Source organism: Vipera berus (assembly GCF_964194415.1).
Source record: "Vipera berus genome assembly, chromosome: 4".
Taxonomy (NCBI): domain Eukaryota; kingdom Metazoa; phylum Chordata; class Lepidosauria; order Squamata; family Viperidae; genus Vipera; species Vipera berus.
In genome coordinates, this window is record NC_138206.1 from 33501010 (window position 1) to 33620619 (window position 119610).

A 119610-nucleotide genomic window follows, 5' to 3' on the forward strand; every position below is an offset into this window, starting at 1 on the left:
CTTCAATATTTGGAAAAAAAAATTTCCATATTCACTTTAGTTACCTAATATGCCTAGACAACAGTTTCCTTTATCGCTTATGACTATCATAGCTAAGAACAAGATGATATTTTCCCTAAAGTAGAGTCTGATATCCTCAGCTAAATTATCAATCTGATGCTTGAGTGTAGAATTAGAATTTTCTGATTTCTTTATTTTCTCATGTGGCAATCAGTAATGCAAGACTTCATATGTTTTTCAATAACACAAGATTTTCTTCTGTTTTTAGTTAGAAGAGCCATTACAGAAAGGTTTCATAATCTTTGCAGATGCTAGAAGTAATGATCCAGAATTATCTGTTTTGATGTGCTTTAAACACACACACACACACACACACACACTGTTTGTGATATAAAGTGAATCCATATTTGATGTACTCCTGATCAAACTCTTATTATTTTTACTGCCATATGAAGATAAAAATGTTTAATTTTCTGAAAATTGTTATGAATATATAATTACAGATTTATTTTTTGCAGTCTACATAGTCACTGGATTTTTTGTGTGTATTTTTGTGCAAAATGCATTTTTTTTAAATGAAAATCTTCAACAAAGCAAAACTTGTTTCTTAAATTTTTCTACACTTACATTGCAACACTGTTCATTAAAAAAAACATGGTGCAACCCATGTGCACACATAGTGTAATCCTTGTTCTCTGTAAGCACTGGAGACAAATATTGGGCTAGGATCAGGCACGGTCTGCCTGGAAAAGGCAAGTAACAAAAAGCTTCCATCTGTTAGTGTTCTGTGCTGGCTTCCACCTTTGTTCTAATGAGCAAACTCAAACTGAGACAATCAGAATATTTAGGCTTGCCTTTTCACAGTTTAAGCACAGCTTGAAGAAGTATCTGTTTCTGATAGACTTATTCTGATGGGCAATATTGCTTTCCAAAAATACTTCTTGGAGAGCTGCAGAGGCAGCAACATTCAAGCCTCCCCCCCCCCGACTATTGTTTCAGCTTTCCCCCCTTTTTTCTTTTTGTATTCCTCTTCAATAATTTAAAAATGAAGGTGTTTTAAACTACATGCCTTTCTCCATTTGGGGTAAGGATAATAAGTATCTTCTCTTCTATGTGTTTCTAGAAATCCTTCTAACCCTCTATATTCTATATTTATTTTTAAAGGTTCCTAGACTAATTAGCTTCTGTGAAGGAGATGTAATTGCTGCAACTTTTAATCAAGGTGGGATAGATCCTGAAAGAATCCTAGCAAGCCAATTTGATACACGTAGTCCTTGTTGAATGACCAGAATTGAGCCCCAAATTGCTGTAACTAAGCAAGACAGTTGTTAAGTGAGTTTTGCCCAATTGTACGACCCTTTTTTGCCACAGTTAAGTGGATCACTGCAGTTGTTAGTAACACAGTTGTAAAATAAATCTGGCTTTCCCGTTGACTTTATTGTCAGAAGATTGCAAAAAATGATCACATGACCCAAGACTGCAATTGTCATAAATGTGAGTCAGTTGCCAAGTGTCTGAATTTCAATCACATGACTACAGGTATGTTGCAACAGTCATAAGTATAAAACACGGTCATAAGTCACTGTTTCCAGTGCCATTATAACTTTGAATGGTCACTAAAAGAACTGTTGTTAGTTGAGGACTACCTGTATAAGCAAATGTTTACAGCATCTTATCTACTTAAGCAAATGTTCCAGCTCTTTAGTATCTTATTGAAGGTCTTGCATTATACTGCAAAGCTTTACCAGAAAGTCTTGGAAATTATTATTCTAAATAATACACCCTGTGGCAATCAAATACTGGATTCTTGGGTAAGAGAATTATGTAATGCAAAGACCAGTCTTCTACCCAGAAACTAGTTCCAGAGAAAGGAGCTTTTTAAAATTAAGTGACAGGTTGAGGTGGTAAATACCTTCCTTGTCCTCAGGGAGCAGTCTGTGAAGATCTTCAACAGACTTATAAATGGAAGTAGGTTAATCCCATATAGGAAGCCATTGATTGTCATCCAGCCAGTGTTTACTCATAGTGATCACATAGATTTTTTCCATCATAATCTGTCCCCAACCAAGTCCTTCAAGTCTTCAATCAGCGTACTATAGCTGGTATGCTGATTGAAGACTTGAAGGACTTGGTTGGGGACAGACTATGATAGAAAAAAATCTATGTGATCACTACGAGTAAACTGAGGCCATCCATCTTGCTTCTGGTTATCCTCTCATCCTAGTTTTCCCAGCATCCAAAATAGTATTTCAGTATACTACTTCCATCTTTGCTTGATCTTCAAATAGTTCCTATTTGCCAATTGGTATCCTTCATAATTTTTAAATGTCGTTAAATGGTCATAATTCAAGCATTATCTAGTTCTGTGAAACTCTTTGAGACTGGCTCTGGTTTTCTTTTTCACAATTTCAATAGTTTACTCCAACATCCAATTTGTTTTCATTTGGAAAGTTTTTTCACATTCATCCTTAATCACTTCTTCAAAATCATTTCACAGTTCCTCTATAAATGTGCTTCAGGACTTGAAAGCAATCCCTGAAGTTCTTGAAAATGGTAGATATATGCTGAAGGTCATATTGTAGAAACTGGCTGGCTTTCTTCTCCTTTTCCTTAGCATGACTTGGAATTTGCACATGTGTAGTTAATGATTTGTTCCACAGTCAGGATCTGGCCATATCTTTGATGCTATAAGTTAGCTTCTTCACTTTCCTGTAGCAATAATACCTTGCTTTCAGTGTACTCTTTCTGGTAGTCCATGTCTACAAGTGTTATTGGGTTTTGAAGGTGGTGTTAGGTATGAAGACATCATTGGAGTGGTCACAATTGGTAAGCCATTCTGCTTTATTTCGGTCTTTGAAACCATGAGATCCAACAGCAGTTTCCTTCTTAATTTTTCAACTTTGTCACCCTCCAGGGTTCATGTTTCGAATGACGATTAGCACTTCTTGTTTGTATGTTCTGCCAATTTTAGATTGAACCTGATCATAAAACTCATGAACCTCTCTGCATTAGTGGTAGGAATATAAACCTAAAGGGTTATCCACAAAATCTAATGGATATTATTTGGTCATTGATGGCATTGTAGCCAAAGACTGTTCTTGCTATACCCTTACTGACAATAAAAGCAACAACAAAACTTTCCTTCTTTGTTTTTCACGTTCTGAATAAAAGTTTGATTTTCTGATTGAAAGTGTTTTCAGTCACAGTCCATCTCAGTTCACTGATGCTTAAAGTGTCAATGTGCAATTGTTCCATCTTTTATAACAATTCTTTGACCATAATTAAGCTCTGATTTGATGTGATTCGAGCTTTGATGTATGTTGAGCTTTCCTATATTCATGCTTCTCACATTCCATATTGACACTGTAATTCTTTGTCTTTGCAGCTTCAAATTTTGTTTTCCTGTATGACATCAGCAACTAGATGTCTCAGGGATTTTAACTACTTTGTAAGCACTATTAATACTCTGAAAAGTTCTCAGTACTTCTTCAGTAGTATATTGAGTGCTATCTTTCAAGATGTGCCCATTTTCTGGCACTATATCATCCATAATTTGATATTTTCTATTCACGTGGTTTTTCTTGATAAAAATACAGGAGCTGTATAGCATTTCCTTCTGTCATGCAGTATGTCTTTTCCATTGTAATTACAGTAATCATCTCCCTGCATTATCTTCTCTGTATCAATGCTACCGCACATAGGTGGTTGCTTGCTTTTGATGTGCAGCTGGGATGACCTTCACACCTTGGATGACCCAGCTGGGAATATTTACTCTTGGTATACACACCTGGGGTTCTTTATTTATCCCTCTCAGATGAGGCATCTGCCCAGATAAGGCAGTACAGCAGGGAAGCAAAACTAGTCCATTAAAGGCAAGCATCCATATTTTTCGTTGTTGTCTTGCTAATGCTTTGTCCATTTCATTTTTATCTGTACTTTAGGTTTTTTTGGTTTAGATTATCCTCAGTATACCTTTCCTTTTAGTAAGTTGCTCAGCTTCCTTAAAACAGCCATCATCTTCCTTTTGAATGATTAGTAACAGTTCAAATAACTATCGTAGTGTAGCCATTGAGCTCATCCACAATGTTTGTTTGTATTTGGATATATTCTGTGCATAAAGAAAATGAAATATCCAATTCTTTCTAGTCTGGTGTGTGAAATTAATGAAGATAATATCTTTAATTGTTATATATACAGTAGGAACCAGGAGTACTCAATATTGAACCAAAACAGAATATGAGTGCTTAGATCATAGCTCAGTTTTGTATTGCATTATTTAATCACAGTTTAATTTTTGTGGTTCAAGAGTGACTACATGAAATCTGAGAGAAACTTCCTAAGAGAAGCAGTAGTAATGATTGTAGGCGATTTCCTGTTTCTGTGCTAAAATGATAAATTAACTGCTTTATTCTTCAACGTATCAAACCAGTAGTCTTTTCAATAAGCAAAACTATTCTGCTTTTTGTAAATTTCAATAGAAATTGTAATACTAAAAGGCAACTATTTTACCAAGTATTACATAAAGATTGGTAAAATATAAATGTAAATTTCCACTTTTATTTCCAGCAGCTTCATGTTCAATATTGCTGGAATAATGTTACATAATTGTTCTTTCAGTAGTAGGTTACTAAAGCAGAATTGGCAATGTTTTTTGCCAAAACCATCAAAATGTATAAATATTTGAGTTTTATGATGCTTTAGTAGTAGCATAAAATACTGTTAATTGGTCCAGTGGGAATAGATGAAATTACATTAAGTATAACTAACATCAAATAAACTACTGTTTTCAGTTATACTGTAGTATAGAGTTGAATGTGATGAGCATATTCCAATCATCTACCATCAACTTTGTTGTCCTAAAATTAAAACTTATTGGTGACAAAAATTAACACTGTCCTGTTAACCAGTAGAAATGTCTCTATTGGCAGATCAAATTTCTCTCTCAAGAATTTCCTGAAGGGATTTCAGAGAATCTCCAAAGTTTTGGACAGGAGATGAGAAACATTCTAAATTACCTTAGTGGAAATCTACTCATGTTATTTGAACTTAACCTATTTTCTTTTTTTAAGTTCAAGAATTTTTATCAGTTAGTCCTCTGGCCCCTTAAGTTCAAAGCATGTTTGCTGCTTTAAGTATTTGTATGCAAATTATTTTTTCTTCTATTTAAAGAATGTCTAATTTTCTTTAAATTCTTTGCTATAAATAAGAAATGTTAAAGTTAATTTTTTACAACTGTAATGGTTCTACTCTACTGATTTATCTTCTCAATTACCATAAAAGCACAAAACCTATAAATATTGCATAAATAGAAGTCTATTTAGTGCCTTTTCAAAACCAATTGCTTCAGATCTTTGAAATCTGTAACTGAGTTGTCCTATGCTAATCTTAATGTGTGTTTTCAGATCTTTCCTGTAACTCAAATCAGTGAAGTGTATCTGCTCTGTAATTCAGATTTAATATAACCAAGATTGTGAAATCTCACAATTATATTCATAAGATCTTTGCAGAATTTCAAGTATTTTTATGCTACTTTAATATGAGAATGCAAATTGGAAACCAGAAGATGCATTGGATGTTGCATAATATCTATGATCTAGTTCAGGGATGTCAAACTGCCGGCCCACAGGCCGAATGCATCATAGTGAAACTGCGCCCACCCTATTGCTGGCAATGGAAAAAAAGTCGTGATACGTCGCAACACGTCACGTGACGTTGCGAGTTTGACACCTCTGATCTAGTTGTTGAGAGAATTGTATTAGTCACACAAAACTAGATACAAAGTTAAGTTCATAGGTTATAAATAATTTGTATCCTAAACTGTATCAAGGGAATTATGAAAACATCTTAAAACAACATTTGGCTTCATCTGTTGTCTTATTCATAGAAATATCTCATTTCTTTCTGGTTTCATCAGATTATAATACCATTTAGGATGCATAATGGGTTGTGTTCAGACTTTAGTCATATTTGTAGCAGATTTTTCTGAAATTGCTGGAATTATGTGAATATCACAAAAGAATTAAACTGAGAAAATATAATTGTTCTAGTCATTTATGTAAAAGACAAACTATCTGACCACATGCAGAGCTTAAAGCAATCTACCACTTTTGCTATAGTAAACTGCTGAACTAGGACATTGGCTCAGCAAACAAATGATTCAGAATTCTTTGCTAGTAGTACTGGACAGTATTTTTCAACAATATTCTTCCTTGAAAAACTTTCCACATAAATGCTTTCTCCTCTTGTACATATAGCTCTGGAAAACATCTGTGCATTTCAGAGAGCAAGATGCATTTATGGTAGTAAGAACCACTGCAGCCATCTGTTAGCAGAGCTAGAAAGTGCATCCGAATCTAGATTTCCTATCAGAATGTCACTACGTGGTAGCAAAGCACATAAGCAAGCGTAAGGTGGCAGCTGACAAGTACACCCCTACCCTCTATTACAGTGAGGGGGGAAATTATTTGATTCCTTACTGATTTTGTACGTTTGCCCACTGACAAAGAAATGATCAGTCTATAATTTTAATGGTAATGGTTTTATTTTAACAGTGAGAGACAGAATAACAACAACAAAAATCCAGGAAAACCCATTTCAAAAAAGTTATAAATTGATTTGCATTTTAATGAGTGAAATAAGTATTTGATCTCCTAGCAATCAGCAAGATTTCTGGCTCCCAGGGGTCTTTTATACAGGTAATGAACTGAGATTAGGAGCACTCTCTTAAAGGGAGTGCTCCTAATTTCAGCTTGTTACCTGTATAAAAGACACCTGTCCATAGAAGCAATCAATCAATCAGATCCCAAACTCTCCACCATGGCCAAGACCAAAGAGCTGTCCAAGGATGTCAGGGACAAGACTGTAGACCTACACAAGGCTGGAATGGACTATAAGACTATTGCTAAGCAGTTTGGTGAGAAGATGACAACAGTTGGTGCGATTATTCACAAATGGAAGAAACACAAATAACTGTCAATCTCTCTCGATCTGAGGCTCCCTGCAAGATTTCACCTCATGGAGTTTCAATCATGATGAGAATGGTGAGGAATCAGCCCAGAACTACGCAGGATGATCTTGTCAATGATCTCAAGGCAGCTGGGACCATAGTCACACAAACAAAAAAAACCAATTGGTAACACATTATTTCGTGAAGGACTGAAATCCTGCAGCACCCGCAAGGTCCCCCTGCTCAAGAAACCACATGTACAGGCCCATCTGAAGTTTGCCAATGAACATCTGAATGATTCAGAGGAGAACTGGGTGAAAGTGTAGTCAGATGAGATCAAATCGAGCTCTTTGGCATCAACTCATCTCGCCGTGTTTGGAGGAGGAGGAATGCTGCCTGTGACCCCAAGAACACCATCCCCACCATCAAACATGGATTTGGAAACATTATGCTTTGAGGGTGTTTTTCTGCTAAGGGGACAGGACAACTGCACTGCAACAAAGGGACGATGGACCGTCAAATCTTGGGTGAGAACCTCCTTCCCTCAGCCAGGGCATTGAAAATGAGTCATGAATGGGTATTCCAGCATGACAATGACCCAAAACATGGTCAAGGCAACAAAGGAGTGGCTCAAGAAGAAGCACATTAAGGTCCTGGAGTGGCCTAGCCAGTCTCCAGACATTAATCCCATAGAAAATCTGTGGAGGGAGCTCATGGTTTGAGCTGCCAAACGTCAGCCTCGAAATCGTAATGACTTGGAGAGGATCAGCAGAGGAGTGGGACAAAATCCCTCCTGAGATGTGTGCAAACCTGCTGACCAACTACAAGAAATGTCTGACCTGTGACTGCCAACAAGGGTTTTGCCACCAAGTACTAAGTCATGTTTTGCAAAGAGATCAAATACTTATTTCACTCATTAAAATGCAAATCAATTTATATCTTTTTTGAAATGTGTATTTCTGGATTATTAATTTTTTTTGCTTATTCTGTCTCTCACTGTTAAAATAAACCTACCATTAAAATTATGGACTGATCATTTCTTTGTCAGTGAGCAAAACGTACAAAATCAGCAGAGGATCAAATAATTTTTTCCCCCTCACTCTACTTGGGTTGTACTTCTTACAATAAATAGGGGCTAAGAAGTACTTTAAAAAGAAAACATACAGTATTGCCTTAATTGCATCATGACTGAACTGGAAACTATTTTCATATACCTCTGCTTAGCTTAACTAACAATTTTACAATAGTATTTCAATCCACTTATTTTTATTAAAATCAAACAAGATGCATTTAATAATATAAAGTAGGTTAGAACACTTAATAGTGCCTATGTACTATGCAGCATTCCCTGCTAATGATAAGGACACATTATCCTGTCAGTTTAGGCAGATTTTGGTAACCGATACCCAATTTTGCCCCATGTTCTCACCCTATTCTATGCAAGATAGGATATTTAAAGACTACATTGCCAGATACCCATTTAGGAAGGTCACAAATGGGCTGAAATGAAGGGGAATAAAGAGAAAATTGGACCTGAATCGTGTTGATGGAAAAGAATGATAAATTTAAAGGGAGAAGGACAATATGAACTGGTCATAGAAAGGGTAGAAGTAAGTACGGAATGGGACCTTTAGGCTCCCACCCTTGACCACGCCTCCTCGATCCTCCTCTGCCCGTTTGCCTCCAATGTTCCTCACCTGGCCTTCCCCCACCCATTTTCCCTGGCCCTCCTCCTCGTACTCTTTGGTCTGGTCCTTTTGCTAAGCCCCCCCTTGTTCCGAGACTTTGGCCACACAGGACAGTTAGCCACCAGCCAATCGGATGGGTGGAGGCAGCAGCGATGTTGCTCTCAGGGGGGCAGCATATGATGGCCGATCACATGGGCTGTGCTGTGGGACAGCAGGCAAACGGCAAGGCTGGCGCAGCTTTTCTGATTGCAGGTGAGGGAAAGCCTGGCATGGGGCAGGAAAGAGGCAAACGGCACTGGTGCAGCTTCTCCAATTGTGGGGGGAAGCTTGGCATGGGGCAGGAAGGGTGTGGAAGCCTGGTGTAGGGCAGCAGGCCAACTCCCCATTCAGTGTGAGGCCGGAGTCCAGGAGCAGAGGCAACAGAGGATAGGGTGGAAGAAAAAAAAGAAGCCGGTGCTCTGCGGGGTATTTTTTTAAGCAGCCAGAGGCTCTGAGCAGAGAGGGCAACAGGCAGGCAGCGGTGGGTGGGGGCTTCTCATTTTGACCCCTCCCACCTGTCATTGTCTCTGCACCTGGACTCCAGCCTGACTCCTGCACCTGGACTCCAGCCTTGCCACAGTTGCTAAGTGAATCACTGCAGTTGTTAAGTTAGCAACATAGTTAAGTGAATCTGGTTTCCCCATTGACTTTGCTAGTAAGAAAGTCAAAAGGGGATCACATGACTCTGGGACACTGCAACCATCATAAATATGAGTAAATTGCCAAACATCTAAATTTTGATCATGCGACCATGGGAACTGTCATTGCTTCGTTGGATCCTGGTTCAGAGGAGGAGGAGGAGTTGGAACTGGGACTGCCCAACAGGGAGGACAGTCCCCTCCAAACGAGTGGAGAGGCCAGGGGCTAATGACCAGGCAGTCCCAGGATTGTCTAGTAATGGGGAGGAGATGATGTGGCCAACTAGAGAACCACCTGCAGGAGTGGAGCAGCTGCAAAGGGCCAGTGGAGATGACAAGCTGCAGACCACCTCTGATGAGGAAGAGTTGCCTTCCCCACCTAATCTGTGGAAGAGGAGATGTGGCCTATCGGCCATCAGAGGACTTAGTGACCGATTCAAATGAGGAAGCACAGGAATGGGTGCCGGGCTCAGCGTCAGGACCATCTGAAAGCTTTGATGAAGGAATGGAGCTGTCACAGCCAGGGACAGAGGCAGAGCCTGGGCCGTCCACCAGGTCTCAGATGGAAAGGTTGAGACCACCATACCTTGAAGCGAGTCAGGTGAGGAGGATCACATGGGACCAGTAACTGATGCGTGGGCACGGCAGAAGCTGAGGAGAACAGTCAGAGGCTATGGGGTGGTCTGGGGCAGAAGAGTCACCAGTGCTAATTAGGCCCCACCATCAGTTGTGCATAAAAGGCAGGGGTGGAGACAAATAGGTGTGGCAGACAACTATTCGTCTTCCTGCTGGTCAACCACTTGTGTTTGGAACTCCTGACACTTCTCCTTGGAATTTTGCCAGAGTTTTTTCTGCAGATCCTGTGGCGCTGGAAGTTGGAGCATCTTCTGAGCATGGGTGTGTTATATGTTAAACAATAGCCAGCTTGCTTGAAGGACTTTTAGCTGCAAGCATGGTGAAACTGAGAGTAACTGGGTATTGGGAGACCTCTACAGGGGAAAAAGGGAGCAAGCTCCGTTGTTTGGCGGCTGTGTGAAATTGCTGATGTTCCTAAATAAAGGAATGTTAGAGACAATTTGGTGTGTCTGTTGTGTTTGGGGAGCCAGGTCAGAACAGGAGAATATTGCAGAGGGAGGTACAAAAGAGGTTGGTGAGGTTGATTGCGAGGAAGCAGCCCTACTTCTCCTCACAAGGAACACCTGGGGAAGGATGATTGTACCAGATGCTGCAGGAAGGTGTGCTTGTCGGGAACACTTGTTTGATATGCACCTTCTTGGCTTTCATGAATATTGCCTTGTGAACCCTGGACTTTCTTCATTCTGAACTTTGGACTTCGCTTGTGGATTTTGGAATTGACTGATTTCAGACTTTTGGATCATGCCTTGTTTTTTGGGAACTCTGGACTTAACGTTGCAGACTTGGTATTGTGGGTACTGTTACTTCTCTCTTTGCCTCATGGGTTGGCTAGGACTTAAGTTTGTGAAACTGGGGAATTCAGACAGAGGAAAACTGAGGGCTAGGGTGGAGCTTCACTGGCACTATTTATGGGTTGTTTGATACTGTGACAAGTGAGCAATAAATGGACTCTAACCTCTATCTTGCCAGTGACTTTGTCAGAACAGGGATGCTGTAATGGTTGTAGGTGTGAAAAAGGTCATAAGTCACTTTTTTCACTGCCATTGTTAACTTTGAATGGTCGCTAAATGAACTGTTGTAAGTTGAGGATTACCAGATAGATTTTTAAGGGTACATGGAGTACATGGACTTGCCCATATCCCTTTTTTGCTCATGAAGCTATTTTATTGGCAGGTAGGGATAACTGAGTTAATAAAAACATTACATACTGTATGCAATACCACTATTTGGTATTATTTGCAAAGTTGTGTATTAACTATAATAGGTAATTTTTGGTTTGTTTTTCACAAACTTTAATCCACATAATTACTTAAATTTTAAAACAGAATATTATATAAACATCAGGACAATACGAAAGCTAAAACTTTAGGACCTTTACGGTGAACAGAAATTAATTTAAGCAATCCAATTTTCCTTATATACAGCATTTGTATTTAGTTCATCCTAAACTGAACCAATTTTTATCAGTTTATACATGATATATACAAATACTTTAGCTAATCTCAAAACATGTAATCCCGGAAGTATTTTTCAGAATAGGTAAAGCAAAACCGAAAATGCAGGATGTTTTGTGCTTAGCTGATACTGCCCAGTTTCTCTCTTATAACTGCCTATAATTTAATGCAGACTGCCCCACTGATGAAATGCATTTGGTTATAATTTAAAATAATATAGAAATGATTCTTATGGAAACTTTGTTCTGTAAGAAAGTCTATGCCATTCAGACTGTTTTTGTACTTAAAAGAAAACTATGCAGAGATTTTGACTAAATAAATATATTATACGACAATATTTATCTCCATTAATAACATTCATAATTTTTGTAGATCATACTCTTCCTTGAATTTCATACAGCTACAATCTGAAAACGTGTGGCACAAATCTTTGGTATATTAAATGCTCAACAAAAAAATAATTGTGTCAAAAATTACATTGTAACTATCACCATCACATATATGGTTTTATTTTACAGGATTATTTTTTTTAAAAAAACTAAGCATTTACATCTGGTGCAGTAGTCTTAGGGCAAGTCCATTACTTATCAGGTGAATTTACTTTTTAATTACAGATGTATGGTTTTTCCCCCCACAAAACTCAGAAGAGGATCCTGAAATTACTATAAAAGTCCAGCCAAACAGTTAATATTTTGCTAATTAAATGCCGTTTTGCCAGGGTTCTACATTAATCTTTGTATTCAGTCTTGATCAGAAACATGCTGTACTTCTACTTCTACTGTTTGAATAGCTTCTGTAACCTCTGCCACTTTCTGTCCTTGTTGTTGTGCTAATACATAATTAACAACTTGCATGATGCTTTGGTCAGAAAGAGTAGAAACTGTTGAACACTCTTCAGTCGCTGCAACAGTGTCAAGTGTTTCTTCAGTAATTACTACAGTCTCGATCTCTTCAGTACAGACCTCTGTTTCTTGTTCTGGCGCATCAGATGTTAAAATACTGATGGCATGTTCGACTTGAGTCCCCTGATTATGAAACTGAAGTGTGTCCTTTTCCAGCATGATTTTACAAGGGACATAATCCCGATGAAATTTAGTCATGTGCTTTCTTAAGGTACGGGCATCTATGTAGGCTTCATTGCATACTGGACACACATAAGGTCTTTCTCCAGTGTGTGACCTTACGTGACGTTTTAAGGAACGTGCATCAGCCCACGCAACACCACAAGTTAGACACTCAAAAGGTTTAACACCTATTCAACAGAAAGAGAAAGAAAGCATTTACTAATCTTTAAAAGTCTGAACATTAGTCTAAAAACGATTAAGATAAGGTTTTCTCACAGTCAGTAAGTTCATTATAATATAAGCCTTTATATAGTCATTTTGCATAGAGACATTGCTTTAAAATTTTAAATCCAGGATATTTGGGGGTTAATAAATATTTGTTAAATGGCATTACTTCCCATCTATTTGCATGTTGTGATTATCATTTAAAAAACTAGTTTTAGAAAGATAAAAAGGCAATACCAAGCTTCAAATACAACATATTAATATTTTTTCAGATACATAATTTGTAATTAGCTAATTATCTTTGCCTTCAGTCAGAGATGCAGAAATTAATATGGTGCAAGGAATGGATTCTGTTCTCCACAGATTCTATAAATTAAGTTTAATCTTGTAAAACATGAGATTTGTGGGGAGGGCTAGGAATCTGTCATCCATTTTTTCCATACAAAAGTGAAAGAAAACAATAGGGCAATTGCAAACTCAGCTTATCTGTTTCAGCTCTCTTTCACCTTTCCTAAAGATACAGGATGGCCAAAGCGGAACCATGTTTATAAAGCCATATATTTATTATTTAATCATTAAATGTAAACACTGCCTAATCCAAGTTAAAACCATTTAAAATAAATACTTAAATAAATAAGTAAGCAAGCCATTGAAATGGGAAAAATACCACAATAAACAAAAATAAAGGATAAAGATGGTAAAATCAAAACTAGAGAGAAATTAAAAAGAAATAGACGCACACAAACGAAATCTACCAAAGAATAACAGGAGATAAGGGTCTCATTTATTCATATCCATCATGCTGCCACTGACTCTGAATGATTTATGAGATAGAAACATGAATATGTTTCAGACTAGCACTGATGATGTTACCAAGTTTGGATAATGAAATGTCTGCAAGAAAACAACCTAACGCAGAGAGCACCAAGGTCCCCTCAAAATAAACATATTCACAGTAAGTCTTAGAGTACAGAAAACAATTTAAAACAAAATAAACCATAAAGTAAGCCAAATGAAAGTAGCGGTAAAAAGTAACAATTAGGTTAAAAGTTAAAAAGATTACTAAACAAGCTAGGTAGAACACATATTTGAATTCAACATGAATTCATGTCATGTCATGACCCTGCTGGACTTGTCTTTCATTAGAAATGGGAAGAGGCATAGGAAGTAGAGTCAGAGCTTCAGCTCTGCCATATTTACCTTGTCGGGCTGTGTTTAGAGGTCTGCATTCTAGTCCACCTTGTCTGTCATCTCCCTTGGTTTTGTTGTTTGTTTATTGAATCCTTGTCTTAACCTGTGCCAAGTCTTGACTACATTACATCTGTCATCTTTAGCTATAGAGAAAAGGAACTCTTTCCACCAAAAATTTCTACCCAATTTGTGTATTTCTGGACTGTGGCAAGCAGCAGCTTGCTATCTTGTTGGCTGGCACAGGAAAAGAGGAGGCAATTTTATCTTTACAAGGGGACTGTTCCAGAGAATTGCCACTGCAGAGCAGTAGCTCCAGCCTCCACTTCCTAAAAGTGGGGAACTGAGCATTTCTCCTTGAATGACCTAACAGATTGGGACAATTCAGGTTTCACATAAAGTTAGGTGCATCTGTTTTTTCCTGTCAACTTTAAAACCTTCTAAGTTTAAAATTAAATACCAGTTTTGTGAATGTCTTTCATTCCTTTAGAGAGGGTGTAGTTCAATTTTTTTTAAGGAACATATGACTTGTTCCCATGATGGGAATATGGTTTTATTCTCTAAGGCTGGTGTAATGAAAACCAAAAGTTATTGTAAACATTTTTGAACATTGGTTAAACTTATTATATTCCCCTGTGGACTTAATACCTCTTATTTTAAGTGATGACTATGTTTCATCTTGGAATAAACCATTGCATTAGAAACTGAAATGCTGTGGTTTCTCACTTAATGCAATCCTGATGATGGGATATGAACAGTGGTGGGATTCAGCCAGTTCGCACTTCGGCAGAACCGGTAGCTAATTTGTTGTTGCCCAGGCACAGAATGGACTTCCAGAAGCGGCATCCACACAGAGAACCAGCTGTTCACATATTTGAATCCCACCACTGAATATGAAGTTGCAGGGGCAGCTTCTAGAACATACATCAGAAATATGGAAGCCTAATTAGATCTGGCTGTGATACCCAGAGGCGTGTTTTGGGACACTCATTTGTCTTTTTCAAGCTAAATAGCTGCTCCCAATTTCAGAAGCACCCTATCCTTGGTAAGATTTAGTGATCTCCCAACAGCTGTTCCCAGAGGAAAACTACAGGATATCACATTTGAACAAAGACTTTGGTGGTGGAGAGTTCCTTGAAACATTAACCCAGGGTTAGGCAACCTTGGCTCTTTTATGACTCGTGGACTTCAAATCCCAGAATTCCTGGCTCAGGAATTCTGGGAGTTGAACTCGACTTATAAAAGAGCCAAGGTTGCCTACCCCTGCAATAACCCATGCCTTTTATACTGTTTCTGTTACAAAGTTTAAGTTAATAATACCCCATCTACTCAGATTTGTAGACCACACAGATCCCTTTTATTTACAGTTGCTATTATCTAACCAATATGCTCTTATTTCTCTTAATGTGACTAAGTTTTACTTTTATTGTAAAATAATCACTCCTTTACCACTAGTTTTATTGAGTGTAATTGTGATTTTTATTTGCTGTCTCACACTTTGTTTCACAGGTGGTCTCTGACTGTAATAAATATATTATCTTGAATATCTTTCAGAAAGGTGATAGTTTTAAAAATCAGTCTTGTTTCATTTACCTTCATGGTTGTTCATATGTCTTCTGTACTCCCGAAGCTGGGTAAATTTTCTCCCACAATGTTCACAAATACGTTCCAAATTTTGTTTTGCTCTTCCCTTCTTCCCATGAGTGGCTTTTTTAACATGCCTCCTGTACAAAGCTTTTTCATAGAACTCTTTGCCACACACATTGCATCTAAACACACAAAGAATAACAGCTTGATAAAGTACAAGTATAAAAAAATCCCCACCTTTTAAATGCTAATCTAGTATATTTGAATAGACTATGTGATAAAAAATGTTAAGATGCTTACCATTTCTGAAAGTAAGGACAAGTGAAAGTAGGGAACTAGTAATAAAAAGCTAATATTTTCTTGAAAGCTCAGAGAGACAATGAGGCCCTTTATGTATCTATAAATGATAGTTTTTTTAATAAAAAAACCCCCTCTATAACCATATCTAAATACAATAATTAAGGACGCAGTATTAGATAGTATACTTTAAATAAAACAATAGAAAATTCCTGCTCAGGTATACAGCAATATAGTTTCATCTTGTCTCAGCAATAATGTTTACGACTCAGGAACACCCTTTTGACTTCTTTTCTCAGTTCCAATGGCAATAGTCCTCAACTGAAGTTTGGGACAGATAAGTTATGCAGAGTTCATTAAAAAGACTGCTTTTTCAGCACCATCTTGCTGAAGCAAACTAGCCATAGTTCTATGCATTTTTGTTGACTAGAACTTTTTGTGCCCAAATAACAGTGCACAGCTTCCACTGATACCATATTCTCACTCCACAAGATGGATCTTTTTCTTGTTCCTTGAAAGCAAGCATGATGAAAATTGGATGACAACAGACTGCATTTTTCAGTTACATAAATTAAACAGAAAAGTTTAGAGATCAAGAATGTTTTCTTATGGAAAGCCAATATAGGAAGGAATTTCTAATTTATTTTATTTTTAAAAGAGTAGTTGAAATCAAAAGACTAAATCCTCTAGTTACCTCAACTACTTTGTCCAAGCCACTATTTTTTCAGTTTACCAACTACACTTATAGATAAAAGCTTACTATATCAACTGTTTTTCCTTTTAGCTACAAAACACCAAGGTAACATTCTCACTAGTTACTAATAAGAATAAATAAGATATTAATTTCCTAAATTCTAAAAACTATTTATTGATTGGTTTTCTTAGTTACAGGCTGTCCAACTTCAAATGATCGGGTGGCTTACAATGTTAAAGAGAGAAATTTCTACTTTTAATTTTTTATTCTTTTATTGGTATCTTCTGGTTTCAATACATTATGAAATTTTAACAGAATAACAGAATTGGAAGAGACCTTGGTGGTCTTCTAGTCCAACACCCTGCTCAAATAGGAGAGTCTAATATTGGATTTTATGGAAAAACAAACCTAAGCCATTTTGAAAGTCAACTGAAGCATAAATAAGTATATTTTACTATATTCCAACCTGTGGAAAAACCTCAAGGAAAATAAGAATATAACCCGTTCTTATATTCCATGATAGCTAACTTTACTAAACATTTTTAGTCAAAATGTTTTAAATAAGTAATAACTACTGGAGTGATACAGTGTTTGTAGAGGAAAGCTGGTGTAGTTTAAAAAATAGCTCTCCAACGTGCTAGCAAAAGTGAAATAGTAGAACTAGAGTCTTGTGAAATTCCTATGTTGCCTTATAGCTTGTACATATACATCCTCTTTTTAATTTTTTGGTTTGAAAAGAGTTCTGCCTTATGAAAAGTTCTTAATAATTCAAAAGCTTGATACTGAATGTCAAAATCTACAAACAAAACAAATCAAGTTTATACAGTGATATAAACTCTGGTAGACGTTGCCGGAATTGAATAAATTGGTAAATAGGCTGCCTAAATAAAAAGATTCAAAACAAAATATTGAGGCAAAATAAAGTGAGCTTTTTTCCAATAACCATTGGTTATGATTCAATATAACAGTTTGAATTTAAAAGTTATCCCATAACATAAGCAAAATTACAGGTTACATAGAAGCTTTCTTTTAAATCTCAGTACTTGCAGCTAAAAGTATTCAGCTTGTTTACCTGTATGGATCAGTAACAGAATGTGACTTTACATGAGAATACCAATCCTTCTTCCAACTATAGCATTTCCCACAAAATTGACATTGAAAAGGTTTCACTCCAAGATGTTTGTTCATATGCTGGCGGAGATCCCGAGGTTCATAGAAACTTTTCTCACACCTGAAATTAGATTTGCGATGAATAATATAGAGTACATGTATATAGTCCTTAGTAAAGAAAAAAGGGAAAGATTACCGCAGTGTAGCCATATGTATACATGCATTAATATTGCTTCATATCTGAAAACAATCCCTATAAAAATATGAAACAATTTGCCTATGCTACAAAATAGTTAATCCTCTATCAGATTATTAAAAAAGGGATAATTCTAAATTAATTAACTTTCTAGAACTGTTTTCAAGACTATTCTACAAGCAATATTGCTACTTTTCTCTGGAATAAATAACATTTATAGAATAAAGAATGGTTTCAATTTGTTATCTTCAGAATAAACTACTATTTCCGTGCGCTATGCAGTGGAAAAATAAGATTCATACAATTTTAATGAGCAAGAGCACAAAGTGAAAATAAGCAAACCAATTTTAAGGATCCCAAAGGGGACTAAAACAAGGTGCATTGGTATGGTTTTTTTAAAAAATCCCATTTATATCCCGCCCTTCTCCGAAGATTCAGGGCGGCTTACAATCTAAGAAGCACAAATCAATGTGCTTAGCAGTAGCCTTCATTCTATGTATATGCCTGCTTATTAGGGCTTTTGCCCCCCCCCCAGCGGCATTTTTACAAAGTCAGCTTATTGCCCCCAACAATTGGGTCCTCAGATTCAAGGACACTGAGGAATTACAAAAATTAAAGAAATCTAATGGAGAACTTATCCATTCAAGTAAAAAGATACCTAGCTCACTGAGCACTAAATTCACCCAAAAGCTATACAATGCTTAGTGTCAATATGAACCCAAAATATGGGATGAGAGCAAAATACTGTACTTGAAACTACTTATAATAAAAATATGGTTGGCTGAAATCTTAAACAAGAGGATTCCCTTTAGAAATTCCTTCTAGAGAGTGAATTTGTATGGAGAGTGCTGAAAAGACTAAAGCTGAGCTCCTGTTATAAGAAAGCAATAAGAAGAATAAAGAAATTAGAATGTTTTTAAGAGGCAAAAATTTCAGCCAAAACAGCCTAATAAGAATGCTGAGAAGGAAGATTCAGATCATGGCTATCTGGAACCCTGAATAATACTACAATTTAATTTCTTAAGTCCTACCATATTACCTCGAAAGTAAGACCTACCCCTAAAATAAGCCCTAGCTTGATTTTTGGGGTTGGCCTAATATAAACCCTACCCCAAAATAAGCCCTAGTTTTGGGGCAAGGCGCATGCCTAAAAATCAAGCTAGAGTGGGGGTTGGGGGGGTGGAGCTGCCCCACATGCCCCTATCGTCGCAGCTAGGCGTCCCATGAATTGACACCTGCCTCGCCTCGCTGGCCCACTTCTTCTACAGTGCCCCCTGGCCTGCATTTCACCATCAGAGGCCTTCAGGAAATGTCTCTGCAGGTGAGAATGAAGCTCCGGATTCCCTCCCAGCCTGCATTTCACCGTCAGAGGCCTTTCAGAAAGGCCTCTGATGGTGAAATGGAGATTGGGGGGCGCCACACACGCCAATCCAGAAGTCCATTCTCAGCTGCAGAGGCATTTCATTCAGCCGCAGAAGAAGTGGGCTGGCTGGGCGGGGCTGTTGGTGCCACCATGAGTTAAGATCTTGGAAAAGATACCCCCCGAAAATAAGACCTGGTGCCTCTTTTGGAGGCAAAAAATAAAATAAAATAAAATAAAATAATAAAATCAATAATAAAATAAAATAAAATTAGACCGGGTCTTGTTTTTTGGGAAACATGGTATTCTAAAAATACCTAATAAAAATGTTATTAAGATAGTAATGTAAAGACTGCTTACTATAAATTATTTCAAAGTTCTGAGAAATTTTGTAAGAATTCAACTAATATTTAAGTAATTTTTGCTTTCATCAAGAATAAAATAGATAAATCACTTACTACCCACCAAGATTAGCCAAGCTACTTTCAAACCTTTTAATTATACTTACTGGTTGCATTGATAGCCACGGATTTCAGGTTTGGGCTGGTGTTTCTTTAAATGTTTACTAAGTCCTGAAGCTCTATGAAAAGATTTTCCACAGTGTGAACAGAAGTATTTTGATTCTCCTGAAAATGATAAAAGTATCTGTAATATATGGCTAGGCAAACTAAAAACCACATGCAACTTCCAAAAGATACTTGGAGCTGACATCTGATGACAACCTGGCAAAAAGATGTAACTGTCCCCTGATTTTTGATAGGAGACAAAATATTCACAATCCATTAATTCTCTTAACACATGTAAATGCTTTCTAAAACTCAAATAAATAATCCAACCCTCCTCATTATTAACTCCCCTGACAAATCTTAATCTTCTTACTTTTATGACACCATTATGCCACTATTCGTAATTACTATGGCTGTTTCCTATTCCCAAATAATATATGAAGTAAAATATATTAATGATAATATTCAGTATGAAATTATTTTTCACACACAGATTAAAAACAGTTGGTCAGATATAGAGCATAAAAAGGCTGACTTTAAAGACTCTACTCAAAGATGTGTAGAATGCTTCACTTCCTTACTGAAGAATGTGGCTGTACATTCCTGAAAACTGGCTCTATATTTGATACATTCTCTTTGAGCTTGTTTGGAGGTTTCAACAGGAAGCAGAGCTTCTGTACAAGCTCAGAATGAAGAATGGAATATTGGTCCCATACAAATTAGTTGCCCAACCCAACTGAGCATTCAGTCCTGGAAATAGCAAGTGAAGAAGCCAGCCAGTCCAGCGAACTGGTTTCTAGTCTTAAAAAAACACCCATATAATTCCCATTGATTGGCATCTTGGCCACACTGATGGTTAAATCTTATTTACTACACAGAACCAACCTTGTGTAATTTTTTTGGATGTATAAAATTATAGAAATAAAGCAAAAGAAGAAATCCATTAGATTGAGAAGTGACATTATAGTCCTTTTTACATTATTTTATTTCTGTCATTAATAATATGTCATTTACCTGTGTGAATGCTTACATGCTCCTGAAGGCTTCTTTTTGTGACAAAGGACTTGTCACACAATTCACACTTAAACTGCTTTTGTGCCTCATGCAACACAAGATGCATCTTTAAACCATGTTTGTAGGTGAATGACTTTCCACAAATCTGTTAAACAACAACATCACAAAAATAGTATTGTCTTTCAAGGTGAATCGCAATACACTAAGATGAAGAAAGCTTCACTGAATCTGCATGATCCATAAGCATCTGACATTTTCCCCCTAGTGCTAGCATTCTTTAGCACTGTTAGATCTGACTTGCAAAAATTCCATACAACCACTCAGTGACAGTAAAGGCATCGAAACCACCCACTTTTTGTTCCCATCTAGTGGTCATCTGGATTTTGCAAAGCCTTGGGGTAACTAGATTACTTTGCTGGAGAGATGCTTATTTTATTTATCTGGCTGCATGCTGTCCTTTCCCTCACAAGTCCTGTTTGCTGCTTCACTATGATGGGAGAAAGGGTGTTCCTGGCAGGAATGAGCAAAGACCCTGGTGGGTATGTTAAGGTATATTTTCCAGCAGAATTTCCAAGTTGTAAAGGTCATTCTAGCTGCACAGCAAAAGCTGCCACCTGTATTGGGCACCAGTAATATAAAAAGTTGTTGGAGGCATATCACTGTACTTACAATGGCAAAGACATCACTCATACTTTGCAGTAGACAATGGTAGTGGGATTCAAGGAAGTTGGATAGAAAAAGTATCAACTCTTTGGAACTTTAGTGTTGGAGAAAATGCTTGAGAACACCATGCACAGTCAAGAAAACAAATACCGGTAAATGGATTGCTGAACAAATCAATCCAGAGCACTTGAGATATAAATTATCCTTTTTTGGTGTTATTTTCTGTTGTTATTGACCATCCAGATATAGTTTGATTGGGCAATCTGATGAATCAAATAACTATAATGTAAATGTCCTACTTCAGATACATTATGCAAAAACCTAGCACTTTGAAAATACTCTGATGCTGGGAAAGATGGGAAAAAAAGGAAAAGAGAGGATCAGCAAGTTGGATCGACTCAGTTGTAGCAGTAATATGTGCACTGTTGGAAGACCTAAAGGACCAGGTTAGGAACAGACTACAATGGAAAAATCTACGATTGCAATAAACTGACAATGTTTTCCATACCTGAAGAGTCTGGGAGACTAATAATCAAAATAATTTCATAGATTAAAAATCGCCCTCTCAAAAATATATAAGCTAATATAAACAGCATTAATAATATTAGAACTATCCAGAAATATGCAAAATCATGCACTTGTCAATGTCAGACTTTTATCACAGTATGCCCTTTGCCTGCAGTAGATGAAACAACAGATGTTAACTGCTTTTCTGAAATTCATGAGGAAACAGATTGGACCTCAAAGGAAAGGAATTCCAAAACTTACTTTCTACCACAGAAAGTGCATTAATATTACAGTGAAGAAAAGTTTTGTTTTTTTTACCTTACATGCATGTGGCTTTACACCTGTGTGTTTCAACATATGGATTCGCAAAGAATAGAGTTTAGGCAAACTTCTTCCACAAATATCACAGATAAATTCTCGTTTAGTTCTTCCCTTCCTGGCAACACCACCTTCTTCTATATTAGCAGTTGCAACAGTCACTTCATTTTTTTGGGTATGCCGAACAAGGTGAGCTCGCAGTGAAGCACCGTACTGGAACTCTTTTTTGCACAGCTAAGGAAACAAATATTTGACTTCTTGTGAGAAATCTTATTAAAAAAAATAGGGATATAGGAAAGTGTGTGTGTGTGTGTGTGTGTGTGTGTATGTGTATTCACATTCAGATGAATGTGTATGTATCAATCCAAAGATAAAAGATTTAACATTTAGCTGTGGGAAATCTGGAATGCCAGATGTGTCTACTTAACTCTATTTACATTTCCAAGATATGGAAATGATTACTCCACTTGCAATATAATATTTCAAACCATGGATCTTGATCATTATGAAATAAGGATTGAAATGTATGTTCAAGAACTATTGTCAGGTTAAATAAACTCCATCAGAGAAACTTGTCATTCAAAGAATATATTAACACTATTATAGGAGTCTTTACTCATAGTACATTTTACCAAGTGCTTACTGGGCATTTATAATTTTTCGTCCTTTCATGCTTCAGTGTGTGCATTATAAGAGCATAACGTCTCTGGAAAACCATCCCACATTCACTGCATTTGTGTTGAGCTTCTGCCTCATTATGTTCTATAATCTCTCTTTTGGGTTGCTTCATCTTCTTGCCTCTTTGCACTAGCTTCATCGCAACCTGATTAAAAAATTGATATTTAAAATTAATATTAGTTGCACAGAAAACAGAAAAACCAACAACTCAAACATATTACCTGCAGAGAAGCAACATACATGATCAGAAAAGCCAATCTTTTTTGAGTTAACTCCTAGTGACTTAATGAACATAATATATAGAAGTTAGTTGCCATTACTTTCGTGTGATATTTTTAAAAATAGTGCAATGTAGCTTATGGCTCTGATCTTTCCTGAAAATCTCCCATCCAAATTCCACTCAGTCACGACCCTATTTAGCTTCCCAGTCCACCAGTCCAGCCAAATCATGCCCCTTACTATAACATACAGTATAATCTCATAATTGGTAAATATATCTTATTAGTTCTATCTAAGGGATAGGGAAGCAAAAATATTCGATCAGCCTCAATAAATTTTTAAATGCATTTAAAAAATTGTATCTGTATTTGATGGAATATAAAAAGTTGTTTGAAAGAATATCATAATCTGTATATACAATTTTTGTGTGTGCCCGCAACACATAAAGCATTGAATCTTTAAGCATCCTTGAAGTAAACCTGTCTCCCATAATATCTTACAAGATCTGTTTGATCGTACAAGGTTGGTGGGCTCTGCATTCCTTTGAGTAAATATTATCTATTGAGACCTGGGAGACATGCCTTCTCTGTAGCAACACCTGCCCCTTGAAATGAGGTCTCCTCTACCAAGATCCAGATGGCCCCCACTCTGATGTTGTTTAGAAGAGCAGTGAAGACCTAGCTGGGGAGTAGGCAACCTTGGCTCTTTTATGACTCATGAACTTCAACTCCCAGAATTCCTGAGCCAGCCACACTGAGGGAAAACGGAGAGGTTTCTAAGCTGAGCCATGCTGGCTCAGGAATTCTGGGAGTTGAAGTCCATGAGTCATAAAAGCGCCAAGGTTGCCTATCCCTGACCTAGCTCTTTACCTAGATCTTCACTGAAGGAGAGTGAGAACTCTTGCTTTATTCTATCTGATCTGTCCCACTTGCCATCTTTTCTTTTGTTTGATTGTTGTCAGCTGCCAATAGTTATTGAGAAGTGGGTGGCACACAAATTTAATTAATAATATCACCCAGCTACCTCTCTTGAGGTAACATCTGTCCCTATTCCAATCAGCTATAGCTACAGGTCATTGCTATGTAAATTTATTAACTGGAAAATTAAAATCATTTTGTTGTACAGCTGATAATCCTGTCCCCCCCCCCCCCCCCGCACAAACTTTTTGAAAAAGTAGAGCTTGAGAATTTATACCTGCTGAATAGCTGATTTGGGGGTTGGCTTTCTGTTCTGTAGTTTTTTCTCAGTACCTTTGTGCAGTCGAATATAGCCACCCTCACTAACAGATCGCTGGCGAAGCTTGCTTTTATAAGTATCGTCTTGACTAAAAGTTGTGGTCTCTGATTGTGACTGTGGAATATCCTGCATTTTACAAGGCCTACCACGTTTTCGCTTAAGTCCTTCCTGGGAATCCTCAGCAGCAACTTCTGCATTTGTTTCGCTGCTCACATTATGTTCACTGTTCACATTTTGATCTCCATTTATATTTTTATCAGCTTCATTTTCAGCCTGAGTACTAACAACAACTTGCTCTGCTACTGAAGGCTCAGTTTGCTCCACAGTTATAGTTTGATTTGTGGCACATTCCATCACTGGGGCTTTCTCTTCATTCTCTGTTGTTTCCAAAGCAGGAGTATGCACCGGGAGCTCAGGAGGATTCTTTACAAGAGGCTCTGAAACACTTTGCAATGCAGTTTCAGATACAGTCATCTCTTCTGCCTCGGTATTTGAAGCTGTACCATTCACAGTTGCTACTGGATCTTCGGTAGACATTGCTTCCTCGGTGCTGGCAACAGGATTAGCTTCATTTTCATTCTGCTCTGAAATAGTTTGAGCTACCTCTACTATTTGAACATCTCCTTTCTGGTATACAGTGATTTGTTTATCTTCCATCTGTTTGTGTACATTTTCACAGATTTCCAAGACCTCTGTCATGAGAAGATGCTGAGCTAGCTCAGCTACAGCTGCCATGTTACAAAAATCAAAAATTAATTCTGAAGTGTATGCAAATTCTAGCAAAGGGAGGAAACTGGCCTTCCGAAATCCTGCACGTACACACACAAAACAAATAAACAAAATTAGAAAGCTTTGATAAAAGAATAGACCCTCACCATTTATTTTATAAAAACAGAAGCCTGCCACCCTGATGAATACTGAAAACAGGGTCTTTTCAATAGCTGTCACACATCTCAAGAATCCTCTGCATAGAAATACATTCATTCCTTATCTGTTTTAAGTAAACATTTGCTTCAGTGCTTTTCACTTATGTCATAAGCTGCTATGATATAATTCTGTATTTAACATTATAACATAAAAATCATTTTAGTTATATTTAAATGTGGTGTATTCATATATACACTATTGTAGATTAGGTCCTTTTTTATTTTGAAAGATAGGACATAAATTCACTAAATAAATAAATCGGGGAGGGGGGGACACTATACAAATTAGCTTCCTATCATATTAAACAAAAAGCACAACAAATAAAAAAAATCCAAGCATCAGGAAAACTTGACAGCATAGTCTAATGTATTTTATATATTTGATTGATTTGCCTTTTAAAAATCTGCATGTTTAATAAACCCATTGATATTATGATACATTACCTGAAAGATCTACTACTGCTTCATGGCTGGAAACAGCTCCCTTTTCAATAAAAAGTTCTCTGAAGTATTCACTGTTGGCTGCCAAAATAGATTTGTGTGCTTTGTACACTTCTCCCTCAATCAGCAAGGTAACATCACAGAACTGACTAGAAAGACGCTGTTCGTTCAACTGATTCAAAATTGTTTGAGAATGTTTTGGAGAAGATTGTTTCACAAGACCTTTACTGTCAACCTGGCATCAAAAAAGACAGCCCATACCATTACAACTAAAACAAGCAAAACAAATTAAGGACCATAAAGCTGCTATGTATAAAAACAGTTTACAGTATAAATGTAAAAATGTAAAATAAATTTCCATGCCAATTATATACGAACATTTACTTACAAATACAAGTTCATGCTTGGCTATTGGTTTCTTTTTCACTGGTTTTGGTGATGCTGCTGGCAGTGATGTGGAATTATTTATTTCATCATCTGTTTCATTACTGTCTTCATGAGATATTGCATCTAATCCTAGTTCTTCCAACATTTCAGAAGGGTCTGACAACGATCTAGAACGATCTAATTTTTCCTGGCATTTGCTACATTCTTTAATGTAATCTTTAACTTGCTTCAGGATACCTAAAAAAACATAAAACCTTTTTGTATGTATTGTTTTATTCATGCATAGATATATTCAAATTATTTTTTCAATATTGGGCAGTTATTTGAAAACACTCATCCTTTATCTTTTATTTAGATGCATGGAGGCAGATTAAATCAAAGTCAATGCTTTTGCTTATTTTCAAATCTTCCTGTCAAGTCAGGACTCCTATAATTTCCATAAATGTACAAAATAGTTTTCCACACTTATGGCATAGTATTGAGAAACAAAGCAGAGAGGATAATTTACAAGTCATATTTTCTGTTCTGCTTAAATAGAATGCTCTGGCTATTCACATCATCACTGTAGACTTTCTATCCTGAAATCCATAATTATGCAAAACAAGTCTGTTCCATTAAAAGCGATATTTAATAATTCACAGAAAACATAACTTGCCTTCTGTCTGTAGTAAGCTAACTTATCTAAAAGAGCCCCCTCGATTAGTGCTATATCAAATTTGAAATTGCATGTGCATTGATTGAAGGCTATTACAAAAAGAAAATATGCTTAAAATTTAGAAACCCCTTATTTTATACAATTTTTGGTTGTTGTTTTTTAAATCACTGCTGTTTGTTTGGGGATTATAGTTCACATGGGCTCAATATATGGGGTCAAAAGGAACTTTTTTTACATCGACAAGCATTCCCTGTAGAGTCAAGGCACATCAAACGTATTTTTTATTTATTTTATTTTAATTCCATTTATATCCCGCCCTTCTCCGAAGACTCAGGGCGGCTTACAAGCTTAGCAGTAGCCTTCATTCTATGTATATGCCTGCTTATTAGGGCTTTCACACACACACACCCCAAGCGGCATTATTACAAAGTCAGCTTATTGCCCCCAACAATCTGGGTCCTCATTTTACCTACCTCGGAAGGATGGAAGGCTGAGTCAACCTTGAGCCTGGTGGGATGCGAACCTGCACTAATTGCAGGCAGCTGGTGTTACTTAAGGAGGCATTAGCCCACTGCTCCACCAAGGCTTTCTTGCAAGCATTTTATTATCCAAACTAAGTAAATGTCTATGGAGGTTCTCTGCCATCCAGGTCGTGGTTGTCCCAAAGGTGCTATTCAGTTCTGAACTGAAGAAGCTTCTTGGATGAGAAGCAAAAAATCTTCAAGGAAAAACAGTCCAGCTGCCTTTTGAAAAAAGCACCTTTGGGCCAAGCTAGGCAACATCGTTAGTGCTAATCTCCTTTATCGGAATCTTGCCTTATTTGCTTTGTGAAAATTCTTTTGTTTTGTTTTGTTCTGTACTGAGGTTTGTTACCAAAGAGAAATATGCTTAGACAGTCTGTATGATATGAAAAAAGAAGCCACTTTATTTTTAGAATATTGTGGAAAAGATCAAGTGATTGGGGTCCTCATTTTACCTACCTCGGAAGGATGGAAGGCTGAGTCAACCTTGAATATATAACTTAATATATAACTTAATCCAAAAGTCTTTGAACCTAATTTGTTGATCAAACGAGGCTCTAAAATGTTTTATCTGACCGTTCCAACACGCGCCATGCAAAATGCAGAAAACGGGCTTCGTTTTACAACGATTAACCGCGGTTAAGTTATCCAGGGGAAGGCAGCCGGTGAATTGAACTGGCGTTCTTCCAGCCTAAGCCCATTCCCAGGGACATTCATCTTTGGCAACTTTGCAACGCAACTCCCTCCGCCGGCGTTTTTAGCAGCTTCGAAAGAGAGCGCCTCGGCCGAACGAAGGCGGCGCTCCAGACCAGAGGTGGGGCGAGTTAAGTCGCGCTTGTTACCCGCGCCGCTGCGAGGCACCTCCGAACACCCAGCCAGCCAGCCAGCGTGCTTGCCCAGCGCTCTCCCCCCCCCCCGCCCCGCCCCGCCGAGACCGGTCAGGCAGGGAGCCCCTCTTCCTCCTCCCATCCCCACCCACCGAAGCGCCTTTCCTCACCTCGCCACCAATAGCGCCTGGAGAGGCGCTGCCAAGTCTGCAAGCGGGTCCGGTGGGAGCCGTCCGTTTCCAGGTGGGCTGCCCGGATGAGGCGGCCGCGACGTTCGGCCTGCAGCACCACTTCGAGCTCGGCGAAGCGCTGCTGGTCCCGCTGCCGGCGCTGGTAGTAGAGGGTCCCGCCGCGCACCACATAGCAGGCGGCGGCCTTGCGGATCTTGCGCTTGACGTTGCCCTCGGTGCCCGGCGCGTAAGGCTCACGCTCGTTGGTCAAGTAGCGCAGGATGGCCAAGTAGCTCTCCTCGCTCGACATGGCGGGCGGGGTGGGCGAGTGGCGGCCGACGGACGCCCCCTCCTCTGCTGACGAGGGGGCACTTCAGCCGCTGAAAGGAGGGTCCAGCTGCGGGTCCAGCTCTGTGTCGGGGGTGGTGGTGGTGCTGGTGGTGGTGGGTTTGAGCCCTTGGGTTCCCAGCGGAGGAGACGCGAGAGAACTCTCCGGAGAAGATAAGCAGGCGTCGCGGGTGGGTGGGTGGTGTCTCTTGTCACAGGTGTTAGAAAGGAGACCACTCGGAGCGAGCGAAGGGAAAAGCAAGGGGAAAACGGGAAATAGGGGAAGGGTTAAAATAAAGAAAAAACCGAAGCATCGGGTCCAGAAGGAATCGGGCCCCAGGAGGTGGAACTGGAGTTTCGCGGTCCGCGGCGACGGGCGGGAGGAAGAAGCTCGGGCAGCGGGATCAACGGAAAGACAAAATGGCTGCTGCACAAGCGGAAGTGAGGTCTGGGAAGGTCTAGCCTAGACCTGCGAGCAGCAGAGGGAAGGGGAAGCGCTTTGAGGAGCGCCGCCATGCTGGAATCGGGCAAGCGTTGCCAGTCACTGAAAATCTGCCGTTTTAGTATCGGCGGAGACCGGTCAACAGGAGTGGGAGATGGGAGACGGTTAATTACATGCAATATAGGCAAAACAGTTTGTTCAAATTGCATTAAATAAATGTAGTTCTTTTCTTGTACTGAACTAATCAGTCTGCAAATTGCCAGCTTGGCTGGACTGTGTTTGTTTGCTCGTGTGATTTTTTAAAGCGCTTCCATGAGAAAATGAAAGTGACCTTAATTGGTAAGATTTACAGCTTAATTTTATAAAGTAGCATATTCGGTATCTTTCTGCACTTTCTACAGAAACTGAAAAATTATTACCGGAAAACGCGACTCGGTTAGAACTTTCTCATCTCCAAGGGACTTGCAAAACGGATTCCTATCTTTTAAAACTGTTTTTCTTTCTCACTTGTTCGTTTGAATAATATGTAGTATACCCAGCTTGCGAATAAAATGTAATTCATCATATATAAGCTGTTGTTTTGGAAGGGTTTTTTCAGACAAGGTTTAGTCAGCAAACTTCGTTTCAGAATTCCCAGCTGATCATGTTTTGTTTAGCGGAAATTCTTGGAGCTGCAACGTAACAGTCGCAGTACATTTATTTATTTAGCATATGGCATTTCACCTAGATTAGTAAAACACAAATATAAATGTTAAAAAGATTATGTTCAAATATCAATGTCTAGACCAGGGGTAGGCAACCTTGGCTTTATTATGACTCGTGGACTTCAACTCCCAGAATTCCTGAGCCAGCCATGCTGAGGGGAAAGGGAGAGGTTGCCATGCTGACTCAGGAATTCTGGGAGTTGAAGTCCACGAGTCATAAAAGCCAACATTGCCTACCCCTACTCTAGACCATCTAACCATTGAAATGCAGCATTGTGTATATTTTAGAAAATCAGATACTGGTCTGGTATATGCATGCCCTCAGCTAATAGCTAGTCACAATGTGATTCAGTTTGACGGACTCTACATTTACACTGATGGGAGGATACTATGCCCCATTTATATAGACTCCCAGCAGACACCATTCAGGATTGTCCACTGCTGACATGGTAGTTCAAAACCTGGCAATTTTTTTGTGGGGTCATATCTGAGTGTTTAGATGCATTTCTTTCCATTGGGAATCGATGTTAAAAGTTGTTGGGTAGATTTATTTATTTATTTTATTACATTTATATACCGCCCTTTCCCGAAGGACTCAGGGCGGTTTACAGGGTAATTAAAAACCGAGATAGATATCGTGCAAGTGGAAGGCTACCATGCACTGTAGGAGTGAATTGCTCAAATTTCTGTATTCTCCCTAGTGCATCTAGCCTTTGTAAAACTGGTGGGTTGCAGCGCACAAATTTGACACAACTATCAGAATACTTTAGGTTTGAGCCAAGTTCTGTTATAATTATTGTTACAATAATTTATAATACAGTGACACGCTGAATGCTATAGCCTAAAATATACAAAATTATTTTTAAACATGTAAGCATCTCTGGGAGAGATTTTGTAGTTGATGGTATAAAAATTGTTTGATTTAAACATGTAAGCATCTCTGGGAGAGATTTTGTAGTTGATGGTATAAAAATTGTTTGATTTCAAGCTTACAAAATGTGTCTCAATAGCATTTCTGAACTGTTACATCACCATTAACATCCTATTAAATGGCTTTATCAGTCTAAATAACAAAATAAGAACGAACACTTATCAGTCTCAACATTCCTCCTTAAGTCTAAACCAGAGGTCCCAACCTTTTGGGCACCAGGACCAGTTCTATGGAGAGGTTTTTCGTGGACCAGAGGGGGTGTGGTTTTGCATGCTGCCTGCATCCTGTGGATGGGGCTTCGTTTGCAGTTTCTGGCATGCTGCAGTCTGGTACTGGTCCACAGACCGGGGGTTGGGGACCCCTGGTCTAAACCATGCAAAATATTCATGTTGTAAACCAGGATTTCTATCAGTAACTTTGTTAGTGTAATATAAACTTCTCATTCTATGTTGGCTGCCAGCATAAAGTATAGGGTTAAATTATGCACTGTTTAGAAAAGAAATGGAATTGCAGTATGAAAATATACAATTGACTAAATTACATATTGACTATTTTAAGGCCGTATTAAGAATCTATAGTACAAAATGGTGAGGAGACTTAAGTTACGGCTGTATGATGTTCAACTATTTACTGATTAGCTGCTGACAAGATGGTTGAAATATGATGAAATTTATCCTGAGTAAAACTATTGGTTTTCAGTGGCAAAATTCCCTGAATAAACAACCAGGACATAGGGCATTTGGGCAGATTAGGCAAAAGTAACATGAATTTCAAATGAATTTACTAATATTTATTGAGATTTAAGTCTTTTTTTTTCAACTAACATTAATATAATTTTTTAAATACACTTTCCTGTATATGCTTTGCTAATAGCTGTTTTCAACAATTTTTGTTCACCGTTGTAAGTTATTATGTAATGAAAATGACCTGAAACTTTCAAGAAAACATTTAAAGAAAATAGACCAATTATAGTCAAAATTTTATTTGACATAATCAAATCAGCAAAAATCAGCGTTTCCCACCAACACGAGGAGCAGAAACTTTCACAGGCTTCACAATTTTTTGTTTTGGTGCAGCCTTTGTTGGTGCCTAGAAATAAAAAACAAAGACACTCATGAAGTATGCTACATATTAACTCAGTGTAAACTACCATAATGCGTATAGATGAACTTCTGAAGAGGGGTCCAGCCTGAATAAGAACAAAGTGTGTCTAAATCATTTGAATCAAGTTTTCAATCTTGTCAGCAATGCTACACTATGATTTCCTTTCCAACCATTGGAGTGAAGGAATTTCATATTGCAGCCTCTGAGAAACAACTATGGTACTATCCAATTATATTTTTTAAAGTTTATTACAGCCCCTTCCCTGACTAAGGACTGGGGATTACAGATACTTTTAACTGTACTCAAAGCAGAGTCCCACAGAGAACCCAATTACAATAGGGCCAGAAAAGCCATGTAGTATCTGGATAGTAAATTTGGATTATGAGAGACTTGAATTCAAGCTTATATTAGATCCTAATGCTCATTCTTGACTCCTAGCCCAACCTACTTTAGAAAATTGTTATGAAAATAAAATATCCTTATGTATATAATATACTATCACTTTGGGCAACCAAAGGAAAGGTGAAATGTAAATGAAGCAAATTAAGAAAAAAATATTGGTTATCTTCAAGTCACCCACTGATTTGGTAAAGTATAAAGTATGACACAAACTGATAAAGTTTAGAACACAGGAACAATTTGATTTCAAAGCCACAATTGTTTTGTTTTGTAAATAAGAATCTACAAAGAATGACACAACAAAACATAGTCTTGCTTTAACAGACTTTGCCAGGCATTACCTTTGTTGCAGAAGGTACTGCTTTCTTAGTTGCCTGCTTAGCCTTCTTTGCCTCCTTGGCAGCTCTGTTAATTATATTGAAAAAAGATTACGTAGTAAGATTTTTTAAATTATTTAACATCCAAAATGTTTGGAAAAATATGCCTGCTACATAGCAGAATAGTGGTCTATGAATGTGCGGAGACGTTACATATAACTCAGAATTCCATTTGTAACCTTTAGAGCCTAACCCTGGATAGATGTGGCCAATATTTTCTGCAACATTAGGTTCCCTTTTAATCACTTAACTCTTCCTCCAATCAAGCCATTTCCCCTGAACCCTGTCCCCCTTATGAAATTCTTTCAATGCTAAGGACATAATCCGTGGCCCTCAGACATGGCAAAAAGCAGGAATCCCCAACCTATAGGCTGTGGCCCATTATCGGGCCGCGGAAATGGCTGGTCGATGTGCACGCGCATTCCTCCCCACTCGCACTAGTGCCTGTGGCCCCATTTGCGCATGCTTGCATGCATCAATGGGGTTGCTAGCCCTGGGCGGGTATGCACGGTCCATTCGTGCATGCATGAATGGGGTTGCTAATGCTGGGTGGGTATGCATAGCCCATTTGCGCATGCACGAATGGGGCTGCTAGCACTGCACCATTTATGCATGGCACCATTTGTGTGTGTGCTCATCAATTATGGAAGCTGCTCTCCTTCCCTCTGGGCCATGAGCCCGGAAAGCTTGGAGACTTCTGGCATAAAGGCAAGGTGTAATTTCTAAACCAAAAAATATTGCTTACCCTGCCATCTATCAAGAAGGGAAATTCTACACAATTTTTCAATTTAGTTACAGGATTTCATGTGAGGCAGAGATTTCTCTTTAAGAATTTTATCCCATTCTAGGTAGCAATAGTTTACAAATATTGGTAATTTCTTAAAATGATGCTTTCCTTACCCTAGTGCCTGAAAAGGAAAAATGTAGAGATGAATTGCTGATTAGATGCTTTAAGTAATTCCCTACTTGTAGTATCTTTAGGCATAAGCTGCTGCTAGAGAGTTACAGCATCGAAGTATTCCTGATGTCTTAAAGCAGTTCCTTTTTTGAAAAGGGCTTCAATTCATCTGCTCATCCCTATTAAGGGTCTGGAAATCGATCTACCTATTGGTGAAGCTATTCCTGGTTAAGTACATACCAAAATAAAGGGGTCCCAGACCACAAGTCACCAATTATATTTTTAAGTTAAATTGTACTGATTTTATTTTTTTTAGCATAATTCCCTTACATGTGACAAGAAGCGTACAAATAAAGTAACATAATGAACAATCTCCCCTATTAAAAATGCATAATCAAATATTACTTTTTACATTCAGCCAAGGATGTCAACTGGATCAGCAGCCCCAAAACTTTTGGCACCAGAGATCGGTTCCATGAAGGTTTTTCCACAGACCTGGAGGGGGTGTGGTTTTGCATATGGTCTGCATCCCGTGGATGGGTCTCTGCTTGTTTGTACGGCCAGGTTGCAGGCATGCCAGGGACCGATGCCGGTCCACGGATTGGAGACCACTGAACCATATCATAATCATACGTTTATACAGAATAAGAATAAAACGTACTCACCTAATGGCCTGTTCCCTTTGGGCTTTTCGCACTTCAGGCTTCTGATTTCTCTTAGCCATTATTTCAGCCAAAGAAGCACCTGTTATTGCTCTATGGCCCTTAACAGCACGGCGTGTACGTTTCTTTTGTACCTCTTCCTGGGCAAAGAAATAAATGCTTAAAAAAAGTATCCATACTTGCAGAAGCTCAAAAAATTTCACAAAAGCCTTTTGATCATATCAGATTGACGTATTTGCCACAGTTCAGTTTTCTCACCTATCTCAACTCCCAGAAATATTTTTTTTATTTTTGTCTGTAATATTTCACATTTGCTGATCACATGAAACGTAAGGAACATCAACTTAAAAAAAAATAAGTCCACATTGGAATTTTTTCCCCTTGATATAGATTCTAGTCTTTCACTTACCAGTAAGACAAATATGGATACCAAAGGCTGGCTGGCATGGACTGATAGCACTGTCACCCATGAACACACAATGATACAACTCTACATTAGAACTATTTTCCAGTACATGTTAGGCTATAATTCTTTTCCAATTTACCAAAAACGTGATTTACTTTTGATTAGACTAATGTACAATTGTGCTGTACATTAAAAAAGGCTGAGCGCCAAAGAATTGAGGCCCTTGAACTCTGGTGCTGGAGAAGACTCCTGCGAGTCTGGACTGCAAGGCGATCAAACCGGTCAGTCCTAGAGATCAACCCTGACTGCTCTTTAGAAGGCCAGATCCTGAAGCTAAAACTCAAATACTTTGGCCACCTAATGAGAAGGAAGGACTCACTGGAGAAGAGCCTAATGCTGGGAAAGATTCAGGGCAATAGAAGAACGGGACAACAGAGAATGAGGTGGCTGGATGGAGTCACTGAAGCAGTAGGCGTGAGCTTAGATGGACTCCAGAAGATGGTAGAGGACAGGAAGGCCTGGAGGAACGTTGTCCATAGGGTCGCGATGGGTCAGACACGACTTCGCAGCTAACAACAACACAATTGTGCTGTACATTTTTTGAATACATTTCTTTCAACTAGTTATATGTACTCATTTTAAAACACAGCTTTTAATGGATTTTCTTTCCTAGCAACAGAACACGCACACTTCACTCTGTGATAGTTTTCAATAACTATAAAAATACACACAGATTTCCTATTCCCATCAAAATAATTTAAACCAATGATTCTACATTAAAGGCCACGGAAGACATTTTTAACAAATGTACTGTGAAAAGCCATGTATTATGATATAAATTATGAATAATGAATACATTATATCACAACTAAGCAAAGCATGTTCCACAAATTATGTACACATAGAATATGAATACCAAGATATAATCAGAATAAATCTGGTAGAATAAATCTGAATAAATCTGCTAACATGTTTTATTAAAAGGCAACATTTGATGAGCTGTAGCTAACTTTATTAGATGCACAGAATAGCTAGACCACAGGTCGGCAACCTGCGGCTCCGGAGCCGCATGCGGCTCTTTGAGCCGTCTCTTGCGGCTCCCAGCCGCCCGGTGTGCGCACACCTCTTCCAACGGGCAGTGGTGCGCGCGCACCTCTCCAAATGGAGAGTGGCACCGCCCGTTTGGAGAGGTGCACGCGCACCTCCCCAAACCTTTGGGGAGGTGCGCGCGTACCTCCGCGCGAAGGGGCAGCGGTGCCGCTCTTTCAGGAAGCTGCCGCGGCCCGTCTCTGAAGCTGCCGAAAGCGGCAGCTTAGCAGACGGGCCGCTGCCCCTTCGCACGGAGGTACGCGCGCACCTCCCCAAAGGTTTGGGGAGGTGCGCGCGCAACTCCGGTCGTTCGGAGAGGTGCGCGCGCACCTCTCGGAATGGGCAGGGGCGCCTCTCTTTTTGAGGAAGCTGAGACGGGCCGCGGCAGCTTCCTCAAAGAGCGGCACCGCTGCCCATTCGCGCGGAGGTACGCGCGCACCTCCGGTCGTTCGGAGAGGTGCGCGCGCACCTCTCGGAATGGGCAGGGGCGCCGCTCTTTGAGGAAGCTGCCACGGCCCGTCTGCAAAGCTGCCGAAAGCGGCAGCTTTGCAGACGGGCCGTCGCCGTCGGGCAACCGGTTCCATCTCATTTTTTTAAAAATGGCAGCCGCGTGCGTCCGCGCATGCGCAAAAAACCTTTTTGCGCATGCGCGTGCATGGACACACGCACGCGGCTCCCTCTTTTTTTAATTTGTGATGGAACCGGTTCCCAGTGGCTCTTTTTTAGGTTGCCGACCCCTGAGCTAGACTATTGATTTGAATTGGGATGAGACAGTGGTTGGGAACAAAGAGGGTAGTAGTTATATAGATGCAAGCTACACATTAAAGGAATGGTTCCATTTCATTGTTTTGAAGTAATGGCCAAATACTATAATGGCTTCAACAACGTGCATCCCACCACCACCCTCAGCATTGACTTTCTTTCCAACAAGGTGACAATGTCACAGTAAAACTGCTGCACACATTCATTTTACAGGAAACCTACAGAATTAGTTTACTTCATGCAAATAACATGCATTTCCAGCTTCCATTCAGAAATTTTAATCAACTCTTATCATGGTAGAACCAGGCTGCATGCGACAACTGTGTTTATTCTGGTTCTCTTAACAGAGTTATTCCACTAATAGAATTAGATTAGATATTCAAATTCATCCAGCAAGATCAATAGACAACTCAGTAGTAACAGACTAAGTAAAGCACTTTCTGAAGTAATAGGTGGAAGGCCATATTTGCATATAATATTGAAAAAGAAGCAAAAATAAACTACAATGAATAAGAATCAGACCACAAACCCAATGTCTACTCTGCCCTCAAATCTATACTAACAGCATTATCACATCTTTTTGTGATTATATACCATCATTTGCCAGCAATGTTCTGATTTCTACCTAGCACAAATGGGACAAATTTTGCACATAATACATTTTTACAGCAAGTTTCAAAATAAGAACAAAGTAATAACAGAGCATTTCAAGCACCCGGGGCACTTCACTTATTAGAAAAATTCAGGCAATTTAAAAAAAGTCATCAAAAACATATTTCTACCACATTATAATTGTTCATTGTTAAAGTACTTGTAAAGTGTCTCACAAGTAATTTGATTGTATATAGCCAAGCTATTTCCCCTCTTATTTCATCCCAATTCAATCTAGGTACTGTATGCATCCTATAAATTGAACTCATGTATGCCTTTTAATAAAATGTAATGATGTTTGTAAAGGGACACAGGAATATTTAAGCTGTGAGGTAAAATAAATGTCATTGTTCTGTGATACTGTTAGTTATTATTTTGAAGGTTCTTACTCTTATTAAGAATACAGGCAGCCATCATTATGCAGTCTCCATAAACTAGCAAAATACTTACTGATTGTCCTTTCTTGTGCTTTCGCCTGTATAAAACAGTCCAATTGATCTGACGGGGATTTCTCTTAGACAGGAATGCAGACTCACATTTTGCATTCAAAAACTGAAAAACCTGGAAGATTTAGATTATTTGTTAACATAACATGCTTTTTATACTACTGCAGTGACAGAACAGCTTAAAACAATTCTAGATCTGGGGTATCAATAGTGATTAACTGGGAACTAGGCAATATACAAGTTAAAACTTAGCTATACCCTAACCACGTTATTTTGCAACATTTTACAAAAACCCTGAAAAGTATAATCAAGATGCTAGTTTTTGCAGTAGTACACCAGTTGTGCTTACACTGTATCCAAGGTATGTAAAATGATCTACTTTTTGATTTCTTAACCTCACCTTCCAAGTGCTGGATAGGAGGGGCATATCACCACCAAAAATTAAATCTGGAATTATACAACTGGACGGATATGTAACAATGTCAGTGATCTTCCCAGTGATTTTTATCAAAATATGATTTACATGCATATATTGAACAAGAATTGCAAGAGAATAGCCATACTATATATATATATAATTAAGGGAGACTGATATGCATTTCAAACTTATTAGTTTTCATCAGTCAGCCATACCCTTCCGAGATTCGAACCTGGGCTGATTACACATTAGGCAGTTGTTTTCACCTCTAAGCCACAGGATCTCTCTCGCTTTGTTAGCAGAGAAGCAAGGGGAGATATATGACAAATGCTTGTTAACTATTAGATTACCTTGCTAGGCCCCAAACATATATATATTTTTACGCCTTACCTTCCCGTCCGTCCGAGCATAGCGGCGGCCATGACCGGGGTAGATCTTGTACCCACTGAAGCTGCACAGCTCGACCCTGCATTCCAAAGTTACCGAGAAACAAATTAGCAAACTAAGAAAACGTAAACCTACCCCATTTTATATGCCAAACCTGAGGATGGCCTCGGATTAAACCTCGGCCTTCAGTCTTACTTCATAATGGCGGCAGCGGAGCAACCCCACCGGTTCCTCCAGCGTATAAGAGAAAGAGAGGCTCATGGGAAACCGGATTCTATGCTTGCGCGGGGCACGATGGGAACACCGGCTATTTGTGACACGATGAGAGATGCTGCGCTTTCATTAGCTGGTAGTTTAATTCCTAAAGTAGATAAAATTCATTATCTGTGACACAAGGGGCCTTGAAAACTTTGTGCTGCGATATTAAAATCTCCGCTATTTTTTCCCCCCAAGTGTTTCTTTTTAACCAATCAGTATCTAGCCTCAGCACGGTTGCCTAGCATTGGAAGCAAGCGGGAAGTATGGCGGCAGCGTCGGTTGCGGAGGTTTCCGCAACGAAGACTGAGGCGGTAAAGCCATCCACGGGCACTAGTCAAGGTAGGAGTGAAATCTAACGATCGCAGGAAGCGGCGAAGATCAGCGATTTGGGGAGCTTGCTAAAGAACAGGATAGTCTTTTCGTTGACCGTTATGGGGGGAAAAAAACTGAGTATCGCGCGGAGCCATATGGGGACTGTAGTTTGTGTGAGCCTAGGTTTTGATCAATAATATGAGTTAATTTTAACAATGCACTACAAATCCCGAAAGGCCTTGCGAGCGGTTGTTTCTTTGTGTAGTTTATAGCAGCGGTAGCAGTTCTCTTACTCTTTTGCTTGGCGCTTTTTATATGTACATACACGTATATTGAAATAATTCCAGACATTCCTTTGTGCCTTCTTTCTGTATGTGCACATCAAATACAAGTGTAATGAAAGTTATGTAATTAGATGAGATACTGCTATCATTCTTTTTAGTAACTAATTTTTGTCCTGAAAGAATTGCGGTATTTGTGTCTCTTTGAGGGTGAGGTTGTGTTGCAAGCTATTTGCTAATGTTTAAACTCTTGTTATATGTAAGAATTTATTTTTCACAGGATGGCAAAATTGTGCAACGGAGTGTTCTGTTTTAATAATAACGGTAATATGATATATTTTAGTATGTACATTTTTTACAAGTTAAATCTTTGGTAAAGGAAGTGGCATATTCTACAGAAAATCTACAGAAAATCTGGGTAAATAGAGGATCATATAAAACCAATACTGTTATTAGCATCTGCTATGGCCAGGGTAATCGAGGACTATGTGATTAAAATCAGGCAATGCTTTCCAAAAGCCAACTGCAGAAATTTCCAAGGGGCATGCAGTGGTAGTAATGGAACTCTTCAATCATTACCAAGTCTCTTGAGAAACAAATTATTAAACACAAAATCTCTCAAAAATTCCAGACCAATTTATGACAATTTTCCATTTTAAAAGATGAACTAGAAAGATCAACTACACTACTACAGGTATCCATGATTTGATACTACTGTTAACCAAGAAAATGGAAATAGCTAAAACACTGGGGGGGGGGGAGTTCTTGATTCTAAACATGAAGATCTTTGTAAACAAGTTACTAAAGCCTGTCAAATTACAAAAAAAACCCCAAACACAGAACTATATATACCCAGAAATATGGACATGAAAAGCTTTATGTCTGGTCAAAATCACTGCAGGAGCACAGCATAAATTAGTCAGGAAGTCAGAAAGAATCCCAGAATAACTTCTATGGATCTGTAGGCCACATTTGTTCAAGACAAAGTGGGAAAGAAGAACATTTGTCAAAAAGTAGCTGGATGACCCACTATATTTTCGTAGAAATGCTCTGTGCTGAATTTCTGGTGAGGACATGATGCATTAAAAAAAAAATAAAAAACTAGATGTCCCTGAAGAAGCAGAAATGGCAAAATGGCTGAAATCAGCAGCCAGAAGATGGCTTCTGGCCAGCATAATCTCTCCGGAAAAAAGAGGTTGTGGGATCATATACATACAGTCCAGGCAGTGCTACTCATAAGTAGACTGCAGAAATGGGTGTTTTTGCAGTCAGCTGGTGAGCATAGTGGAGGAATGTCAACTATGTCCACAGTTATAATATGGGAAATATGGTCATAAAGCTTGGCCAAGCCTCATTTCTTAATCACATTTGAATTTTTTCTATTTATTGTGCTTTGTATTTGTTTTTATCTGTTCAATTATAATCCTTAATAAAATCATTTTTAAAAAGAATGCCCCATGCATTGATGAGGCAAAAGTAGAACTTTAACTTCCAGACTAAGAAATATGAAATATAAATAAAATAAATACTAATACAAAAGTGTAGTAAGATCGTTGCTGCCTCAAAACCTGGTAATCTGTCATCATTAAATGAGGCAGGAATTCTGCTTTATAGTAGAAAGTTTTACCAGAGACCATCATGGTTATCATTGACATGAAGTTCAAATGGATCTTGAAGTAAGACAGTGGTTTCAGATACAGAAATAAGTATACAGTAGAATGGGTAAAACCCAAATGCAATATTTTGAAATGGCCAAGTCAGTCTAGAATTGAGCCCCATAGAAATATGACAGCTCCTGATATGAGCAGGTTATGTTAAACACTTTGAAAAATTTTGCTTGACACTGTAAAGAGTAAGTTACAAAAGCTAAAGCTCCAAATATATTAAGGTTGACAGAGTTTATTAAAGACAAAAACAGATTTTTCAGATATATTAAAAATTAAGAACAAAGAAATTGGTACCCAGTTTAAATACTGTACTACAAAATCCTAAGAGGTATTGTATAGGGCATGATTACATAACATCTTTTAAATTGTCTGTGTTCAGTTTTTTAACATTTGGATTTGTTTTCTTCTTATTTAACAGGTTCTTTAATTAATTGGTCAGGCCAGGGTTTACAAAAACTAGGACCAACTTTATCCTGTAATGCAGACATACATACTTTGATTTTGGATAAAAATCAGTTAATTAAATTGGAACACCTGGAGAACTATAAGAACTTGATGCAGGTAGGTTTTTATATGCACAAACATGCTTTGTTAGATTATTTAAATTTGGGGAAAAACTTGGGAAAAATAAATTATAATGTTTCATTCTGTATGTTGTCAGCAAAGGTTATGCTCAACAGTAACATTCAGTGAATGTGAGTCCAATACAATGATTTTGATTCTCAAGCTTTATATGCAAACTCCATGTACTCAAATTAGAACAACTAATTATCTTTATGTTTGTTAATATTTCTTATATTTATTGATTTTGAAGTAATTAAAAGCTGCTGACAGAATATTATTGGGAAGACCTATTCTGTGAAAATGAATTTTGAAAGCACTTTTGTAGGTGCAGTCACAAAGAGACTGATATGAAGGGAGGTTTAAACTACATTTACCTTCCAATACAAGAATGCAGGCCTGCAGATAACTGGTAGGGATTTATAGATTAGTGTCAACATTTTAAATCACACACAAAAGCCTATCTTCATTAAGACACTCAGAGTCACCTTGTAGGAGATGGGCAGCATAAAAATTTAATACATAAATAAAAATAAATAAAATGCATGGTTGCAACACTAGTGAAATGTGCCTCCACTGGCAAAAATCAGTCAGCTACTATTGTTCTCCTAACAACTGCAGCTTTCAAAGTCATATCAATGAAAAGCATGTTGGCAATAGTCTTAAACAGGTAATGATGAAAGCATGGGTCATTGAAGCAGGAGCTTTGCACTTCAGTTTAGGTTGCATTCATTCAACGTAGCATGATCTTCCAGATTGGGTTGCATCTAATCCAATCATAGCCTTCACCTACAATGCTAGAGGTTGGTACTTTACTTTGCAGTAAAATACTAACCTCTAGCATTGGTTAGTACATACATATTTCCCCATTTATAGTTTTCCCCAAGAATTAAAATAATAAGCAAAATTGAAGCTATTGTCCATTTTGTTGCAGTTGTCAGTAGCCAACAATCGGCTAGTGCGGATGATGGGCGTAGCAAAACTTACTCATCTTCGAGTGTTAAACTTGCCTCACAACAGTATTGGCTATGTAGAGGGATTGAAAGAGCTAATGTACCTGGAGTGGCTGAATCTGGCCGGAAACAACTTAAAGGTAAATTTTCTTTAAATAATTACATAAACAGCAAATAATGAATAAAATAATTCTTGCATCTAGCTTTTTTTTTGGGCGGGGGGTTGTATAGAAGTAGGTAGCCTTGTAAATTGAAATTGTAAGTAAATATTTAAAACAATAAATATGTTAATCCAATATAGTAGTATTGTATTGAATTTATTTATTTATTTGGATTTATATACCGCCCCTCTCCCAAGGGACTCGGGGCAGTGTATTTATGTATGTATGTATGTATGTATGTATGTCATACCTGGAAACTTAATTTAGAGTAGAACAGAATAGAATACAATTTTAAAATTGGAGGGAAAATATCAACAGCTTACATTATGTTGATGACGCTTTCCTGATAGCCCCTCAACCATTCAGATGAGATTTGGGCAATGTGTAGGCAGTGAAGAACAAGCTTTCTAGTAATACTGTAAGTGTTGTTCCCTTGCTGAAATAATACTATTGGATGCAACTGTTTTAAAGAAAAAGAGAGAAAAGGCTTTTCTATAGCTAATTTTGGACTTTAGAATTCCCTTCCCGTGAGATAAACATACCTCTTTAATTGGACTTTTGCTGTGATGGAAAGTCTGTTAATGCATATTTTTATTTGTTTTATGGAATACCTTCTTAGTAGTTTATACCCTCTTAACAGTTTTCATATCTATCTAACTCAAGCTTCCTCTTTCCATTATATATTCAAGATGGACAGTATTTAATATTTATTTGTCATGTATATGTAGGGTGTGGGTCTATACATATGTTTATATAGTATGTTTAGGTATGTGTCATGTATGTGTTTTCACTTTGAGAGTGGGCAACTAAATTTCAATTTTGATGTGTGCCGTTGTGCCCACAGTGAAAAAAATGAGGTTATCTTGTCTCGTCTTATCTATATTCTGTTGCCTATTATAGGATTTAATATTATTGTATTTAATTTCTTTGTTAGTCAACTCTAGATTTTTAAAATTAGAAATGAGATTTAATTATTTTAAGTAATATCTTAAGTAAATTTTGACTTGTATTGTTGCACACAGAAATTAATTATAATATTTAAAAATATGAGATTATTTTTGTTTATTTCCAGATGAATTTTTGTATTCCACTCCTGTCTTTATACCATACTTCTGCTCCTGAATACACATTTCTCACTTTTTAGGAGTTCTTCTGTAGTCCTGCTTTTTAAAATGCATAATAATTTAATGCAGATTTCAGAGTCTTGGAATCTTTGTTTTATTAGAATTCAAGCTGCTAGAACAGAGAGATGTGCAAGTTAGCAGACTCCAAAAAGTAGTGGGTGGAGCCAATAGAAAGTACATTTTATTTTATTCCATTTAAATTTTCTTTACACTAAATGGGAAATATGATTGTACTCCATTCAAGTATTTTATAATGTTTTTAGAATTGCTGTTTGATAGCCACTTTTGGAGGTCTCTGGGACTGCATCAAGAATTTCAGGAGTCTGTTTTGAGCCCATTATTTTATAACAATGACCCTATGTTCAAGAATCAGATACAAATTAGAGTCAGGCTTATTAGAATAAAACTAAAATCATATGCAAAACAGAACCTTAGGGGAAATGTGCATCTAAGAGTTAGTGAAGAATGTTCCTCTGACCAAGCACACAACATAGTAAATTCCCGCTTTGGATATGGAGTAGATCAGGGGTCCCCAACCCCTGGGCCGCAGCCCTCTACCAGGCCTTGAGCCCTTTGCAACCGGACCGCAGAAGCAGCCTTCAGGCATGTGGACCTCCACTGGTCCACAAAGCCAGAAAGGTTGGGGAACACTGGACTAGATGATTTCCAACCCTTATATTCTGTGATTTTATGTATCTTTACTATTATTTCTAGGTTCACAGGCTTTCTCCACATAATCTAGTCTTGTTTTTTCTCATTTTTTTTCCACGTTGGAAGCTAATTTACTACATTTACATGTTACATTAAACAGTTAGAAATTATATCATTCAAAGGTCTACTATTAGACATGATCTAACGTTTATCCACTTTTGTCATAAATTAAATTCAACTAGAATAAAGCACATGTTCTTTTTTTAATTATGAAAGATGAATTTATGGCATGCCCTAGTTGAGAGCCAGTTTGATGTAGCGGATAAGGCACCAGGCCAGAAACAGAAGTGAGAGATCTTGGGCCAAGTACTCTTTTTTCAGTCTTAGGAAGAAGGAAATAGTAAATCACTTCTGAATTCCTGAGCCAGCCAAGTCATAAAGGGGTCACCTCTGACTTCTGAAATCTTGCCAAGAAACTAAAGGGACTTGTCCAGGCAAGTGCCAGGAATCAATGGAGACTCAAGGCACCCCATGCCATATTATTTGATATACTACATTCTTTGCTAATGTAAGAGACACTTTGGTATCAAGAACCATAAAAGATTGCAACAGTTAAGCTTCATAATGTTTCTGAAAAATATTTTGTCTTCCTCTAGACTATAGACCAGATCAGTTGCTGCACCTCTCTTCAACATCTTGATTTGTCAGATAACAATATATCCCAAATAGGAGATATCTCCAGACTTTCATCTTTAAAGGTAAATATTGCTTAGCTTATATTCTTTGAATGGTCTACGTCAGGGGTGTCAACCTGCCGGCCCACAGGCTGGACGCATCATCGGGAAACCACGCCCACGCCATTGCCAGCAATGGCAAAAAAGCTCCGATACGTTGTGTGACATCATGTGACATTGCAAGTTTGACATGTTTGATCTAACTATTCCTAATTAAGGAGCAAGTTAACAGCAACATTGTTGGCCTTTGACTGTAATAAAAGATTTGATTTGATTCACAAGAACATTTTCTTCAGGTAGCTATGAATAAAATGTAGTATAAAGCTGTCTCAGATAAAAATCTTCTGTAAATGCCTTTAAAGCAGTCATGTCCGACCCGCGGGCCACATGTGGCCCTGGAGAGCTAGTAATGCATCCTCACAAGATAAAAATATAAAAAATAAAGGAAGTTTTTATTTATATACATTAATTATATTGTATATATTTTTATGCGACCCAAGACAATTGCTCTTCACTCAGTGCAGCCCAGCCAAGCCAAAAGGTTGGACAAGCCTGCTTTAAAATATGATTTGGATACATAAAAATGTATGCTGTAGTCTCATCAAAATGAATGATCATGATTAACTAGTCGATGACTAATATTTAGATCTAACATGTTACATTTCATTGAAACTAAAGAGAAAATGCAGTTATGAACATTTTTTACATTCCCTTAAAATATCATTTATTTTTAACACACATCCATGTGTTAAACATAAATGATATTTCAAGTATGTGTGTGTGTGTGTGTGTATTCAGCTGTACTGTCATAATCCTTTTGTAGTTTTATAAATATTCAGAGCAATTCACATTGTTAAAGTAAACTTCTACATATTGCTTTCTCCATTCTACTATTCCTCAAGACTCTACTACTACATGGAAATATCATAACTTCATTGCGCTCAGCACCTTCTTGTTTACCTCAAGGCCTGACTATTTTTTCATTGGCAGAAAATGAAATTAGAGATTTGAATGAGGTAAGAATAATGTTTTTGAAGAAAGCGGAGTAAATTTTTGAGGAAGCCTAAATTACTATAGTTGCATTTCATTATATTTTCATCTATATTTTTATTTTTATGGCTACATTTTAGGCACAGAAGATATATAGATTTTAAAATTAAATGACAGTAAATAGTCATTTAATTAATGATTGTTTAATTAAATATATTAGTAATTAAATACTATTAAAATACTGTAAAGGGAGAAGGACATTCTTTGAGAGATTCTTACAGTAATTTCTTTGCAGCATATTTTTGAAATTTATCAGTTACTATGAACAAAATTAGATTTTGGATTACTTTACATTTAATAAACACAGAAATGAAAAAAAATAAAATTGATTCCACCTAAGGAATCAAATGTTCCTGGTACAGGTATTCTGTACCTTTTTTTTTAGTAATCATCAGCTTGAACATGATTAAGAAGTAAAAACATCATTTGAAAGGTAGTATGTATTTAACTGGTTTAAACACCCTTATAAATGGAGCAGGGAGGAATCATGCCTGAAGCAAATATAATCATGAAGTTATAAATATTTTCCTCTTAAAACTGTCAGCAATTACACTTCGGGACCTGAAGATGGACAGTAGATTAATTTTTTTCCATAAACTATCAAAAAGAGAAGTAGTTCAGTGTGCAGTATGGTTTTTTTAAAAATGTTAGACATGGGGAATGTCTTCATTCAATCTGTGTCTTGGGCCATGAAAATTCACTGTGAGTTTGGTTTGTTTTCTGGAGGTAAAGAGGATCTACAAACATGCGGATGACCTTTTGTTTTTATATTCTTAATTTCATGTCCAATTATAGCAGCATTCCCAACCTTTCTGGGTTGGCTGCCCGGCGCTTGGGAGAGGGAAGAAGGGATGGTTTTATGTAAGAGGCAGGTGCACACAGCTTCATTTGTGTAAGCAGCGGGTGCACCCGCTACTCGCGCAAGTGGGGCTGCAAGCGCCAGCACCCACTTGTGTAGGTCGAGCTGCACACACGCTGCCCCACCACTCATGCAGCCCGGTTGCAAACAGGCCATGGCCTATTAGTGGGCCGCAGCCCACAAGTTGGGGACCCCTGAATTATAGCAATTACAAGAACAAGAAATACTGTACAGGTAGTCCTCTATTTACAATATTTGTTTAGTGACCGTTAGTTACAACAGCACTGAAAAAAATGACTTATGACCAATTTTCACATGACTGTTACAGCGTAGTCAAGTGATCAAAATTTGGGTGCTTGTATTTATGACAGTTACAATATTCCAGGATGATATGATCACCATTTGTAACCTTTCCAGCTGGCTTCTGACAAGCAGAGTCAATGGTGGAAGCCAAATTTGCTTAATAACTGCATGTTTCACTTAACAGTTGCAGTGATTCGCTTAACCACAGTGACAAAAAGGTTGTAAAATGGGGTGCAACTCATTTAATTGTCTTTATTTAGCAATGGAAATTTTGGGCTCAATTGTGGTTGTGAGTCGAGGATTACTTGTAATTGAAATGTCTTCCATATTACAATAAAGCTATCGTCAGAAAATATTCTAGTACTTTATGTTTATTCAATTCTGGGAAATAATAGAATAAAACAATAGTCTTTGAATAAAATTAAGCAAGTAAAATTATTTTTCCCTCAGACATCTAATATAACTATTGTATAGTGCTGTTCAGCCTGTAAATTTTCTTTACATTTAACCACAAAAATAATTGTTTCCTTTTCTTTTTAGATTTCTTTCTTGACCTGTTTTCCTAAACTAGAGCAACTCTCAATTATGAACAATCCTTGTGTGATGGCAACACCTAACATTCCAGGTTTTGATTACCGACCATTTATTGTCAGTTGGTGTCTCAATCTTAAAGTAATTGATGGGTATGTGGTTTCTCAGAAAGAAAGGTAAGAATATCATTAAACTGAGTGTTGCCATTAATCTATGTATCAATCCATCCTTTAGAATTTGCAAGACAAATTCCAAAGAATGAGAAAATGAAGAGAGATGTCAGGATTGTAATCAATCTTGAAAAAGTTTTAATAAGAAATTGCCCCTGAATATACAGTACTTACAGCATCACAAGGGTATTAGCCCAAATAGCCTGGGTGAGCCCAAACAGTAGGAAGGTTTCCCAAACTCAACTGAGAAGAAGCTAGGACAAAGGTCAAGTTTTATAGCCCCTTTTCCCCATTCCCTCAGTGTTGGGAAAACTCACCCAGTGCTAAGATAAAATACAAGAAGAGAATGAATGTTTGTATTTATTGTATTGATATGTAATGGAGTCGATGAAAAGGAAGAGATTACAAAAGAGTAAGCAGGAATACAATGGGAAATACACAGAGAAAGTTATAAGCTGGCAGTGGCTATTTGCTTTAAAAGGCAAAAGAAATAGTTTAATGTGAAACTGATTAAGATTTTGTCATTTTCAGATAGTACAAGAGTTGCCTTTGCAGTGACTGTGCAAACTGTTTAACATATATGAGAAAACTACACTTGTGCCTGATGATTGGTATAATGCCATTGTTATTCCTTTATATAAAGGTAGCAAGAATAAATAGAAGAAATTCAAGGGATTAGGAAAGCATTTGCCCAAATTCTAACTGAAAGAGTACAAGAGGTAACAGTGATTAAAATTTTGGATGTGCAGTGGTTACAAGAAATGAAAGAGAAGACTGAGGAAATTGTGATTTTGTAGTTGTGGATAAAATTGATGATCTCAAAAAGAAAGAGATAAAAAGTTTAAAGAACAAAATGTAGTTCATAAATCAATGTACAGGCATGCTTACAATAAGGTTTATTTGGAAAGTTACAAGATTAGGGGTAATGTATAATACAGTTACATTTCCTTTTTTCAGCTTAAAACAGTAACTGTGAGAGGGACCTTGGAGTCCTAGTGGATGATCAGTTAAACTATGAGCCAGCAGTGTGCAGCAGCAACCAAAAAAGCTAATACAATCCTGGGTTGACGTTTCGACGGAATCCCATCCGTCATCATCAGGCTGGTGGCTTCTGCTTCCTTCTTCTGGGAGAAGCATGTGGCTGTTTGTTCCTCTTTTTTAAACTGCCAGAGGGGGTGTGTTCTGTGGGTGGAGGTGTGCTCTGATTGGGTGGGGGAGTAAGTGTGTTCTGATTGGGTGGGAGTGTGTTTTGAATGGTGGGGGTGTTCTGATTGGGTGGGGGTGTGTTTTGAGTGGATGGGCTGGTCTCAGCTGCCAGCCTTAGACCTGAGCTGGTGAGTTGTGCTGCTTTTGTTCGGCTTCGTGTTTGTGGTGGTGCCATGTTTTTATAGTGGGTGTCAGTTTGCTTATTGTGTGGTTTGGAGGGGTTTAAAGTGGCTGATGTTGCAGCTGTAGTTAGGTTTCTGTTTCCCCCACCCAATCAGAGCACACCTCCACCCACAGAACACACCCCCTCTGGCAGTTTAAAAAAGAGGAACAAACAGCCACATGCTTCTCCCTGTTCTGTACCAGCCTGCTACCGGCCTTGCAGAAAGGCAACCCCTGTACAAACGGCAGAGGCTGGAATACATCTGCCAAATTTATTACACAAACAAACCACAAAACATGAAACAAGATACCGGAGCTTTGATCCTCTATCGGAGCGGTTGCTTTCAGCAAACCAGCCCTCCCCCAAACACTCCCTTTATAAGAGTTCAGGGCGTGGCCTCTCTGCCTCCTTCCGAGAAGTCCCACAGCCTTTCTCTGCTTGCTCCTACTTGACTGCCTCCTGCGTCGGGCGTCCTTGAACAGGGCCAGCTGTGGGTCATCTTCATCCACACTGTCGGGCTCACACAGCTGGGTCTCCACCAAGTAAGAGGGGCCTGGCTGGGGGCTCTGCGGAGCTTCCAAGCCATCATCAGCAAGTTCTTCTTCAACACCCCCCTCCTCCCCCTCGTCTGAGTCATCCGAGTCATCCGACCCAACTGCCGAACCCACAGGCTGACCCTGAATCACAACACTCCCAGAAGAAGGAAGCAGAAGCCACCAGCCTGATGATGACGGATGGGATTCCGTCGAAACGTCGCCTCTACACCTTTAGTTCTACGCGGGGAAAAACCCGAATAACCAAAGATCCATATATATATATATATATATATATATATATATATATATATATATATATATATATATATATATATATATATATATATATATATATATATATATATACACACACACACACACACACACACACACAAGATGTTGAGATTTTGAAAAAAAAATTCACAGAGAAGAGCAACTAAGATGATCAAAGGCCTAGAGACCAAAGCATATGAAGAATGGCTGCGGAACTTGGGTTTGGCTAGTCTACAGAAAAGAAGAAATAGGGGAGTCATGATAGCAGTATTCCAGTATCTGAGTGGCTGCCACAAGGAAGAAGGGGTCATGTTGTTCATCAGAGGGAAGAACAAGAAACAATGGTTGGAAACTGATCAAAGAGAGAAGCAACCTGGAATTAAGGAGAAACTTCCTGACAGTGAGGACAATCAACAAGTCGAACAGCTTGCCTCCAGAAATTGTGGGCTCTCCATCACTGGAGATTTTTAAGAAGATACTAGACAATCACCTGTCTGAGATGGTATAGGTTCTCCTGCTTGAGCAGCGGGCTGGACTAGAAGACCTCCAAGGTCCCTTCCAGATTCTATTTTATTCTATTCCCATTCCATTCCATTCTTACTTTTTTCCTGCACTTTGTATAGCTGAAAGGGAATAATATGGGACCATGTATGGATAATATTGAGTAGAAAGAGTGTTCTTTATAAAATAGTTCTAGTTATTTTTATATGAATACATTTATTTTCATTTATGTATATTTAAGTCTATCAAATTCTAAGACAAGTTACTGTACTGGTTTTAAAATATATACTCCTGAAGATAAAAGTAAATATTGGATATTCAGTGTGTAGCTGAAATAGTTTATTTTGGAATTCATGAAAATTATTGCTTTCTCCCAATGTATTATGATATGTCAACATTTTTTTTTTGCTGTTGCTTCTGAATTATCTATTACTTCCGGATTTCAATTGCTGTTCTTTATGCTTTGTATGTTTCTAATAGAAAGGACTTTCAAAATGTTTAATACAACTAATCTCGTTCTTCCCTTATAGCTTGAAAGCAGAATGGCTTTATAGTCAAGGAAAGGGAAGATCATTCCGACCAGGCCAGCACCTTCAGTTAGTACAATATTTGGCCAGTGTTTGTCCTCTTACTACTATGTTTGGACTCCAAACAGCGGAGGATGCCAAACTGGAAAAAATACTACATAAGCAAAGGTGTGAATATCATTGTTTGTGAACCATTTTTATATAATTTAATATACAGTAATCATTTTAACTTGTTCAGGCAGGCCTTGATTTATAAGGTCTTTTTAAGCTGCTTTTTAAGGTCAGAAAAGTTGATTTGCATTATATGTGTGTGTATGTGTTTGTGTGTATTTTGCTAACTTGCTAACATTTGTGATATTAAAAAACAGTGGTTCTCTGACTATAGTATTCTTAAGTAATGAAATAAAATCATTCAAATATTTGTATTTAGATTGCATCAAAGACAATTGATGTATCAGAGCCATGCTAATGAGTCACCTGTATCCTCAACTCTGAATAAAGGTATACCCGTTACTAATGAGCCAAACAGTCCTGCCCATGTACAACAAGAAATGGCTGAAAGTGGTAAGAATTTATATCCAGTGTGTTTTATCACTCGTCTAGCGGTGACCCACTTGCTTCATAGGCTTGCAATCAGTGATTGGTACACATATATAGGTTATAATCATAGTGTGCCTTGATGCTAGATTACTGTACTGCATCATTCAAATTCTTCCTATTGTGATATATTTAACAAACTATGATTCAACTGTGACATACTTTTAATGGACAAAATGGGATAATATATCTGTGGAATTCAAAATGAGGAATGAAAGGAAAAAGCTGTAGCCAAATAGGATTAGGAATAATGGAAAAAAATATATTGCAAATGGAGTTTAGTACTGAATGGAAACTGATTATGCAGACTGTAAATCCATACAGCAAATTGATTTGTAATAGCGAAAGTGCACAAGGCAGTCAAAGATGCATTTCTGAAAGAGGCTTACATTTCTACTTCAATAATCTCCTATGGGTATAGACCAGGGGTGTCAAACTCAATTTCATTGAGGGCCGCATCAGCATTACGGTTGCCCTCGGAGGGGCCGGGTGGGTGGGTGCGGTGTACTGGGTGGGCGTGGCTGGACTGCATGTGGCCTACTGGGTGGGCATGGCCAACTCTACATCGTTCGGGTCAAGGGTGCTTATGGGGGCCTGGGCAGGAGTGGGACAGATCTGAGGGTCTCTGGCAGAACGACCGGGGCAAGTGCCAAGGCATGGTCCACTGGAGGAGCCTCACTGTTCCTCTCAGGTTATAGGGGGGGGGGCTGGATGGTGGCGCAGAGGTCAAATGCCCAGCTCAGCCCTCAAGTATCCGCGACATTAAGCCCAGTCCCTTTCCCCAAGGGGGTGCCCAGCTGCACTTACCTCCTCCTCAAGGCTGCTGCTGCTGTGCTTGCTCTCCTTAGCCAGGTTGCTTATGTTGGGTATGAGGGCCTTGTATTTGACATGTCTGGTATAGATATTACGAAAGAAATTGTTTACACTAAGACATATGGTGCATATTTTGACTACTTTATAGCATGGAATAGGCTAAGATTATTAGGTGAAATCTTGAAGATATTCAAGATAAAAAATAGTTTTTTATCTATTAGATTTTTAACTACACTGTTATAGCTGGCTATAGAGCATACTTCTAATGATTTCAGCCATTTAATAATTCTTGCTTACCTAAATCCACCTTGTATTCTGTCTATTTCTCATGGTAGAGCCTGATCAAATGATGGAATCTATATAGCATACTCCATTGCTACGTAGACAGGAGAGGACAATTAGTTCGGAACTCTTTCCTTTTCTAGTTGATGTTTAGTCGGATGCATATTATTTCTATGGACCAGAGGAATCTCAAAAATTTATTCCCTAATCCCTAATTAGTCAAGAGACAGATATAGATAATATACATTTGGCAAAAAAATACATATGTAGATTTGTGATACTGGTGATATCTGTGGCTCAGATGTAGAATGAAGGTGGAGGTTGGTTCTCCGAGCTTGTGGGTTGGTTTTTGAACGTTTCGTTACCAGGATAGGTAACATCTTCAGCAGAATTTAAGGAATGTCAGCATTCTTTTGCTTATAAGGGCTTTGTGTGATTTTGTGATGGTGAGGTCACCTCAAGTCAGGGTCACTTCAGGTCAGGGTCTTGTGATGGGTCAGGTGTGGGTCACTAGTGACAGTCTTGTGATGGGGAGGTCACCTTACATGAGGATCATTGGGAGGTGTGCTGGTGCGGGGGTTGCATAATTGGTTGAGAGTGCTGTCTCTGGTGGCTGTGCTGTTGATTTGAATTCGGAGGGGTTTGTAGACTGGTTGTAAGTCAATGTGTCAGTTGATGGAATTGCTTGTGGAGTGCAAGGCTTCGATAAATTCATGAGCCTGGCAGGTGGTAGCATGGCTGATGATTCTTGTATCGACTGGTGCTGTTTAGTGTCAGTGTGGGTAGTGATTAGGGATTTATGATCGTGGTGTTTGACTGCCAGCTGGTGTTCATAGGCCCTGGTTTTCACTTGATGTGATATTTATCCTATGTAGAATTGGTTGCAATTGCTACAGTTGATTTTGTAAATCACATTTGTTTCTTTCATCATTCTGTATCTTATATTTGGTTCTAGATAATTCCTGGTGGAGTCTGGCTGTGGGTTTGTGGGCTCTTGCTTTTCCTAGAGGTTGGAGAATTCTGGCTGTCATTTCCGATACCCCTTTTGTGTACGATAGCGTTAGTTTTTGCATGGTGGTTGGCTATGTGGTGCATTGTGGTTTGGGTGCTGTGCGTCAGAATACGATATTTTTCGGATAGCCATTGCGGAGAAAGACGTCAAGCAGCTGTTTCTCTCCCGCTTTTCTTAGTGTTGTGGTGCTGCAGCATGTCCTAGCCCAGGGGTCAGCAACCTGAAACAGTGAAAGAGCCACTCGGAACCGGTTCCCTCACAAAAGGAAAAACTGGGAGCCGCAAAAAATGTGTGCACATGCACGCATGTACGCGCATGTGCAGAACAGGGTTTGAAGAGTGGAGCCAAGGCGAGATATGCACCTACCCTGCATATTTGAATTGATTGAATTTTTTTAGTCCCACTTTTTTTTTTTGGACTGCACATGGCAGAGGACTGGGGGCCGCAGGAGACGGCTGAAAGAGCCGCATGTGGCTCCGGAGCCGCGGGTTGCAGACGTGTGTCCTAGCCTGTCTGAAGAGAGTTGGGACAAAGCCTCCTTTGTGTCCGGTGGGGTGGTTTGGTTGCGAAGCTGATGATCTGGTCTATGTGAGTGAGTTTGCAGTAGATGCGGGTCTCCAGCTCTCTGTTGTCTAGTATCCTTATGTTGATGTCAAGGAATGGGAGTCTTTTGTCTGTTTTCTCTTCACATGTGAATTTGATTCTGGGGAATATACTATTGAGTAGGTGGTATATTTCTTTAATTTGGAAGTATTTGATGATGACGAAAGTGTCATCAACATAGCTTGTTCAGAATTTTGGTTGGATGGTTGGTAGAGCTATGGATTGGTCTTGTTAATGACTTGAATCCATAGCTCTACCTACCTGACGTGACTTACCCATCACAAGACCCATCATAAGACTCTCACTGGTGACCCACACCTGATCCATGACAAGACCCATAAGACCCTCACTTGACACACCCACACCTGACTCATCACAAGACCCTAACCTGAGGTGATTCTCACCTGACATGATGTCACCATCACAAGATCTACTGACCACACAAAGCCCTTATAAGCAGAACACTGACATCCCCTAAATTCTGCTGAAGATATTATCTAGCCTGGTAATGAAATTTCGGAAACCAAGCCACAAGCTCAGAGAATGAACCTCCACCCTCATCATACGTAGATACATAAATATTGAAAGTCTATATGTTGTATCTTACTCTCTTTTCCAGAACGTATCATTAAAAAGAATACCTGGGTTGTGACAAAATCCAATGATGACCATTCTTACGCGATTAAAAATATTTCTCCAACTTCGGTACAAGTTGAAAGAAATATTTCTAAGGATTTTTACTTGGATGATATACAAACTGACGAGGACAAGTTGAACAGTAGTCTCCTATCTTCAGAATCCACTTTTATGCCTGTTGCTTCAGTGCTCTCTCCAATGTCTCCCACTTCAGCAGAACTGAAACTTCATGGACTTGGCATCGATGTAGAGGATTTGGAAGATCTGGGGGATACTGATTTGGAATTTACAAAAGATCTTAATATGCAAAACAAACAAAAGCAGAAAAATGCTTCTGTGTTTTGGGAAAAGTATACCCACAAGTCAGCAGACCTGGTAAAAACTCAAAATGAAGATCAAGAGGAGGATATTTTCCTCATTACTTCTTCTTCAGTAAACACTGATATTCAACTTGATGATGTTAGCAGTTATCAAGCATCCCCTGAAGACAATGTAAAGTTCAGTAACTTAAAGCAGTCACCCTCAACAGAAGAGAACGTTATCAAATATGTTTCTGCTGCTAATTCTCTAGAACTGTCCACCGATGCATCTGTTACTGTAACCCAGAAGGAAGATGAACTTGCAGAAATGAATAAAGCTGCCACCAAACTTCAGGCCTGTTGGAGAGGATTTTATACAAGAACATTCCATTCCAGAGTCAGGGAAGCACGGTATGAAATTCGACTCAACAGAATGCAAGAACATATCGTTCATTTAACTGAAGAAGTTGAAAAGTAAGTAGAAAGTCGATAAACTGAAATAATAGGATAGAAATAATTTGTAGTTGGGGTAGTACTTTCATTTTCTTCAATTGGTAAGCTCCTCTTTGTTCTCCAGATGAAGGCAAAACTCACCAACTTTATAAAATGAAGTGTTCTTTCAAAAATATTCAATTGTTAGCATAATCAAAGGAGAAAAAATTATTTCAGTGTCTCTAGCAAACAGAAATTAAGTTGCATTGTTATTAGAATTGATGAAGTTGACAAATTTAATCAATAAACTGATGTAAATATATTTCTTCCCCAAAACTCCATTCTTTTTTTTATTAAAGAGTTTTACAAAAAAAGATTTTATAATACATCCCCAAAACCCATCCACCCCAAACCACCCCCCTTCCCCCCCACTTCCCAGAGCTAAATACAGGGTTATAGTTATAATAATCATATTCTAAGTAAAAATTATCCATAATATAAAATTAACCAAATTCATAATGTGCTTTAACTCCCCTTTAACATAGATACATACAAAGTACTAACACTAAAATTAATAACAATATCTCTCTAAAATCTACTCATAAGCTAAATGGAACTTTTTAGTCCCATATTTATTCTGAACATAATCTATCCATCTCCTCCAAACTGAAATATATCTTTCTTGTGAATGATCCTTCAAATAAGCAGAAATCTTAGACATTTCTGCAAGATTCGAAACTTTAAACACCCATTCTTCTATAGTAGGCAAACTATCCTTCTTCCAGTATTGTCCCACCAGTAACCGTGCTGCTGTTATCAAATTCAACATCAAATTGGTTTCTTTAACATCACAATCTACAACAATGCCCAATAAAAACAATTGCGGAGAGAACTTTATCTTTCTCTTAAAAATCTTTTGAATGTTCCACCAAATTTTAACCCAAAAAGCTTTTATATTTCTGCAAGTCCACCACATATGAAAATAGGTGGCTTCTAAACTACCACATCTCCAGCATTTAGACTGTAAATTAGGATACATGTTAGACAACTTTTTGGGATCCAGATGCCATCTATAAAACATTCTTCACCAGAATCTATTCTTACTGCAATACAGGTAGTCCTCGACTTACAATCACTTGCTTAATGACCATTTGAAGTTAAAACAGCACTTTAAAAAGTGTCTTATGATCATTTTTCACACTTATGACTGTTGCAGCATCCCCATGGTCACATGATCAAAATTGACACTTGGCAACTGACATGTATTTATGATGGTTGCAGTGTCCTGGAGTTATGTGACTACCTTTTACCATTTTCTGATAAGAAAAGTCATTGGCGAAGCCAGATTCACTTAACAATCATGTTACTAACTACAACTTCAGTAAGTCACTTACCGTATTTTTTGGACCATAAGACGCACTTTTCCCCCCCAAAAGTGGGGGTTAAAACGAGGGTGCGTCTTATGGTCCGAAGGTGTGGTACCCCAGATTCTGCTCCTCCCCCATCGCTCCACTGGGAGGCTGAGACACCGGATTTTATCCACGGACCAGAGGAGAACACCGCTGATCAGGTGGGAGGCTGGGATTCCAGATCCAACCCCACCAACCAGCTGGAAGTCCCGGCGGGTGGCCCCAACACCGCCGAACAACCGGGAGCGTTGGCAACCTTCTCTAGGGGCTGCCAGTCAGCTGGGAGCCCGGGGCTTGACAGCCGCTCCTGCTCAAAAGCACCAGCACTCCTAGGTGACTGGCGGCCATGAGAGAAGGTTGCCAATGCTCCCGGCTGTTCGGCGGCAGCAGGGCCGCCCGCAGGGACTTCCAGCTGGCCGGTGGCGTCGGATCCGGACTCCCAGCCTCCCACCTGATTAGCGGTGTTCTGCTCTGGTCCGCGGCTCAAATCTGGAGTCTCAGCAGGCAGGAGCCCGGGATCAGCATTTCTGAATTGATTTCTAACTGCGACTCAGCTGATCCCGGGCTCCTGCCCGGCTCGCTTGCGGAAAAGAGGCTGCTTGCTAAGTGAGCCCAGGATCAGCTGAGTCGCGCTGAGAAATCCCACTCAGAAACGCTGATCCCGGGCTGCTGCCCAGCTCATTTAGCAAGCAGCCTTTTTTCTGCAAGCAAGTGAGCCAGGCAGAAGCCCAGGCGACACCGGCGCTTGCGGCTTTTCCGCAGCACAGACTCGAGGGCTGCTTCGTTCCCACTCGTCCTCTCACAGGACCCAGGCTGCCTGAACTGGTGAGAAACACAGCGCTTCTTTTTCTGCAGCGGTGGAGCGCAGGCGTCACTTGGGAAAGACTCTGCGAGACGCGCCTTTGTAGCACGTTTCCCCTTTTATATATTGGAGGTTTGAAAGGCAAGCTGCTCCCAGGGCGTAAAAGTAGAATCCAAATTCTTGTTTTCCTGCTCTAAAAACTGGGTGTGTCTTATGGTCCAAAAAATACGGTAACTGGCAAGAATAGTAAAAAAATGGGACAAAACATACTTAACAATTTTCTTGCCTAGCAACAGAAATTTGAGGCTCAATTGTGGTCGTAAGTCAAGGGCTACCTGTAAATAATTGTATTGCAGCAAAGGTGGTGATCAAAGTAGTAACACTTTTATAGCTTGATATTATATATCTATATGAAAATCATTTGCAGGTTAAGAAAAGAAAAAAATGAAGAGAAGCTTCAAAGACTTGTGCAAGAGGAAGCTGTCAAATTTCTTTGGGATCAGGTAAAGTTAGTTTTCCTAAATATTCATTTCTATGAATAAAGGCTAAGACATTCTCCTGAAACCTTGCTGTGTTGAGATGTGTTTGAATATTAGTAGCTCGGATTGATAGTTGGGCTGTTGGTTTGATCTCTGAGCTTGGTGATTTGGCTGCAAACGTTTTGTTTCCATTTGGGGGGGATATCTTCAACATCTTTGAATTGTGTTCGTCTGTCATCATGGTTGCAGAAGTCATTATGCAGAAAATCGAAGAAGTTGTACTTCCACAAATAAACCCCAAGCTATGGGCATGTTACGTGGACAACACCTTCATGATAATCAAGCGCAACCAGGTCAACCAAGCCTACCAAACTATCAATAATGTCTTCGCAGACATCTGATTTACAATAGAAACCAAGAATAAAAACAAACTGCCATTCCTAGACATCCTTGTAACCAGAACCACCAATGGCCAACTTATAACATCCGTGTACAGGAAGACAACACATACAGATCAAATCCTCAACTTTCACAGCAACCACCCCAAATGCCAGAGCGAAATCCCATTGCAACACCATGGAAGCCAGATCAGCAGAACAAAAACACTTATACAATGTCTTTGAGAAAAATGGATATCCACGAAATTTCATCCAGAGATCACTACACACAAACAGTACAAACACCCAAAGCAACACAACAACTACAACAGGAACAACAACAGCCAGACGAATCACTATTTCCTATGTACAGAATGTTTCAGAGATGACAGCAAGACTACTACTCCAACATGACCTCGCGGTAGCCCACAAACCAGCCTCAACTGTCAAAACCTAAGGAGCAGACAGAAACAAACCAAAGATCAGGCATCATATACCAAATCCAGTGCAGCAACTGTGAAAAGAACTATGTGGGCCAAACAGGAAGAAAGCTATGTACCAAACTGCACAAACACTTCCTGGCTATCAAAAGACACTACCCACTATCCCTCATGTCCGTCCATAAAGACTCAAGGACACAAGTTTGATCTCACCGGGACCACAGTTGTAACCCAAGTGAAATCAAGGGGAGAAAGAGAGTTCCTCGAAGCCTGGTTCTCCACCAATAAATCAATAAACAGAAACATTGACATTGACCCAATCTACCAACTGCTAAGAATGAAAGAACTACTTCAATCCCAAAGGCAGCATTTAAAACGAAGAAACAGGCACCCCACCACACAGCAACAAAAATCATAATCCCCCCAGAAGAAACCGGACCACGTCTCAACAACAGCCAGCCAGCCAAACAACCCGAAACCAGACCATGACTCAGACGCAACCCACTGAACAAACACCATTTGCATCACACAGATGATACTTAAACACCAAAAGCTACGGCCCAGCAACAACAACCAGCCAATCAAACAGCCTGAAACCAGATTATGGCTCAGAAACATCCGGACAAATAATACCCACACCAATTTACATCACACAAAAAGGTATTTAAAGGCCAGTGCTCTGACAGACAAGCACAATTCAAAGCACACTGAAGATGTCCCCCCGAATGGAAATGAAATGTTTGCAGCCAAACTGCCAAGCTCGGAGATCAAACCAACCGCCCAACCTTGCTGTGTTTTACAGTTGACCCAATTACCTTTCTCATATTATAATCTTTTATTTTTGTGGTGTATATAGGTTAAATCTATCCAGGAATGGCAGCTTTCAGTAAAGCAACACCTAACTAATATCTGGAAAAAAGCTACTCCTGCATTTGGCATTCTGGGTCCACATGAATTATTCACACAGTCATCTAGACCAAATCAAGAACCTTCTCCTATTGATAGTTCAACTTGGTTAGGTTCATCTTCTGAAATGTGTCATCAGAAATGTTTACAGGCATATCCTGATTCAGGTTTCCATTCCTGTGTATCGGACCAAAATACCCTTAATGAGTTGCAGAACTCTGAAAAACATTTGACAGAAACAAATGAAGGCTTTCTAGGAAATTCTCTGCAAACAGTCAAGCCCTGTGAAGATTCTCTTTCAGGAAGCCTTTCTGATGCTGAGATCCCAGTTGACCACAAGGAATATTGTAAAGAGAGTTTGAACAACGACCAGAACAATACTCTTCTCCAACAATATTTAAAAACAGTTGAAGAACTAGATGATTTTGATGAAAATATAAATTGCAGCAATAGAACAGAAAGTTGTAAGACCCATACAGATGTTTCATCAGAAGAAAAGGATATTTTATGCAGTGCTGTTTTAGTCTCTCAGGATGTGCTTCCATTAGCAGAAGAAGGAATTGATGCATTCGATTTAAATGATAAAATGGCAGAAAAAGAGACAAACTGTGATTCTTCATTACAGACACTTTCTGTTAGGCTATCTGTATAGCAAGCATAAATTTACAGGAAAAAACCGTAACAGCCACGTTAACATTTTATGTTGGACCAATTTCTATGCATTTTGGAGACTTGGGTCCCTTTGCTTTTAAAAATGGCTTTGTTAAACATGTAACTTTAGACTTACACTATTAAATTATATCAAGATAGGTTCAAATAGACATCATAACTTACATTTCATGTGGTTTGGTTGTAACAGATTTTTTTATGAAATATAATTTTGAAGAGTACTTTCCATATTGCTGTTATCATAGCTGAACTAGTTGTTTTTTCCCAAGGAAACAAAGCATGCATCCTTGTAATATTCAAAGAAAGAAATATAAACATTTAATATGACAAATAAGGGCAGTATCCAGAACTTTATATTTGAAGGCAGAAACATAGCACCTCTCTGCAACCCCTTAAAGCAGATTTCAGGTTAAGGCATTGATGGCAAGTGTTAGTTTTTCATCCCTACATGATCTGAAACATTTTTGCCTTCAAATCTGAAATTCTATTAGTCCCACTGCTCACACAACATACAGTTAATAATATAAGCAAGATAGTGATTGTCTGAAAATGTATGCTGATACACAGGTACTAAATTGTAAGCTTGGGAAATTTGGAAATCTTGCTCCATGTAAAAATCATTTTGTTTAACAGTACAAGACAATTTACTCACCAATACTCCAAACATTTTTTCTACAAATGTGACTATTGAATTCCACACAGCTTAGTCCAACCTGTTATTACAGAAGACTACTTTTATGAAGTCATTTTTCTTTGTTTCATTTGCTGGGACAGTGGGAATTTTTTTTAAAAAATGCAACAAAACCAGTCTGAAGAGGAGGGAGAAGAATCAACCTCTCACACTATATTCTCATAATGATAGGAATAATTTGCCTATTTTGCCAAGGTCAGAATGTGTATAAAAACAGTACGTACTCAATTTTATATTGTACCTAAGTAACAAAAATGAGAGGGTTTTCTTAAATAATAGATCAGCATTATATGGCCATGGCTGCTAAAACTATATAGAATAATTGTTTAATAACATTACCTGCTTGATAGATTGCTAAGACATAGAAGCAAGTGGTCATGTTTTCTAGATGCTTAGGGAGGATTGGCTGCTAAATGTATTGCCCTACTCTAATATAAGTTAACAATATTCATTCTGGCATTCATGGAGAATGCCTACATTCTACCGCTTCACCATATAATGATAAAGAAAGCAACAATTCTTTACAGACTCCACTGTTTCTATCAATAAATGCTTTGTATGTTTTCTTTACTAATAATTAATAGTTATTGTCAATAATAAAGATTTTTCTATTCATAAATTCTGGAATATTTAAAAGTTGTAACTTTGGCCCCAGTATTACTTAAGTATATAGTCAAGTATATATATTGTTCTTGGCTTAATGAGTCTCATTTGTAAATATTGCCTTGAGAAATTATTTTGCCAAATACAGAAATAGGTTTGTTGTGTCAAATATAACTTCAACTTGGTGCTCTGTTTTGGAATTCAAGAGTTGTTGCCAGTCTTAAATTAGAAAACAATGGTAGAAAAAATGTTTTGACGGAAGCATTGCTTAAGAGATCTTGAATTTTACCACAACTATCTATATTTCAGTCATTCATATACCGTTTTTTAAAAAAATCCATTGTAAAGTGTTATAGAATGCATGTACTGTATGTATACAATATATACATACTCAATATGTACATGTTCTAGTATATATTGGTCATGCTGTAAAATCAATCTCTGTGCTAAAGCAGCATAAAACCAATGCACTATTTAAATTTGTTATAGAGACAAGTAGTTAAGTTTATTCTTTTTGTAAGGAGAAATCTAAAAATACTGTTTTTAGAGCATTACAGATACATTGTTTAGAAAATACTATTTCAAAAGGAAAATTAAACATGTACTTACCGTAAATATACTTATTTCATCTCGTTTCTCTTGAACTTCATATCTGTCTATAAAACTCAGTATTTGTATCTGAGTTATAAACAGTATGTGTACACTTACATTGTAGCTGGCTTAGTATTATTTGTTTTCCTATAGAAATGACTAGGACTCTATAGTGGAGTTTTGGACAGTGCAAAAAATGGTTCAATTAAGCAAAATTATTCATTTTATGTTGGAATAAATACAGGATTTTTTTTCTTTTGTGAGTAAAAAATTGTGAAGTTAAGAGGAATGCATTGTGATTGTGAGGAAATTGCTTTCTGTGTTTTGATGTTGGTATTGATACTTAGGTATATATTGCCTCAATACATTTGAAAAAAAATAATGAAAAAACCTACATCTTTTGCAAGTGCTAAAAGAGTTCATGAGTCCAGTTTTCAAAGAAGCTTCCAAATGATCATATTGTGTTTGTTTATAACAGTGGAGCTTCAAAAGCCACATACACAAAGCCTGTTTATTCATTATCTATGTGTGTAAAATCAAAAATTTAACACTTATATCATTTGAATATGTACATGTGTGTAAGCTTTCTCAGCTTTACATATTGCATAATTTACTGCATAGGTACATTGCATAGGATATAAACATTTGTTACGAGATTTTGATTACGTGTGATATTTTTGTTTTATCAGAAAAAGTTGCAGCATTATAGAGAGGAAAAGTACATTAGCTTTTATCTTGGGAAAGAATATATATGAATATTTAAATTATACAGTGCAGTTTTATTTGATTCAAATCATTACTGGTTTCTTACTGGATACATAAGAGAGAAAGTTGATGGCATTACTTTAAAAAACTTAAAAGTTATATACTCAAACTTATTCTGAGATAACTGAATTAAGATTCATTGCCTCAATTTAAACATAATATTGTTATAGTTTGGTTTGTTTAGTTTCAGATTGGCGTATTTGGGGATTCATTGTTTGTACACATTTTAGGGCTTAACATGACAAGTGAATAAAGCAAATTAAACTTTTTTAAAGACTTTTTTGATGAGCATGACCCATGAGCCCTTTTATTGAAATAAGCAACAGGTAAGGAATAAGTGGAGAAGAGGAACACATTTTTCGGGTCTCCTGTTTCTGTTATAACCCCAATATGTCTAAATTAGGGGTCTTCAAACTTGGCCCTTTTATGACTTGTGGACTTCAACTCCCAGAATTCCTCAGCCAGCGTGCCTGGCTGAGGAATTCTGGGAGTTGAAGTCCACAAGTCATAAAAGGGCCAAGTTTGAAGACCCCTGGTCTAAATACTCAATTCTGCTTCCTCTGATTCATAATAAAAGAGTGGAAATGGAAAACTTTCTTCCTCCCAACTAGCAGAGGTCAAGACAATATAGTAGTATAACCCATGGTATGTAATATATTCTGAGTCAGATGCTTTTTCCAAGTATATCCTCTCTTTAGGAAAGCTTTTAAGTGGAATCCAAACCTGGTCTTGATCTGCTGATGCAAGAGAAACCACTTCTCTCTTTTTCTCTTGTAACTATCCCAAATCTGAACAGTCTACAACAGGGGTGTCAAACTGCCAGCCCACGGGCCGGATGCGTCATCCAAAAGCCACACTCACCCCATTGCTACCGTCCGGATATGTTGCACAATGTCACGTGACATCGCGAGTTTGACATGTCTGGTCTACAACAATTTTTTAGGAAGGGCATAAACCAATTCCTATTTTTTTTAAAAAAATAATTCTTTTTTAAATTGTATTTTTTAATTTCATTTTCCTCTACGTAAATCTTTACTTGTAATTACTGTTATATAAGAAACTGGTATTTATTGCTTGTGTGTGTTTGCAGTCTGTGTAAATATAAATTTTTCAGATTCAATATTTTGGCTGTAATCTTTTAATGAGATTTTTTTACTGAGATCAGTGAATTCTACTTTTACATAAGCACAATTTTATTATCTTTAATGTAAGTTTGGTTAAATCTGACAATAAAAATATGGCCTTATTAATTTCAGATCAATTAGTATTGATAAAGTGATCATTGTTTATAAACTAGGTAAATTTCATATGACCTCTGCAAAGCCATATACTATAATGCTGTTACCAAATTTAAAAGCTTCCAGGTCATTGTCAAAAAGAGAAGAGTAATACTAAGGGAAAAACACTCTTAAAAAGGTATTATTTAAAAAAATGTCCATGTTGCAAATAGGCAACATGATTTCATCCTTGATCATGGTAATTTGCTCAGCCAGAAACCTATTTACAGAAAATGCAATCTGACTGTAATATAGTTTTTATAATCTGGATTAAAAATATAATCTGCATGCTTCAATTTTTGAAAATTTGCATTTGGGAATAATTTATTTTGATGTAATAAAGTATTCTGAATTATGAGATGCTTGTAAGTCTGAAATGATTTATTTGCTGTCTGATTAATACGTTTTTGTGAGCCCTCAGTACATAGAAATTGGAATTGGAAAGCTTCAAATGGTAGTTGATGGGTAAAACTGCATTTTCTAAACACCCAGTAGTGAAGAAGACAATGCTCCTGGATAGTTGTTTTAGATTTTTATTTTTTATTTTTATAAGATAAAATCAGGGCTTTTTTTCTCATAGAATGCTCAGAATGGAGTTCCGGCACCTTTTTTGGATGGAACCTTGTAGGATAGGCAAGGCGGGTTGTATGACATGTGTGAGTTCCGGCACCTTTTTCTTTTACAAAAAAAGCACTGGATAAAATAATATTTGATGGATCTTATTCAAGCTTTTATTTCATACCATGAGTATATTTGTGAGATTATGTACAATGCACTTTGGCTTTTGTATCAGTATAGGACACTATATGAACACACATGATTTGTAAATCTTGGTTTATGGCTTAGGCTGTTATGCAAATCGTTGTAGTTGTGTCTTAGTGCCATATGCCAACTTGGTCACTGAATTCATTTTTAATCATCCTTAAATCCACACTGTTAGAAAGCAATGTGTTGCAAAAAAAAAAAAAGAGGAACAGAGCCTGAATTAATACCAAAATCATGACGTTTGAATGTTATGTGCTATCCAGCTTGAACTCGGGACGGTCACAAATCTTTAAACTGCCGGTTTACAGTGCATTTTAAATATACGTTCTTTGGCTTTCCATAGCCTATTCCTAAGAACCAGAAAACTGAAAAGCACGTTTAACTTTCACCACACATACATACCTCTTATAAAGAGTTAGTGAGCGGATCAGAAATATATTGAGTGGAATCGCTCCGTTCAGTTCAGACAGCAGAGCAAAAAAAAAATAAAGGATGCAACGAAAGAATAAGGAGCCCCAACGCATCAGAGGAAGCAGACAGACAGCCACTTACCAGTACAATAGTACACAGCGATTCAAGTCCAAACAAGCTAGATTGTGAACTGCTTAAATACCAAAACACGGATAAACCACGCGGGCCTGTGCTTGCGCAATAACAGAGAACGGGCCGGCAGAAGGCGGAGCGAAAGCGGCCGATCCCCCCCGCCCCCTTTGCCGTTGCTAGTGTCGGGGGTCTTTTCCATTTTTAAGCCCTTCGGTCAGCTATCAGCCGGATAAGAGGAAGTGGGCGAGGCGAGCATGCGGATTTCAGCTCCGTGGTCTGGAATCGCTGCAGAAGTAGGCTGTCTTGCCTCTCAGCTCTCCTTGAAGGGCCTGGTAAGTGGGGCACAGCATCGTAGCTGTGAACGAGCGGTTTTCTGTTCCCGGGGGAGGGGGCTCCCATCGGATGAACGAGAAGGCCTCCCCGAACGATCGACCCACAATGACCCCAAAAGAGTGCGGGAAGCGACGGCTGCAGCACCTGCAGAGGAGCCACTTAAGGATGCCCGTGAACGCTGCTATTGAAAACGCTCTTGCTTGCACATTCTGTATAATATCTTTCGGATTTCACTGGGTTTCCTCCCTCCCCCCCCCACCTTCTCGGTCATCAGCGAGGTAACCAGCTCCTCTCATTTGAGGCTCGTTGGAATGGTTCGATTCATGTGAGCTGGGATGAATTAAAAACGATGCAATGAAAAATGGAGGAATCTAAATAGGTGAACTTTATGACCGAACTGAGCTTGCCCGGTTTACTTTTTGCTGCAGTGACCACCTTAGACTCAAGGCTCAAGGTTGACTCAGCCTTCCATCCTTCCGAGGTAGGTAAAATGAGGACCCAGATTGTTGGGGGCAATTAAGCTGACTTTGTAATAATGCCGCTTGGGGTGTGTGTGAAAGCCCTAATAAGCAGGCATATACATAGAATGAAGGCTACTGCTAAGCTTGTAAGCCGCCCTGAGTCTTCGGAGAAGGGCGGGATATAAATGGAATTAAAATAAATAAAATAAAATAAATCTTAACTGTTCGCTTAGGCTACGTGTGACGGCCTTTCACAGAAGGAAAACAGTTATGTACAGCTAACATTATGTGCTGGTTCTTTTGTTCTCAAATAGCTCAGAAATCCAAATTCCACTTTTATGGATTTGAAATGGATTTCAGTGCAACCTTGGAGCATCTGAAATTAATTGTGCAGGAGAAAGGGGGAATGTTAGCCCCACTCTAACTTGGGTTCCCCCTCCCCATTATTTCTCCTTCTCTGGCAGGGACAAATATTTTCCAACTGTCCGCAGGGAAATACAAAAGGATGTTTACAGAGGAATCTGAAATTGTGAGAACCGTTTCCATCCTAGTTGTATTTCATTTTTCTTTTACAGCTAAATTCTAGTTGCGAAAGACAAAACTCATAACGTAAGAGCTATATTCTCTTCCTTGTCTTGTTTCCCACAGTAGCTTGCCATATGTCCCCAATATAATCACATGCAGGACATGAGAATGTTGCGTTGAAATTCAAGTACCCCAAGTTTGGCATGGAGCTGAAAAGAACTGAATCCAAGAATTTGAAAGAGATGTTTTTACCTTCTTTGCCCATCCAAAAATACAAATCACCAAGTATACAGATTTAAAAAATCATTTATTAATAGGGGGTCAAGTGTTTTTATAGGGTACAGAAGCAAATGATACATTTGATATATATGTGATATGTCAGAAATCAAGTAATCAAACAGTAAAAAACACTGATTACATCTCAGATGTCACCAATGGAAAACATTGAATCTAGATAATATTCTACAAGTGGCTGATTTGTGGATTTCATTACTCTTTCCCAGCTGGGTTAGTATCTTAAGTTTTTCTGAAGTTAGAAAAGAGGCTTAGTTAAAGATGTTAATATTACAATTTAAAATAATAATGCAGGTAACAATTATAGCAGCTATGGCTGTCTTCCTGGGGGGGAAAGTGGGCAGTCTTGCTCCAGATCAGAAATAAAGTATATATTCTCTCATCGAAAAGGTAGACACCAACCTATGTAGAAGCCAAATTATGTATACTTGCTGTTTAATCATGTAGCAGTTATCTGAAGTTTTGAGGCATTTATCTGATTGCTAATTGATTTTCTAAAATGATTTAGAAAAAATACTGTAGAACATTGTATATTATTTTCTTTTTTTGTTTATAGAATGTAAGGCTTGGAAAATATTGAAATATGAATTTCAGTATTCATATGCAAATAGATAAGAAATGTAATGAATTACATTTGTTTTTCCTCATTAAATTTTTGAAAGGACAATTTTAAATGATAGAATCATGCCTGGGGGCTTCAGGACTTGAACTGATGCTTCTTGTTACTAACTTTGGACTGCCAAATGGGGATTTGGGCATTAATAGTTGGTCATCATTGTTATAAGGCAAGAAACATCTTCTGAGATACAGATAAAGTCTCTAAAGGAATTGTAGCCTGCCAAATTTGCCACATTCAAAATGATGAGGTTCTTGGAAAATCATCATCATGTCCCAGTGCAGACATTCATTAGATTGTAAATGGGCAGCCATGACACCTCAGCCTCTTTTTTCCCCTGGTTCCTGATCCACCAGTTTTGTATATTCAGTTGTTCTTCCCTAGTTCATATATCTGTTCACAACATGGAATATCTTTTAGAGTATCATATGTATAAAATATTGCAAGACATGTCCTTCATTTAATGGAACTGACAGTCTGGCGGGGAAAGAATCAATAAAATCATGATGTAAATGTCAGCGCTGGAAAAAAAAATCCAGCTCTTAAGATTATGGGTTTCTGGTTACTGGTTCTGTGACTGATCAGTCACTAGGATGTTCATTATTGCTTTCTTTTCTGAAATAACTGTGAGACATCACTCCTTTATTTAAAAAATAACCATATGGCAGCTCACTTCTGTTCTTGTAGCTTCACATAAATCTGGAAAAGTCAGAAATTCACTTTTCATTTTAACTGTCAGATTTACTATGAGAAACTACTAGAAAGTGTAGGAAATAGCACTAGGTCAACTACTAATACAAAACAAAATCTTGAAGAATCAGTCAAAGACTATAGTGTTTAAATTATGCAGATATTTTCAAGGTAGGTATGGTTTGAAACCCCCCCCTCCCATAATTCTAGGTAATATATTCATTTTTAGCATAGACATTCTACCTGGCAATGATAACTGTAATTTTTCCCCATTTTAACATATCCTTAATTTCTTAAAGGTTGTAAAGATTACAACCAAATCATCAACATATGCTCTTAGTTTACATATTTCTCTTCTATTCAGTAATTCTCTCAACCTGTCTTTATTTCTAGTCAAAACTTCAAGAGTTAGAATGAATAACAATAGCAATAAAAGATACTGTTGTCTAATTCATTTCTATGTCTCCACAGGTTTTGTTAATTCTCCATTAACAATCTGTCTTGTGTGAAATTCAAGTTGTCAAATGTCTATTTGTCAACAAGACCAATATAGCCTTTCTTTATTTTGTTTTAAATATCCAAAATGCCAATATTATTAATATCTCTTAACTGTCTTCTTTTTTATCCGTTTAGCTAGAATCATCATAAATACCTTGTAGTTATTGTTCAGTTGATAATCTTTTGATACAAGTCAAGTATTGATCTTTAGGAATTAATGCTCTGTTTGCATCTATCCAGCCATCTAGTAACTTTCTATTGCCTAAAATAGAATGCTCATTTTTTGCAAAGGTTGTAACAGTTCATCGTCAAAATACTTGTAACAAAATCATAGCAAATTGAAAATGAAATCAAGAGAACTATTGCAGAAAGATTTAGTTTTCAGTGGTTCACATATGTACATTTAAGGGTAAAAGTTTAATCTAGATAAAAAGATAAACTGAATTACACAAAATGATTTATGACTGTATTATGTACAAAGGATGAATGTATTATTGTTAAAATGTTTAAGCTTTTATTGACATTCGAAACAGAAAAGAACAAGTTGAAGAGTACATGATGAAATGGGCCAAGAATTTTGGTTATAATATATAGGTGCACCAGATGGGAGAAGATATGACTAAAAGGACTGAAATATACATTATGTTTTAAATTAAGAGAAAATTTTACAAAAGGATATACAAGGTTACTTCCAAACTATGTTGCAAATGCATATAAGGATACCAAGAGTTTTGTAGACTAATATTAAGTTGAAACTAGATTTTTGTTGTTGATACACGTGGATAGTCAACTAAAAAGACTTATCAATCAGGATCTATTTACATCTGTTTAGAACTGTTTTAATCTGATTCTTATAAGAACACTGGTCCCCTGGCCATCTACAGTCTAGCAATCTGCTCTTACAGTGGCTGACAACTGCACAAGGAAGAGTACTAGTTTCCCTGCAGATGTGTTTCAGTAGGAGTCACATTGCCATCCAGGCTAATAGCCATTGATCCCCATCACTTCCATCAACTGCCCCTATACTTTTTTGGAGCCAACCAAGCTGGTAGCCAGCACCACATCTCATGATAGAAATTACATGCTGTGTGATAACAGAATTCCTTTTGTCTGTCCTGATTTTTCCAAGATTGATTGAGTGATCATTCACTCATTCATTCATTCATTTCCTGCCTTTATTATTTTTACAAATAACTCCAGGTGGTGAACATACCCAATACACCTTCTTCCTATTTTCCCCACAACAACCCTGTGAGGTGAGTTGGGCTGAGAGAGAGTGACTGGTCCAAAATCACCCAGCTGGCTTTCAAGGCTAAGACAGGGCTTGAACTCATAGATAAGCTGGTAAGACCCTTGGGCAGGCCAGCAAGGAATGGGGACAAGTGCTGGGGAGCACGGGTAGGCCAACACAGATACTGGGGAGGGTGGGCCAGCAGGGAACATGGGCAGGCAATGGAGAGGGTGGACTGGCAGGAAATGTGAGCAAGCAGGGGCTGTGAGTGAGTATGTTACAGAGGACGGGTAGGTAGGTGGTGCAATGGAGTTTGGATCTTATATTCTGTAGTGGCCTCTGGGAGAAAAAGCAGCAAAAAACAGACTAATAGAGTGACTTGTGAACTTCCCTGCTGGATTCTCCATTGACTTTGCTTGTGGGAATCCAGAAGGGAAGATCACAAATGGCAATCATGCAGCCTGCTGCAAGGATGTAACTGAAAGGTCACAATCACATGAGTGTGGAGATTCTGTCAGTTAGAACTTAAAGAACTGGTTGTATATATCACTAGTTCAGTGCCTTTGTATGTTTAAAAGGTCATTGAAAGAGTGGTTACAGCTTGAGGACTACTTGTATATTTTTTAATATTGCTGATTCTCAGATGTAAACTTATTTCTATTAGCTGTATTCAAGGTCTAATAAAATTTTTTAAATTCTTTACAGAAAATGACGATGTTACAGAAGCCTCTTGATAATACAGTATTTATGTGATGTTGTGTAACAATGAAATTGATACCTGTGGAATATGGGCAACGTGGTAGCATCTTACATAGATGAGAGAGCGATGAGGGGATCATGTGGCCTCATTGCTCCAAAACCCATATTTTATGCTTCTTTCTGGCACTGTTGGCTATTTTGGCATTAGTCCACAACTTTTATCAACTAGAGGTAAGTTAATTAACCCTCTAAGAACTGGCCAAATAATTTGAATTTTCTTTTTTCTTATCATCGAGGTCTTCCCATGATAGGTAAATAGTTTTCAGGGATTATGAATATATTGCTCTGTGTTATTGATTGGAAAAATGCCATGTCTTGACACATAAACATAAAATATTTAACTGTAATCTATTTTTTATCTCTTTTGATGATTACAAGATCTTTGAACATTATGATTAGTTTCTCAATACTTTATAATGCTGTGCTGTTTGCCTACCGCACACCCACCTCTAAGCCCAAACCACTAAGGAGGAAAACAAAGGTAAGGGTGTCAAAATGAATTAAAATCTTATTAGTTACAAGCAGCAGATGCCACCTGGCTAATTACATTAATAGATCTGAGCCTATTGGTCTCCTAATTTGAGCATATTGGACTTGTTGGGAACCTTCACTGCATAGAAAAGCAGGTCAGGAATGTATATCATATTTAGTTCATCTCTCTGATCTGTGGGCGAAGGGGAGAAAAAAAACCAGATCAGGACAGGACTACACATACTGATTATAATAGCAAACACATGACAAAGACACTTTGCAAAGATTGTAAATTGTAGGCATTGGTTGCAAAGTTACTTTTTCATTATTGCTGTAACTTTGAATGATTGCTGCTTGAGGTAGTCACTAAGTGAGATCCACCTGTAATAAAATAAATCCTTTCCTATAATTCCATAAATATGGAATTGTTAGATGCTTTCAAAATGATTCTTATCAAATACCCAATAAACTAGCAGGACTGCCTTCAATGCAGTATTGACACAGTTTTACAAATTAGCAACAGGTTGGAAACCTTGATTGCAATGAATTTCTACTATGAATTTACAACAGATGTGATCAAAACCTAATGATACATAGATGGAGCTGGACCAACTTAATCCTGAAATCTGCACAAGCCAAAGATAAACAAGGTTATGCTTAATGTCAGCTATTTGGAGTAAAACAATCTGTGAAGCAGCCCTTTTGCAGTACCTTAAAGGAGAGAATGTCCACGGGGTCAAGATGGCAAGACGGGTTCAAGACCAATAAGCTGTCAGTGAGGCAGTGAATCTGAAGGAAAAGCAAGAGTTGAGGTTATAAGAAATCCAAGATCTAAAATATGTACTACCACAATATTCACAAGCAAGATACAGTTTGTGAGACGTTCTCAACGCTGTCCAAAGTAAGTGAGTAAATAAACTCTGTCAGGCCTCTGTGCAGTGGAAAGTTGAGACTTATTAGACAGTAGCTGCAGAGACTGCTTTCCTTTCGGCACTCACTTTCTGTTAGCTAGCCTTCTAAACCTGCAAAGTTCAGCTCTGTTCCTTGCTTTTCATTGAGATCAAGGCTGAGGGCTAAGTGCATATGGGAAAGGGGTCCTGTGAACTTGTTGGGTCTATAAAAATCAAAGAAGTCACTATTTCCAGTACTAGTAGAATATCAGGCAACAACACTGATACAGTTTGATGCTTCTATCTTTACTCCCTGTTTCCCTCATCTGAAGACATGCCCCCTGGCAAGTCAATCATAATCAGTTTTGTTGACTGCATTTTCTATTTAATTTAGACTAATGACTATTTTATGGAAGATACCAGCAGCTTACTCCATTATACTTCCACTGCAACTCTTAATAATTACATTAGAAGAACCATGAGAATCTCCTTCAAGTGTGTCTCTTTGCATGAAATTCTTTCAACTAATGTGCAGCTCGGCATACATTCTCTCTACTATAAGAATCACTTAGCATTGCATTAGATCCTAAAAGAGAGCAGTGAGTTGTTGGCTGGATATTCAGAATGTAAAGAAACATCACATAAAAAACCCACCATGCACACATTTTTGTATAATCAGCAAGTACTATTTGCTGCTAAAATATTGCTTATGTCATCTAACTTTGGTGAAGAACAAAAGCAAAAGTTATATGATGTTTGTAATGAATCCATGAAGAGTTGGCTAAGTAGGCTACTGCGGGATCCTAAGCCTTTCCCCCACAATTTATATTGCAACCTCCCACACTTCTAGGGACAGCCTATTCAGTAAATGTCATCCAACTACTCATGCCTAGGTGTTAAATTGCTAGGAAATAAATGAAGTGATGACCTTCTTCACCTGCTTTTCTTCCTTTATGTGGAGTAAGCAAGCAGGAAATCTTGTACTAAGGTTAAACACTTTTCAGAATAAAAGAACTCAAGTCTTTTATAAACAATAAGATTAAGGATTAAAGAAAAGCTAAAAGAAAAAATAGACAGTGGCAGGGGTAGAGGAAAATTTTGTGATTGTTTCAGTGGCTTTTCCCCAATCAGATATATATATACACATAACAAATACAGACAATGACAATAATAACTAAGCATTTTTAATCAGCCCTGAAAAGAAAAGACACTAATTCTCTCTTAATTAATATAATAAGAGTATTAGAATTGAGTGGTGTAATGATGGAAAAAGCATTTACATAACTAATGGAAGCCTGTAATCCATATACATACTGTATAATATTATTTTATAACTAATGGAATAGATAAAAACAATTTGGGTTGTGTGATATTTCTTACTGACCATTTTGATTTTATGCTGCTGCAAAGTGTAATAAAACAAATATAGTAGATACGATTCTGTTGCTACAACTCTTGTTTGAAAGAGTTTCTTTCTTTTGTAGAATCTCAATACCACAGGTTTAAAGTGGTTGGTAGAAGAGAATGAATCACAACCCTCATTGCCTACAACTAGAACACGCAGAAAGCTGTACTGTGGTTATGAGCATCAGGTTTTGTCCAAGATTGAACAAGAGGAAGAAGAATCTTTATTTGTTGCTCTACAATGGCCCAAACCTCCTGAGAACAAAGTCCCCTTTGTAAGGAGTACTGACCCTTTCCATAGCAACTTTATGATACTAAATAATCATGCAAATTTCAAAGTTGGTGATCAGCTGGAGGTGCTTGTCCATATGAAGGACTATGAAGGAGACTCAAAGCAATATGGTGGCGACTACCTTCAGTCAAGAATTCATTCTGCAGATCTGAGAGCAGGAGCCATTGGAAGAACTGTAGATTATCAGAATGGATCATACAGAATTTTTTTCACTTTACTTTGGCCAGGGGAGGTCACAGTATCTGTGTCCTTGGTTCATCCTAGTGAAGGAATCCAACTCCTTCAACGCTTACAGGAAGAAAACCCAGACAGGGCCTATTTTAAAAGCTTATTCAAATCAGGAAGGATTTCAGAAGTTACTATATGCAATGTGTGTTTGCCTGGAGACATGCCAGTCTGTAACTTTACAGATAGCTATACTGGAGAACCATGGTTTTGTTATAAGCCAAGAAGACTCTCCTGTGCTACTAGAATCAACCATTTTAAAGGGGGATATAAAAAAGGCCTTTTAACTTCAGAGGAGAGTAACTTTTTTCAAAGGTACTTGTTTTCTTAGACTATGTTTAACGTTTTGTTTTGTATAGATTAATGTTATTTTGGCTCTTTTTAAAATGTGGGATGGTGAAAAACTCTTCTTGAATGTATTTTACTAGGCTGAAATTGATCTTTTAAATAAATGCCAAACAAGCAAAACATCTATATAGTTCTGCTACAATCTTTCTAATTTGCTGAATAGTATAAGACAGGGCATTTTAGTGCCACATTTATGGCTCATAATTGTCATCAACTACATTATCTTAGGGCTTTGTTGCTCTGTGTGTGTGTGTGTGTGTGTGTGTGTGTGTATACATACACACACACACACACACACTACTTTTAGTTTTGATAGTGGTAGCAATAAAACTTGGCTCTTCAGATAACAGCCTTATATTCAGGAACTTCTTTATAATAGGAACCTCACAGACACAACCCAGTTAAACTGTTTGATTGTAAATAATAAGGTAGATATGCTCAAAAGATGACTACCATACTGGAAAACACAGAGATATTATGCCGCATATCTGTGCACTAGGGTTTAAATATTAAATGTTTTCCTTTTATTTTTTTGATTCAGAAGACTTTGGGCCTTTCATTTCTCATTCCTGACAGTCAGAAACATCTGCTTAGTCTTTAACTAATGGTACTGTTGGGTCTAAGCACCTCTGATTTTCATTTTGCATGTTCAGTCTTTTTACTTTGTGATATTAGGAAATTATTGGGAATTATTAGGAAATTATTGAGAATTATTTTCTCCCCAAATTGGTTAAAATAATCTATTTTAAAAAATCAAAATACTTTTGTATTTCAAACTAACCCTAAACACTAAACCTAATTTTAAATACATCTACCCAAGATGTTTTGTAGACACACATTTTCCTGCAGACATTTCTTTTTAATACAGTAGTGGCCAAAATTGTGGAAACCTTTTTAGAAAAGTGTATTTTTGAGGTTTGATGGCTAATAACACCACTTTTTTTTGGAGTACTACCATAAAATTATATATCAATGGAAAGATAATTTAATCAAGAATGTAATGCAACATAGTTTGTTCAATTATCTGTACTGTGTTCTATGAAAAGTTATAGCCAAATAACCAGAAAAAGGAAGCACAACTTGCTTAAGTTGATATCAGGTAGCTTTCCTTCATCTGATTGTAGCCAATGAGCATGAGTGTTTAGAGAGCCAATCAGGTGTCATCTTGTTTTGGCAATGAGCCAATCAGATCACAGTAGGATTCAGTTATTGATGTCATGTATTGAAGCTGATTGAAGGGACGCGGTGGCTCAGTGGGTTAGGACGCTGAGCTTGTCGATCGGAAGGTCGGCAGTTTGGCGGGTCGAATCCCGAGTGCCGCGTAACAGAGTGAGTGCCTGTTACTCGTCCCAGCTTCTGCCAACCTAGCAGTTCGAAAGCACGTAAAAATGCAAGTAGAAAAATAGGAACCACTACGGTGGGAAGGTAACGGCGTTCCGTGCGCCTTTGGCGTCTAGTCATGCCGGCCACATGACCACGGAGACGTCCTCGGACAAGCGCTGGCTCTTCGGCTTTGAAACGGAGATGAGCACCGGCCCCTAGAGTCGGAAACGACTAGCACGCATGTGCGGGGGAACCTTTACCTTTACCTTATTGAAGCTGAGAGGAGGACATTTGTCAGTGTGTTATGTGTTCGCTATCAGGTTGTTTGTGTTTTTTTTTCTTTCATTTAGTGAGCTTGTAAAACATAATAAAATTAAAGTAATGGTGCAAAGAGTTGACTGGTTGCCCAGAAAGCGATGTAAAATAGTATTATTAAGTGAACAAGGCTACAGTTATAAAGACATTAGAAGAAAAATTGGTGGAAACTTAACCAAAGGTGGCATTTCTACTGTACACTTTTCCCAAAAGGTTTCCACAATTTTGGCCACTACTGTATATTATATAATATAAAGCTAGTGTACGTGCTTTAGAAAAATAGCAAACATTTTTTGTTCCTTTCAGGAATTTGTATTTTTAAATGTATCTTTCATGACTTTTTTGGCATTTTTTTTGCTGTAAAAAAGAAGCATTACTGTGTTTTCCCAAAAATAAGACCTGGTCTTATTTTTATTTTTTTATTTTTTGCCTCCCAAAGAGGCACCAGGTCTTATTTTCGGAAGATGTCGTGCGTGTCTATCCGGAGCTCGGTCCTTGGCTACAGAGGCCTTTCCTGAAGGCCTCTGACAGTGAAATGGAGGCCAGGGGAGCTGTGTGCATCAATCCGTAGTTCTATTCTCAGCTGCAGAGGCGTTTCCTGAAGGCCTCTGACAGCGAAATGGAGGCTGAGGACGATGTACATGAGTGGTAGCAAGTGGCTGTAGAAGAAATGGGCTGGTGAGGCTGGTATCAGGGCATGGAAGGCTCAGCTGCAACAGTAAACGGGTGCAGGGTGCATGGGGTAGCTCCATCCCCCCACCCCCTCCCAAGCTTTATTTTGAGGCATGCGCCTCGCCTAAGTGCTTATTTTTTGGGCTAGGGCTTATATTTGGGGAAATACAATATTAGTTGATGTTGTTGATGAGCCTCACAGTAATGTGAGCAATACATCATACCGGTAATAAATATATTTAGCAAGGAAAAATACAGTGGAATGTAATTAAGTTAGATAAGTCCTGCTTTAACTCAATTTGCTTTGATATGATTTGTATTTTTCAACATAAACCTTGAATATGGAGTTTTCCAGTTATGATTAGTAAAGGCATTTCATGTAACTATTTGCTTTTGTCTCAGAGGGAAATATCCGTTGCTGTCATCCAGGAAGAAATCTCTGTAGTCCTATTCATATTGAGAAGACTTAACCATTACAGTGACAGAATGGTGTTCAAGTTAAAATGCAATCTGTTTTTAAATATTTAGTGGTAAACAAATGTTACTTTTTGTATTCGATTTTTTAAAAATATATATTTTCCCCTTAATTTAGTGGTGTGAATATAAAAATGCCAATACCTTCCATCGGGCCTGATACCGTGATTGTAAGACCTTTGGGGCACGCAGGTAAAGTAAATGTTTGAGAGTTTTGCTTTGTACTATTTCAACTTGTTCTTATGAACTGCAACCATCAACAATGTTTCAGTATCGTATGAGAAACTGCTGAAGAGTTCTGGAAGAGTTCTATTATTATATTATTTAAAAATATTACTTAACCATTATGTATTTAAGAAGGAGAAATTCTTCATGTTTTGTATCTTGCTTATTCTGCTGAAGCCATAATCCAGTTGAAAAGGACAATTGGCATGTGCTGGCATGTATGTGGAATTGCTCATGGACAATTAAAAAAAATATTTTCCTTCACAGCAGCCATATACCAGTTGTGTGAACCCAGGGGAAGATTCCAACAGTGCTAACTATGTACCCTTGTGTTGGATATTATATCTGAATCATATTTATCCCTTTGAATTCAGATCTCTGGACCTTCCCATTGATGTGATAGTATAGGGTAATATTATAATACTTTTACTACAAATGATTGAGAATGTAGTATATTTATAAATAAAATTGAATGTTAGAAGAGGCCCAGAGTTGTTTTGTTATTAATAGGCAGCAAAATAAATAAATAAATATGGATAAGATTTCAAAAAGTCCATTCTTAAAAATTCTGTTCTCTTTAAACATATCAAAGATGGCCAACTGAAAATAATTGAATTGTAATTTGCAATTAGATTAAATGTAAATAAAGTTACATTTGTTATGATCCTAACAAACTGTGGCAAGTTCTTAAAGAGATGGGCGTACCAGACCATCTTATTTGTCTCTTGAGAAACCTATATGCGGGCCAAGAAGCAACAGTGAGAACTGGACACGGAACACTGATTGGTTCAAAATTGGGAAAGGAATCCGGCAAGGCTGTATACTGTCGCCTTGCCTATTTAACTTATATGCAGAGCACATCATGAGAAAGGCAGGGCTAGATGAATCAAAAGTTGGAATTAAGATTGCCGGAAGAAACATCAACAACCTAAGATATGCAGATGATACCACTCTAATGGCAGAAAGTGAAGAGGAACTAAAGAGCCTCTTGTTGCGAGTGAAGAAGGAGAGTGCAAAACTTGGGTTGAAACTAAACATTAAGAAAACCAAGATCATGGCATCTGGCCCTCTCAATTCCTGGCAAATAGATGGGGAAGAAATGGAGGTAGTGACAGATTTTATTTTCCTGGGCTCCAAGATCACTGCAGATGGGGACTGTAGCCAAGAAATTAAAAGACGCTTGCTCCTCGGGAGGAGAGCCATGGCAAATCTAGACAGCACACTAAAAAGCAGAGACATCACTCTGTCAACAAAAGTGCGTATAGTCAAGGCTATGGTCTTCCCAGTTGCAATGTATGACTGTGAAAGTTGGACCATAAGAAAGGCTGAGCACCAAAGAATTGAAGACTTTGAGCTATGGTGCTGGAGAAGACTCCTGTGAGTCCCTTGGTCTGCAAGGCGATCAAACCGGTCAGTCCTAGAGGAGATCAACCCTGACTGCTCTTTAGAAGGCCAGATCCTGAAGCTAAAACTCAAATACTTTGGCCACCTAATGAGAAGGAAGGACTCACTGGAGAAGAGCCTAATGCTGGGAAAGATTGAGGGCAATAGAAGAAGGGGACGACAGAGAATGAGGTGGCTGGATGGAGTCACTGAAGCAGTAGGCATGAGCTTAAATGGACTCCAGAAGATGGTAGAGGACAGGAAGGCCTGGAGGAACGTTGTCCATAGGGTCGCGATGGGTCGGACACGACTTCGCAACTAACAACAACAACAACAAAGGTTATATTTATCATGTGTTGGGTTGTTGTTTTTTGCTAAAACTCCGAGGCTCATATTTTAGGTAGTGTATATTTTATGACCTACATTTATGAAGGAAAACGCATGTTGCTTTGAAAATGTATATTTAAAATATGTGTCTGTCAACTGGCTATCTGCCTTGCTTGCTTGCTTATTTATTTATTTGTTTGCTGCAATTACAAGACTCAGTGGAATTTTCCATATAGACGAACATGTATAATTTTAATGCATGCCTCTTTATTTCTATTCATTAATTCTAAATTTTCTCTTTCAGAAATGGACAGTCTAGAAAGATCTCACAGCTCTGATGTATTTCCTTCTGGTTATTATTATCAAGATGAATGGCAACAAAGGACGCAGTTAATTCGACATTTTAATACGTCATCAGATATTACTGAATGTTTACAGGGAAAAATTATTTACTTGTTTGGAGACTCTACAATCAGACAGTGGTTTGAATATCTGACAGCATTTGTTCCAGGTATATTCAAATTGATTCCCTCTAAAAAAATTCTCCCATAAATACTTTTGGTATAAGAGCACAGTATTTTACCAATGTTTATCATTTTGTTACCAATTTTGTTTGGTTGATATGCATGTTATTTTTTAAAATTTTGAGAGAAAAATTGAAATGAAATCCCAAACTTGATTTTTTCAAGTATTTTTTTCACTATACGAATATCCCATTATTAGACTATCTGGCACTACCAAGGGACGTTAGTGACAATAGGAAAGCTAAGTCTAAAGCTTTTATACCAAAACATGGCCTTTTGCTTAATTTCAGAACCCCCTGACAAGAACTTAAAAGTCTTGTCAAGAGAGCCCTGCCCTTTTGGGGCAATTTGCTATGTGTGTGGAGCTGGGTAAGGAAGAAGGAAGTTGTAGTTGTGGCCCGTCAACCTTTGACTGCTGTCATTTAGCATGCAATCCCAAAAGTCTCACCCATGAGAAGAAAAGCTATCCCACATGCTCCAATGAAGAGGGCAGCTGTTCCACTGAATAAAAATGAAGGGATCTCCAGTGAAGCTGACAGCAGATAGAATAGGTGGATGTATAGTTCTTTGTAAAGAGTCTACTACATCCCAGCTGCCAAAATCTGGATGGCTATTAAATGGCTGCAGGAAATAGGACAGTAGACCTTCAAAGGAAATTCTGCTGGTTGACTTCTCTATAGTAGAGCAGAACTGATAGTGAAGGGTAGACTGCTGCCCACTACTGTTCATAAAAAATGCAGTGCATTTGAAGCAGAGAGGGGCTCAAGGAGAACTCCTTGAATTTGAGAAGGGGTATAAAGAAAGGGCCCAGTCAGGTGATTAAGACATTAAAGCTTTTTTCTTTCAAAGGAGTATAGTTATTTTGGGGGTTATATATTGTTATATTTTTTCATTCCTTTGAAATGGTTAGTTGAATTTGCAAGATTAAGCCTAGCATTTATTTGTCCTTTGGATGATTTTTCAGAAGGCATAATCCTAAGCCTAAATAATTTTTTTCTTACTAATACTTCTAGGTAGTGATAGAGTTATGGCATACAATGATATAGTAATTCTTTTTTTTAAACAGATCTTGTGGAATTAAACCTTGGAAGTCCTAAGAAAGTTGGTCCTCTCATGGCTGTGGACTTAAGGCATAACATCTTACTAAATTTTCGTTGCCATGGCCCTCCCATTCGTTTTTTCACAGTTTTTAGCAGTGAGCTGCATTATATTGCCAATGAATTGAATCGTATTGTTGGTGGGAAGAACACTGTGATAGCCATAACTATTTGGTCTCACCTTAGCACTTTCCCTATAGAAGTGTACATCAGGAGATTGAGAAATATTCGCAGGGCAGTTGTTCAGCTATTGGATCGGAGCCCAAAAACCTATATAATTATCAAAACTGCCAATGTTCAAGAACTTGGCCCAGAAGTTAGCCTTTTCAACAGTGACTGGTATTCCTATCAGCTTGACACAATAATGAGGAAGATGTTCTCAGGAATTGGGGTGTATATTGTGGATGCTTGGGAGATGTCACTGGCTCACCATTTGCCACATAAATTACATCCAGAAGATGTTATTGTCAAAAATCAGTTAGATGCTTTCTTGTCTTTTATATGCCCATTGGAAACACATTACAACTTCTTAACTGGCATACATAATCAAATGTGGTCTACATTGGTATAATTCAGCATTCTGCACTTGTAAATGAAACATTGCTCATTTATTGTCATAATTTGCATCTCATCTAACCAACTTGCACAATAGCACACAGATTTATATTTTTTGGTGGCAGGGATATTTCTGTATGTGTATTACGTATCCACACACACAATCCTACCTTTTTATAATGCACGTATTGGTGTATTCAGTTTCTATGCCTCACTTGTACAAAGTATATATTTTTTTTACTAAGGCTAAGCACACTTCAGATATTATTGAGAAAAAGTGCTTTGGAACTTAGGTGAACACAGACCCTCTTCCGTGTTCATTAAAACAGCCATGTCTGCCATACCAGAAAAAATAGTGTTAATCACCTCAAGAATAAAAGGGAACAACTTTCTGTTTTTCATATAGGCCTCAGTTTCTTGTCTGATTACTAAAGAGGTAGAGCTAGAACAAAAACAAAAAATAACGGGCATTCTCTTAAAGGTTTTGGAAGAATTTTGGTAAGGACCAGATGCAATAAAGGCAGACATTAAAGTTACTTTTTCATCACTGTTGTAACTGAATAGTCTCTATGCAAGACAATCGCTAAAGGAGGACTACCTGTATTAAAATCACAACAAAAATTGTGACAAATGAGCAGGAGCCTTGGTGGAGCAGTAGGCTAATGCCTCCTTAAGTAACACCAGCTGCCTGCAATTAGTGCAGGTTCGCATCCCACCAGGCTCAAGGTTGACTCAGCCTTCCATCCTTCCGAGGTAGGTAAAATGAGGACCCAGATTGTTGGGGGCAATAAGCTGACTTTGTAATAATGCCACTTGGGGGGGGCGAGAGCCCTAATAAGCAGGCATATACATAGAATGAAGGCTATTGCTAAGCACATTGGTTTGTGCTTAAATTGTAAGCCGCCCTGAGTCTTCGGAGAAGGGAGGGATATAAATGGGATTAAAATAAATAAATAAAAATGATAATGGCATCCAAAGATTAGGAAACGCTGCAATATTTGTCTAATACATTCACATTTAAAGTTCACTTTTATCCTTTGCATAAGCTCTTACATGCTTCTTTCTTTGAGGGTGGGACTTATTGGCCATTGTTTCTGTGTAAGATTTCATAAGTAGGAACTTTATTAGCCAAAAAGGAGCAATCGTATTTGACCCATGCGATATTGTATTGTTCTTGATCCTAATTTTCATACCAAAAAGTAAATTATGCTCTCCAAAGTCTGGGAAATAATTTTTTGTTCTGTTATGCATAATTTTTGTTCTGTCCACAAGAATATCTAAATAAAAAGAAATGGCAAAGAATTAAATATTCCTCATCTTAAATACTCTAAAAATTCCAGATATCCAATTCATGACTGTTTATTTTCAAGTCAGAGGAGTGCTAAAGATCCTCATAAATCAGACTAAAGCTTTCACATTGCAATGTGAAGGGCAGTCCTCAATTTACAACCATTCATTTAGTGAACATATGAAGTTACAGTGGCACTGAAAAAAAATGACTTATGATCATTTTTCACACTTAACAACCATTGCAGCATCCGCATGGTCATGTGATCAAAATTTGGAGACTAGGCAACTGGCTCATATTTATGACTCTTGCAGTGTCCGGGGGTCATGTAACACCTTTTGTGATCTGACAGGTAAAGTCAACACGATCTAAAGACTTACCTCTTCGAACAAGCTGGCCTGGCCTGATGGGATGGGGTTGGGTTTTATTAATGTGTTTTAACTTTTCTTATTGTGTTTTAACTTATTGTAAGAGTTGTGGGCATTTTGTTTAATCTCTTTTAATTTTTGTATTTGGTCTTTTAACATGCATTGCCCTGTTCACCGCCCTGAGTCCTTCGGGAGAAGGGCGGTATACAAATAAAATTAATAAATAATAAATAAACACTGAAGCCAAATTTGCTTTACAACTGTGTTAACTACCTTAACAACTGTAGTGATTCACTTAACTGTGTCAAGAAAGGTCTAAAATGAGGCAAAACTCACTTAACAACTGTCTCACTTAGCAAGGGAAATTTTGGGCTTAATTGTGGTTGTAAATTGAGGACTACTTGTACAAGAACTTAACTTCCATGTTTGAATCTGTCACATCCCAAGCAATGGCCTCTTGCTTTCCTGCCTTGTTTCACCATCTAATGGTTCATTTCTCTTGAACTGCCACAATTTTAACTTTATTATGACATTAAAACTGGAAACAATTTCCTCAACTTCTTCAAAAGACAGATACTCCAAGGCATAATATCTTTATAGGAAGGAGTTCACCTGACATGGGATTGTTTTTCAATTTTCCATACATGATATATTTCGTTTTAACTGTGTAGCATATTAAGAATGAGGTAAATTATATTGCTGAGAAAGGATAATTTTCTCCTGTCTTGTGAAAGCTATTCTTGTTGCTTGCCCTTCATCCTCTTAAGATATTAAGAGATATTACCCCCCGTAGATAGGGCTCGTAACTTGGGTGTCCTCCTAGATTCACAGCTCTCCTTGGTTGATCATATAGGAGCTGTGACTAGGGGGGCCTTCGCTCAGGTTCGCCTGGTGTGTCAGTTGCGGCCCTATCTAGACCGGGATGCCTTGCGCACAGTCACTCATGCACTCGTGACCTCCCGTTTGGACTACTGCAATGCTCTCTACATGGGGCTGCCCTTGAGGACTACTCGGAGGCTCCAGCTGGTGCAGAATGCAGCCACGCGAGTGGTGGTGGGGGCTTCCCGATACTCCCATGTAACACCTCTACTCCGTGAGCTGCATTGGCTTCCGGTTGTCCTCCGGGTAAGATTCAAGGTGCTGGTTACGACCTATAAAGCCCTAAATGGCATGGGTCCGGGTTACTTACGGGAGCATCTGCTGCCGGCATCAACTTCCCTTCGTCCAGTGCGCTCCCACAGAGAGGGCCTCCTTAGGGTGCTGTTGGTCAAAGAGTGTTGACTGGCGGCCCCCAGGGGGAGGGCGTTCTCTGTGGGCGCGCCAGACCTTTGGAACCGTTTACCGATGGAGCTCCGGATGGCTCCCGACCTTCGCTCCTTCCGACGTGACCTAAAAACATATTTATTTGATCAAGCCGGCCTGGTCTGATGGGTTTAGGGGTATTTTAACATTTTGTATTAATTTATTTAATTGGGCTACTGTATTTAATATTTCTTTTAATTTTTATATATTGTATTTTATTGTATTGCCCTGTACACCGCCCTGAGTCCTTCGGGAGAAGGGCGGTATAAAAATTAAATTATTATTATTATTAAGTAAAAGGCATTTTTCATTGTAATATTTGAAATTCTGCTTTATCTGCGGTGTTGGCAGATTATAGTAATGCAAAGGCATTTCTCCTACATCAGGTAAGAAACACTCTTCCCCATCTCTCCCACAAGTAACTAGACCAGGTTTGAAGGTGATGGTCTTTCCTGTTTTGGTGGCCATGTATGTCTGCATGAAAAATACCCATGTTAAAAATAATGGAAGTGACATTTAAGTGAGATTGTAGGCTTCCTCATCTGTTGTTACTTTGCAAAATAGAGACCTCAATATCAAACTTGAGAATTAAAGGTTTCTAAGGTTTGTGTTGCATGATAACAGTTTTAAAAATACATTTCTCAGTGGTGAATGTCTGCAATGTTTTATAGATTTATGGAGACATTTAATATTTTACCAGTAATAAAAAAATCTGACTTTCTAACCATTGTGATTATTGCTATTAACATGCAGAAGTCTACTTAAATTTCCTGTAAGCAAAGGATTTAATGAGCCAACACTTGGCTATCTGATGACCTTACAGCAATCATTAATGGCACATTTGTGTAAAACATTTTATCGGTCAAAAATGTATATCATGTTTAATTTATTAAATAAATATTTCATTTTTACTTTACCCTGCCCCATGCTTTCTTCTCTTATTGCTATAGACTGCACTGAGATAGCATAGGACACAAATGATAATTGGCCAACGATCACTTTGTCATCTATATAACTGTGCAGGCCAATAAAATGGCATATTTCGCACTCTGTGATATAGTACCCACAAAATTATATTACTTTTAATAGTGAATATTTCCATCAGTTGTCTCTTCAGAGCCACACAAATACACACAAATTGGTGTTTTCTCATCAAAACCAATGTACAGGTAATCCCTGAGTTATGAACATTCAAAGTTACATCATGAGCACCCCATAGTGCTTATGAGCCAGTCTGAAATTACGAATATTACAGCACCACAGCAGTCTTGCCCTTTCAAGCGACCACAGTGGCTCTGTAAAATTCACCCTGGAAAATGCCTCGGGGTGGGGGATTGTTTCCCATCCTCAGATCTGGGCGGCAGCAGGAATCATGGCAGAGAGGAGATGGAACTTTTCCAGGTGAGTCCAGCACAGCAGGAAGGGAGGGGGAAGCAGGAGGTATTTTAGTGGGTCGGGGAGGTCTTGGTGACCTGTTCCATCATTAGGCCCTCCATGGCCTTCCCCACCCTGAGATACCTCATGTTCATTTAATGAGCCGTGCTTTCCTTGTGGCCATATGCATGGAACAGCTTTTGGTTATGGGTTACATAATACTGTCCTGCTGCTACTGCCCTAAGAAGAAAAATATTTTGGCCACAATTCTCTTTAATAATTTGTGAGAAAGATTGGGATTCCAGAGGCTGAGCAGCTTCCCCATAAATTGGAAGACATCAATATGACAGATGAGGAGGAGGAGGAATAAGAAAAGGGAACCCTAGTTTATAGTGTCAACTAGCCCTACCTGCTTTGGGCTTGACAGATGAAAATGAAAGTATCAATTGTATAACTTAAAACCCAATTGTATTAAAAATAAGGAAAAGGAAAATGTTGACTTTGCATGGACAAATGCCCAATCACAATTCTATGGACTGATAAAAATACAGTGTCTAAAACAAGTTTCCCATAAAATAATGTGAGGGGACCAATTGGATATGATCTGAGGTTCTAATAACTTATTGTAGATGCGATAAAACCAGAATTGAGCTTGCACAAAAGCCATAAAGCTCAAATACAAAGATCGGAGACAAATTCATTGCACAATTAACAGATACTTTCCAAATAGCAGAATCCATAAAGGAGGCTAACAAACCTGAAATCCAAGCAATTTAAACTCAGATCCTGACCTTGAACTTTTACTTTAACTCCAAGAGCAGAAATTTTGCAATCACCCCAGTTTTTTCTCCATCTAGCTGTTCCTAACTAATATGTGACTCACACAAATTACAACCTTCTGAAATTTTAAGAGCACTTCCCCTTAGCTCCTTTTGATTCCTTAGAAGACATCTGGCTTGTGATTGGCAGCTTCTCTCACTTCCAGCCTAGAGACACTTTACTCTTCCTATGAGCCTAAAACAGAGGTTCTCTAATTCTTTCCCACCTAAACCAGGCTTCCTTCTGTACTTGGAAGATTTTCTTGGCTATGAGCTACATCTTCTTTAAGTTCAAATCTGAAAAAAGTTCATCCTCACTTCTGTTCCTGCTAAAGCAGTGCTTAACTCTTTGATCTTGAAAGATGATGTGGCTATTTCCAGTTTCCCTCTTGGTTATATCTTTTCAGCAATTTCCATTTTCTCTTTTCCAAGTATTATCCTCCTAACTATTATTACATATGATTTTAAAAATGACTGATAGAGAGGTCCATTGTTAAAATGACATATAAATATGTCAAAACATGTATAAATATAGATATTTAAAATTCAGCTAGTGTGTAAATATCAAGCAAACATATTTGGAAACTTCACTTTCACTTTGATTTCCGAGATACAGGTCGTTAGTATCCCAAACATTAATTTATTTTGAAGTTTAGCCCAGTTGCTGGAGGTGTTTTCCAGTAAAGACTCATCATAAACCGAAGAGCAAATTAAATAATTGCTTTCTCATTTTGTAATCAAGGGTTTGGCCCTGCAAATACTTGATCACCCTAATCTCATCCTGTGCAACACATGAGCATTTGAACAATCATAATTATTTCAAGTGGCACTTATCATATTTCATCATCCTTGTGCTCTTATTTTGCTCGTGCTTTAGTTCCCAACAAAAATATTATTATCACACCCCATTATAGGGGTATGTCAACTTTTTTTAGACAGGTCCAGTCAAAGTGAAAACTTTACAGTCATATCATTGACTGCTTATATATGCCATCAAGTTGCTTTTGAGTCCTAATGACCACAAATATAGATGTTCTCCAAGATCTATCCCTAACCTATTCCAACAATGTACTCATTTGCCACTGAAATCGAATCCATCCAACTTGCTGCTGGTTATCCTCCTCTTATTCATTTTCTTCCCACCTTTCTCAGAATTGGAGCCTTTTTCAGAGAGCTGGGTCTCTGCATAATGTGTCAGAAGTAGGATAATTTAACCCTAATTATTTGCTCCTCAAATGAAAACTCTGCTTGATTTGTTTGATGATCTATTGATTTGCTTTTCTGATTGTCCATGGTGTTTTCAGGTGTCTTCTCCAACAACATAGGCATCAATATCTTTCTGTCTTGCTTCTTTAAACTCCAGTATTTGCTTCTGTAGAAAAAACCAATCCTCGTGGGGAAAAAATGATTTTAAGTTTTAAAAAACAGTGACATATAAATATAAATTATTATAAAATTAAAATCTGTAAAAAGTTTGCAGATTCATTAACATTTGTTTCTCTTTTTGATAATTTCTCTTTTTAATATATTACAAAGCCATTATATGATGACTTTAACTAATGATTGTCTTATTTATTTACAGCTTTACTGTTGTACACTGCCCAGATCACTTTCCATAAGACCGGCGCATGTATAAATTTATTTGTTTAATAAATAATTTAAAATAAAAAATAATAATATTGAAATGATACCAATATGGTATAATAAGCCATAGTAAGATAACATTTTATAGTAAAAACTAAAAAAAAGCTATAAGAGTAAAAATAGTGTACTCAGGTTTATTTTCATAAAGTAAATTAAGTATAAATTTAGGTTGATTAGTTTGACTAGCAATTAATTCTTAGTAAATTTTGCACACCACTACACAATGTTATGTATTATGAAAGAATTACATTTAAATAACACAGTGATGTGTTGTGCTGTATAATAGTAGTAGTAGTAGTAGTAAATAAGAACTAACATGTCTGCATAAAAGAAAAATCATGTATTCAGTTGGGTCAACCTGTAAATTATTGCCAAATTACAGTCTAAAAATGGGATATTTCTGTGTTATCCATCTAGCACAACCTAAGAGAAGGTATTACAGTGAGGCAATTAAATACTTTTCTATAGTGAGACAGACGTGCAGTTGTGTGAGGAGTATAGTAGGTATCACAATCCCCCTTAGACTATTGGCAACAGGGATATTTGGATCGTGCTTAAATTGTTTTGGTGCTGTGCATCAAATATCTCAGTCTGAGAAGCATTCCAATTGTTCATAACCCATGGGAGGACAGCCATGATAACATATATTTCACCACCAAAGATTAGTATTCACCATCCACCAGTGTTAGAGAAGTTAGACCTAGTGGGGAAAAACGGTTAACAACTTCAGGACAAATAACATATGCCCAATTTAACTCCAACCTCTACTTTTATCAGATCTACCTCCCAACATAGGCCTGCTTTTGTATTACAATGGACTTTACCTGGACTATAGTTCTTGGGAAATTGGACTGACCAGGCTCCACAGAATATGGTTAGAAAAAGGGTCCAATTGAATTCCACAATTCATTACCTTTTTCTTTTTCCAGTAGGAGCCACATTTCATAGGAACATAGGAGATATTACCGCTCAGAGGTTCTGGATGATATGCAACAGTTATTTTCATTATACTTTCACCACTATTTTTTGTTCAGGACAGTTTTGTCATACAAAGTGATGTATTGCTTAGTCGATGTTTAATTTATTTATTTTTAATGCATTTTATTTTAGTATTTATTTGACCTTTAGTTTTTACTGACTACTGAGCGGTAGTGGTGCAGTGGTTAGAATGCAGTATTGCAGGCTAACTCTGCTCACTGTCAGCAGTTTGATTCTAACCAGCTCAAGGTTGACTCAGCCTTCCATCCTTCCGAGGTCGATAAAATGAGGATCCAGATTGTTAGAGGCAATGTGCTGACTGTCTATGGAGATTCTCAGTCATCCAGATCATAGTTATCCTAAAGATGCTTTTCCATGAGGTAACTGGACTTTCTTGGTTGTTTTTTTTTTGAAGATGTTTCACTTCTCATCCAAGAAGCTTCTTCAGCTCTGATTGGATGGTGGGGAATAGAAAGATTTATATTCCTGCAGACAGTTGTTCTTTTAGTGAGTCATTAAAGCTACCTGGAGGCTTATCTGTGTCTTCAGGGTCACCTGAGTAGTGCAAATGGGTGGGGAGCTTTCTTGGAACTGTGTTGTAGACTGGAGATAGATGATGTCAGATCCCTCCCCCTCTGTTGAGAGAGGGCTGTTCAATTTTGACATAGATTTGGCTTGGGTTGGAAATCTGCTTTTATTGTAGATATAAAGATGCCCTCATAATAATGAAGACTGGTATCTCAAGGATCTATCTAACCATATCTTTATGTTTGTTCCAGTGTTTCTTGTCCTGCCCTTTCATTGCAATGGACTGCATGCATCCTAGTTCTAAGGCTGCACTGTTGATAGAAATTGCTTTCTGTTTATATAACAATCTGTTTCAGGCACCTTATCTCTTGCCATGACAGCTCCTGCCCTCATGCCGATCCCTCTGCAGCCATATGGGAGACTATTCTACTTCTTGCAAGTCTATTTCTACCTTCCTCAAACAAAATAAATTATTGAACTGTGGTGCTATGGCAATGCCAGCATAAATATAAATGCCTCCTATATATGTATGAAAGGCAAAATTATTTCATTAGTTTCAACTTCCATAAAAGCGTTGTAACTTATTTGGCTCTATTCAGTAGAGACCATCTTTCTCTCTCTCTCTCTCTCTCTCTCTCTCTCTCTCTCTCTCTCTCTCTCTCTCTCTCTCTCTCTCTCTCTCTCTCTCTCTCTCTCTCTCTCTCTCTCTGTGTGTGTGTGTGTGTGCAAGTGTGTGCAAGTGTGTCTACCTCAAATTTTGAGGTATTCAAGAGGCATCCACAAGGGCCAAAGAGAAGCAAATAATGAAAACTCTATTGTGCTGATGTGATGCAAGCTTTGTTCTTTTTTGGGTATGGTGTCACAAATACACCTGAAATGGGAGATGCTTATGCCATAATGTGGCATTTTAGTTATGTTGATAAATGTGCTGTGTTCTACTGATACCACTAAGCCTTGCTATGAGTTACTTTTATGTCTGGAGGTCAAAGAAGAGATTCTCAGATCTGCCTCTCAACATGACAAGAAAATCTCCAGGAATCACTTGAAAAATCGAACAAATCTTTGCTCCTCCAAAATGTGGAACTCTTACTTTTATTGTCTGCTTTTGTAGGATTACTTTTACATCCAGCCCTTTTGGGAACTTAAGAATGTTTAAAACTGTCCAAATATACATTCTGTATGGAGAGGGAAGAAGATGACCACTGGATGGCAGCAAAGAAGTAAATATTGAAGAAGAAATGATAGCATAATTACAATAGAAGAAAATCATTATTAAACTTTTAAAAAGAACTGATGTGGAGTGATTGGGGTAGGAGTTCTTTTTAAGTAGATTTCTGATTGATCTCTCCTAGCTTTATACAACCTTGCAGTAGTACTTTGTAAAAAGACTCCTTTCTTCCTTACAATTTCTGGGAATTATATTGCAACATTGAAGTCATAGTCATAGCACTAAGTGTGAGGGATGACGTAAATCAGAGCGAGCAACTAGCAACCAATTAAAAATTTGTTAATTCTCAGGGGTTATTGCTGTAACCCGTTATTGCTGTTTTCTTTATGCTATATCCTCATGTTTCCTTCATCTGATCCCCAGCTGAAGACTAATGTCACCTTTATTTTTCCAATGTTCGAGTGGTGTTCTCTTAACTCTTCTTGCCATAGACAAAGAAGAGGGAGTCAAGGTATTCTCCAAAGCACCAGAAGCCAAGACAAGAAGCAATGGATAGAAACTAATCAAGGAGAGAAGCAACCTAGAACTAAGGAGAAATTTCCTGACAGTTAGAACAATTAACCAGTGGAACAACCTGCCTCCAGAAGCTGTGAATGCTCCAACACTGGAAGTTTTTAAGAAGAGACTGGAAATGGTATACGGTTTCCTGCCTAAGCAGGTGATTGGACTGCCTGTGTAATGCCATACTGGCACTTTACATTATGTATCATAAGTTGCATGGCATTATCTTGAAAGATTGCTAAATCTCTTTTTTAAAGAATGGGTTTCTCTCTCTTTTGAAAGAGCATGAGACCTGTGTTCACAAAGCAGGAGTAGCTTTGTGCTACATAAAAGTAGGATAGACCAGGAAAAAGAACCTGATATTGATTAGTTTGGTTATCAATAGTCAGATATTCCACTGCTTCTGCCAAATGGCTTCCAGCTCCGAATGGCTGGAATAACCGGAGGAACCGCGGCATGGGTGAATGCTGCTGGAGGAGCCGCGGCGTGGGTATGTTGGAATGCTGCAGTTCGCCCAGCGCAGAGTCCTGCATGGCGGTCCTTCCACAACGGTCCTTGCTGCGGACTACCAGGCGGCATGGACCATCTTGGTCTGGGGCCTGCGGAACATCAACGGGATACTCCTACCTACTCCTCGCCTGTTTCTATCTGCTACCTGCTGCTACCTACTCCCCATTTGTTTTAAAGCAGCCATTGGAGACCATCGAGGAGAAGATCAGGACGGTGGTGGTCTCTTATGTTGACTAAGATCTGCTGCCTTTAAGGGATCTGAGGCAGCTTGGGCTGCTTCCCAGGTTCTTGGCTGGTTGGGTGGTGCACTGGCTTGTTGCTTAGCAACAGCCTTCCAATCATGGCCTGGAGTTATGGCTTCCAAGATCCTCCCCCTTGTGGTGAGGTGCCTCGGTCTCATGATAGTCAGCACGGCATGGGCCGGGGCCGGGGCCGGGCTCACTTATCACCTATATGGAGATGGACTCTTGCATGCTGTTTCCCTTGTCCTCCAAAGAAGGACCTGGGGTGAAGAGTCGCTGTGAGAGGGCAGCTCAGTTTCTTTTCCATCTGCAACCTCTCTGGATGTGAGAGATCCGTGAGGGTATGTTTTTTTCCCCCTGGATGGGGTTTCCATCCGCCTCCCAGATCAGCCTTGAGGTCGGGGTGAGAGAACGACTATTGATTGGTTCTGGGGTACCCAGCGCAAGTGAGAGTGGTGCTGGACTGGCAGTTTTGGACTCATATACTCCTGATTTGATATCACCTTTATTCAACATCTGACTGCCATTTCCCGAACTCACATGGCTATTTATGGCACGCTTACGTTATTCAGGCATGGACTTATACGCCCTCAGGGGTGCTCCCCCCTCCTGGGTGTGACCCACCTTCTTTTCTACCTCTCCTCTTGATGACAGGCCCAATTGTTGGGACCCTGAGAGATGGCTAGGTATGGATTGGGGTCTCCAGTTTATTTTTAGGAAGAGACCCCTGATCTGTTTTTTAGCTAAATTTTTAAGGGGTTAAGGGGGAGGGTTGGATTGCAGTTTGGGTTGGAATCTGGGGGGCTTCCACCAACCGAGTTTCAGTCCAGGCTTGTCGCGGTGGGATAGGGCTTGGGTTGGGTGTCTCCGGGTCTCCGGAAGGAGGGGTGGGGTTGCGGATCCCCACGACGATTGGGAATGGCAACAGGTGGTTGTACGGGGGGCCGCATCAACATTTGGGAGCACGCCCCCGCTATCTTCAAGAGGTGGCGCGCTCCGACCCCCCGGATTTACCCCGTATTCCTGGGAGCGGGGATGAGCAGGCCCCTGAGCTCAGGCTGGTGTACCTTAATGCCAGATTGGTAGTTAATAAGACTCCCCTTATCCGAGAGTTGGTTGAGGAGGAGCATGCCGATCTGGCTTGCATTACTGAGACCTGGTTGGGCCCAGAGGGAGGTGTCCCTCTGACTGAACTTTGCCCACCAGGTTTCCATGTGCTTCACCAGCCTCGGGCTCAGGGAAGGGGTGGGGGTGTTGCGGTGGTTGTAAGGGAGACCTTGTCTCCGCGGGAGGCTACCGTTATTCAGATATTCGGGTGTGAGTCGCTCCTCCTGAGATTTGGCCCTGGGGCTCAGTTGGGCTTGTTGCTGGCGTATCTTTCGCCTACCTGTGTAGCAGCAGCCCTGCCCAAGCTCCTCGACACCCTCTCTGGGTTGGCAGTTGAGTTCCCCAGACTTATGGTTCTGGGAGACTTTAACCTGCCATCCCTGGGAGGTTCGTCGGGGTTGGCTTGGGAGTTTATGACCTCCATGATGGCCATGGACCTGACCCAGGTAATTCAGGGCCCGACTCATGAGGGGGGTCACACACTCGACCTTATTTTTCTATCTGGATGGTGGCTTGATGATCTGGGAGGGGGATCTCCAGCTATTACACCCCTGTCATGGACCGATCATCACCTCCTGTGGCTGGCCTTCCGCTTCACCCCCCCATCACGGGGTTATGGAACCGACCAGGTGGTTTTGTCCCAGGCACCTAATGGACCCTGAACGGTTCCAGGAAGCGCTTGGATCTGTGCCTGCCATCTTCGCTCACAGCCCGGTCGATGCCTTAGTGGAAGCCTGGGAAAGGGCAGCCACAGAAGCACTCGACCGCATTGTTCCCATGCGGCCCCTGACCCGGCACAGATCCCGGCGGGCACCATGGTTCTCCATGGAGCTCCGGGAGATGAAGCGTCGGAGACAGAACCTAGAGAGCTGTTGGAGGTCCAGCCGGTGTGAGTCTGATCGATTGCGATTAAGAACCTTCACGAGGTCTTATCTCGCAGTGATGGAGGTGGCAAAGTCTAATTACATCGCTGCCCTCATCGCGTCCGCAGATAATCGCCCGGCCGCCCTGTTTGGGGTGACTCGCTCCCTCCTGAATCAGGAGGTGAGGGAGGAGCCCCTGCAGGGTCGTGCCGAGGAATTTAGTCAATAACTGGTGGATAAAATCGCTCAGATTCGGGCCGGCTTGGACTCCGACTGGGCAGAGTCTGACGATGGGGAATCGAGCGGTCTTGGGAATATTACTTGGGAAGAATTCGATCCTGTGACTCCGGAAGAAGTGGACAGGATCATGGGGAAGCTGAGTTCCACCACTTGTTTATTGGACCCATGCCCCTCCTGGCTGGTTTTTGCAGCTCGGGAGGGGACACGAGGCTGGCTCCAGGCAGTAATAACTGCTTCTTTGAGAGACAGTAGCTTCTCTGCCGCCTTGAAGGAGGCGGTGGTGAGGCCCCTCCTCAAGAAGCCTGCCCTGGACCCGGCCATTTTGAACAACTATCGTCCGGTCTCCAACCTTCGCTTTTTAGCGATGGTTGTTGAGAGTGTGGTGACTCATCAGCTTCCTCTGTTCCTGGAGGAAGCGGATTATCTGGACCCCTACCAATCAGGCTTTAGGCCCGGGTACAGCACGGAGACAGCATTGGTCGCACTGGTGAATGATCTCTGGCAGGCTCGGGACAGGGGTTACTCCTCTGTCCTAGTCCTATTAGACCTCTCAGCGGCTTTTGATACCATCGACCATGGTATCTTACTGCGGCGCCTCAGGGGGTTGGGAGTGGGTGGCACTGTTTTACAGTGGTTCTCCTCCTACCTCCTGGGTCATTCGCAGTCAGTGTTGGCCGGGGGACAGAGGTCGGCCTTGAGGCCTCTCGTTTGTGGAGTCCCTCAGGGGTCGGTCCTCTCACCCCTCCTGTTCAACATCTATATGAAGCCACTGGGTGAGATCATTCGTGGTTTTGGGGTGGGGTATCATCAGTATGCTGATGATACCCAGCTTTTTATTTCCACCCCAGATCAACCCAGTGATGCCCTCTCCGTGATGTCCTGTTGCCTGGAGGCGGTGAGGGTCTGGATGGGGAGGAACAGGCTTCGTCTAAATCCCGACAAGACCGACTGGCTGTGCATACCGGCATCTCGGGTTGTCCATTCTATTCCATCTTTATCTATAGGGGATGAGGTGTTACCCCCCGTAGATAGGGCTCGCAACTTGGGTGTCCTCCTTGATTCACAGCTCAGTTTTGAAGATCATATAGGAGCTGTGCCCAGGGGGGCTTTTGCTCAGGTTCGCCTGGTGTGCCAGTTGCGGCTCTACTTGGACCGAGATGCCCTACGCACAGTCACTCATGCACTCGTGACCTCTCGGATAGACTACTGCAACGCTCTCTACATGGGGCTGCCCTTGAATACCACTCGGAGGCTCCAGCTGGTGCAGAATGCACGCCTTCCCTCTGGAATCAGCTTCCTGTTGAGCTCCGGATGGCTCCCGACCTTCGCTCTTTTCGCCGCGACCTGAAGACTTGGCTATTTGAACTTGCCGGCCTGGACTGAGGGACTGGGATTTTAGATCTTAAATTTTTAAAATTTTAAATTTTAGAATGTGTTTTATTGTTTAGGGCTATTTGGTTTAATTTCATTTTAATTTTTGTATATTATGTGTTGTTCATAGTGTTTTAATTGCCCTGTACACCGCCCCGAGTCCCTTGGGAGAGGGGCGGTATATAAATCCAAATAAATAAATAATAATAAATAAATAAATAAATAAATAAATAAATAAATAAATTTCAGGTTTCATATCTCTGTGCCTAAGATAGATGGGCCATACAGAGAGTAGTAAGGACAGCTGAGAAGATTATAGGAAGCTTGCTTCCCATTATTCAGGATACTGCTTACAAGCACTATGTACTTAGAGCTCGAAGCATTGTTAGAGACCCCACACACCCATTTCATGGTCTGTTCCTATTGCTCCCATCTGGGAGGAGGTTTCGAAGTATTTCTAGCAGGACTACTAGATTCTGCAACAGCTTTTTTCCTTATCTGTCTTGTAAATTCACAGGATTCTTTTTTTTCCACCATGTATATGTATACATCCAAACTAGACTGTGTTTTTTGTGTCATATATATGTATGTGGGTATATGCATATTTTTTTCTCATATTTATGTAGTGTATGTTGGAGATGGTTACCCTTTGAGAGCTGAATGCAATGGAACTTAATTTTAATGTATGCTGATTAGTATACATTTAAAATGACAACAAAGGTTGTATTCTATTCTATTCTAGTTGCTTTTTATGTGAAGTGATGCTCAGTGGCAGTGAAATGAAATGACAACTGTCCAATCTTTAAATTGTCCCACATTAAAACAGTAGGAGCAGCACTACTTGCTTGTCTCATTACTGAAATAGAATAAAGTTTGGAAAAGAGGGCAGTTCAAATTATGCTGGTGTACTTTTCTGAATGAAGAGGACTGAATGGATAGCACTTTAAATGCAATATGTGTCTCTGCCATATCTGGGCTGCAACAATCCAGGCAACCACTAGATGGCACCACTGAGTTATAGTTTTCTTTATCTCCTTGCTATAATCCAATATGGTAGGTGTCCAGATTTTTGAAGTTCAGACATAATAATCAAACCATAGTGGGTTTGAAAGTTTGCCCTCAAACATATGAATAAAGAGATGGTATCTTGAGATCTGGTTGAAAACAGTTATGCCAGAGAAAGTTGGGCGTGCCTGAATTAGGCAGAGCTTCTTAATTTTGCCCACTCAATCACTCCCACCTCTTTCTATTTTAGTCTTCTTTGTCAGCATGAATAATTTTTTCCTTTCTTTTATGCCCTCCTTGTTGCTCACTTCAGTTTCAGCTATAGAAACTTGCACTACTTTTCGTTTTCCTAACTTCTGCAACTATTTCCTGGCTGAATCTTTCTGCTGTAACTTGGAGACATTTGGGGTTTTTCCTCCCTTGGCAGTATAAAATGGCGAAAGAAATGCATGTAAGTTCAAGTGGTTCTAAACCATTCAATGATTGAAGTGTTTGGGTGTGTAAATATACCACTTAAGAGGCAAATACTAATAATGCTTATACATGCAAGGAGATTAACTGAGCTTCACCATTCTTGCCAAATTTTGCAACTGATTATAAAGGTGCCTTTGTCTTTTGAATCAGATACTCTGTTCTACTTACCTGAGAAAGAGAACATTGTTTCAATGCTGTAAACAGCCTGAAACAGCTTTCCCCAAATTTGGTGTTGGAAGTACATCACCCCATGGCTACTCCATGGCTTGCACATGATTAAAAAGTGTAATTATACAGATTGTGGATCTATTATCACTTAGACCAGAGTTGCTCAATCTCAGCAATTTTAAGATGCATGGACTTCAACTCCCAGAATTCCTTAGCCAACAGCGCTGGCTAGGGGAATTTTATAAATTGAAGTACATACACCCTAGAGTTGCTGAGATTGAGAAACACTGACTTTGACTGTAATTTATAACTCACGCTGGATGCCTGAGATCTGGCATTTTAATTTGACACTGTGCTGTTCTTCTGACTTAGACTGGTTATGTTAGTCATCTCTGTACTTTCTCAGTTATTGGAATAACCTGCTTTGTGTTTTAGAAAGCATGCATCTTTATCCCATTCATTCTACTGCAGGTTTTTTCAACAGAGAAAGATTTTTTAAAGGTTGCAGCCAGGTGGATAAGTACTTGTCCATTTTAACTACCAAGTCTTAAACTGGATAAATCTGCAGTTGCTTTGCAGTAAACATTACTCAATCTAGTGCAGTAGTTATAATTTGCCCTTGAGGAACTCCATGCAGACCTCTAAAATTTCAGGTGCAGCCCCTAGCGCTCTTCCAGAAGTAGTTGTTTTTACATTAAATGTACAACTACATTTTCTAATGTAGGAGAAGAAAATTATGAAGCGTAAGAGAGATAATCATATTAGTTGTAATTAATTTTTAAATTAATTTTATTTACTTATTTAAAGTATGTTTTGTTCATATCCATTTTATGAGGTCTGCTATTTAAAGGTAAAGTATGGCCATTAGCCTAAAGGTCAAAAGCAGAGCTAATGTCTAATTCTGCCACAGATCTATCCCAAAATAATGAAATTATTTCTATTACTTGCAACAAGTAGCTAAAGCCATCAAGACCATTGTAAATCTGCATCACATTACACCAGTGATATAATTATATAATCTTTCTTGTGAGAACAGGAAAGCTTCACCCACTCAGCACTTCCTGACTCCTGGGCAGGTTTCAAAACTATCAATGTTGAGAAGGGGTGGCAATTTTGTCTATCTTTCCGCTTACTCAGACAGGACTGGGCAGAGATTTACTCAAGTTTGTTTTAGGCCCACAGTATCTTGTGTAGGCAACACCAAGAAAGGAGGTGGAGTGAAGTCCCAAAAAAGAGGTGCTGCTGTGATTTTTTTTTTTTTGCATCTGCCTTTGGCATATGGTATCACTACTGGTACTGCAAAAGAGACTCATATCAGAAGTGGGAGGTTGTGGATGCAAGTGAACATTAATAATTCTTGTCTGTTGTTTGAAGTTGCTATGGTAAGTCCTGGAATTTATCCAGATGATATAGGGTTTTATTTGTATTATTTTTAATTAGCCTCTTTTTAAAATTATGTTGCTGGAACTTCTGATGTTTTGCCTCTAATAAATCTCCGTCAGTGTGATTTGGTTGTAGATTTTGGTCACTCTCTAATTTAGTGAGTTTTTCTCTATCTCTATTTCGTTTCTTACGTATGTCCAGAACAGGATATCAATATCTTAAATTAACATTGTTTCTTCAACTTCTTAGAATGTGAATTATAATTTTTTCATTAAGTCAAAGCTGCAGGGTTAATCACTGCATGACTTCCCAGAAGTATGGAGTTGCTGTGAAACTATAGACTCCCTCACGCAACTTGGCCTGTTCGTCACTGTTCTGGAATCTAGCAAATGAAGTTTGAGACACACTGGTGATATCATCAGCAAAAAAATGAGTCAGATCCTTAAAACCATGCAGATGCCTTTTAAAAGTTCACTTTTTTTAAAAAAAGTGCTTCTTGTTGCTTATCTTGTACAGATGACGTGAATATTTTATGATAGTGGTGACTAAAAAGCTCTGGGTCCCAGGCTACTTGTAGCAGGCTGCAGACTGGTGGTCGGAGACAAATATCACTTGAGGAAGCTTAACCTAATATATATACATATATACATATTTGTGTAAATTACTAACAAAGAATTAAGGGAGACTAAGATGCATTTCTGACATATATACATATATACATATATACGTAATTATATATATATAATTAGCTGGTATGTATGTATACATAATGTTTTTATTAGTTTTTTTATTTGATGCTAGTATAACTTCAATATTATGTTGGACATTTTTCATATTTTATTTTATTTTTCTTCTACTGTCCACCCATAAAATGAATCATGGATGTGTGCTAGTAAAATGCTGTCAATAGATAATTTTAATTAGTTCTGCCTCTAATGTGCCAGATTCTGTCACTGCTAAAATGGATTGTCCTGTATCTCCTACAAATATATTCTTCAGATCAGGGCACAAATCCCTTGTTTTTTTCTTGCTACTGTTCAACCGTAACACTTCTGCTACTATTCTTGTGATCCAAAGCTGCTTGATTAAAACAAACCTCACCACTCCCAGTCGAAAATCCCATCCAGAACAGAAAGTGAAAGAGCGGCAACTTTGACAAAGCAAGATATGCCTTGTGCGAATCTTATAAGGATATCTTTTAATGGTCCGAGTATAATGTTTTAGAAATGAGATTTTTTTAAAAAAAACAATTAATGAAGATCCAATTAGGAAAGTCAAAATCCTCTCTTCAGGCGCGGAACCAGGTCGGGTTTTCCAGTTATTCAGGGCGTGGGGAAGGTCCCTAGGACTGGGTTCACCCAGCTTGGGAATTTCCACCCTGCCGAAAAAATCCAAATTGCATCTCTCATCCCTCCGCCTCAACTTCCTCTTGCGTGTCACAACATCCCCCTTTCACCCCTCCCACTTTTAACCATTGCGAAACCGAAAAGACGAGTCAGCTCTGAATCACTGAAATAATACTTTAAAAAGTATCCCCGAAGACGTAGTAATTTTTGTGGGAAACTTTCGCTTTGGGCTAGAAAGAGTGTGGAGCTCTCACGGTGGGGTGGGTGAGGGGAAGATTTCCCACTGCTTTTGCTTTAGGTAATTGTAAATCGTAGACAGGTTACTTCTTCTCTCCCTCTTTGTCTTTCTGGCTTTGTCATTTAATCGGATCAGTTGCTGAGGACCATTCATCTGCTGGGAAAACTGTTGGCACATTTCCTCAGATCTACTTTCACTCCAGAGATATGGAGGTATATCTATATTCCCGTTCTTACTTGTTAAGGATACCCGACAGCGGCTGGGATGTATCTTCCTGCTTATTATTTAAGGGACATCCCTTCCCAGCAAAAATTGTTTTGTGTTAAGGCTGCTTATATTTGAATGACAAAAAAAAAATCATTGTAGCCTTTCCCCTGGCATGGAAAATTGTCATAAGTTGGATTTCTGCTTATTGTGATATTTACAAATACCAAACCCAAAACAAAATGGTGATTCTAGGTTAACTTCTCAAACTGTTTATTGATTCATGAATGCCAAATCTGAAGGGTGGGGGGGAGTATAAACTTTGTTGCCTATCCAGTTATTAAAAATCAGCCTTTACAAGAATTGTTGGGATCAAGAAGCTGTTATACTTTTGTATGTGATGCTACGGTTAAAAAACCTTAATATCTAAAGGAAATGTAAGCATAACTCAAATCAAGGATGCTAGGTAATCACGAAAGCTATGACAGTATAGTATACATTTTTTATTTAATTACACTGCACTTTCACAACTCTTGTCATTTACAGGATATGTAAAAGAAAGATTGAAATAAATGCAATATCAATTAATCCCAATAGCAACATCAGAAAATGAAACAACAAACTGCATAAATAGTTAAATTACAAAGATACATAGCATGAAAAATAAGTGATTTTTTTTAGTTATAGCCAGGATTTAAGAGTCAGAAAGCCTACAAACAAAGTATTTTGGAGCATTATCTCAAACATTACGTTATCTCATGTCAATGTCCTTTTTTACCCTTGTCTTGTTTTGCTGGCTATTGGTGCCAGAAAACTGGAATTTTGGGAGGCATCCCAAACAATTAAGTCTTAACATTATTATTAAACAAATTGATTTCACTAAAAATGAAAGTGTATTGATACATTACATTACTTAAAATGTTGAGCTATACTTTAAAGCCTGAAAAAATGTTTTAGAAAAGGGACATCCTGAGTTGGCTGATATAAAGTATGAAACATTGGAAGACCATTATACCCTCTGGTCAGTTGTGTAGCTCTGTTCCAAGTTATGTCCTCACTGGCTCAAGGTTGACTCAGCCTTCCATCCTACCAAGGTTGGTAAAATGAGGACCCAGATTGTTGGAAGCAATATGCTGATATTGTAAACAGCTTAGAGAAGGCTGTAAAGTATTGTGAAGTGGTATATAAGTCTAAGTGCTGTTGCTATGTTGTTATAGCTGCTTGCTGCAAAACAGCTACATTTCTTAAGGTCAGGTATCATCAGTTAAATAGGTAGTTGGAAGTAAAGACAACAAGGACTGCTAAGAATGCTCAGATGTGAGCTAATTTTACTCCAGGGTCACTTCCAATATCACTCTCGTCCTTCTTTGTAATTTCAGTGAGCTTAATGCTAAAGTCTGCACAGTTATCAAGTACAGTACTTATGATTTTAAAAAAATCATCTGTTACTTTACATTCTTTGTAATGAGAGTCATTCATTAAAAAGATTATTCTTAAATTAAAAAACAAAAACCCATAGTTACAGTGTTTATATCAGAATCTTCCTTGGCTGGATAATCCTAATAATCCAGTTTCAAGAAATTAATTGCTTGCCTTATTTTACTCAAAACATCTTTGCCACATAGTTTAGAATTCATGTATTAAAATGAACTACCGTATAATGTTTGTTCAGTTGTTAAAATATTAATTGTGACTTATATAACTTTTTTGGCATAAAACAAGTAACTTTCTCTCCATCATGATTAAATCTCTGTTTTCAAGGACCAGATTATCACCTTTACAAAAAATTTACTTCCTGCCTTTTTATTATAACAGAATTAGAGTAGGGATGGTTTTTTGTGTGTGAGTGAATAAAGACAGCATGATGATTTCAATTATAACATTTTAGGGATATAAAAATAGTTGTTCCATTAATGCTGGAATGGAGGCACTACTCAATGGCTAAAACAGAAAAATACAAATTATTTGTCTTTACAACAGTGATCTGCATGACTAGTAGCAAGGAAATCTATTGCTACTTTTAAATTAATGGTAATATTTTCAATAGCAAGGCAAATAGTTTGACAGATACACCTATTTATCAATTGATCCTTGCATGGAAATATATCTATATACAGTAACAGGATCATGTTCCCTCTCTGGTTGAGTTTACTCAGTGCTAGAAGAGTCATAGAAACAATACAATAGCAATGTCCTTATTAGCAAGCAAAATGAGGTTTTGTGTTCATTAGACCTGTTTCCTGTCTCAGTGTCTGTGTCCCAGGACACCCTGGTTTTTCAGAAGAACAGTTGTTTCATTGCTGATCTTATCCTTAAATTATTTCTTGAATTAGCTGCCAAGGATATACAGGATCCTCTAGATTAGTTTAAAAGATGTTAGTTTAAATACATTTTATTATGTATTCATCACATTGATTTATTATTACAACTGATTTTCATTTGATCTTTGTTTTGCATGTCCCCAGTTTTTGAAGCCATATTAAAGCCTAAAAGGCTACTATCTCATTGTGAAGCTGTTTATTTATCAGGATTTTAAGAAGAGTCCATTTTAATATCTTGCAGAAGTTCTTGTTGAGAAGGCAAGAGAGGACTTTCTTCAATGTCAATCCCTAATTGACAAACACATTCCTTCTAAAGTTTGACTAAATTCTTTGTTTCCAAAATTAAGCTCAGCTTAGAGTTTCAAAATGATTGATTTTTTAAATAGAGGCCATTGTTTTAAATTGTTATGTTTATTAAAAGGTAAAAGAGTCCTTTGACTGAGTTGAATCCCTATGACTACCTGGGGATTTCTATGTTGTTTGCTTGATTTATTTTGTTTGTATATTTCCTTTGTTGTTAGAAAAGGGAATAAAATATTTAGATAAATAAGAACTTAGTCTGAATATCATGTATCCCACGTTTGACTGGCATTGTAAGGCCATTGATGAATCACTGAGTTTATAATATTTATCTTTATTCAAATATGCTGGTGAACATAGAGTTAAACATTCCAACAGATATCCCCAGAGTTCACTCCTCCCTTATCATCTTTCTCAAGAAAAGTAATTAGCTTTCTAACCTTCTTGTAGTTTCCAATTATGATCTGCTGTTTAGAGCAGGGATAGGCAGGGATAGGCAACCTTGGCTCTTTTATGACTCGTAGACTTCAACTCCCAGAATTCCTGAGCCAGCCTGGCTCAGGAATTCTGGGAATTGAAGTCCACGAGTCATAAAAGAGCCAAGGTTGCCTACCTCTGGTTTAGAGACTGTCAATCCGACTGCATCTCCAAAACTACAGGCTCTTGAACTGCAACATTCTTTGTGGGGGAGAGGCAACTCATTCAGATACGTTCTGCCCAGTAAGGAAGTCAGTCAGTGGTTCAATTCCCATGGAAACCTATTGTCTCTATAGAATGTAACATGTTTGTGCCAGACATTTCTTGCCCATACAGTCTCTTTGAGAACCAAGAATTGCCAGGATGGAAGTGAACTCGATTCATTTCCCGACCTCATAACACTATGTCCTTCATAAAGTCTTCAGACTGAAAGCTTATGTTATAAAACCCCAAATGAATAGTGGAGTCTTTGGGGCTTTCTGAGCTGGGTTGTTTGCTTGCAGATATTTCATTACCCAACTAGGTGCTACCAGGTTAAGCTCTGAGTTACATGTATTCTCTCCTTTGGGAACCAAAATTAATAGGTAACTCATGACACAAAACTCAGGTAATTGAAAATACACATTCGTTACCCAGTTACTGTACATTTCCTTTCAATGATTCAGTTTTAAAGAAACAGTTTTCCTTGCTTCAAAGACCAGTTTCAGAAACAAATATTGAAACTGGTCTTTGAAATAATGAAAATATTGATAACTTCTAGATGTTTTGAGGCTGCAAGTCTCAGAATTCAACAAACATGAGTATTTGGGTGGATTCCAGTTGTGGCCAAAGATCTGGAAAGCACCAGATTAATGATCATGTCTACTCCTTGGGCAGTTTTCACATTTCCTTAAAGCTTATTAAGATTGTGTACAGAAAGGCCATTTACCATTTATTATTATTATTAATAATTAAATTTTTATACCGCCCTTCTCCTGAAGGACTCAGGAGAAGGGCATAAATATCAAAATATAAATACAAAAGTTAAAAGAAGTTAAAAGAATTAAATAATCATGCCCAATATAATACAATGCTTAAAACTATGTTAAATTTAGATCCAACCCTAAACCCATCAAACCAGGCCAGATTGTTCAAATAAATAAGTTTTTAAATCGCGCCGGAAGGAGCGAAGGTCGGGGGCCATCCGGAGCTCAACCGGCAAGCGGTTCCATAGGTCTGGCACGCCCACAGAGAACGCCCTCCCCCTGGGGGCCACCAATCGACATTCTCTGATCGGAGGCACCCTGAGGAGGCCCACTCTGTGGGAGCGCACTGGACGGAGGGAAGTTGATGCCGGCAGCAGGTGCTGCCGTAGGTAATCTGGACCCATGCCATGTAGGGCTTTATAGGTCATTACCAGCACCTTGAATCCAGATAAACAATCCATTTTTTATTGACTGAAGTGCTGGAGATTCTTTGTTTAGGGAAAACAAATTACTATGTCACAGGCTTCTAGAGTCAAGCTCCAGATCTTGTCCATTGGTAATTATTGAGGTCAAACACAAGAGTCATAATAGTTATCAAAAAAAGAATTAGAAGAAAATAAATTCCCTACTTAAGGGGGACAGGAGATTAATTATGGCTAATAAGCATGGGCTGCAAAAATATGGATGACCATTAGGAGCACCAAAGGGATATAGTTAATAATAGCATTTTGCTGCCTGGCTTTTTGCAATCCCAGATCTGGTAGTTACAACTGCAAGAGTTGGGAATAGTAATCTAAGAACACTGTAGTTCATTGTACCAGGGTTTATTTTTAGGTGCAATAAAATAAAAGTTGTGTACTTTGAAAATATTTATATAACTCATGTTATCAGGGAAACACCCCTGAAAGCCATCATTCTCTTGATTTTCTTGTTACTGTGCAATTGATATGTTGTTGATCAGGAATTCAGAATGAATAGTGGCTATATGATACACCTTAATTGCTGGCTAGTTTCAGGTAGGGCCTAGTCTTGGCTTAGAATATAACTTTTCATATAACAACTAGGAAACCTTATGTATTGTGTTCTCCATCAGTGCAATGCCAAGAATGAAAGAATACTCAGTTTTATTCACCTCTCTTGAAAAAATAAGTTCAGAATTACCCAGATTTGATTTCTTTGGAAGAAGTCATTAGAAGTTGATAATATTTGCATTCATGGATATGTATAGTTTGAACACTGCTGAAGAAGGCAATCAAATTCAATACACAGTGCAAGATTTCTGAAAGGGATAGCCAATTCCACAAGGCATTAATGGTGTACAAAGTGTGCCTTAAATGTGTTCTATATGTACCTTTCCATGTTACACTTGGAAAAGAGTATTTTCCCATGTTATCACCTCAGTTTTTTCCTTTTCTCATAATAATGCATGATGAAACAAATAGCAAATGGTTTGCAGGTCTATGAATCAAAGCATCATTATCTAGAAAAATAATAAAAAGACCACAGTAAAATGCAAAAATACTGAATAAAATACATTAACAAGTACCCAGCAATTATCCAAGGGAAACATAGTCTCTTTAGCTCCTTCATCTCCAGAGGAACTTAAAAGGTAGGAGAATTTTCATTAGTTTAAAAACTTTGCATATGGTGGGATGACTTGCATTTGTTTTAGAAATTTATTTTTTAATAAAGAGTCATGGTGCTCTGACCAAGTTCTCAGAGCATAAAGCAGTATCTCTATACTTTTTTTTTCTTTCCAATACTTTTGGTTTGTTAGTTCAGATGTTTAAAGGCACTGCTTGAAATCTCAGAGAGACAAAAAGATATAAGTGTAATGAATAAATAATAGCTTAGGATATAGCAAGGACAAAATCTTCCCTGAGGGCAATAAAAGTTCAGAAAACAATTCATTACGGCCTTGTTGAAAGCCACAGAGAGTACAAGAATACCCCTAAACCAGCAAAAAAAAAGCAAAATCCAATAAAACAGTTCCAATCTCTTTAAAAGTCTTGCCCACCACAAGACAAATGGATGTACAGCCAGAAATGGAAATCATTCCCCTCAGTCAGATTTTCTCAGACATTTTCCTATTTAATATGCAAAAATTGTGCTGATACTCTGCTCTTTCTTTCTTCAATGTAATTTCTATGGTTGGGGGGGAAAAAACCAGGTGGGGAAAACAAGGGAAGTTGACAATGATGCTGTCTAGTTTCTCTTCGAAATTCCACAAATGAAAAAAAGGCTCTTTTACCTATAAATTCTTCAACTACAAGGCTACTGTCTACAAAACAACTCATGTTCTTTGTAAACACTAAGTCTTAAAAACACTGGGTGTTAACCATTTCTTAAAGCACTCGGTGACTCTGTCTCACCATTTGAACTTTGTCATATGTCAGTCTACAATAACATTAAAAGAGCCTCACTAGATTAGACCAAAGATCCATGTAATCAGAAATCTTTTGTCTCAGTCCCAGCATAATGACAAAAAAAGAAAGAAGTTTATTTTTGCAAGCTTATCACTGTTTTTATAACCTACAGTTGAGTGATTGTTGTTGTTGTTCCAGGACACCCATTCCTTTCATAGTTAAATGACAAGCAGAAATACAGCCCATAAAGTTTTCATGGTATGCAAGTGCGGTTATGTGGAAAACTTCATATTATTGGAGCTTGACTCATAAAGCTGGTAGAAGACACTAAGAAAGAAGCCCCATCAAATTAGAACCACATAATAAGGCATTAGTTATTCGAATTGGGTCTTGATTCTTATTCCCTTAAGGAGGGCTGCTGAAACTCAAAATTAATACTGTGAACACAGGGTTGGCAAATAAAATTTTATTCTGTACTAACTGGTAAAGAAAATATATATGCCTAGAAGCCTTCTTGTATAACATTACATCTCCTACTGTGTTTTCCTGAAAATAAGACCCAGTCTTATATATTTTTTGGCATCAAAAGACACATTAGGGCTTATTTGGGGGGAAACATGGTATCAGGGTGATCAGCCCACTCCCGATGCACACACAAGAGTGCATGGGGGCCTGCGGTATCTGTCAGCAGACCCAACCCGCTAACCCCACAACACAGGTAAGTCTGAGCGTGGAGGCAGAGGTGGGGGTAGGCAGGCGATCTGGCCGTGCTGAGCAGCCGCCTGGCTCATGGGAGGGTCATGGGAGGCTCACACGGTGGCACCAGCAGCAGGTGGAGGCAGAAGCACAGACCGCAGGAAAACTGGAGGGTGGGGACGAAGTTGGTTATGGAAAAAATCCACCACCAGCTCCACACACCCTTAGACCGCCTTGGATGCTCTGCTGGAATTTAAGGTAGAAGCTGGGCTGCTCTGAAGAAGCTCCACAGACAAGCCTCTCCCCACGGACTGGCTGGAAGAGGGGACTAAGGTGGCCCACATCTGCATTCCCTCCCTCAGTCCTGCCTACCTCTCAGGCTGACACTCCTGGCCTTCCTGCCTTTGGTTTTTCCAAGTTTTTTTCAATCTGATGCCAAGGTTTTCTTGCTCGGCTCCTCCCTTCATCTGTCAAAGTCTTGCTGCTCTCATGCTCCACAGGGTGATGGAGGAGGGGCATCAGCTTCAGTCAGTGCTTTGCACTCTGCAGTTCTCTAATTCTCTGGTTGGGAAGGCTTAGAATAAGCAGCAGGAAACAAACAGTGACGTTCTCATCAGTCATTCGCATGAACATCTTTCCATTTATTCTGCAGCTGAAAGAGTAAAAGGATTTTGACCAGCGGTGGTAGTGGCTGTTGGGCTGCAGTTCTTGGTCTCTGTCCATAAAGTTAGGGTTATTTCTGAATAAATGAATTTAAAACCTCCCTGCTTCCCCCCCCCCAGTTAGGCTGAATAAAATCAACTTTCCGAATCTTAATCTTTAAAGCAAACACGCGCAACTGGTGGATTTCCCGGTAGCCCCACAATTTTAATTCATACACCCTAACTCAGGAGTATGTCCCTTGCATTCAGAGCTGACTTATGAGAATGCATGAGAATGCATGTATTCATATGAATCTACTGAGAAATAAGTTTTAAATAAGTAAATGCAAATAGGGATTGACACATGTAGAACTGCACTGTGAAAAGAGGGTGAGGCATTAAGACCTGAACATTCTTTTACTAAACATGGTGGAGGGGGGGGGGTGATGACAGATACCGTGAGGCAATGTAGCATATGGCGGTGCTCTTTTCCCTGCCTCAGAGAGACCTCCATTGACTCTTCATCAATGGTGGTTGTGCTCTTTGAGCTCCGCTTTCGCTTTTCCTCAACACTCAGTGCAGAGGGGCGAGAGATCGAGGTGGAACGGAGAATGTGCATGTGAAAGTCAGTGGTTGCCTCCAGATTCCTCCTTTCCCTGCGCTGCTTCTCTTTCAGAACCTGCCTCTGCTGCCTGAGGAAGCTCTGGCGAGTGCGGGTGATTCGGAAACATTATTCTGGCTACCATAAACGTGTGTATGAATAACACGAGAGAGGGTCTTCCGTGTGGTGTGGTCTAGCAGGCAATCCAGATGTGCCGCATGGCCGTTTGGCTCGTGCGAGTCTCCCGCAAGCCAGGCAGCCGTGCAGCGTGCCTGGATCGCCTGGCTCCCCCATACCTCTGCCTTCTGCTGGTACTGCCGCGTGAGCCTCCCGTGAGCCAGGTGGCTGCATAGCATATCCAGATTGCCTGGCTCCCCCCTGCCTTGACAACTTTGGCTCCCACGTGCTCGCCACTTCCTGTGCTGGCCACGCCCACCCCTGGGCTTATTTTGGGGGTGGGTGGGGCTTATATTAGGTGCATCATAAAAAAAAAATCAGGCTAGGGCTTATTTTCTGGGTGGGTCATATTTTAGGGGAAACACAGTAAGACTGAATTTAGCACTGCAAAATGTCTCAAGCCAAAAACAAAGGCTCCAATTAAGTACTATCTCCATACAGTATGTAAACACCACCATGAATGTTTCTTAAACTACTTTGGACTCTTGTATAAAATTAGCTATGTGATGGCATAATAAATATAATAAATACCAGGAACACAAGTTTCATGGAGGAGGTCATCTTAGGTAAAGTCACATTCTCTTCCTCGACATTATAGGAATCATGTTGGTTCAATTCTTTCAATTTCCTCCTTCCAATCGAGAAATTTGTTATCAGTATAAATTTGTTTGAATTTTTATTATAGTTTCAACTACCTGAGATAATTGGTCTGAAGCAGCTACAAAATATATTATTGGCTTCCCAGAAGTTGGATTTATTATTTAAGAAATGAATTGTCTGCTTTGCCATAATACCTGAAATATATTCACCCAAATAATCTGCTTCAAACTGTGGAATTAACAGAGGCAAACTTTTCCCCCAGTCTAAATCTCCCCTTCCCTTGGCCCCAAGGAAAGGACTGCATTCCCTTATAAATAGAAATGGCAATATAAAAGCAATGAATTTTATCTAGTTCCTGAATCTTATGATGGGAATTAACTTAAAGGCAATTCCATAAGATTTCCAGAGAGCCTCTGTCTGCACTTACTATTATGCATTTGTCCTGGAAGCAGCTCCTGACCTCTAGAAAAGTTATCTACAAAATGTCACTCTGCGGGTGAAGGTTTGTTCTCCAAGCTTGTGGGTTGGTTTCTGAACATTTCGTTACCAGACTAGGTAACATCTTCAACAGAGTTTAGGAGATGTCAGTGTCAGTGTTCTGTTTATAAGGCCTTCAGATGTGGGTGTGTCAAGTGAAAGTCTTGTGATGGGTCAGACATGAGTCATCAGTAAAAGGCTTGTGATGGGTCTTGTGATGGGGAGGTTGCATCAGGTCAGGGTCATTGGGAGGTGAACTGCTGGTGGGAGGGGGAGGGGGTCTCGCATGGGTAGGTTGAGGGTCAGTGCTGTCTCTGGTTGGCTGTGCAGTTGATTTGGATTCTGAGGGGCTCGTAGGCTGACTGTAGGTTGATGTGTCTGTTGATAGAATTGCTTGTGGAGTGCCAGGCTTTGATGAACTCATGAGCATGGCGGGTGGTAGTGTGGCTAATAATTTTTGTGTTGCTCCAGTCAAACTGGTGCTGTTTGGTGTCAGTGTGTGTAGAGATTAATGATTTGGGATCATGGCTTTTGACTGTCAGCTGGTGTTTGTGGATCCTGTTTTTTAATTGATGTGATTTTTGTCCCACATAGAATTGGTTGCAATTGTTCCAGATGATTTTGTAGATTACATTGTTTCTTTCATCCTTCCATATCTTGAAAGAGCATCAATCTTTATGCATTTAAAATTGCATAAAAATAGCTATGCTGCTTCACTTTAGCAACAAAATGAAATAAATAGTGATTATGACACCATTTTCTTAATAATGACGGTCTGTGGGTCAACAAAACTTGCAGTACAACAAATGTTACTCTTTATCGTTCTATATGAATATTGATACTTTTAAAAAATGGGAGTTATGAATTCTGATATAAAATTTTTATACTTTAAGATAATTTATTTCTTTTGTTTTAATAGTATATATAGTGTCTTCTAACTCTGCTTCTCTACAACTGGTACTTGTGGCATTGGGAGTAGTCTAGTCATTAGAATATAGATAATGCCCTTTAGTATCCAAATATTTTGGATTTTTAAAAATAACTGCACCTCTGCTTTCATAATTCATAATTCAACAGTATAGGTAGTCCTTGAGCTATGACCACAATTTATGTTGCTAAGTAAAACATTTGTTAAGTGAGTTTACCCTGTTTTACGACTTTTCTTGCCACAGTTGTTAAGTGAATCTGGCTTCTCCATTGACTTTGTTTGTCAGAAGGTCGCAAATGGTGATCACATGACCCTTGGACACTGCAACCGCCATAAATATGAACCAGTTGCCAAGTGTCTGAATTTTGATAATGTGACCAAGGGGATGCTGCAACAGTCATAAGTGTGAAAAACAGTCATAAGTCACTTTTTTTAGTGTCGTAACTTTGAACATTCACTAAATGAACTGTTGTAAGTCGAGGACTACCTGTATTAGCTTTATCACCCTTCAGTACTAAGGGCACTCTTCAGTGATAAGGTTACAGCAGTTGCTTTTGTGTAATTTAGCCTGTTATGTTAGGTTGGAAGAAAGAACGCTGACATCAGTGACAATTGCTTTGGTCTGCAAATATTTGTTGATAGTGTAATATTTGCTGCCAGTAATATCTACTTTGGAACATTGTTGTGACACATTTCCTGCATGGTGTCAATAAAAAAACTTATCAGTTTATTTAGCTCATATACCATTAGTTCATTGATAAAAGCTGCACATGCTGTTCAAAGTCATATATAAACAAAGTTGTTTATGCTGTTTTTCCAATATGAAGGCTTCAATATCATGTAGCTACTAGTTACTTTTGTGAGCTAATGGGAGTTACTTTGGAAATGGAAACACTGTAGCAATTTAGAAAAATGGAGAATAAACAAATATAGTTTTGAATTCGTCACTGGACAAGATGTGCTTAGGTTGGTAGCTTTATATAAAGTAGGGTATGTATGGAGATTCTTAGTCATCCAAGTCATGGTTGTCCCAAAGGTACCGTACTTTTTCCAAAAGGCAACAGGACTTTCTTGGTATTTTCTTTGAAAATATTTTACTTCTCCTCCAAGAAGCTTCTTGCATAAGAAATATATAAGATTAATCATGATGAACCATATTTTAGTTCCATCATTCTACTGGAAGCTTATGTTGATCAAAAACATAAATGTAAATTGGTACATGAAAGTGTTTCCTGAAAGAAAGAATGTGCAGCTTTCTTATTATGCAACTGTGACAGCCCTTTCTACGTGGGCACTCTTTTAGGAATCTGAACTCCAGGTGCTACATAGCGCTGGTATTGGAGAACAAATCTCTCTTTGAAAGCATTCAATTCTTGAAAGACTGCTTAGTCCAAGTCCAGGTTTAAAACAAAGATGCATTATGCCTTCACAAAACTCCCATTTTAATGAAGCTCTGTGTTGTAAGAACACTTTCTGGTGAATTGTGGCCTTGATTAATCATTAATGATTTGCGCAAACAGCTGCCACCTTTGATTCCTTGTTGGTATTAATGAATCTTGGTTCATAGTGCAAATTTACCCCACCCATGTCTCCACATGCATTACATTTCTTATGGACCATCTGTCAACTTTAACAAAAATCTGTTAATTATTGATAATAAAAAATATTTACTGGTATTTTTTCCTAAACTTAATGTTACTTTGAAATGTAAAAAAATTAAAATAAAATTTCTAATATACAGCAACTTCACAAAACTTTTTAGTTGTTCTTTTTCAATATAGATTTTTTTCAATATTTTTTTTCTAACCCTATTCTGTTTTTTTAAAGGAAAATGATATGCAATAGATAGACAGATAACCTCTATTGTCACTTTTTACTGTGGGCACAATGGCACACATTAAAAATGAAATTTTTAGGCATAGACCTATACCCTTACATATAAGTAACATATAAATATTAATCACTGTCCATCTTGAATACATAGTGGAAGGAGGAAGCTTTAGAGTTCACAAGGTTAATACTGTATGAAACAAAACTGTGACTGAATCTGGATGTTCTGCTTCGGATACCACGAAGCCTCCTCCCAGAAGGTAACAAGGAAAACAGGTTGTGAAGAGGATGTGTAGTGTCCCAGATAATCTTACGGACCCTGCTCAAGCAATGCTTATATGTTATGTCCTGGATGCAAGGGAGGGAAGTGCCAATGATCTTTTCAGCCATCCTCACCACTCTCTGCACTGCCTTCCTGTCTGAAGCAGTGATGCTTCCAAAGCAGACTGTGATGCTGTGTGACAGGATGCTCTCAATCATCCCTCTGTAGAAAGTGGTAAGGACAGGGGAAGGAAGATGTGCTTTTTGCATGAAAATGCAGGCGCTGCTGTGCCTGCTTCACCCGTGTCTCACTGTTGAGTGACCAAGCCAGCCTACTTGTTAACTGCACACCCAGGAATTTGATGACACCCAGGAATCAGTGATGACTTTGCATTTGTGGAAAGCTCAGGTCTATTTACTGATTATAAATGCTTTCTACTTTTGATGTGGACTTTGATATTTCCATAAAGAAACCCAAAAGCTTAGTTAAGATCATGGGTAAGCATGTGTATGTGTGCATGGATATATATGTTTGTGTGTATCTGTCTGATGTGTCCACAGTTATTAGTTTTTAAACTTATATTGAACTACATAGACATGATCAGTAGTCTTTGTCTGCATCTGTACTATAGAATTATGTGAATGAGAATATACAGGGGTAGATTACAGTACTCTGAATTTGGAAGTGTTCTTTAGCATTGGTTCTTTTATTTCATAATAATGCTGCCTTTGTTCATGAAATGGTAACTTGCAGCGAGTACTTGTCAAAAAGTCAAATCAAGAATGAAATTTACCGCCAAATGCAGGTTGTTTATGATTACGATTGTATTGATGTGATTATGTATGTTGCTAGGCAAACAAATGTAAAGAAGGTGAACTGGAAGAAGCTGATTTGTGTGATCGAGAATGAGGGAATAATCTGGAACAACAACCAACATGTTTCAATGAGAAGAGTTGATTAAGTGATCCAGTGATCAAGCTTCTATCAAGCTTGGCACTTCACAGGAACATGTGGATCATATTACTGACGTTCTTTAATATTAGACTTGTGCAAGATGGATACTCTGCATACTGATGGCAGATAGGAAAGAGCTGAAATTTGCCAACATTATTTTTGTCATACTGCAAGAAATTCAAATTCAAAACTCAGGCTTTCATATGCAAACTCATATTTAGAGTTTTTGGAGACATAGATACATGCACTTCCTTCAGTCTGATACTACTATCAGTTCAGAGCACTACTTTGCAACGGTAAAAATTCTGAAACATCATTTAAACCAATTTTGGAAGCATAAGAAGCAATGTTAGGCCTTATACCTCATGAACCACCCAGGAGGCAATTGCATAGCTGGATCTCACCTTCCTACCCATCCTACCCTGTTTTCCATTCAGTCCAAATATGGTGTCATGGGACTTCCACATTTTCCCAAATTTGAAGAATACTTTTGTAGGCATCTATTTGACACAAATGAAGAGGTATAAAAGACTGTTAGGTTCTTGCTGAAGAGGCAAAATGTGGGAGAGCTTTCACAATGGCTTTAAGAAGAAATGTGTAGCAAATGTTAGTGATTATGTGAAGTAACAAAGAGGTTGCTTCAAGAATTGCTTTCCCATTTGTTAAAATATTACCATTTAAACGAAAGTAATAGAGGTAGGTATAGGCATTATTTTTCATTTAGTTCTTAATACGGTATTTATTTCAGTAAGCTAAGCAATAGATATAGCTTATGGCTTACAATGTGATTTCACAACTCAAAAATAATTGATTAAATCTTTTTCATGTGACCATGCATAGAGCTGGATAAAGAACTATTAAAAGTCCTTTAATCTAGGAAGCCCTCATTAGACACACACACACAAAAAACAAACAACAGATATGACCAGGTGATCAAAGTTCCAGCCCTTTTTAAAATATGTCACATACATCACATGCACACAAAACGGGGGCCATTGACTGCATGGTTGCATACACCATATGTAATTAAATAACAGAACTTTTTTCTGTCTTTGTAGATACATCTGCTTCCCATAATTTAATTAAAGTATAAAGGAAAATATGATATGGGAAATTTTCCCATTTTTTAAAGGTCAGGCAGCTTGGAAAACCAATGAGATTCTAGATGAAAAAAATTCCACCCCTCAAATTTTAAAGCATCATGAAAACAATGCAGGGGAAACGTTTTCAGCATGGAACTATTCTTTAATACAGAGGTCCACAACCTTTTGGGCATCAGGGACTGGTTATATGAAGAGAGGTTTTTCCACAAACTAGAAGGGGGTGTGGTTTTGTGTGCTGCCTGCATCCCATGGATGGGGATTTGCTTGTTTACATGGCCCGGTTGCTGGCATACCACGGCCCAGTACTGGTCCATGGACCGGGGGTTCGGGACCCCTGCTTTAATACATAATTTTTTCCCCAGATTGTTCCAAGTAATTTCTGTACTTTATTTTAGCTATCCACACAACAATACTGACTGGTACCCTGGATCATAAAATATGGAGATAAGGAATAAAGTATTAAGACAAATAAACTTTACCTTGCCTAAAGTTGCTAAATAAAGCTATATAACCTGATGATATGCCATGATATACTCTGTTGAATGGATTAAGTCCTTTTTTAAATTGAAACCTAAAGTGAGGGCCCCAAGGACTGCCCGCCCCATCACACTCTGCACAGTGTAGCTTCTGAATGGTCTTCAAGAGTAACCCTATGTAGAGCACATAGCAATAGTCCAGGTGTGGCATGATCAGGGCTTGAATGACTGAGTGCAGAGTCTTCTGATCCAAAAAGGAGCACAACTGGTGCACAACACAAAGTTATTGTTTTTTAAATAACTCATAATAAGCAACTTTGAAGTTAATAGTTTGGGACTGGGCAGGGGAAGAATTAGCTCTGCTAATGGTTACCAGGAGGTCACATAATGCATATGAAATGGGTCAGGATTTTCTGCTTTTTTCATGGTGGAGGATTGGATTTTTTTACTTTAAGACATTTGTTTTTTGAGATCAATTGTTTGAATAATTTGCATTTACTTTTAGGGTCTTAAATACCCAGTTTTATATTGTTTAGGGCCATGCCATTAAATACACTATCATATACAAAGCTTTTGAAACCTGTTCAAAAGTAACATAAATTCTCAAATTATGTTATAAATTAAATATTTATTTTTCTTACATGTTCAAGTTTTGATATTTCAAGCTTATAATCAAATGGAATGATGGAAAAGATAACTGAAAGCCAAGAGCTGTTTCCATACATGTGAACTGTGAAGTAAATACGAATCATACTAGTGATTTTTACTAGGTGCATTGAGCAATTTAGACTGTAAGGATAATAGTGGCATTTAAAAGTACAATTTTTAATTTTATTCTGGCTTCAGATTTCCAAATCAGTCATTATTTTTGCTAATCTCAAGCCATTTTCATATGAGGTCTGTGCATTACATTGAAACCGACTCAGAATTTACCTCATAACATTACTTTATTTTGAAAGCTGGACAATTTTCATTCTCAGTGGTCTGCCTGAAACTGGAACACGAGTTTGTTGCATAGTAAGATTGCTCTGTTTTCCATTGGTGGGAACTCTTGGCTCACTTCATCAGCTTGCTCTTGTGTTCCTTTGAAAAAGCCTGCTGCTGAAAAGACCCACCTCTATCCTTATGGCCTTTTAGAAGAGTATTTCTCAACCTTGGCAACTTTGATGTGTAGATTTCAAATCCCAAAATTCCCAGCCAACATAGACAGGGAATTCTGAGTATTGAAGTCTATGTATCTTAAAAGTCAAGTTGAGAAACACTGCTTTAAAGAACGCTGTAGTTAAAATCTTGTTTTTCTGGAAAACGTTTGGCGATTAAGCAGGTAAAGGAAGTTCCATATCTTTATTGCCTGCTGTGTTTACAGCTTGCTTTTTTATCACTGTTTGATTTTGGACACTGCCTAAACTCTGGCATGGCATCATTTATAAATCTGGTAAATGCATTTTTTTCCTTGTGTTATGTCTGAAGGCATGGTTTAGATAGAAAGTGGGTCCTTTTTCTTTCCCTGCAACACTATACTATACAATTATAGCTACTGAGAAGAGTATCTGGTTGCTAAAAAGTTGACATGCAATCTTTTAATAATCATATTTCACATATATAGACAGGGTCATTATTTCAACTTTTTTCCTGTTTGTCTGGAGGACTTTAAGTTTTGGGATTTTTAAATAAAGTGTTAGACTTGTTTTTGAATATTTACTGCTTCAAAATTATAGGAAATCATGCTGACAAGTTTCTACAATTACCATTGAGGATCCCAGGGACAGCAATGATCACTGCCTTTCTGGAGAACAACCATCTTGGTTGTACTATTCATCCTCTGGCTCATGTTTGAGCAATACATAGCTTTTTTTTAGTATTGTATGACCTAAATCTAATTATATAGGCTGGCTTTCCAATTTATCAGAGTGCACACTGGGAATTTATATCTTTGAAAATTGTTATCTTAGCAATGGAAATCATATTTCTTACTCCAATTTCTTAATCCAATTTCTAAAAGAATGAAAATACCAGAATGGATATTTGGAAGACTTGGCTAGATATCTGAAATCTTACTCAGATTTAACTCCCCCCTTTCTTTACATGTGTTGTAAAATTGCACAAAGCAGGAGAGACGAGATGCCTCTGGAAGAAAAGAGAGGAAGCACATGTAGGGAGTGGTTTGTTATACCCTCTGAAGCCTTTTGTTTGGAGTTGTTCCTGTGGCATGAACCTTGACCTGAGTCTGAGTGTGCCCTTTGGCATCTGTGCGTTAATCCTATTACCGTATGTCCTGTCTTACAGTTTGGGTGGGGTATCTGAATGGTTTACATCTGCATTTCTACAGAGCTGGTTGCTGCTTGGGGGAGGGAAATTTGGGGCTATTAAGAAAAACTGGGCATGCTTTTCTGCCTCTTTAAGAGGAGGAAATATATTTTTCTGCCCTTTTAATATTTCCTTCTGGGGTGGGGCTGACTTCCTACACACTATAGGCAAGAAGAAGAGACATGCCAGGTTCTGGGACACTAAAAATCTACTGCCAGAGTATAGCTAATAGTTACATTGTCTGTGTTGCCTACTGTACCAACAAACTATGCTGAACTGTTACAAGGTTAATTTGATATTGACATGGCATATGGTGAGAACCCACTAATTGCAATTTATTCAATAAGGCTTATTGTGAAGCCTGGTTTGGATACCAGTACCAGGTACCAGAAAAACCCTAGAAAATAGGGAGGCACAGATCCTGCCCAAGCAAAGGAACACCAAGGCCTGGCAGCATGCCTTTGCCAGCACATGCCCACTGAATCACGATCTTTGTCTCAATGCAACTGCTTGGAAAGATAGGAAGCCTGCCCTCCAAGGTTCAGTCAACTGCAGCTTAGTATTATACAGGAACTCAAGACTTACTCCAGGCAAGGTGGGGCTCATAAACAGGCCCACAGAGGAAAACAGGAATTTCTGATTAGTAATTTACGGCAGAAAGCTAAAAAGCCATTACAAAACAATTACAGCAATTCTCGCGTTTCACGCAGGAGTCTTAATTTCGAAGCGTCTACTGCTGTGCCTTTCCTCCCGGTCCGAACAAGACTAGGGACGAGTCTTGTGTCTCTTTGGGACAGGGGAGGACCCGTTTTCATCTTGATTCCGCTTTGGTTAACAGCCAGAACTGCCAACAGATCCTTTTTCTTCTGTCCGCTGTTACAATCAGTAGGTCAAAGTTACGGCTTTTTCTCCTGTGCGTTTTATTTGTTTTTTTTTACTCTTAGTTAAGAAGGGGCAAGTCTGAGCTGTCGCTCGTTTATTTAGAACAGGGGTCTTCAAACTTGGCCCTTTT

General features: G+C 38.6%; 4 protein-coding genes across 4 annotated transcripts; 2 read left to right on the plus strand and 2 right to left on the minus strand.

Annotated features, from left to right (window-relative positions):
• Positions 1-11091: 11091 nt before the first annotated feature.
• ZBTB11 (zinc finger and BTB domain containing 11) lies at positions 11092-29749 on the minus strand. The gene is made up of 11 exons (XM_081326224.1): positions 28191-29749; positions 26019-26254; positions 25634-25865; positions 24222-25072; positions 22774-22953; positions 22131-22364; positions 20643-20787; positions 19631-19748; positions 17529-17687; positions 15472-15647; positions 11092-12653 (listed from the first exon to the last, which is right to left on the minus strand). The coding sequence occupies exons 1-11, from the start codon at positions 28498-28500 to the stop codon at positions 12142-12144; spliced, it is 3153 nt and encodes a 1050-aa protein (XP_081182350.1). The 5' UTR covers positions 28501-29749; the 3' UTR covers positions 11092-12141.
• A 1811-nt stretch (positions 29750-31560) lies between these two features.
• Positions 31561-38448, minus strand: RPL24 (ribosomal protein L24). Its single transcript, XM_081327758.1, has 6 exons — positions 38389-38448; positions 38197-38272; positions 37393-37503; positions 34038-34174; positions 32439-32502; positions 31561-31683 (listed from the first exon to the last, which is right to left on the minus strand). Exons 1-6 carry the CDS (start codon positions 38391-38393, stop codon positions 31603-31605), a joined length of 474 nt encoding a protein of 157 aa, XP_081183884.1. The 5' UTR covers positions 38394-38448; the 3' UTR covers positions 31561-31602.
• A 156-nt stretch (positions 38449-38604) lies between these two features.
• Positions 38605-65055, plus strand: CEP97 (centrosomal protein 97). The gene is made up of 11 exons (XM_081327108.1): positions 38605-38790; positions 41130-41272; positions 42207-42365; positions 44818-44919; positions 45798-45911; positions 47648-47814; positions 51018-51182; positions 51445-51578; positions 54941-55730; positions 58327-58402; positions 60052-65055. The coding sequence occupies exons 1-11, from the start codon at positions 38715-38717 to the stop codon at positions 60751-60753; spliced, it is 2628 nt and encodes an 875-aa protein (XP_081183234.1). The 5' UTR covers positions 38605-38714; the 3' UTR covers positions 60754-65055.
• Positions 65056-71418: 6363 nt separating this feature from the next.
• On the plus strand, positions 71419-81953 carry NXPE3 (neurexophilin and PC-esterase domain family member 3; the record flags this gene model as incomplete). The annotated part of the gene is given in 6 exon segments (XM_081326634.1): positions 71419-71469; positions 71473-71583; positions 74258-75009; positions 77945-78018; positions 80066-80272; positions 81352-81953. Coding segments are annotated over 6 exon segments (1797 nt in total).
• Between the last annotated feature and the right edge of the window lie 37657 nt (positions 81954-119610).

Bases quoted from the DNA above. Each gene is read 5' to 3' on its own strand.
- ZBTB11 (XM_081326224.1), bottom strand. From the start codon at position 28,500: ATGTCGAGCGAGGAGAGCTACTTGGCCATCCTGCGCTACTTGACCAAC. The intron at 26,255-28,190 runs GTGAGGAAAGGC...ATGTTTTTTTAG, and splicing joins CAGGCGCTATTGGTGGCGAG to GTATCCTGAAGCAAGTTAAA. The intron at 19,749-20,642 runs GTAAATGACATA...TATCATTTTCAG, and splicing joins GCATGTAAGCATTCACACAG to GAGAATCAAAATACTTCTGT.
- RPL24 (XM_081327758.1), bottom strand. The intron at 32,503-34,037 runs GTGAGTACGTTT...TATAATTAACAG, and splicing joins CAAAGGGAACAGGCCATTAG to AGCTGCCAAGGAGGCAAAGA. The intron at 31,684-32,438 runs GTAATGCCTGGC...TTTTATTTCTAG, and splicing joins CAGTACCTTCTGCAACAAAG to GCACCAACAAAGGCTGCACC.
- CEP97 (XM_081327108.1), top strand. From the start codon at position 38,715: ATGGCGGCAGCGTCGGTTGCGGAGGTTTCCGCAACGAAGACTGAGGCG. The intron at 44,920-45,797 runs GTAAATATTGCT...CTATTCCTCAAG, and splicing joins CCAGACTTTCATCTTTAAAG to ACTCTACTACTACATGGAAA. The intron at 58,403-60,051 runs GTAAAGTTAGTT...TGGTGTATATAG, and splicing joins TCAAATTTCTTTGGGATCAG to GTTAAATCTATCCAGGAATG.